At 42.9% G+C, this 142042-nt stretch overlaps 9 protein-coding genes, 1 non-coding gene and 1 pseudogene across 20 annotated transcripts; 4 read left to right on the plus strand and 7 right to left on the minus strand.

The window, feature by feature from the left end:
* Positions 1-8819: 8819 nt before the first annotated feature.
* On the plus strand, positions 8820-14684 carry nlrc3l1 (NLR family, CARD domain containing 3-like 1). The gene is made up of 7 exons (XM_035780457.2): positions 8820-9077; positions 9196-9486; positions 9608-9721; positions 9984-10058; positions 10274-10391; positions 10525-10765; positions 10983-14684. Exons 2-7 carry the CDS (start codon positions 9281-9283, stop codon positions 12596-12598), a joined length of 2370 nt encoding a protein of 789 aa, XP_035636350.1. The 5' UTR covers positions 8820-9077; positions 9196-9280; the 3' UTR covers positions 12599-14684.
* Positions 14685-23599: 8915 nt separating this feature from the next.
* LOC118390176 (uncharacterized) lies at positions 23600-25873 on the minus strand. Of its 5 annotated transcripts, XM_052457074.1 has the most exons (7): positions 25744-25873; positions 25410-25565; positions 25030-25073; positions 24846-24887; positions 24692-24757; positions 24351-24480; positions 23600-24124 (listed from the first exon to the last, which is right to left on the minus strand). In XM_052457074.1, exons 3-7 carry the CDS (start codon positions 25052-25054, stop codon positions 23836-23838), a joined length of 552 nt encoding a protein of 183 aa, XP_052313034.1. In that variant the 5' UTR covers positions 25055-25073; positions 25410-25565; positions 25744-25873; the 3' UTR covers positions 23600-23835. The 5 variants fall into 5 exon arrangements, with proteins under 5 accessions (XP_052313034.1, XP_052313033.1, XP_052313032.1 ...); XM_052457073.1 differs by lacking the exon at positions 25744-25873 and having other exon boundaries at positions 25030-25095; positions 25410-25557; XM_052457072.1 differs by lacking the exon at positions 25744-25873 and having other exon boundaries at positions 25030-25164; positions 25410-25539.
* On the minus strand, positions 25652-34046 carry LOC127905943 (RING finger protein 121). 2 transcript variants are annotated; one of them, XM_035780465.2, is made up of 10 exons: positions 33935-34046; positions 32372-32409; positions 31996-32137; positions 31563-31717; positions 30941-31048; positions 30609-30729; positions 30386-30519; positions 29560-29661; positions 26356-26517; positions 25652-25873 (listed from the first exon to the last, which is right to left on the minus strand). In XM_035780465.2, the coding sequence occupies exons 1-9, from the start codon at positions 34004-34006 to the stop codon at positions 26397-26399; spliced, it is 993 nt and encodes a 330-aa protein (XP_035636358.1). In that variant the 5' UTR covers positions 34007-34046; the 3' UTR covers positions 25652-25873; positions 26356-26396. The 2 variants fall into 2 exon arrangements, with proteins under 2 accessions (XP_035636358.1, XP_035636363.1); XM_035780470.2 differs by lacking the exon at positions 33935-34046 and adding an exon at positions 33765-33921 and having other exon boundaries at positions 25652-26517.
* Positions 34047-34108: 62 nt separating this feature from the next.
* On the plus strand, positions 34109-38456 carry xndc1 (xrcc1 N-terminal domain containing 1). Of its 2 annotated transcripts, none has more exons than XM_035780458.2 (9): positions 34109-34258; positions 34519-34660; positions 34791-34946; positions 35104-35273; positions 36753-36838; positions 36959-37233; positions 37332-37419; positions 37549-37712; positions 37836-38456. In XM_035780458.2, exons 1-9 carry the CDS (start codon positions 34214-34216, stop codon positions 38075-38077), a joined length of 1368 nt encoding a protein of 455 aa, XP_035636351.1. In that variant the 5' UTR covers positions 34109-34213; the 3' UTR covers positions 38078-38456. The 2 variants fall into 2 exon arrangements, with proteins under 2 accessions (XP_035636351.1, XP_052313029.1); XM_052457069.1 differs by having other exon boundaries at positions 34519-34656.
* Positions 38457-47251: 8795 nt separating this feature from the next.
* Positions 47252-54680, minus strand: LOC118390178 (ribonucleoside-diphosphate reductase large subunit-like). The gene is made up of 18 exons (XM_035780471.2): positions 54514-54680; positions 53799-53887; positions 53505-53682; positions 53113-53273; positions 52979-53018; positions 52626-52788; positions 52319-52460; positions 52011-52094; positions 51630-51791; positions 51368-51447; positions 51074-51275; positions 49603-49752; positions 49260-49481; positions 49035-49111; positions 48765-48900; positions 48527-48622; positions 48201-48389; positions 47252-47920 (listed from the first exon to the last, which is right to left on the minus strand). Exons 1-18 carry the CDS (start codon positions 54530-54532, stop codon positions 47732-47734), a joined length of 2379 nt encoding a protein of 792 aa, XP_035636364.1. The 5' UTR covers positions 54533-54680; the 3' UTR covers positions 47252-47731.
* On the minus strand, positions 47992-48109 carry LOC118390813 (uncharacterized; annotated as a pseudogene).
* LOC118390807 (small nucleolar RNA SNORD83) lies at positions 51886-51964 on the minus strand. Its single transcript, XR_004827008.1, has one exon. It is a non-coding gene; the product is annotated as a small nucleolar RNA SNORD83 (small nucleolar RNA).
* A 10096-nt stretch (positions 54681-64776) lies between the features above and the next one.
* On the plus strand, positions 64777-73031 carry slc6a7 (solute carrier family 6 member 7). The gene is made up of 14 exons (XM_035780472.2): positions 64777-65426; positions 67481-67709; positions 68265-68396; positions 68548-68755; positions 69114-69252; positions 69394-69528; positions 69692-69795; positions 69884-70008; positions 70234-70346; positions 70454-70591; positions 70704-70803; positions 70972-71090; positions 71607-71780; positions 72044-73031. Exons 1-14 carry the CDS (start codon positions 65358-65360, stop codon positions 72236-72238), a joined length of 1980 nt encoding a protein of 659 aa, XP_035636365.1. The 5' UTR covers positions 64777-65357; the 3' UTR covers positions 72239-73031.
* A 457-nt stretch (positions 73032-73488) lies between these two features.
* Positions 73489-117158, plus strand: rb1 (retinoblastoma 1). 2 transcript variants are annotated; one of them, XM_035780473.2, is made up of 27 exons: positions 73489-73834; positions 74973-75093; positions 75361-75464; positions 77601-77735; positions 77983-78021; positions 78213-78262; positions 78522-78632; positions 78871-79016; positions 80790-80867; positions 81572-81681; positions 81796-81870; positions 83211-83298; positions 83427-83543; positions 87130-87186; positions 87280-87311; positions 87470-87546; positions 87850-88067; positions 104573-104688; positions 114168-114313; positions 114430-114575; positions 114684-114788; positions 114960-115073; positions 115221-115369; positions 115599-115629; positions 115731-115873; positions 115987-116033; positions 116238-117158. In XM_035780473.2, the coding sequence occupies exons 1-27, from the start codon at positions 73728-73730 to the stop codon at positions 116306-116308; spliced, it is 2733 nt and encodes a 910-aa protein (XP_035636366.1). In that variant the 5' UTR covers positions 73489-73727; the 3' UTR covers positions 116309-117158. The 2 variants fall into 2 exon arrangements, with proteins under 2 accessions (XP_035636366.1, XP_052313035.1); XM_052457075.1 differs by lacking the exons at positions 73489-73834; positions 74973-75093; positions 75361-75464; ... (12 more) ...; positions 87470-87546; positions 87850-88067 and adding an exon at positions 93305-93393.
* LOC118390181 (lysophosphatidic acid receptor 6-like) lies at positions 98743-102639 on the minus strand. The gene has a single exon (XM_035780474.2). It carries the CDS (start codon positions 102554-102556, stop codon positions 101456-101458), a length of 1101 nt encoding a protein of 366 aa, XP_035636367.1. The 5' UTR covers positions 102557-102639; the 3' UTR covers positions 98743-101455.
* A 6310-nt stretch (positions 117159-123468) lies between the features above and the next one.
* On the minus strand, positions 123469-129872 carry uprt (uracil phosphoribosyltransferase (FUR1) homolog (S. cerevisiae)). Of its 4 annotated transcripts, none has more exons than XM_035780477.2 (8): positions 129838-129872; positions 127846-127888; positions 127643-127712; positions 127443-127505; positions 127051-127212; positions 126190-126288; positions 125957-126044; positions 123469-123568 (listed from the first exon to the last, which is right to left on the minus strand). In XM_035780477.2, the coding sequence occupies exons 1-8, from the start codon at positions 129849-129851 to the stop codon at positions 123484-123486; spliced, it is 624 nt and encodes a 207-aa protein (XP_035636370.2). In that variant the 5' UTR covers positions 129852-129872; the 3' UTR covers positions 123469-123483. The 4 variants fall into 4 exon arrangements, with proteins under 4 accessions (XP_035636370.2, XP_052313036.1, XP_035636369.1 ...); XM_052457076.1 differs by lacking the exon at positions 129838-129872 and adding an exon at positions 128435-128996; XM_035780476.2 differs by lacking the exons at positions 123469-123568; positions 129838-129872 and adding exons at positions 123628-125587; positions 128435-128980.
* Positions 129873-142042: the final 12170 nt, after the last annotated feature.

The following is a 142042-nucleotide window of genomic DNA, read 5'->3' on the forward strand; positions in this document are numbered from 1 at the left end:
CACAAGTTCATTCGCTTTCCATCAGAGGAACTGTTAGAATTATGTACTCAAGAACAACTGTTGAAGATCGCTGAACACTACAAGGTTAAGTGATTGAATTTGAAATTCATAATCGTTGGAAGTGACTATGAATCGTTGGAAGTGACTATGAATCGTTGGAAGTGACTGAAATGTTGGGAGTTGTAAAAATGAAGAAGGACCCTGATGTTCTTTTCGTTGGAGTTTGTAGCTGTTGTGGTCTTTTGTGCCATGTTCCTGAATGTTTGTGACTGACCATTGTTTTGGGTTGTCATGTTCTCATGTTCTATCTTTCCTGTCTGTTCCCGGCCCAGACGGGCCGCAGCCCGTCTGGTGTTCAACCTTCCCAAGTTCTCTCACGTCACCCCGCTCCTCCGCTCTCTCCACTGGCTTCCAGTTGAAGCTCGCATCTGCTACAAGACCATGGTGCTTGCCTACGGAGCTGTGAGGGGAACGGCACCTCAGTACCTCCAGGCTCTGATCAGGCCCTACACCCAAACAAGGGCACTGCGTTCATCCACCTCTGGCCTGCTCGCCTCCCTACCACTGAGGAAGTACAGTTCCCGCTCAGCCCAGTCAAAACTGTTCGCTGCTCTGGCCCCCCAATGGTGGAACAAACCCCCTCACGACGCCAGGACAGCGGAGTCAATCACCACCTTCCGGAGACACCTGAAACCCCACCTCTTTAAGGAATACCTAGGATAGGATAAGTAATCCTTCTCACCCCCCCCCCCCTTAAGATTTAGATGCACTATTGTAAAGTGACTATTCTACTGGATGTCATAAGGTGAATGCACCAATTTGTAAGTCGCTCTGGATAAGAGCGTCTGCTAAATTACTTAAATGTAAATGTAAATGTTCTTTCCTCTTAAATATTGCTTCCTATGCGCAAAGGTTGCTGGGGTCTGGGGAGGAGGTTGGATGGGGCAGGTGGAGGTGTGAACACATAACCCCTCACCAATTTGGGACGCAGAGGCTGTGTCAATTTGGGACGCAGAGGCTGTGTCAATTTGGGACGCAGAGGCTGTGTCAATTTGGGACGCAGAGGCTGTGTCAATTTGGGACGCAGAGGCTGTGTCAATTTGGGACGCAGAGGCTGGTATGTTGTTCCGGGGTCCTTGTTGGTCCCCGGTTTTATGGGGGGGAATGTGACGACCCTCCCACTCTGTCTGTCGTATTCTCTCTTTGTTCTTGTTTCCTTATTAGGATGCCGGTGGGCGGAGTTGGGGAGGGTCGTCAGCTACATGGGAAACACCTGGGCCAGGTGTCTCCCAGGATAAATAGACTTCTTCCACATTCATGGAGGAGACTCTCTCCATGCAGACAGACACCTTTTATAGATTGTGTTGTGGTTCTTGGTGGCCTTTTGTTTGTTTGCTTTGGCACCTTTCATCACCGTGCATTATCACATGCATGCATGCAAAACACTCACTTACACTACTGATGACTGATTACACACACCATTGTATATTATACTTAGTTGCTTTAGTTAATAAATATATATTTTGCTACTCCTTATCTCCACGTTGTCTCCCTTTGTTACGGGCTTTGAGCCGGTTCGTGACACTTCTAGTTATTATTCTGTCTGCCTATGTGTGTGTTCTTTTAAAAATAATCAGTATGTATTTTCCATCCTGTGAACCGCGTCCATAGAAGACTTTTGATCGGACATCACATTTCACCCATAGGATAATCCTTTTGGGACTTTCAACGTTAATGTCTCAAATCTCACTACTCTAGACTAATCACTTATCATTTGATATTCATTTCTTTCAGCATCGTACAGGTTCAATTATTCTGTTCGCCTAGAATTACCCTGCCTTCTCACCAAGCCTAATTTATCCTCACCTGTTTTAACATATCTATCTGCTACTTTCCACAGTCAGACTACTTCCCATATACAGATAGACTATTAGGTAACTTTATTTAGGTATGTTTATTGAATTATTGGCCATCCTATTTGTACGGAACAAGTGTCCTAATTCTCCAATGCGTACTATATCACTCCTTAATAATCCTTCTGGCTTGCAAAACCAGGCTTTATTAAGCTCTAGTTTATTTGATGGTAGCGCACCTTACCTCAGGTCAATTTCGGACCTGCTTCCTTTTTATCGATATCCTGGTTAATACCCCCGGTAGAAACCCATTTCTATTTGTTTGGAATATTCAAGCACCTATTATTGATCAAATTCAACTCCTTCGTAACATTTTAATCAATAAATATCCTAAATAATCCCTCCCAAATTCGAGAATAAAGGCTACTTTACCTGCTGCCGACTGGGATAAGCATTGTTCGTTTGAATCTAGTCACCCTCTCTGTCCTCTGTGATAATACGCAGGCCTGTTTCAATTTTAACCTCAATTCAGAGGTCAGGTCTTTAGTAAAACGAGTCAAACTCGTCCGTGCACGATTTTCCAGCGTACTACCTCCAGGCACAGGGAGAGATATTTAGATCCGGCACTCGAAGGACCAAATTGATAGAGGAATTCTAAATTCCTGTATGTTTTATTGCCAAAATCAATTCGCACTCATTTCTATTCATTAATGAGTTGTAAGTTCATTAATTATGCATGAAGTAGATTGAGACCAGTCTTAAAAGCCAAAGGTAAACAGCGTTTATTACAAGAGAGTACTAAACGCATACACATTTTTCCACAGGTTATAAACTGAACATGACATCAGTTTCCCACCCTCTCTCCGATTCTCACAAGAGCCCATTGTTTTTTAGGTCTGGAACTATCTTTCTGCTCCTCCCATAAAACTACATTCCAAACTGTCTGAAAAGCTATAGCATCTCTTCCCCTTAAACTTCCCGAGAGGCACAGACAATTAATTTGTTTCTGCTTTCATTATCAGTAACAGCCAAGTACCAAGAACCCAGGCATTTCATATAACATAATAGTATTAGAATAAATGGTTCTAATCAATAATGTATACATAATTAATCATTTCAATTTCCTCTAACACTTTGACAGCGATTACAGCTTTGAGTCTTTATGTTTGACCTTACAAGCTTGGCACACATGTATTTGGGGAGTTTCTCCCATTCTTCTCTGCAGATCCTCTCAAACTGTCAGGTTGGATGGGGAGCATTAAAACACAGCTATTTTCAGGTCTCTTCAGAGATGTTCGATCGGGTTCAAGTCTGGGCTCTGGCTGGACCACTCAAGGACATTCAGACACTTGTCCCAAAGTTACTCCTGTGTTGTCTTGGCTGTGTGCTTAGGGTCGTTGTCCTGTTGGAAGGTGAACCTTCACCTCAGTCTGAGATCCTGAGTGCTCTGGAGCAGGTTTTCATCAAGGATCTCTCTGTACTTTGCTCCGTTCATCTTCGCCTCAATCCTGACTAGTCTCCCAGTCCCTGCTGCTGAAAAACATCCCCACAGCATGATGCTGCCACCACCATGCTTCACCGTAAGTATGGTGCCAGGTTTCCTCCAGATGTGACGCTTCGCAATCAGACCAAAGAGTTCAATCTTGGTTTCATCAGACCAGATAATCTTGTTTCTCATGGTCTGAGAGTTTTTTAGGTGCCTTTTGGCAAACTCCAAGTGGGCTGTCATGTGCCTTTTACTGAGGAGTGGCTTCTGTCTGGCCACTCTACAATAAAGGCCTGATTGGTGGAGTGCTGCTTAGATGGTTGTCCTTCTGGAAGGTTCTCCCATCTCCACAGAGGAACTCTGTTGCTCTGTCAGAGTGACCATTGGGTTCTTGGTCACCTCCCTGACCATTCCCCCCCGACTGCTCAGTTTGGAAGAGTCTATGAAGAGGCTTGGCAGTTCCAAACTTCTTCCATTTACGAATGCCAATGTGTTCTTTGGAGCCTTCATTGCTGCAGACATTTCTGGTACCCTTCGCCAATTTTAGAATAAGGCTGTAACGTAACAAAATGTGGAAAAAGTCAAGGGGTCTGAATAAATTCATTAGGCCCTAATCTATGGATTTCACATGAATGGGAATACAGATATGCATCTGTTGGTCACAGATACCTCTAAAAAAGAGTTGCGAAGTGGATCAGAAAACCAGTCAGTATCTTGTATGACCACCATTTGCCTAATGCAGCGCGACACATCTCCTTCGCATAGAGTTTGATCAGGCTGTTGCAAAGTTGCTGGATATTGTCGGGAACTGGAACACGCTGTCGTACACGTCAATCCAGAGCATCCCAAACATTCTCAATTTGAGACATGTCTGGTGAGTATGCAGGCCATGGAAGAACTGGGACATTTTCACAATTCCAGGACTTGTGTATAGATCCTTTCGAGATGAGGCCGTGCATTATCATAAAGAAACATGAGGTGATGGCGGCGGATGAATGGCACGACAATCCTGGGCCTCTCATCACAGTATCTCTGTGCATTCAAAATGCCATCGATAAAATGCAATTGTGTTCATTCTCCGTAGCTTATGCCTGCCCACACCATAACCCCACAGCCACCATAGGGCACTCCGTTCACAACGTTGACATCAGCAAGCCACTTGATCACACGACGCCATACACTTGGTCTGTTGTTGCGAAGCCGGTTGGACATACTGCCAAATTCTCTAAAACGATGTTGGAGGTGGCTTATGGTCGAGAAATTAACATTCAATTATATGGCAACAGATTTGGTGGACATGCATGCATTCAGCATGCAAATACCACACTCCCTCAAAACTTGAGACATCTGTGGCTGTCAGGATTTGGCCAGGGTTGTTCCGGTTTTTGGTCACTAGATGCCCCTATTGTGCTTTTTGACCTTTTGTTTTCCCTTGATCCCCATTATTATTTGCACCTGTGCCTCGTTTCCCCTGATTGTATTTAAACCCTTAGTTTTCCTCAGTTCTTTGCTCTGTGTTTGTATGTTAGCACCCAGCCCTAGTATTCTGTGAACTCTTGTTGATCCCGGTGGACTCTCTTGTGGAATTCTTTTTTTGTTCTTGTTTATTTATTTTTTAGTATCTTTTGAGGCTTTTTATGCTATACCTACCACCTTGTGGATTTACCTTTTTGTCTTGGAGGATTACCTTTGTTCTTGTGGAATTCCTTTTGAGGTTGTGGAGTTTCATGTTTTCCTGAAGGACTTCACTTTTTACTTCATTAAATACACCGTCTCAAGTACTGCTGTGTCTGCCTCATCTTCTGGGTTCTGCTGACTATTCGTGGCTCAGTTGGTTAAGTGACTGTTTCTCACTCCGGAGACCCGGGTTCGTAACCGGGTCCTGACATGTGGCATTGTGTTGTGTGACAAAATTGCAAATTTTAGTGTCCTTTTATTGTTCCCAACACAAGGTGCACCTAACTATTTAATCAGCTTCTTGATGTGTCACACCTGTCAGGTGGATGGATTCTCTTGGCAAAGGAGAAGTACTCACTAATAGGGATGTGAACAAATTTGTGAACAACATTTGAGCAAAATACGCTTTTTGTGCGTATGAAACATTTCTTGGATATTTTATTTCAGCTCATGAAACATGGGACCAACAATTTACATGTTGGGTTTGTTTTTGTTCAGTGGTATGAATGAGATTGTGTATATCGATGGAGTCTCCTCTTCACTGATGACGTTGAGACTGGTACTATTTAATGATGCTGCCAGTTGAGGACTTGTGAGGCGTCTGTTTCTCAGACTAGACACTGATGTACTTGTCCTCTTGCTCAGTTGTGCACCGGGACCTCCCACTCCTCTTTCTATTCTGGTTAGGGCCAGTTTGCGCTGTTCTGTGAAGGGAGTAGTACACAGCGTTGTACGAGATCTTCAGTTTCTTGGCAATTTCTCTCATGGAATAGCCTTCATTTCTCAGAACAAGAATAGACTGACGAGTTTCAGAAAAAAATGTTATTTGTTTCTGGCCATTTTGAGCCTATAATCAAACCCATAAATGCTGATGCTCCAGATACTCCCACCCACACATGCGATGACATCACCTGGATTCAATGATGTTTCTAGAGACAATATCTCTCTCATCATCACTCAATACCTAGGTTTACCTCCACTGTATTCACATCCTACCATACCTTTGTCTGTACATTATACCTTGAAGCTATTTTATCGCCCCCTGTTCTGGACGACCAATTCTCATAGCTTTTAGCCGTATCCTTATCCTACTCCTCCTCTGTTCCTCTGGTGATGTAGAGGTGAATCCAGGCCCTGCAGTGCCTAGCTCCACTCCTATTCCCCAGGCGCTCTCTTTTGATGACTTCTGTAACCGTAATATCCTTGGTTTCATGCATGTTAACATTAGAAGCCTCCTCCCTAAGTTTGTTTTATTCACTGCTTTAGCACACTCTGCCAACCCGGATGTTCTAGCCGTGTCTGAATCCTGGCTTAGGAAGACCACCAAAAATTATGAAATCTTCATCCCTAACTACAACATTTTCAGACAACATTTTGGACACTGTTAACAACCCTCCAGACGAGCTTCAATGCCATACAACTCTCCTTCCGTGGCCTCCAATTGCTCTTAAATACAAGTAAAACTAAATGCATGCTCTTCAACCGATCGCTGCCTGCACCTGCCCGCCCATCCATCACCACTACTCTGGACGGTTCTGACTTTGAATATGTGGACAACTACAAATACCTAGATGTCTGGTTAGACTGTAAATTCTCCTTCCAGACTCACATCAAACATCTCCAATACAAAGTTAAATCTAGAATTGGCTACCTATTTCGCAACAAAGCATCCTTCACTCATGCTACCAAACATACCCTTGTAAAACTAACCATCCTACCGATCCTTGATTTCGGCAATGTCATTTACAAAATAGCCTCCAATAAATTGGATGCAGTCTATCACAGTGCCATCCTTTTCGTCACCAAAGCCCCATATACTACCCACCACTGCGACCTGTACGCTCTTGTTGGCTGGCCCTCGCTTCATACTCATCGCCCAACCCACTGGCTCCAGGTCATCTACAAGACCCTGCTAGGTAAAGTCCCCCCTTATCTCAGCTTGCTGGTCACCATAGCAGCACCCACCTGTAGCACGCGCTCCAACAGGCCTCTCCTTCCAGTTCTCTGCTGCCAATGACTAGAACGAACTACAAAAATCTCTGAAACTGGAAATACTTATCTCCCTCACTAGCTTTAAGCACCGGCTGTCAGAGTAGCTCACAGATTACTGCACCTGTACATAGCCCATCTATAATTTAGCCCAAACAACTACCTCTCCCCCTACTATATTTATTTATTTATTTTGCTCCTTTGCACATTCTTCCACTGCAAATCTACCATTCCAGTGTTTTGCTTGCTATATTGCATTTACTTCTGCAAAAACTTAAATTGGACTCTTGTGTTGAGTGATGGGTTTAATACAGAGTGCTCCTTACTCAACCCACTCCATTCACTGCAATGTACATGGGATACACATTTGGTTGTAGAGAGAAAAATACAGCTCTCTCAGCTAAAGTGGAAAATATTCATTAGGGTCTCTACTAACCAAATATAGTTTGTTTTTGAGGGAGGCTGTGTCACACGACCTGCTGCTGGCTTTTTACTCCACCCCTTCCATAGCACCCAATGCAAGACACTATATATTAAATACATATTGGGTTGTAGAGAACTTTTCTACCTGTCTCAGCTTTTTACATTTTTATCAGGCAAGTCAGATAAGAACAAATTCTTATTTACAATGACGGCCTACCCCGGCCAAACCCTAACCCGGACAATGCTGGGCCAATTGTGCGATGCCCTATGGGACTCCCAATCACGGCCGGTTGTGATACAGCCTGGAATCGAACAAGGGTCTGTAGTGACGCCTCCAGCACTGGGATGCAGTGCCTTGGACCGCTGCGCCACTCGGGAGCAAAGTCTCAGCTAAAGGGAGGGGGCGGAGAATTGCTACTGGATATGTATGACACAGTCCCCCTCCAAAAACGAATCATACTAAGTATTTCCCACCTAACTTTAGCTGAGACAGGTAGAAAAGTTCTCTCTACAATCCAATATGTATTGTATCGGGGGCTATGTAGGGGGTGGAGCACCCTCAAAACGAACCATATTTGGTTAGTAGACGCTACTAATTATTTCCCACCCCTTTAGCTGAGACAGGTAGTAAAGTTTTCTCTCTACAGTTCAATGTACTTAACATACCAGTGTCAACATTGTATTTTTTCATTGTTGGTCTTTAAATAATAATAATTTAAAACCATATTTTTTATTTGTTTTCATAAATGACTTATGTTTTCTTGTTGACACAATACAAGAAGCCATTGATATACCCTAACATTCAATACATTTTTAATCAGCTGATGATATTACAATGTGGGCTTTTATTTTGAAGGTTTCATCATAAAACATTTTATTTTAAAGTGACGTCAGCGTTATGCAGAATAGTATCAAAGATTTTTATGACTAAACCAAGATATACCACAGCCTGTCATTTCAAATGGGAACAAATTAGCCATAGTGGACAGAACTAGCAAGATTCTATTGGCCCGTTCTAGACAATATTTGCATATTTCCGTTGGGGAACGCCTATTCTGTGAAGTGCGCGTGTGCAATAACTCTATTCGCCTTTGCACTTCTTCTAAACAACGCAATTTTGTGAAACTTTGGCAAAGGGTAAAGTTCACAAAACTTAGTCAACTCTGTCTATAACAGATTGTAGTTCTGGGAACAGAACATTTGAGATTAAACGTTTAATCGATGAGTACATCATTAGAATATCGGCCAAATGTATCTCGTTCCGTCTTCTCCCACTGCCGGCCATTGGGCTTCCTCTCTACCATATTTGGCAGTGAGTGGAAACGCCAACCGGATGCTTCACATTTAAACATCCGGGTGAAATATCTGTCTCATTGTTATATCTGTGATAATACTTTACTGTTCCTGTTTGTCGGAGTCAAAAGTTACTGCGGCCCTGTCTGTGGTCTATATTTCGCATTTTAACCGGGAACATTTGCCGTTTATTAGCTCTAGGGTTATGTTACGTTTATTTTGAACGCGTACACATTATGCTTTAGTAAAGTGAATCGCCATAAATGAGGCAAACAGGTGAATGTATGAGGCCAGAGGTTTCAAAACAAGCTCTCCTCGGGAACAGAAAGCTTCGATATTTTCAGCTTTTTTTCTTGGTAAGAGAGACCTATTCGCAAGTTGCAACAAATATGTAATTGTTATAGTATTATTTATGATAATGGTAAAAATGTGATCGACTGGTATGGGTGTTTTTTTTATTTTCTTGCAACACAGGTCTACTGTCTGGCAATATTCAAGTAGCCATTGACGTCAGACTTTGAACTGTGACCCGGAACCTGTACACTGGAGGTCCTCCAGGATGGCTGGGCGAGGCTCTGACATGATGGAGCACGATGGAGAGGAAACTATATCAGATGTCAGTTTTCCCTTGGGAGAGGGTGTGTATGGCCGCGGAAGAAGTACAATCTCTATGTCTGATGAGGGAGAGGAGGCTTTCTATGTGCCTGAGAGGAGACCCTCCCTGGACCTGGGAGATGGCCTGAGACCCATGGACACTACTCACTGGTGAGACACTGACCATACCACAACACACAGCACATGTCATGTGCCCAGAATTAAGCTTGTCCCTTTCCCCATCCTCAATCATTCATAGTTTGTGTGTGTGTTTATTTGGTGTGTTTGGCAGGCATGATGTGGAAAGGGCTCAAACCCCGGTCCACAGCTACAATTCGGTAAATAGTGATACACAATTCTGGCCATCTGATGAACTGGATGAAGAAACTGAGCTGTCTGCTACTAGGTACACTAAAACATGTTGATTTATAGACACTCATACACTTACATTAACATACAGTAAAATGAAAAGCATTTGGTCACACACAAAATACATACACTTGCGTTACATTTTTCTTTACAAAGTATTAACACGAAACAGGAACACAGACCGTTAAAGGACTACAGTACGTGAACATATTAGTTATATTATGTGAACGGTTCCTTGAAGCAGCACTAGTTCACTACTGCTGATGATTAATTCATTTTCCATGTGATGTTCTATTTAGAGTCCAGCTGGAAAGAACAGAGTCTTACTCCAGTGGCTACTCCGTAGACAGTGACTGTGAGACCAGAACCAGGAAGTAAGAAAAGTCATCCATGTTTGATCAGGCACAGACAGGATGCAATCGGTTGAAGTGTGTTATTAGGGTGTAATTATGCATACGTTTATCTGAGTATTTATTCCTGAGTATAACGTTGGTGCATGTATGTCCATTTGTTTACAAATAGTCAAATCGGTGGATAGGCTCATGCACTAGTATGTGTCGCAATATTTAATCTTCCACCGCCTCTCCAGGTCTCAAGACGCTGCACCTAAAGAAGAGGGTCCTGCAGTGGAACCTCCGAGACCAGAGCTGATCAAAAACCCAGACGAGAAGAGGCACCCTGCCCTGACTGTAGACTTCACCTTCAAGGTGGGCTCACACTTCACTCTAGTCTAGGTGATGTACTGTATGTTCAGCAACAAATGTTAACATGTCCCTAAAGTTAAGTGTAGTGGATGAGAATTGCTTTTCTCTTGTTTTAATTGTATTCTGTGGACCCCAGGCCATCAGGAAGACACTGGAGAAACTGGGGAAGGATGATTTGAGGACATTTAAGATCACGCTGTGGAAGCGCTACCCAGAGTCATTCAGCTCTCCTCCCCAGGGCATGGACATGGTGGACCTGGTGGATAGACTACTGGAGTTTTATGACCTAGAGGTGGCCCTGCAGCTCACCAAGGCCCTGCTGAAGGACATGGGCCTCAAACGCCTGGATGCCTACCTCACGGACCTCTGCAAGAAAAGTATGCACGTTGGCTTTATTTCATTTGATTCATGTAATAACGATAAGTAACAAATGTAAACTTTGAGTTATGATAGGGTAATAGTTGAGCTATTTATACATTATACAGTACTTCAAGAACCAATGGGTTATACACTAAAATGTTGAATTTAAATGGCCATTGAACAGGAAATATACTAGACTGTGCCTTTTTTAATGCCTGTGTTCTCTCTGTGCAGATGAGGTGCGTTATGAGCTGAGAGGCACTCTGTTGAGAAAGTACAGCTGGGTGTGTGAGGGTGTTGCCCAGCAGGGAGAGCATAAGGCCTTTGACAGTATCTTTAATGAGCTCTATATAACAGACCGAGGCAATGCTGGGCCCAACATCGAGCACGAGGTCAGAAAGATCGACAAGCTGTCCACCAATCGCAAGGAAGAGAAGCGGATCACCTGTAGCCAGATCTTTGACCCCGATGTGATTTATGAGAAGCATGTGAGTCATATAGTGACCAACGGCATCGCCGGGGTAGGGAAGTCTATGGCCGTACAGAAGTTCATCATGGACTGGGCAGAGGAGCGCAAGCACAATCATGTCTACTTCCTGTTCCCACTGCCCTTCAAAGAGCTCAACCTCATGCTGAAACTGAAGATTAGCCTCCTGGAGATCGTCCACACTCTCTACCCCGAGACCAAGGCGTTGCCCACCTTCGAGTGCGACGAAGGCAAGGTCATGTTCATCTGTGACGGGCTGGACGAGTATGCACATTCCCTGGACTTCCACCGCACCGAGACTTGGTGTGACAGCACTGAACCAGCCGCCATGCACGTGGTGGTAACCAACCTGATTAGGGGCAACCTGCTCCCCTCGTCTCTCCTCTGGATCATCTCTCGCCCCCTCACCTCTAGTCGGCTGCCCCCAGAGTCTGTGCACCAGGTGTTGGAGGTCCGTGGCTTCACCAACGAACAGAAGGAAGTGTACTTCAGGAGGAGGTTTCAGGACCCGGCACAGGCCGATAAGGTGATTGCCCACCTGACCTCCTGCAAGACCCTCCACATCATGTGCCATCTGCCCATGTTCTGCTGTGTGGTGCGGGAGGTTTTCCAGCACACGTTTAGGGAGAAGGGGCCGGATGCAGAGCTGCCCAAGGGGCTGACCCTGATATACACTCGCTTGCTGCTGGTGCACCTGCATGTGCGTGGTGCCAGGGGCTCAGCCTCCCGCACCCCGGAAGAGGAGAGGGACTTCCTGATTAATCTGGGCAAACTAGCCTTTACAATGCTGGAGAAAAACCAGATGGTCATTGGCAAGGCCACCTGGAAGGACTGCGGTGTGGATGTCGCTGAGGCTGTCACCAATAGTGGCCTGTGCATTGAGTTCCTGATCGAGCAGTTTGTCATGTACCAGGAGAGGATCCAGACCTTCATCCACCCCACCATCCAAGAATACCTGGCTGCCCTCTACGTGTTCCTCACCTGGAGGTGTACGGGGCAGAACGTCCTGCAGCAGCCACGGAATAGCAAGTTCTCACGCATGTTCAAGGACCCCGGGCTGCTGGACATGCACCGCAGTGCTATAGAGAGAAGCTTACAGAGCCCCGATGGAAACCTGGATGTCTTCCTGCGCTTCCTGTTGGGCATGGCCCAGACAGCCAATCAGGAGCTGCTACAACGCTTCCTACCCGATAAGAACAAATGCTCATCGGCCTCTGAGGAGACGGCCGCCATTATCAGGAAGAAGATTAAAGAGAACCACTACCCTGACAGGAACGCAAACCTGCAGTGCTGCCTGGACGAGCTTGGTGTTGGTGCTGAAGCTCCCAGACGCAGCCACTCAAACTCTGTGAAGAACCAATGACTGACTACAGTATTTATAAAGATGTATATATTAGGTTTGAAATATGGGTTGTATAGTTAGACAAACTTTTATAAGGGAATTGGGGAAGAAAGATATGGATTACTTCAGGGTTCCTTTGTAACTACTCAACTGTGGTAGTATTGTGGAAATATGTCATGAGAAGTAGCCACAAGGTGGCAGTAGCATTACACTACTATACTACTGAGACACAGAAGAGTGAAAGGGATGTGACAAATTACATTCATAGGCAGTCATATGTATTGACTGTATACTTAATATAACATTGTGATGATGTTTTACACTAGGTATGTGCAACTGATGGGGGTGGGGGGGGTCACAAATTCCTAACTCACGACAGGCCGCAGTAGCGCACAGGTCTGTGTACCCACACATGCAGTCAGCGCCAGCCCCAAGCCTTTTGCGGGCAAAACATTTTAGTGGACCCCTCGACAAGGAAGAGAAACCATTTAATTTCCTGTAATTCTACACATTTTGCCATGGGGCTTACAGCAAATGTTGCAGTTTTAAAGCAAGTTTTCGGCAATTCTACACATTTTGCCATGCGGTCGAGAGAAATGTTAGCAGTTTTTGAATATGATATCTGAGTGAGAATTACTAACAAAATCAATGGGGGCCCCTGGATGGTAATTTGACCATGATTACTACAACTTTAGATAGCTGGCTAGACTTACTTACCAATCTAATTAAGTGACATTTCAGATGCACAACCAAATTTCAAAATTGCACCTTGCAGGGTTGGGTCAATTACATTTAAATTCAGAAAGTAAACCCAAATCTACATTTTCCTCATTGAAAAGCATTAGAAGATAATTGGAGTTGGAATTTAATTGTATTTCCTGAATGTAAATGGAATTGACCCCAACCCTGGCACCTTGTGTATTCTACTATTCTAACTCACAGCAAGTTGAGATCCCAACTGAGTTCATGAAAAAAATATTTAAAAAACATTTGGGGCATTTCCTCCCAAATATGTTCTCACTCGCCTATAGTAGGCAACCCAGACTTGCCAAAAGCCCTGAGGGATGCCAACTTTAATCTTTGGCATACTCTAGGAATCAGGACCTTTTCAGACCTATTTCATCAGAAAACCACTACACTGAAATCCTTTCAAGAGCTCTGCAGTGAATTAGATGTGCCAAGATCCCATTTTTTAAAATATCTTCAAATTAGACATGTAATTTCCTCATTTACCTCCAAGAGGAGGTTTAGAACTCAGTTGAATGAAGTTGAAACCCTTCTTGTCACAGCACAATCCATTAAAGGCAAAATATCTTACATCTATAGACTCCTTTCTGAGAAAGGAAGCTCCTCCTTTACTCCTTTGAAAATAATCTCGGAAAAGGACCTTGGTCTGACTATCAGTGATGAGTTATGGGCTGAGGTTTGCGACAGGGTATACTGCTCCTCTACCAGTGTAAAAATTAAAGAATCTAATTACAAATTGTATTATACTCCTTTGAGACTCCATAGAATGAAAACCGATATGTCTCCTAACTGTAAAAGATGTACCTCTGAAAGTGGAACCTATATGCATGTATTTTGGAGCTGTAGGGTGATTGCCAGATTCTGGCACATACTGCTGCACAGAAAATACTAGAGGTACAGTTTGATATGACCCCGTGTATCTATCTTCTTAATGCCCAGCAGGACTTTGTTCTTGATCCTGACGGAGAAAATTTGCTTATGACTATTACATACTTTGCTAAGAAATGTATTCTTCTATTGTGGGCCTCTAATACCCCCCTACATTTAAAATGTGGATTGACCAGATTGACTTTCTTCCTCTTGAAATGCGCAGATACATGTTGTGTAAGGTACTGTAAAACCTAAAAACGAATTATTGGCCCGTCGTCTCAGCGAATGCTTGAAATAGCTGATAAGAACCTTGATAGTGCTGCTGCAAGTGTTATATGTTGTTGTTTTTTGTGTGTTTTTATTTTAATTTAGTTTTTGAGTACGTGTGCGTATGTGTGTGTATGTATATGTGCGTATGTGTGTGTATATATATATATGTACCAAGGGAAATATATAGATTAAGAAAAATAAATGCTTTTATTTGACTTTATCATTCATTTTAATTGTATTTTTATTTTTTCAAATGTATTATTTTGTGACTTATTTTTTTAAAGCCTGTCACATCTGTGAATGTGGAATGTGTTTTGTTGGTTGATCGAAAAACAAGAACTTAAAACTTTAAATTGAAAAAAATATATATATATATAAAACATTTGGAAAGTGATTCGCAGGCCTACAGAAGGGGGGCCTCCCTGCTTTACACAATGGTGAGCTGATATAAAACACTAATGCATTTACATGTGCTTACAAGGTGCACATAAATGACATGATGCAACCTTATTTGCAATGGCTGTCTACTTCCAGAACAGTTGTGGTCTCTCCGTCATATAAAACACAATTGAATCCATTTCTAACAGATGTGAAAAAATAAGGGCAGATGAAGAGAAGTTCCCTCTGAACTAAATTGCCTTTAATCTAGATTACAGAGTCTGTGGCAAAAAAAGTCAACAATTGAATGTATTTATCTATCCCTATTATGTGAGTCCTCAGGATCGCATTAGAATCCATATGACTTATCACTAGATGGAGCAATAGAAATGCTACGTGGTACAAAAAGTACCCAATTATCATACTTGAGTAACTTTCTATTAAAAAGGTCAAAGTGAAAGTCAGTAAAATAGTGTTTGGTTTTAAATATCTAAGTATCAAAAGTAAATGTAATTACTAAAACATACTTAAGTATTAAAAGGTAAAAGTATAAATAATTTAAATTTCCTTATATTAAGCAAAGCAGACAGCACCATTTTCTTGTTTTTAAAATGTATGGATAGCCTGGTGCACACAGACATTATTTACAAAAGTTGCATGTGTTTATTGAGACTGCCAGACCAGAGGCGGTAGGGATGACCAAATGTTCTTTTGATAAGTGCTTGAATTTGACCATTTTCCTGTCCTGCTAAGCATTCAAAATGTAACAAGTACTTTTGGTTTTCATGGAAAATGTTTGAAGTAAAAAGTACAATATTTTCTTTAGGAATGTAGGGAAGTAAATGTTGTCAAATATAAATAGTAATGTACAGATACCCTAAAAAACTACTTAAGTAGTACTTTAAAGTATTTTTCTTAAACATGAACACCACAGAAGGGTTTTGTTATTCATCCAATGTTTGCAGGGGCCTGTTGCACAAAAGTAGAATTAAGACATCCGGGATAAATGACTAAGCTGAGCTCAATGAAGCCAAAACATGTGCGTCCAGGCTTAATTGGTTGCACAAAGACCAAGCCAGGATGAGCAGACACGGATTCATTAAACCAGGTGAAACCAATCCTGGATAGGTGCGCGCTCACGGCTCACTCAAATAGACCCCGCCACAGATTAACTGATTTACCATGGCAACTAGAGCCGCGTACCTTTCCCCGTCGGAAGCACAAATCCTCATGGAGGCATACGAGGAGGTAAAATATATAATTAAGAAGAAAGGCAACACCGCCACAGTGATAAAGCAAAGAGAAAAAGCGTGGCAAAGTATTGCAGACCGCCTGAATGCGTAAGTAGTGCACAATTACACACTCACCGCTCCGCTGAAACATCACAATTACAATTCAAATATTTAATTCACATCTCCAAAAACGCAGTTGTACTGTAATTATGAAACGGTTAAATGTTTAATTGAAATGCACTGCAGATATGAGTGAAATTGTGTAAAGTAAGTCCATCACACTGTATAAAGCTATGATAAATTATTATTAAAGCCTTACATTATTATTTAACGTTACTACGCTCAGTACGGTTTAATCTTAGCCGTTGTACTCTGCTTCTAATGTTGTCCACCGTTTTTTTTGTGTTTCTCCTGCTTTCATGAATGTAAAGCTGCTTTGACAGAATGAAACAATTGTGAAAAGTGCTATATAAATAAAATTTAATTGAATAAATAGATGAGCTATAATAATAATCACTTTAATTTATATAGCGCCTTTCAAACGACCCAAGGTCGGTTGCTCACTGCACTGCAAAAATGTATTTCTTGTCTTGTTTTCAGTTAAAAAAAAATATCTAAAAAACATCTTGAATATTTTCTTGAGCAAAATTACCTAGGAAAATAAGCAAAAAAATCTGCCAGTGAAACGAGAACTTTTCTAAAATTAAGTGTTTATGGAAAAAGTGAACTTATTTCAAGAGAATTTTTATTATATTGACAGATTTTTTTATTTGCTTGTTTTAAGCACACATTTACTTAAAGTTTATATTTTTTGTCTAAACTATATTTATTTTGCTAGGTCATTTAGCAAATCAAGAAAATACATCTTTAATTTTTTTTTTGTTGATTATTTTTACTGAAAACAAGACAAAAATACCAAGTAATTTTTTGCAGTGTGACTCCATTAAATGTGTGTGTGTGTGTGTGTAGATTAAACATGAACGGGCCAAAACGGACATGGCAGCAGGTCAAAATCAAATACAAGAACATTCTGCAGAATGGTATGGTCCCTGACTAATATTTAACAAAGCACAAGCATATATTGTACCCAGAAGGTGCCTGCTCACACATTGTCTGTACTGTTTTAGCAGTGAAAAAGAATACCCACAGACAAGGCACGGGTGGTGGGTCACCAAAGGCTGACCTTACCCCAGCAGAGGACATGGCCTTGGAGCTAAATAAAGGCAGGCCCGTCTTAGAGGGGATCCCTGGGGGAAAGAGACGAGCATAGGTTCCTCCCAAGATGCCACCCGCTTCATTCAAGGTATGTCCTTCCATCTCTACATGGGATACAACCACATTCATATTGAATCAATTTGGACTGTCTGACTTTGGTTTACCTATTGCCTTGCAGTGTCTGGCAGCACTGTGTTCCTGTTAGAGCCACCAGCACAAGCACCAGACGATGCTGATCCAGTGAGTACTCCATCAAAGGCATACTGTAGGCCTGGCATGTCTTGTCTACTAGCTTCAATATGAATCCGATTAAATGTGATAGGGTGAAGGCCCCAGTGCAGCAGCAACAGCACATGATGGAGACGATGATGAGGAGGAGACCATCTCTCTGGATTCCAGAAGGCATGAGGTATCATGGTAAGACTGTGAGTACTATTTACTCTACAATGGTGAGGAGTCCTCATCAAAATCAAAAAATCTAATTTCTTTTACAGGACCCAGATGCTATACAGTGGGAAAACCAGCCTGGCAACATAGTGCGTATTAATAAAAGGACACCACATCCTGCCAAATTCCAGCTGCGCTAATTGTATTGTGTTCACAGAGCTCACAAGCTATCAGAAAGTTGTATGGCAACCACCTCCGGCGCCAAATAGAACTGGCAGACATAGACATTCAGTACAAGAAGAAAGATGGAAAATCTTGCACTGGAGTCCGAAATAAAAAAGAGGACAATTAGGAAACTGGACCTTGAAATAAAAAAACTTGAGAGGGAGGTGAGATATGCCTTCAATGTACACTGTATGCTAACTGTAACACAAATGTATTAATCATTATTTGTATTTCCTCCCCCAGCTCCAAGAAGATGACACAGCTCAAAATAAAAATTAGGTATATTCTCGTAAAGTCAAGTGAGCCATGACATATGAGCTCTTATTGTGAGCACACAGGACGGTGGCATCTTTCTATGTTTTTTTTAATTTTCCCAGCAATCAGTACAACCAAGTCATCGTTATAAGGCATCGCCCTCTTTGCCCACCCCCCAGCACCAGGTGTGGCCACTAGCCTATATGAAGGCCCAAAATTGTGTGTTCCTTTCTGCTCTGACAATGGCATGCCCATTCGTGCGAGATGTGGTGGATGAAGAAGCACTTGTGCTGAGGAGAGCCTTCAGGCGAGAAAGGGTCTTCAGGGACCGGTTGGACCCACTGGCCTTCCCTGACGACCATCTATATGAAAGATACAGGTTTTCTGCAGATGGCATCAGGTATCTATGCAGACTACTGGGTCCCAGGATTAAGCACCGCACTGCACGGAGCCATGCACTGAGTGTGGAGCAAATGGTTTGTGTGGCCTTGCGCTTTTTTGCTAGTGGAGCCTTCCTGTACTCAGTGGGGGATGCAGAACAGCTGAACAAGGCCACAATTTGCCGCACAATAAGGAGTGTGTGTCTGGCTATCAAAGCATTAGCAGATGTCTTCATCTCCTTCCCTGGCCACAGAAGACTCTGTGACATCAAAGAGGAGTTCTATATTTGGGTTTTTTTGGGTTCGTTTTTTTACAAATTTGGCCTCTTATGATGTTTGTGCGGTATACTGTGTGTAATACAAGGCTGCAGGGAGGCTACTGCATCCATTCATTTGTCTGTTCAGTTGATGTGTATGGATTTGTCCTGCATTTATTTTAGTGTGCAGACATGCAGGGTGTGTTATATACAGACCTTTGAATGTGTATGTATCATTTTGTATAATATGCTTGGATTCTGTGCTTTCCATCTTGTAGAGTCACTGTGACTTCAGTTTCGAAAGGAGCTGATGGTTTACCTGCTTTGTTTTGTCCTTATTCAATAAAGGAACATAATGTTACACATTGTGTTTTTATATTCATATGGAATGTGTATTTGTTTATATGACAGAGTACTAGGGCCACACTGAAGATAAAGTCATAAATTTATGAGGCTGGTTCTTTCTGCAGAAAAGCTACATATTGTTTTGATACTTATGACAATGTGATACTTAATATTCTGGCACATCAGCATGTCTTTGTTTATGAAACCATACTGAAGTACAATTTCACGAAATGCCCCGCATCTGTCATTTTAACAACAGTCCTCCTTTAAAACAACTGGTTACAATATTATGACTTGTCTTTTTTTTCCCTCTGTGGCCCTAATATTCTATCATTTTATATATAGTCTATGGGAAACTGTAAATTATCTAATGATGGCAACATCTAAAATCATTTATCCAAAATCATTGAAATTAATGATCAAACGTTTAAATAATGACAGTGGGTCTAGTTATGTGATAACAATGTATAGTGAGCAGTGAAATAACTATTGGTTTCCATTTGTGGTGACTGCTGACTGACATTAGGGATGAGATTAAATAGATCCTGGAATTTAGCCTGGTCTGGAGCAGGCTAGCTCCACAGAAAAAATCTCCATGGTAATTTATACCATAACATATCCTCCTGCCCCCTATCCATCTTTAGTGCAACCGGATTACGGATCAATTGAGCCAGGATCACCAAGATATCCTGGCTTAATCCCTTATCCTAGTTTTGTGCAACAGGCCCCTGGTCTGATGGACCAACAACATTATTGGGTTAACACACAGCCATAACAATTTGTAAAAATACTTAATGTAGACAGCATATATGGTTAACATTTGCCATTTACCTCTGCCAGATCACATCAATAAAAGCGCAATTAGTTTATATTAATTGATTTTTGTAAATGTATCTATCAAGACATGGGTGGAATAAATCATGTTGATCTTGAACAAATATAAAAGAAACAAGGTTTTCACTAATGATGTTTATTGCTTTGAACTGAACCAATTGGAAGGATACATTTCACGGAAATTATAAATGTGCCCCATTGAACACATTAAGGCCGGTCTACACACCACGAGGGACGGAGTTTTACTTTGTGTGTGTTGCAAATGTATTTCTTGCACTTGATGCAAGTGTACAGCGTCTTCCTGTCCTTGGGTCAACATGCATCGCAGCGCTTTTTCTTGGCTGCAATCTAGATGGATGAAAACACTTGGTTCAGGAATTTTACTAACATCTCACTCACATATATAGTTACAGCAGGCCATGGTAGGAGAGTAAGACACACACAAGCAACATCACTCACACTTACTTCCGGTATTGGAGCTGTTGTTTCTGTGGGTCAGGCGGATGGGGCACCAGCATCCTCGTCCTGAATCCTCCTCACAATGCAGCTGGGGTCCTTGGGATATATTGCGTCCTCTGGATTTGAGCTCTTACCAATGCCTTGCCCAGCTCCTCGAGAAAGAGATGTCTCCTTTGGAGCTTCCCTCTGTTCCAATATGGGTTCAACACCATCCAGATAACCAACGCGTTGTACGCCAAGATGTGGCCAGCACAGAGTTCTTCTTTTGCAGCTGTAGCCAGTCACCAGCTTGTCTAAATTGTCCACCCCTCCTTGTGGCATTGTAATCCATTATGATTTCTAGTTTTTGATGTTCCTTGCCACAGATTTTACCATCCCTAAGCAGCATTCCCATCCCCTCTGGCTTGTTTTTTTCCAAACTGATCCTACCATCATCAGCTTCCTCTTGAGCTCCTGTCTCAGCTTGTGCGAATTAAAAAAGTTATTGCATGTGATGTGGCCACAGAGTTCCTGTGTCACGTCCAGGACAACCCGCATCCCTTGGTTCTTCTCAGGTGCTCCTCCATCTGGCCACCCTGTATACACTTGCAAGTTCCACGCATACGATGAAGCAGCATCACAGGCAGCCCAAATCTTGATTCCATGCGGTAGACGTTTAGACGGTATGTACTGCCTGAAGGGGCAGCGGCCCCTAAATGGCATAAGCTGCTCATCAACAATAACGCTGGGCCCGGGGTTATAAAACGGGAAGGCAGTCCACCCACTTGTCCCACACTGACCTGATTGCAGCTAGCTTGTCTGGTGTCTCGGTTATTGAAGCGGATAATCCTGGAAATAATGGCGTTTTCCAGAGATATTGTTGCAGTTTCTGCATCCCACAGGGATTCCTAATTTGGTCCATCTCACTCCAAAAACACACCTTCCCTCCAAATCAGTGCAGTCCAGAATGATTTTCTGGATGGTGTCTGGGATGAACAGTTCAAAATTAGACTTTGTCCTGCACATGAGCAGTGGCGATTTTAGCATGTAAATCTTGGTGGGGCAACAAAAAAAAGTGGGATGCATGCCAGCAAAGCCACAACACTAAATAATACATTAATTGCACTATAACGGTGACAAACGGTGCCCACAAACTGTTAGGGCCTACAAAAAGCTGTCCCAACACCTTAACACTGCTACACCTGGCTATCAGCGGAGACTTGTCTGGCAGTAAAACAGTTAATTCAGCCTCATTTTACTGCCTTTAAAAAAACATAGCTGATATGGCTGACTTGCTTAAACAAATGTAGTTTCTCATGACAATTGAGATGTACAAACTATGGCATAAGAGGACGACAAGCGGATAAGAGGCAATCTGTAATTTCGATTGGTATTAATGACTGAGCTAGGACGGACGTAGTCAATAGAACTATTTGTTTAGCACTTTTGAAATGTACAGCGACAGAATTCAGAAAATGTGCTGTTCTTAGTGTTCTTTCTCCCTGTACACCAAGTCAGAACCGTAGGATAAATAAAGGGGGCATATAAGCAGACAATGAAACCTCTGACAATATTCAATGATTACATTTCTCAAAAACAGGTTATAGGCTACATGTGCACCACCAAGTCAGAACAGTACGCAAAATTAAGTGGTGAAAATAGACCAAATGATTAGGGTGAGGCACATGGGCTACTAACAGCTTACTACACAACATACACTTAGTATTACTTTCTTAGCTACAGTATACAGATCTCCCTTACATATTACATCATTTATGCAGCAGCATACAATACATTTTTGGATTCACCTTGTTGTGCTGTGCTCCCTTGAACAGGAAGATGGTGCGGCGGTCCTTCGTGGGCGAATTCGGTCATCAAAGTCTGGCATTCTCTGTATTTATGGTGCTTTCAAGACAACTGGTAACTCTGAAAAATCATGATGACGTCAATGATCTTTAGGTCGGTGCTCTAGAAAGGCCCGAGTTCCGGATTTACAATTCTGAGTTGGATGAAAGTTCAAAACGTATTTTCCCGGGCGTATCTTGTTTTTCGCAAGTTTCCAGTTGTCCTGAACTCACTAAAGTCAGATTTTGCAGTTCTGAGTTAAGTTGTTTTGAGCGTGGTACAAATAATGCTTAATTGACAGTCTGGCCAATGTCGAATGTTTATCATTTTAAACAAGGAAAAGAGACCCACACCGCCACTCCACTGAATAGCAGGCAATTGATTGCATTGCAATGCTTCCAGTTAGCCACTGATTCCTTCCAAACCACTCATTGTCTAATTTGCAATTTCCAACTTGTTGTAATGTTTATGTCCAATGGCCGATGGGCACGGATAGGTTTTATGTATAATTTCTCTTCATTATTTCTCTTCATATGACAGATTAGAAAGGATTTGCCAACTTAATTTATGATGACTGCTAGCTAAGATTTTGAAAGTACGATGTTGACATGATCAGTCCAATCAAAGATATAACGTGATTTGACGTCATTTTATCTGTGGCCAATGACCTTGAGCCTTCACTTCTAACGTAACTCTATGGCAGCACCCAAGGGGCTTGAATTTTCTAGCTCTACCCTTAGACTTGGCAGTGACGTAGTGTCCCCATGAGTGACAGAACACTGACCAATCACGGCACAACGCTCTCCATATTTTCTGCTGGCTTGCCCCACCAACACAGAAAGTACTGAGCTAGCCTGAAACTCCTGCATTTTGGAGCTGCCCTACTAAAAAAAACGTTTAAAAAAAGAGACCTTGTTTGCTAGCGGCTTTATTAACTCAATTCTATATATTTTGTACATTGTGTGCAAACTGACAACTTTTTTTTTCTTAAAATGTGTGGGTCAAAACAGGTGGGGCTCTGCCTAACCTACCCTGAATGACGAGTCGCCACTGCACATGAGTAACCGCCATTCGTGTTGGCCCTGGTTGCATCCTTATCACACTAGCAGCCATACTGGGTGGCTCATTCCTTGGGCAAGACTATTCAACTTCAAAACATTTTTCACAATTTTCTGTTTGAAAAGCTAATTATTTGTTGTGTTCCTCCCCCAACTTGCACCTGGCTGGGGTAGTGTGGGAAAATACAGCATTTAAAAAATAATGTATTCAAATAACATTGTGGAGGTTCCCACAACACATTGTGTCATTTCACACACTACAAAGGGTAAAGAGTGGGAGACAGGCAGGGAGACAGGCACTTTTATTACTCTCGGGTCCAGTGAATCGAACACCACATATGTAATATAAATGTGTAGGGGGGGTGCAGTGTGCACTCAATGAAAGTGTTATTTTACATGTTGTTCATAGAAAATGTGCCAAGAACAATGAGTCTCAGGTTGAAAAAAATAATTAAATTGTATCATTAACCCACACAAGGGTTCAGTACTGGACTAAGACAATCCATCTAACCTCATTTCTTGCTAGCGTGGTTTTGTTTTTTTCCCCTGATCCTTTTTTCTAGGTTTCTTCTTAAATTCCTTTCTCGGTTTCCCCTGGTGTTTTGAGTTGGGAGTGAGTGAAGGACGAAGGGAGAGGACGTGAGGTAGTGAGGGAAAACTAGCCTTGTGATTGGGCATCAGTGTGACAGTCCTTCGGTCAAGCCCAGCTAGGCTACTTATTACACAGGTGAAAGTGGACTTAAAATCCTCTGCAGTCACGTTCTTTAACACCAGACTCTTCTGGATCACCCTGCCGTCCTCTGATGCTGATCTGAAACCACCACATTTACAACTCTTAGCCAACTCTCCAGCCACAGTATAACATCTCAACAGAACTCACACTGTGGAGTTTGCCTACTCTACATGTGTGGTTCAAATATACAAACAGCAGTACAGTATTAACAGCATGGTTAAAAGAGAAGAAATTAAGGGACATGGTTTAGTGTGGATTTCAAAAGCTTCCAATAAAGTATGTGAAGACAACCCCCAGTACTTACTCCTCTGTTTCTGATACTCTGCCATCAGTGAAGGCTACCTCTGGGAAGGTTCTGTTGACCAGCCAGTAGACATGGGTAAAGTCATCAGGAAGGCCTGGGTCTGCTTTACATTCAATAATCAACTGCTCTCCTGTGTATGACAAACACATCCTGTTTGTTAAAAACAGTGGTTCCTAACCAACACCAGAATAGAATTATCTGACCACACACCCAGCAACCAGGAACACTGGAGGTAAAGACCAGGTCATCTTCGAGTTTAAACACTCAAGAGTATCCATGATTGATAAGCCACTCATGAAAAATAAAAAACACAAATAAACTGAGATGGCAGAATTCTTTACCTGGAACAGCTCTTATTTTGGACCTATGGGGCTGGAGGATTCTGGGAGACGGCACCTCTGTGGAATCTGGACAATATCAACTGAAGTTAGAGACACTTTGAAACATTTAAAAAATGTTGTATGCAGGAAGATAGACGGACACACACACACACACCTGCAGTGGCCTCTGAGCACAGGACCCCAAAAACCTGTAAGGCTGTAGAAGAGATGGAGCACACCCTCAGCCATTGTGTAACACAGGCACATACACACAGAAATGTAAATACATATGCAGCAGAAACATCCACATTCCCATACATCAGTGAACGTGTGTGTGAGAATGTTAGAGGATCTCTTACCTAGGAGAAGAATCGTCAACTGCATACTTGCTTCTGTCCGACTACTGTGCGAGTTGGTCAACAAAGCTAGTTGTAACAACATCGTCTCATTTACTTACTATATATGCACAGTTACTTCCTCCTAACTCACCCACGCTGACCAAGAACACACAAGGAAATTCCCTATCAACTTATTTAGCATATTTATGTTTGACACAATCAAGATTAAATTAGTTAGACATTTTGACCTCAAAAGTTACTTTGATATATGCAGGTCACATTTCTCAAGTGTAATATACCCTCTACCATATGACTTAAGTGCGACTCATTTAACACATGGATATGAATCATATAAGAAATGTGAAATATTGTGGTGAAATATACATACTTTCACTGCTTACCTGTATTCTTCACAAGAGCAGTCTAAAAGAAGAACGTCATATTTCAATGGCCACACTCACTCCTAGTCCAGGGTGGCATGACTGGCATCAGTCTGGTATGTTTCTTCATATGACGAGAACTATACTGCATCTTAACGGAACAGGAAGTATAATATTCTGGAAATGATACACAAAATCCCCCAGGTCATGAAGGGTCTATACTAGTGGATCTGGTCTGAATTAAGTCATGTCTACACCTGATCTTGACTGTGTCACGTTTAATAACAGACAATCAAAAGAACAAAAACATGACAAAAAAGTTCATATACAACCAAAATGATCAAATTATATTCACCTTTTTGCATAGTCTTTTACGGTACCTATTCCTTGAGAGTCATCTGGGCTGAACACAGACACGAGCAGATGTCTGAGGGAGGCGTGAGGGGGACATATTGTAGTTCCCCTCTTTCTTAAAGAGATGAAGTCTGTAGTAGGATAGGACACACTGTCTTGAGCCCAGTGCTCCTGAGAGACTAGAAACCCTCACCCCAGCAGCCACATTCAACCAGGACCTCCACTAACAAAAGGTACAGATTTAACACACAAAATGAAGACTGGCATTCTACAACGCTCCACTCACGTATCTGGGCCGTGTCAGCCACTCATTATCGTAGAACCAAAAGTTAAGACAAATTACTTTTGAAAAGCATCTCCAAAAAACTGAGGACCATTTTACTAAGCGATGAAATGTACACTGCATTTGTTTAAAAAGTTTTGATTGACTAAAACAAAAATACAATAAAAGGATATCCAAACCCAGGTTACTAGTCAAATTCTAAAACATCTTAAATACAGATACTATGTGCCTATACATATATACAAATAGTACATGTACAGACACAGTTTATAATAGATGTTCTTATAAGTCCATGGTGAGGCCTGCTAGTCAGGCCAGTGCATTATCTACCATCTCCATATGGCTTGTGTGTCCTTCCACACTCTCCCAGGTCACTCCAGCCCCAGGATGTAGTTGATGCCTTGCACAAGTCCAATGATTACTGGTTGCCAAGCGACAAGGTAGCGGAGCCAGTCCAGGAGTTGTCCGTACATGACATGTGGCCTCTCCCAGCTTCAGATGATGGGTCAAGGAGACAGATAATTAAGTGACTACCCCACCCCTGATTCCAACCAATCTGACCCAACCAAACCTTAACTAAGCAATTCATTTAGAATTGTAATAAAACACATCCAGCCTGTGACAATATGATTATTATAGATCCTTCAGGACGCTACTAGAATCAGGTTGGATATTGGGGAATGGATAACATCTTCCCAATACATACAGTGCATTCAGAAAGTATTCAGACCTCTTCCCTTTTTCCACATTTTGTTAAATTACAGCCTTATTCTAAAACGGATTAAATACATTTCTCCTCATCAATCTACACACAATACCCCATAATGACACGGTGGAAACACATTTTTTTTATTCTTTTGCAAATCTATTCCAAATCAAAAAATGAAACACCTTATTTGCATAAGTATTCAGACCCTTAATAACTATGAGACTCGAAATTGAAACATGTTTCTACAACTTAATTGGAGTCGACCTGTGGTAAATTCAATTGATTGTACATGATTTGGAAAGGCACACACCTGTCTATATAAGGTCCCACAGTTGACAGTGCATGTCAGAGAAAAACCCAAAAGGAACTGTCTGTACAGCTTCGTGACAGGATTGTGTCGAGGCACAGATCTGGAGAAGGGTACCAAAACATGTCTACAGCATCGAAGGACCCCAAGAACACAGTGGCCTCCATCATTCTTAAATGGAAGAAGTTTGAAACCACTAAGACTCTTCCTAGAGCTGGCCGCCCAGCCAAACTGAGCAATCGGGGGAGAAGGGCCTTGGTCAGGGAGGTGACTAACAACCTGATGGACACTCTGACATAGCTCTAGAGTTCATCTGTGGAACCTTTCAGAAGGACAACCATCTCTGCAGCACTCCACCAATCAGGCATTTATGGTTGAGTGGCCAGATAGAAGCCACTCCTGAGTAAAAGGAACGACAGCCCACTTGGAGTTTGCCAAAAGGCACCTAAAGGACTCAGAACATGAGAAACAAGATTCTCTGGTCTGATGAAACCAAGATTGAACTCTTTGGCCTGAACGCCAAGTGTCACATCTGGAGGAAACCTGGCACCATCCCTACGGTGAAGCATGGTAGAGGCAGCATCATGCTGGGGGGATGTTTTTCAGTGGCAGTGACTGGGAGACTAGTCAGGATTGAGGGAAAGATGAACGGAGCAAAGTACAGAGATCCTTGATGAAGTCCTGAGCATTCTGGAGCAGGTTCTTAGACTGAGGAGAAGTTTCACCTTCCAACAGGACAAAGACCCTAAGCACACAGCCAAGACGATGCAGGAGTCGCTTCGGGACAAGTCCCTGAATGTCCTTGAATGGCCCAACCAGAGCCTGGACTTGAAACCGATCGAACAGCACTGGAGAGACCTGAAAATAGCTGTGCAGCGACACTCCCCATCCAACCTGACAGAGCTTGAGAGGATCTTCAGAGAAGAATGGGAGAAACTTCTCTATTACAGGTGTCCCAAGCGTATAGCGTCATACCCAAGGAGACTCGAGGCTGTAGTCCCTGCCAAAAGGTGCTTCAAGAAAGTACTAAGTAAAGGGTAATGAAAAAGTCAAAGGGTCTGAATACTTCCCGAATGCACTGGATGACAAAGAACCATTTCTTAACATCAATGAACAACTCTGCTCTAGGGCAGCCTTTCTAAAAGTATAGTCTCAGACATGTTAAATGGTGGGCCGCGACATGTCAAAGTAAAAAATTATTGATATATAAAAAGTAAAATAAATGGGGGACTCAGTCAGGGTCTCAACTTACTGTTAAGAGTTAGAACAGTTGAATACACAAGGTGCAATTTCAAAATTTGGTTGTGCATCAGCAGTTTCTCTCTTGCCATGTCAGTAACTCACAATTTTTAGATTGGTAAGTTAGCTGGCTAGACTAACTAAACTTGTACTAATCATGGCCGAATACCAACCGGGCACGTGCCCAGGGGCCCTGATCACCAAGGGAACCCCTGGGGGGCACAAATCTCGCTTTGGGCCCCCAAAAAGGGGCATGTTTTCATGAGCTTGGGACACAGGAAAACACAGAAATGAAAATAAGAATTTGTTCTTAACTGACTTGCCTAGTAAAGTAAAGGTAAAAATATATATATATATATAAAAAAAAATTGGGGTCCCAGGCTGAAAAAGTTTTAGAACCCCTGCTCTAGGGTGTTATTTAGTAGAAATTGTGTGAAATTAAATGCGGTATGTATGCTGTGTTGGTCAAGAAAGGATTTATGTATTGAGTGGTTGCAATGGAAACCCTTTCCCCTAAATCAGAAATGGCAGACAGCTGCATCTGTTGAGTTTTTACAGCAGCAAAATAGGAACTGGAACTACTTTATGAAAGGTATCCATGAAGACAAAGCCACAACTATCCGACAATGGCTAATCTTGTTTTCAGAGGACTTCACCCGAGGTCCCTTCCCTATAATATCCTGTTCCAATTTGTGTTTACATATCAATGTGGCTCAAAAGTCCCATGAACAACATCACTGTATAAATGCTCCAATTCTGAAGCATTTACAGGAAACAACCTATTCCCATCACAGCCAAGCAAAATAACCCGGCCTCAACATTTACCATCTTGTGCTTTGGACTGTGCGAATTCCAGTCATGCTGACAAACAGAGAGAGAGTGGGTGAAACAATGAGTGACAAAGGGCCACTTTGAGTGAGACCATCTGAATCTTAAAGACACACGACACAAAACAGTAACACACCAAGACACACTACAAGAGATGAGAATGTTAAGTAGACAAGCACACAGATTTTAACTGATAACTGCATGCCGTTTTCCCCCTGCCTCTTAAATGCTGCCTATTACTGAATGTTTTACTGGCTGTGCATTGTGTATTTTTGACTGTTTGTAGGATATTACTTAACCTGTGTGTTATATGGGCTGTGCTCGCTCCCTGACAGGTCATCATTGTAAAGAAGAATTTGTTCTTAATTGACTTACCTATATAAATAAAAGTGAAAACAAAATTTAAAAAACACACAAACATGTCATATGAGAGCAGAAGAGTAAAGGATACGGGTTACTGAACATCCTTTTCAGGTCCACCTTCTCTTTGCAGTACGGGCATATCTGCTTCTTTCCCACGATGCACCATCCTCGCATGCAGAATTCATGGAATCTGAGGCAGAGAGAGTTAAGGGAAAATTCCACCCAAAAACGATAGTTTGGTATTTGTTTCAGTAGCCCATTGTTGACATAGTCCCAAAATGTTTTGCTTGTCAGCAATCAAGTTAAGATATATAACTTTCAAAATACGGAAATCATGTATTCAACCCTAAAAACATTAGAATAACTACAAAATGAGGCCAAATATGAAACATTAGGTGAAATTGGGTCAAATGCTGTAGGCATAGCGTAAGGGCATACTGGAAAGGTTATTCCTACTTCCCTGTGGCACACTGTAATAAACATAGCAGCAACATCACCAGTAAGCTATTCAAATCTGATGTCCTCCAAATGTGAACATAGTTCACACAAATGCCATGAAACATGTGACATTACACCTCATGGAAGTCTAGTACAGGCAGTCAATACAGGAGATGACATAGGGCAACATTATTTACAGAAACAGGAAGTGAGACGGGCTCATGGTAGTGTTATTGAGTCATGCGAACAACAGTCACATGTCAGAGATAAAGTTCATGCGCACGTTTGTTTGGTCCATTTCCCTTTGGTGTTTGTGTGCGTAAACCACCTGTTTTCCACGACTGACTGACCGCCAGTTACGGCTTTTATGCAACAGATAAATCAGTTCTACCACATCATGCTCCTGTGTGTTATTCAAATTAGGTCAAATATGTTCATATTTATCTAGAGCATTTTTCTTAGATGAAAAAGAATACACATGGTTGCAGGATAGTCTGTATGTGTTCTCGATGATTCCCTCGTCGCTGACATCAACCAGTATGGGCTGGCCACACACAGCGCAGATACTGTCTGAGAGGTGCTTGGTGGGCATTCCAGACGCACTGTAGAACTAGAGAAGTCAGGGACACAATATAACGTGGCTGGACAGATACACAGCCTTGACAACAAAACAACAAAACGAGAACTTGTATTACTCACCCCCACTGTCGATGCCATGAAGTCTGCACACATTTCGGCAAAGTCCCTACCCAGGACGCCATAGTACAGACCATAGAACAGTAAGGACACGCCAAAATCCATTGCGTCCTCTGGCTTTATTCTGGAAACAAAGTCAACCAAAAGCATCATCAATACTATTAGCATGATCAACATGTTACTACTTCTCAAAGAAGCTCTGGCACCTCCTCTGAAAATCTAAACTTATTTGAAGGTTTTTGAGAGAAAGTTACTAACTACACAAGCACGATCCTTGTAAACCACTGGTATTGTCCATAAATACACAATTGTGCCTAGAAATAACCAGAACATACCTAAATATCAAGTTGATGCCAAACAGTGTAAACATGACAACAGTGTAGCCCACTATCCCTGTTCCATAGCTGATCTTGTAGAGGAGGAGGAACCATTTGTAGACCAGCCTGTCCACAGAAATACAAGGGAACATTCAGACATATTTCAGCTAACTATGTGAAGAAACATAGATCAGTATTTTGCCTAGAGCAGCACTGGCTGCATGGCAGGTTAGATTTGGGGCTTTGGATTGGTGGCCCTCTTACCATGACTATTCTATCATGCATCACCTAGGCATTCGGTATAAAATAATTAGGTGGGTGCTTACATTTCTCCCATTTCACACGTGTACAAGTGCAAATGTGTTTTTTTTGCATATCCCACTCCCCCTGACACACCCTCGAAGAGTGGGTCAGAGCAAAGTATCAGCCATTATTGGACGGCAACCCTGGACCAATTAGGGTTAAGTGCCTTGCTTAAGGGCACATGGACACCATTTTCACCTTGTCGGCTCAGGGTTTTGAATCAGCTACCTTTTGATTACTGGCCCAACACTCCAAACCACTAGGCTCTGCCGCCTCATATACGAGGTGTTATATGGATGTGTGTAGACACTACCTGGGCTTGTGTATGGGGCCTTACCTGGGCGTGGTGCATTCCAGGTGCTTGCGTGTGGCCCGGTAGGTAACGTATGCAGTGACCACAGAGAAGATGAACCACGTGACCAGAAACCTCCACCAGTGAAGCTTGGTGGTGAAGTACAGAGGAACCACCCACATCTGGAACAGAGTCACCAGCTACAAAAATAAAAAAGAACACACATTTTAAAGTACAGACACACGTGGGTAAATTTGAGACTGAATAACACTGAGAACCAGACTGTGTACAGTGGAAGGAACTAGTCTGTGGACAGTTTGTCTATACAGTATGTGAAGTGAGATTTGTATGATTTGCCTGCAGGCATGCTGTCTAATTCCCTCTTTCTGCCCATAAGAGAGCATGTGTTTGTGTCTGCGTGAGCATGACTGTGCAGTGTGTATGTGTGTGGGTGTGAGAGAGAGTGAGATTATTTTACATTGTAGGACTTGGGGTGCCTCTGTTTCCATTGCACAAGGACCAGCTGTGCGATGACCAGGGTGACAATGAGGATCAGCACCATCTCAGCGTGCATGGCCTCATGGCCCTTGTGTTTCACATGCATCCTGGCATGCTCCAACCTACAGTATAGACACACACACAACAATCAACCTACTGCTCAGGCCTGGGTATCTGGATAGATTCTTATAAATCGACATATTCGACACATTACCAGTTTTCATTGGAAGGAAACATTGTTGATATACTTTAGAGCCCTTCGTTTATCATGTTTAACTTCACTTGACTTTTGTGATTTAAAGTGTGACACAAATCTAATTTGCAGCCAGAATGAATAATTGTGTTTTGAGACTGACCTCAACTTCTCCTCCGGTGACAGATGGGATAGGTCGACCTGAAGTCAGAACAAGCCAGACAATCACGATAGTTCCAAAGGCTTCTAACTCCATTAGTAATGTTCTACATACATGAACATACATTCATTTAGAACCTTGTAAATAAACTGTCACAATTAATCTACTAAATACAATGATTGCATGCATTAAAAAAATGGCCATGTTAACAAAACTGTCTGTAATCTGATCAGTGATTATCTGAATTGGGAGGCTGTTGATAGTGGACAGACGTGAACACTAAAAGAAATGAACACTGCTGTCCAACAAAGAGAACATGCACAGTTTCTGTCCATTAGTGCTAAATGGTGAAAGAAATTGGCCTTTGGTACAAAGCATTGATTAGAGAGCTCGAGCTGCCAGGATATGACCTGTGACTCAGTCTGCCACATTGTATGACATGCCATCTACAATAGGGTTGTCACGATACTAGTATGCAATACTCAGCGGTATCTTGGCCATGAAACAAACTACTACATTTCCTGAGGAAAGCAGTCCTAATGTTGGAAACAAGCAACCTTGTGTGTCACCCAGAATCACATGTTTCTTTTCCAAACTATAGCACACAATATTTGACATACAGAATTGTTATTTTAAAGGACCAAAGAGTTTGGTCTGCTTTGTGTATTCCTTTATGCGCCATGGAAAATATGCTATCGCGATACTGGTTTCGTGACAACCCTAACGTTGCTACATCATTGACTCAATTGCTGTCGTAATATGACAAAAATGGGTTGTCAAGTAAAAGCAGCGAATTTTGGGCAGGTAAACCAGAATTATCCATTTAAGTAAAAGCAGCGAATTTGGGGCAGGTAAACCAGAATTATCCATTTAACTATCTGTGGCTACCTAGCTAGCTAGCGTTAACTACCACGTACAGTACAAGGCAAGGAAGGGCCTGATGGTGGGTATAATGTGTTACGTTACAACAGGAATCTGTTCCGAATACTTCGTAAAGTATAAGGTTGACAACAAACAACGTATACAAAGGAGCATGATAAATTCATCTAGCTAACGAATAAGCATCAACTCACCAAGTAGCTTATTCTTAATGTTTGTTCATTGGCTACCAGAGTGAGGACAGACATTTTTCCGAATAAACGTGGTGAGTGAAAGCCTTAATGTAATAGCCCACTCCTACCCGGTATCTTATTCTGCCGCGAAACAACTTTGTATGTGTTGTTTGTTGGCAACCTTGTTATTTACTTAGGTTAGGTTATGGAACAGATTCCTGTTGGAACGTTCCACAAATTATACCCACCCAGGGCGTGATGATGGTCCTTGTACATTTGTCTTAGCTGACTGCACTATGATTGGATATATACTTGGTTTCCTAATGCACTCAATAATAGCCTACCTGTCTGGCTAAAATGGGAAGACAACTGAGATGTTAGATAAAACTAACACCGTATGACGCTTACTCGCCGGTGGAAGAGGCAAGTCTATTCCATATTGGCAGCAACGTGCGCACTTTACAATTCACGCAATTCGTTTTTTTTCCTGATTCTACAACGGTAACACCCTAACCTGATTTGGTTCATCGTGGTGTCCATGATCGTGTTCTACACCATCAACCTCCACCTCAAACACCCCCGCCATCTTCGGGAGTGCTGTCAATTCCTAGCGCATGCCATTTCCGGGTTGGAAAACCGGAGGGCCATAAACACTGCACGCAAGTTCCTTTTCCGTTTGGCAACACTCAGTGGTTGTTTTCTGGTGGCGGGGAAAAAGTACGAGTAACAAACGGTTCAGCTGATGGTCTCTTGGATTTCACATAAACATTCAGCTAATTAATTTGACATTAATATGGCCCCAGTGAAAATTAAACACGTCGTTTCATTCACGTCACAGGTAAGTTCGTGTATTTAACTGTCAACTATCTTGGCTTACTGCAAGTAGACTAGGGCTAGCTAGCAATGAGTGCTAGCTAACTATAGTTAGAAGCTCAATAACGTTAGGTAGTTAAATTATCTTAGGCAGCTAGCATTAACCAAATGCATTTGGCATGATGAGGAAGGTTCAACTACTGGACAGCGTATGTAGCCATGTCACATGGGTTGCATCAATAGCTGTACATGTAGCTCCAAGCTAATTGTATTGAAATGGTGCAGGACCCCAAGAACTGTGTGGAGAACCTATGTGTTGTGGGTGGAGACAGCAGGTCGTGGCTGGGCAACCCCCAAGACCGAAGTGGAGTCCTCAGAGCAGAACTGCAACTGGAGCGAGCCTCATACTTTGGATACATCGATGTGGGTAAGGCTCATCAAGATTGACAATGAAGTTTATGTATTGTAGTAAATGCACAATGGGACACTGTTATCGTTTTGTTTTGATGTTCCATATAATTTAATGACTGTTTCCCAATTTGCTGTGTAATTTGTAGGGAACTGTGGATCTGCGTTCATTCAGATTGATGTCGGCCGGTCCTCTTGGCCCCTGGACCAGCCCTATGTCACCCTGTTGCCAACAGCAACACTGATGAGTCCAGCAGAATCGCGACAGGGCACTGGGCTGACAGGAGTGAGAATGTTCAAGAAAGGTGAGACCAGATATACTGGATGGATCTCAGCCCTATGACAATAGTAGGACTGATATGTCATGCAATATAGATGAAGGGATTGAGAATCAGTGTCCGAAGATGCTTCTTTAGTAACCCTCCTTTAGACAAAACAATTGACCCAGCCCCCACCCCCCAGGTGATTTCCTGTCAGAAGGTGCAGAGGACAGCTGGGACCGGGTGAGAGTAACCTGCACCCAGCCTTTTAACAAGCGCTCTCAGTTTGGCCTGTCCTTCCTGCGCATCCGCAGCCCCCTGGAGGAGAGCGAGGAGGGCTCCACACAGACTTTCAAAGAGAACCAGGGTCAGGTGTGTGTATAGACTTGAGGGCTTGGCAGTGAACTCTTCAGAGAGAACGGTATTGTAAATCGCAGAGAACACCTCTGGGCCCGGTTTCATGATAGCAGTAGTTCTTGTTGCATCTTTCTTACATAGGCCAAAGATATAACATGCGTTTCCCAAAACACCATGCAGAGAGAACGATCGCTAAATGCATTGTTAGTGTTTGTTGATACTGATATGATCAAAAGAAAGGGAGTGCTGCTCTCGGGTCAGCTTTCTCCACTCAAATCTTACCTTAACATTATAATTATTTCACAATACTTGACGACAGAACAGCTACTAGAAAGATATTACCACCTACGGCTGCAAATATCGAGGTGGCTTATTCTAATGCTTACCCTATAAAAATTCACTAAATCACCAATTTGTCACATCGTTGCCCACATGTTGGACTACACATGAAATATATTGAGACTTGCAGACAGTAGCCAACAAGTAGCAGAATATAAATAAAACGATTGAACACGAGTCTATAGCTTACTGTTTATATTTTCATTTGAAGCGTCTTTTTATACATCACTTGTTTAACATTGCTCCTACGGAGGTCCTAACGATAAACTTAGCATTAAGATGCTTTTGGGAAACCAGGCCCAGGTCTCTTGGTCCACCCACCCCCTACGGGTGGTCAGCTCCTGCTCAGCCCAGTCAAAGCGCTTCTCTGTCCTGGCACCCCAATGGTGGAGCCAGCTTCCCCCTGATGCTAGGTCAGCAGAGTCCCTACCCATCTTGCGAAAAGGTTTGAACCCTACCTCTTCAAATAGTATGTTAACTAAGACTTCTGTCTTATTCCCCCCCCCAAAAATGTTTTGTTCTGGTTACAAGCATCTGCTAAATGACTGAATTATATTTAAAACAGATAAGAGTTGTAGATTTGTCTTCTTATGGGGTTGTTCCATATGATTTCAATCTTTTTCACTTTTACCCTGTATTCAAGAGTATACTGTGTCTCAACCAATAACGGGCACAACACAAACACTTCAGATGTAAGGGTTTAAGCTCCAACATTTGTGAAAATCTGATTTTAGGTGATTGAAATCATATGGAACGACCCTATGGTGATCGATTTGGACTGTTATGAAAAATGTAAGTGTGTGTATTCTTAAGCAGTAAGGCACAAGGGGGTGTGATATATGGCCAATATACCACAACTAAAGACTGTTCTTATGCGTGACGCATCGCTGAGTGCCTGGACACAGCCCCTAGCCTTGGTATATTGGCCATATACCACAAACCCCGAGGTGCCTTATTGCTATTATAAACGGGTTACCAACGTAATTAGAGCAGTAAAAATAAATGTTTTGTCATACCCGTAGTATGTCAGCCATTCAGGGCTCGAACAACCCAGTTTATAATTTGGGAATATACAAGAGATATGTATTGGTAAACATCAGAGGCCAGAAGTGTGTGCTTGTATTCTCACTCCCCTTTGACCTTCTCTCTATTCAGACAACCCCAGACAAATCCGCATCAGGCGTGAGAGAATGGCTGTCGAGCCCTGCTGTGCAGAGAACCTTCTTTGGGGGAGCGAAAGGGTAAGTGGAGGAATTTAACGTTTTGTATGAGGCACTGTCAAACAGATTAGACAGCATTGAATGAATAAATACGTTTACAGAAAATCACTTACACCTTGGTTTGTCTCCCCCTGCTGTCAGGGAGGGTGTGGTTCTGAGCCGGACAGCTCGTATGGTCCTCACAGCGTCCCAGGCTGCCAGGCGTTCCCTTTCCCTTCCTTCCACTTCCTTGTCTCCCAGTCACACATCATCCTCTGGCACTCAGAATACAGAAACCTCTTCCCCTCCCACAGCCAAGCCAGATGCAACTACTCATATCCCCAACCAGGGAAAGCCAGGGGCTCATACAGCTACACACAACAAAGGCAAGCCAGTTGGAAATATGGGAAATATGGGAAATATACACCCTCACACAGGTAAACACCTCAGCTCTCAGAAATACCATGTATTTTGTGTGGTAATTTTGTTTTGGCAACACTAAACTTGACAAATGATAAGTTGTGATGTTTTTCAGCTTCAATGGCTTGTTTAAGCACAGTTCGCAGCTCCAAGGAAAATACTTCTCAAAGACAGCTGAAGAGAAAACCGAACTCCAAAAGCAGGTATTCCTCTATGCTCCACCCCATGGATCATTTTGGGAGGGTAAGCTTATCCTGGATCTGCACATAGGAGCAACTTCTATCTCACAAGTATCTCTCAGCATGAATCTCTGTTCTTTACCTCCTTCCCAGGCAGTACCAGCTGAATGGCACCACCTCTAGTAAGCACGGAAAACCCGCAGTCTGTAAGAGGCCAATAGCTACTCTACAACACACTGCCACAGCCCCTCATCCTCACCCATCTCCAGAGCCTCAGGACACTGGTGACCTTGAGACCACATGCTCAATATGCGGAGGTGTGTTTATATTGGTTTCTTCTTCTGTCTCTTCATGGACTGTATGACATACTGTATCATTGATTCACTGTTACAATCAACAGTAGTATTGACACCCGTGTCTGTTCTTTCTCTATGCTGCAGTGTTCTTTACTGCAGAGTACCTGCCGCTCCACGCCGCCTCCTGCCAGCAGGTGGAGACCAGGAAGCTCCCTGGGGGGATTGTGACCCCTGTTCCACGCCCCTTCCCTGTCTCTCCCGCCAGCCTAGAGGAGTCCATGGTGCCCTGCCCTCTCTGCTCCTTCAAGTTCCCTCTGTCCCACATCCAGATGCACGCCAGCACCTGTGGAGACCCCGTGGACCTCCATGTTATCTGGGTGGACTAGGAAAGAATGCATTGTATAGTAACACGTTTTTGCTTTTAATCAGTGGGCAGTGCAGCAAACGTGGACAATCTTGTTTTTAATATACTGTATGTATATTTGTATTTTACTGACTTGTTCTGTAGCTATATATACCTGGACAAATAATGAATCTCTCTCTGCCTACCTCTATTCACCACTCTGCTCTGAGTGATTGGTTCTCTCCTGAGCTCATTAAAGGCTGTTTGTTATTGCACTGTTTACACATGCTATGTGCTAATGATGACCTATAATATATTGTATACTATAAACAGCGTCATTCATAGAATGTTCAGTTCATCTTTTTTCGGAAGTTATCACATAATTGAAATGATCAATTAAATTAACTGTGATTTATATTGTATTGTTGGCTGTTCCTTGTTTTTTTTCACCATTGACCTTGTTGCACAGGGAATGTTAATTACTGCTGCTACCTGTTAACGTCTCATCTGCAACGTTTCCACTGGGGAGCATTTCCAATGATGATGTTAATAGAGGCTTGGTATGGAAGGCAAGGGCCACTCCCTGGTTTGGGTCTTGCCATGTGTGGAACACTGAAATGGTTGCTTTTTAATTAGTCCTGTCCCAGGAGAGTAGAGATGTGTTACTTGGTTTGTGGCGAGACATTCTAACCAAGCTAACCTGTGTACTCAGCCAAGAGCACATTACTACAGTAGGCCCAAACAGCAGTCAGTGGACCTCACTGCCATTCTCTCCTACCAACCTCTTAGCCTCAAGAATAACCTGGGCGCTTGGATTTCCACCGATTTAATGTGAGGTTACCTTCACACTACGGACAACAATTACTGTCTGTCACTTTCACTAAAGAAACATTGGGAAACCTCAAGGTTAGTGTATTTGAAACAAACTTAGCAAAGAAAAGATGTGAAACAGATTGAAATATGATGTCAAATGTGTAAAGAAGTATGGTATGAATTTTGTAGTAGAATGTAAGTCAATTTAGTTTAATACTGCAATAATAAACTTAAATTGTAAAGCTTCTTTCATACATTATTTGCAGCTCAAAGTGCTTTACAATGAGACTACAAATGATTTAAAAATCCGTAAACAAAATGCATTAAATGAAGGAAAAGAATTACACGAATATGAACAGATTTACTAGAATAGAAACCTATTTATACTGATGGTCTTGATAGTATCTTGCCATTTCATCTAGGGGTGGTCTTCATAATGTTTATTCCTGTTAATTTCTCAGATTATAATGCAATTTTATCCTGTGTCATACCTTGATACTGCATGGTACTCACAAATTCCCTTCATGAATATCTTAATGTTCATCTGTAGACTACCCAGTGCAAACAAATTATTTAATAGTGATTTGTGTTTTGCAGTTTTATTATACATTTTTGTATTAATTAATGGTTTGGATTCAGACATATCAAAGCAATGAACTCTGTGTCTCCTTGTTTGTTTTAGCGAGAGCAGGAGATGGTGAACAAGAAAAGGCGTGGATCAGTGCCATCCAGGATGGGAACATAATGATGTGTGGCCTGCTGAAGCCTGGCGACGGCATCATCCATCAGCTGGAGGCCCTCAACCTGTCCATCCACCTGGGCAACAAGTTTGACTTCTGCCAGATCCATGAGGCTCTACTGGTCGCCGTCGACACCAACCAGCCCTGTGTGGTGAAGAGGCTCCTCCACTGCCTGGACCAGGAGAAGAGCAACAAGATGGACGTGCAATCCTTCTCCCTGACCATCTTCGACCACTCCATTGACGACTTGTAGTTTGCCCCCGGCATGATCCCGCTGACCCTGGCCTGCCAGAAGGACCTGTATGAGATTGTCACCATGCTGACCTAGAAGGGCCACGTCATCCCACGTTCACACAAGATCACCTGTGCCTGTAGAGTGCTGGAATGGGCGGCAGTATGAACTGCTGAAGTTCTCCCTGTCTCAACACCTACCGTGGCATTGACAGTATGGCCTATCTGTCCATCACCTCATACAATGCCATGCTCAGTGCCTTCGGCCTCGGAAGGGAGATCCGAGGTTCCAAGAAGGAACCTGAGTTCAAGGTTAGATCCTGTTTGTGCTTATGCCCATATAGTCACTATGCACAAAGTATGTGGTGCATTACCCTGGAACTAATCTCTTTTGGACAGACTACGTAAAAATAAAGTAGGCAAGATTTAAATTCTGGCTAAACCGATATTACCCTGGAACAGGAATACAACCAATACAACCAACTGGGCAATTAATGTTTTAATTGTAACTATAACTTGTTACCATACTATTACCATGTTGTTACCATTTTATTCCCTGCTGCCCTATATACATAGACATGGAATCACTGGCCACTTTCATAATGTTTGCATACTGCTTTACTAATCTCATATGCCTTCGGAAAGTATTCAGACTCCTTGACTTTTTCCACATTTTGTTACGTTACAGCCTTATTCTAAAATATTTGTTTTAAATCCTCAGTAATCTACACACAATACCCCATAATGACAAAGTGAAAACAGGTTTTTAGAAATGTTTGCAAATGTATAAAAAAAATACCTTATTTACATAAATATTCAGACCCTTTACTTTGAGACTCAAAATTGAGCTCAGGTGCATCCTGTTTCCATTGATCATCCTTGAGATGTTTCTACAACATGACTGAAGTCCAACTGCAGTAAATTAAATTGATTGGACATGATTTGGAAAGGCACACACCTGTCTATATGGTTCCATGGTTGACAGTGCATGTTAGAGCAAAAACCAAGCAATGACTTTGAATAAATTGTTCGTAGAACTCCGAGACAGAATTGTGTCGAGGCACAAATCTGGGGAAGGGTACCAAAAAATGTCTGCAGCATTCAACGTCCCCACGAACACAGGGGCCTCCTTCATTCTTAATCGGGGGAGAATGGCCTTGTCAGGGAGGTGACCAAGAACCCGATGGTCACTCTGACATAGCTCTAGAGTTCCTCTGTGGAGATGGGAGAACCTTCCAGAAGGACAACCATCTCTGCAGCACTCCACCAATCAGGCCTTTATGGTAGAGTGGCCAGACGGAAGCCACTCCTCAGTAAAATGCACATGACAGCCCACTTGGAGTTTACCAAAAGGTACCTAAAGACTCTCAGACCAAAAGAAACAAGATTCACTTGTCTGATGAAACCAAGATGGAACTCTTTGGCCTGGAAACCTACCACCATCCCTAAGGTGAAGCATGGCGGTGGCAGCATCATGCTGTAGGGAAGTTTTTCAGTGGCAGGGACTGGGAGTCTAGTCAGGATCGAGGCAAAGATGGATGGAGCAAAGTACAGAGAGATCCTTAATGAAAACCTGCTCCAGAGTGCTCAAGACCTCAGACTGGGGCGACGGTTCACCTTCCAACAGGACAAAGACCCTAAGCACACAGCCAAGACAATGCAGGAGTGGCTTTGGGACAAGTCTCTGAATGTCCTTGAGTGGCCCAGCCAGAGCCCGTACTTGCACTCGATCTAACATCTCTGGAAAGACCTGAAAATAGCTGCACAGCAATGCTCCCCATCCACCCTGACAGAGCTTGAGAGGATCCGCAGAGAAGAATGGGAGCAATTCCCCAAATACAGGTGTGCCAAGCTTGTAGTGTCATAGCCAAGAAGACTCAAGGCTGTAATCGCTGCCAAAGGTGCTTAAACAAAGTACTGAGTAAAGGGTCTGAATACTAATGTAAATGTGATTTCGGCTTAATCTTTTAGCAAATTAAAAAAAAAACTGTTTTTGCTTTGTCATTATGGGTTATGGTGTGTAGATTGAGGAAAAAAATACAATTGAATCAATTTTAGAACAAGGCCGTAACCAAACAAAATGTGGAAAAAGTCCAGGGGTCTGAATACTTTCCGAAGGCACTGTATATACTGTATTCTATTCTACTGTATATTGCTCGTCGTAATATTTATATTTCTTAATTCCATTTTGTCACACCCTGACCATAGAGAGCCCTCGGTTCTCTATGGTGTTTAGGTCAGCGTGTAACTGGGGGGGTTATCTAGTTTATAGATTTCTATGTTGGTGGTTTGTGTGGTTCCCAATTAGAGGCAGTTGGTAATCGGTGCCTCTAATTGGGGATTATATTTAGGTAGGCTTTTTTCCCACCTGCATTTGTGGGATATTGCTTTGTGTTTGTGCATGTACACCACGTAGTCACGTTTAGTTGTTCGTTTATTGTTATTTATATATATAAGTTTCTCTTTTAATTAAATATGTGGAACTCAACATCCACTGCGCCTTGGTCCTGTTCTTACGACAGCCGTGACAATTTTACTTTTAGATATGTGTGTATTGTGAATTGTTAGACACTACTGTTGGAGCTAGGAACACAAGCATTTTGCTACACCCGCAATAACATCTGCATGTGACCAATATAATTTGATTTGATCTATTCTGTGCTGTTATGTGAAGTGTTATAATATATAATAATAATAATAATATATGCCATTTAGCAGACGCTTTTATCCAAAGCGACTTACAGTCATGTGTGCATACATTCTACGTATGGGTGGTCCCGGGATCGAACCCACTACCCTGGCGTTACAAGCGCCATGCTCTACCAACTGAGCTACAGAAGGACCGAGGTTGTTTGTCTGAGTGGTTGCTTGTGTTATCTCTTCCACAGCCTCAGTACCTGTGTCTGGAGGAGCTGTGCCAGGAGTTTGCGGTGGAGCTGCTGGGGATTGTCCTTAACCAGAGGTCACCACCATCCTGAACAGCTGTGGAGACTGAAACCAGGACACCCTTGACCAGCAAGTGTTCGAGAAGGGCATCCCAAACCTGACCCGTCTGAGGCTTGCCGTAAACTACAACCAGAAACAGGTAGAGCCACAGTCATCTATAACCAGAAATGGGTAGAGCCACAGTCATCTATGACCAGAAACGGGTAGAGCCCAGTCATCTATAACCAGAAACGGGTAGAGCCCAGTCATCTATGACCAGAAACGGGTAGAGCCCAGTCATCTATAACCAGAAACGGGTAGAGCCCAGTCATCTATGACCAGAAACGGGTAGAGCCCAGTCATCTATAACCAGAAACGGGTAGAGCCCAGTCATCTATGACCAGAAACGGGTAGAGCCCAGTCATCTATAACCAGAAATGGGTAGAGCCCAGTCATCTATGACCAGAAACGGGTAGAGCCCAGTCATCTATGACCAGAAACGGGTAGAGCCCAGTTATCTATAACCAGAAACGGGTAGAGCCCAGTCATCTATAACCAGAAACGGGTAGAGCCACAAGCAGCTACAGAGCTAGTAGATTCTCAGTGGTGTTATTTGGGGGGCTGCTGTCAATGATTTGCAGTATAATGAACATGTTCAGTGAGATAGTGTATCCCTCTCCAAATGTCCTGTTTGTGAATTGTGGCCACTCTTTCTCTCTCTCTCTGATTTGTGGCACACCCTATCTGCTTCCCAATGTAGCAGATAAAAGTGGTTCAAAGCTCAAATTCTAGACCTTCAAAGCTCAAACTTTACTTACAAAGGTAAAGTTTAGGAGAGATTCTAGGATGGGCCCTGACTGCTGCTTACCTGTCCCCTCTCAGGATGTCGCTGACCTTGAGTGGAAATTTGCTAAGCTCTCGGAATTACTTCAGAGGTCTCACCATGCCTGTCCCCTTCAACATCATTCCCTCCCCTAAGGCCTTTTTCTACCTCATACGGTAGGTTATACTGTGTGTATGTGTGTTATACAGCCAACTTCCTCTACCAACAATAGAACAACCTCTATCTCAAAGGTCAGTTTCATCTCATATTTCATATTCCACCTTCTGTCCTCTAATTGGTGTGGGAACCTGTCTGGCTGGAGGGGAAGCAGGACCTTCTTCCCCACCATCTCGTTGGCGCTTACCTTTTTATATCTGGCCCCAGGTTAAGGTGGGGACAGATGGAGCAGAACAGGAGGTGGTGGGGCAAGATGGAGCAGAACAGGAGGTGGTGGGGCCAGATGGAGCAGAACAGGAGGTGGTGGGGCCAGATGGAGCAGAACAGGAGGTGGTGGGGCCAGATGGAGCAGAACAGGAGGTGGTGGGGCAAGATGGAGCAGAACGGGAGGTGGGGCAAGATGGAGCAGAACAGGAGGTGGAGCCAGATGGAGCAGAAGGGACGAAGCAGGTAGGAGACATGGATGTTGTGAAGATGAAGGAGGGGAGAGTTGATGGAGGGAAGGGAGAGAGAAGGGTGGACGGGGGTAGTGAAGGAGTCAGAGCAGAAAATAGAGAGGAGACAGTGAGGGGAAGGGGGAGATTCGGATAATACAATCTGGTGGAAAGGACTTGTAGGAGGTGACAAAAAAGTGAATGATATGGGAGGACGTGGGAATGAAGGGAAAGTAGACATGGGCCTGGGAGATCTGAAAGAGAAAGGTCAAGGTGATGGAACTGAAGGAGAAAAGAGTGGTGGGGAAAATCAACATGACCGAGAGGTGGATTAAGGGCCCGGGGAGGGCGTTGGAGAATGTGACTAAGAAGAAGGCTGCCACAGCTAGCGTGGTGGTGGAGAATACAGTTCCCGACCGACCGATGGCAGCAGCAGCTCACAGGACACTGTCTTCGGCTTGCAGGAGGGGGAGGGGTCCATCAACGGAGGACCAATGAGAACTGCACATCTGAGTGCATCATCTTCAGATTAGAAGTGTCAGCCAGTTAGCATTGTTTCAGTCAACTCCATAGTTCCTTAATAGGTTGACTACATGAGATCTTTACATCAAAGCAGCTATATACACTTGCAGTAGATAGCATAAAACTATTTTGCTGTAAAATGAGCTACAAATCATTCAAAGGCATGTATATACACGCAAGGTTGGGTAGGTTACTTTCTAAATGTAATCCGTTACAATTACTAGTTACCTGTCCAAACCTTTAAGCAATGTCATTTTTGGAATATGATTACTTTCCCCTTAAGAGGCATTAGAAGAAGACTAAAAGTATCCATCAAATGCATCAGGTGTGTCTTCATAGTGGTCTCTGACTTGTGGTCAGACTCACTGAGGTGGAACAAACTTAAACTTGCACCTTTTTTCAATGCTGAATTGAATGTCATTGAGAAAACAGAAAGGTGTCAATGTATTTATTCACAAAGATCCTTTCTGAATTTAGTCATCTAATTTTTTTTTAAGTATCTGTAATCTGATTACAATATTGCTGCTGGTACACTGATTTGTTTTTTGTAATCAGAGTACATGTAATCAGATACTCCACTACCCTTTATACAATATTGTTAAGTGATGTAGCCAAATTAAACATGATCTATGAACACCTAGTGATACCGATGTCTGCTCCCATTGGACCACCTGTTTGAGACCAGTACTAACTCTTATTCATTGTCATTATAGACATTCCAACCTAACAATTAGAAAGGATAGAGAATTACAATTTCACTTTGAATACATATTTTCAAACCAATATTAAAATAACAAAAATATATACAATGTCCTTGTGTGTTCATTATATAAAGCAAATAATTTGAGCAAAACTGGCTATACTGCTCTGACAGTCTCTTCTCTGTTGGTCAACCTGGTCTCAGAGCATTTCGTATAATTCTGTATGTAAATCCGAAGTACTCCGTTTAGTATGGTGTGTTACGTTTGGTACGGTTACATAAGACAGATGGTTACTTAAGGCAAAACAACCTGGATAGAGCATTTTGTATTATTATATAAGTAAATCCAAGACACTCCATTTTGTATGTTACTTTTCAAATGGTATGTATTAACTTGTGGATATACATCACCCATTTCAAAATATCAAGAGTGAAAGAAGCCCCATCTTCCTGATACAATTCCCATCAAGTACAAAATAGCATCACCTTATGCCATGTACTGTTATTGCTAAACTACTGTACACCTTGACAAAAGTACCACAGGACATTGCATGAACACAAACGTAATTACATTGGGCCTCACGAGTGGCGCTGCTGTCTAAGGCACTGCAGTGCTTGAGGCGTCGCTATAGATCCGGGATCGATCCCGGTCTGTGTTGCAGCCGGCTGCGACTGGGAGACCCACGAGGCAACGCACATTCGGCCCAGCGTCGTCCAGGTTAGGGGAGGGTTTGGCCGGCTGGGATGTCCCTGTCCAATTGCGCTGTAGCAGGCCGGGCGCATGCACGCTGACACGGCCACCAGTTGTAAGGTGTTTCCTCCGACACATTGGTGCGGCTGGGTTAAGCGAGCAGTGTGTCAAGAAGCAGTGAAGCTTGTCAGGGTCGTGTTTCGGAGGACGCATGGCTCTTAACCTTTACCTCTAGCGAGTACCTACCTACGAGAGTTGCAGTTATGGGACAAGACTAACTACCAATTGGATATCATGAAATTGGGGAGAGAAAAAAATAATTACACTGAACAAAAATATAACCAACACACACTAAAAGCTTCTCTCAAATGTTACACATGTTTACATTGCTGTTAGTGAGCATTCTAGCATTCTCAGAAACCGTCTCATGGAAACTCATCTGCGTGCTTGTCATCCTCACCAGGGTCTTGAACTGACTTCAGTGGAATGCTCACCTACAGTTCATCCAAGATGAGCATTGGAGAAGTGTGCTCTCCATGGATGAATCCCAGTTTAACTGTACTGGGCAGATGAGTGTGGGCGAGCGGTTTGCTGAGGTTAACGTTGTCCCATGGTTGGTTTATGGTATGGGCAGGCATAAGCTACATACAAATTTTATTGATGGCAATTTGAATGCACAGCGATACCGTGACAAGATCCTGAGGCACTTCGTCATGCCCTTGATCCCCCATATCGCAAGGATCTGTACAAAAATTCCTGGAAGCTGAAAATGTCCTAGCTCTTCTATGGCCTTCATACTCAGACAGATCACCCATTGAACATGTTTGGAATGCTCTGGATGAACAAGTACGAGTGTTCCAGTTCTCGCCAATATCCAGCAACTTCATGCAGCCATTGAAGAGTGGGACAACATTCCACAGAACACAATCAACAGCCTGATCAACTCTATACGAAGATGTCACGCAGCATGAGGCAAATGGTGGTCACACCAGATACTGACTGGTTTTCTGATCCACGCCTTTTTTTGTTGAAGGTACAGTATCTGTGATGAACAGATGCATATCTATATTCCCAGTTGTGTTAAATCCATAAATTAGGGCCCAAGAAATGTATTTCAATTGACTGATTCCTTATATGAACATTAACTCAGTAAACTTCAAATTGTTGCATGTTGCGTTTATATTTTTGTTCAGCATACAAAGCTATTTTATTTTCCCCACAGGTCAAATACAAAATACTTAGAATATACACACATTTTGTTTAAGTTCATTCAGCAAGTTATGAGATCCTTAGATATACATATTAACAATGGAGTAGACAAAGTTGGAAACGCAATCCTATACAAAACAAATCCACACAGACAGTGTAACTGTGAAAGATAAATAGAAAAGTTTACAGTTAATAATCTGGTATTATCAGACAGCGCACACCTTGTACAGCACTATAGTTAGGCTACATTAGCATTCCCACAACAAACACAAGAGCCTGTTCTATTAAGAGTCTGATCTGACATCAGGGCAGATTACTGTATAATGTTACCTGACCTAAAGGCAATGACAGTGGGGTTCAAAGATCCTGAGGACTTCAGTGGTCCACTGCTATGGTTCATTAACTAAAGAGCGGGGAGGAGTGGGGTGCCGTCTAAGAGCCACACATCAGGCAGTCGTCGCGGTTCTCCAGGGAACACACCATAGCGGCTCTGTTGAGCTCCTTGATCGCCTCCAAGTTCTTAGCCGACTGAGACTCCTTCAGCTTCTCCTTGTTCAGGGTGAACTGGATGGGGTTGGCTGCAGGCTTGGTCCTCAGGTAGTACATGCCCGTCTTCAGACCCTGAGGAGCAGAAAAGAGGTTAGTGGTTTATTTAATATTTAGCACTACTTTGATCCTCATACGTTGCCTCCCTAGCCAATCACGCCAAGTTCCCATTGTTCTGGGTCCTCGGCGTGGACCTGTCACTCTCCGCCCCTCATGACACACGCTCAACACTTTCAGTCGGACTACAATGCTTCAAGGGGCAGCATCAGCCAGCCATTTTAACACCAGAGTTAAGGGTGGCCCAGGGCTAAGAAAATGCAATCTTATAGAAACTTCAATAGGCAAGCTGACTCACCTGCTTCCAGCCGTAGAAGTGCATGCTGGTGAGCTTGCCGTAGTTAGGCTCAGCGATGTGGATGTTGAGGGACTGGCTCTGGTCTATGAAGGCCCCGCGGTCAGCAGCCATCTTCAGAATAGTCTTCTGGGAGATCTCCCACACAGTCTTATACAGCTCCTTCAGGTCATCTGGGATCTCAGCAATGCCCTAAAGACAAGTAACAATAGAACGACAACTACTAAAAAAGGATAGCACTTTTAAAATCTAACAAAAGGAGTTAGACATGACCTTCACAAAATACAGTCAAAGGGTATAATTGCACTCTGATTAGTCTGGGTTCTCACCTGGATGGATCCGTTCTGACCAATCAGCTGGTTCTTCATCTCCTCATTCCACAGCCCTCTCTCTGTTAGGTCCTTCAACAGATGGGGATTCACAATCTGCAAGGAGCACAAAGAACATTAGTCCTCACATACACACAACTCTAGCTTTTTACACTCCCAAACTCAAGAGCCTTCTAGTGTTTGAGTATGCTGTGTGTGCAGAAGTCTGTCTATGGAACCCACAGAGAGTGGTACTGACCTGGAACTCTCCAGAGAGGACTCTGCGGGTGTAGATGTTGCTGGTGTAGGGCTCGATAGACTCATTGTTGCCCAGGATCTGGGCTGTAGAGGCCGTGGGCATGGGGGCCAGCAGCAGACTGTTCCTCACACCGTGCCTGGAGAGACGGGGCAGAAGGGTGACTGATGTGATGAAAAAGGCGACAACATTTAAATCCACTTGGTTGGTCATGTATGTGTTGAGACTAGTTGTAGTTGGGTTGGAAAATGGAGGACAATGTTGAGAACTTACTTGGCAATCTTTTCCTTGAGAACTGTCCAGTCCCACAGGTCGGTTGGGGTTTTGTCCCACATGTTGTACTGAAGGATCTGGGGAAAATAACCATTTAAGCCTGAGACCCACACCAGAACATTCTCCTTAATCCAAAATTAACTATCGACAAGTTAGTTACCGTAAACAAAAACCCTACACAGGATATCTAACATCTCAGTTAGGTGTAAGGGTGGTGGTACTCACTCCTTTGCTGACAGGGGAGCCTGGGTAGGTCTGGTAGGCACCGAGCTCAGCAGCAAGCTCACAGCTGGACTCCAGGGCAGCGTAGTAGATGGTCTCAAAGATCTGAGTGTTGAGCTTCTGGGCCTCGGCACTCTCAAAGGGGAAACGCATCAGGATGAAAGCATCAGCAAGACCCTGCACACCGATACCAATGGGCCTGTGGCGCTTGTTGGAGTTCTCAGCCTGGTCAGAGAGGAGGCGAGGCATGGGGCAATCAGTTACTGGTCCACATGAAGATATAACCTGTAGAATCAGACTTGCTGATCATATTATTAGGATCACTAAGTTGAACGCTAGACATTACCTCGACCACAGGGTAGTAGTTGATCTCAATGATCTTGTTGAGGTTCCTGACGATGACCTTGGTGACATAGGCCAGCTTGCTGAAGTCAAATGTTTTCTCTGGGGTGACATACATGTTGAGGGCGATGGATGCCAGGTTACACACTGCCACCTGAGATTGGGAAATAGGAGCCAGATAGATTAGCGTCACACTTTGATGTGATCCAAGGACTGTCGTTGCTTCAACATGTACCTAACCATAAACACCCACGCCTTTCTTAAAATCAATACACAGAAGTATATATTTTTAAACCTGCATATCTTAGCTAAAAGAAATCCAGGTTAGCATGCAATATTAACCAGGTGAAATTGTGTCACTTCTCTTGCGTTCATTGCACGCAGAGTCAGGGTATATGCAACAGTTTGGGCAGCCTGGCTCATTGCGAACTAATTTGACAGAATTTTACGTAATTATGACATAACATTGCACAACCTTCAATGTAACAGGAATATTTAGACTGATGGATGCCACCCGTTAGATAAAATACGTAAACGGTTCCATATTTCACGGAAAGAATAAACATCTTGTTTGAGATGATAGGTAATTAATATGGTCAAATCCGGAAACTAAGGCTCGTATTTCTGTGTTATTATATTATAATTAAGTCTATGATTTGATAGAGCAGTCTGACTGAGCGATGGTAGGCACCAGCAGGCTCATAAGCATTCATTCAAACAGCACTTTCGTGCGTTTTGCCAGCAGTGCTGCTGTTTATGACTTCAACCCTATCAACTCCCGAGATTAGGCTGGTGTAACGATGTAATGTGAAATGGCTAGCTAGTTAGCGGGGTGAGCGCTAATAGCGTTTCAAACGTCACTCTCTCTGAGACTAGTTGTTCCCCTTGCTCTGCATGGGTAATGCTGCTTAGGAGCGAGGAGAGGTACGGAAGCTATACTGTTACACTGGCAATACTAAAGTGCTTATAAGAACATCCAAGGGTATATGAAATACAAGTGGTATAGAGAGAAATAGTCCTATAATTCCTATAATAACTACAACCTAAAACTCCTTACCTGGGAATATTGAAGACTCATGTTAAAAGGAACCACCAACTTTCATATGTTCTCATGTTCTGAGCAAGGAACTGAAACGTTAGCTTTCTTACATAGCACATATTGCACTTTTACTTTCTTCTCCAACACTGTTTTTGCATTATTTAAACCGAATTGAACATGTTTCATTATTTGAGGCTAAATTGATTTGATTGATGTATTATATTAAGTTAAAATAAGTGTTCATTCAGTATTGTTGTAATTGTAATTACACAAATAAAATAAAAATAGGCCGATTAATCGGTATCGGCGTTGAAAAATCATAATCGGTCAACCTCTAGTATGGCCATGGTCAAAAGTAGTGCACCAAATATGGAATAGGGTGCAATTTCAGACAGCTTCAGTAGTTCAAACAGTTTAGGTAATCGATTGCCCTCACCTCATCATGGCTGGTGTACTCTACAATTTCGGTACAAAGGTTACTGGACTTAATGGTGCCCAGGTTCTGCTGATTGCTCTTCCTGTTGCAGGCGTCCTTGTAAAGCATATAGGGGGTGCCCGTCTCAGTCTGGGACTCAATAATGGCATGCCACACCTGCTGGGCCTTCACCACCCGCTTGACCCGACCCTCCTGCTCATACCTGACGACAGACAGAGACAGGCCCAGTGAGACATTGCACAGGGAGTAGACTGGTATGGAGCAGTTATACCAGGTCAGGAGCACCGGTCTTACATGGTATAGAGCTTCTCAAACTCCTCCCCCCAGCACTCGTCCAGTCCAGGGCAGTCACTGGGGCACATCAGGGACCAGTCCTGTGGGTATGATACACCATTGAGTACTGATATCTTTCAAGATATTCATCTAAACAGAACCACTCCTTATTCCCTTCTTTAATTCAACCTTGAAGAGCGATGTACAAAATATACTAGAGCTCGAATTTCATGAAATTCCATATCTGGTTTGAATACTTCAGTTGATAAATGTTTCTGCATACCTGGTTGCTCTCCACTCTCTTCATGAAGAGGTCAGGGATCCACATGCCGTAGAACAGATCTCTGGCTCTCTGCTCTTCCTTCCCCGTGTTCTTCTTCAGATCCAAGAAGTCAAACACATCAAAGTGCCACGGCTCCAGGTACATGGCAAACGCACCAGGTCTCTGAGAAGGAGGGCAATGAGCGGGAGTTAAATGCCTGATGACGGTACAGTAAACACAGGCCACAGAGTCTGAAAGACCGTATACATGTTCTCAGAGCCATCAGACTTGGGTGATAGATAGTGGGTCATCTCTGCGCAGAGCGCTAATGCATATCTATGAAGTCATCCTGTGGCCAGAGTCAATAACAAAACCCATATTCAAATTAAATTTCATTCTCACCTTGTTGCCTCCCTGGTCCACATAGCGTGCTGTGTTGTTGTACACTCGGAGCATGGGAACCAGCCCATTGGAATTACCATTTGTCTTAAAAACAAAAACAAAGAAGCCTCAGTAACTGAGTGACTCGCCAAGCATCAATGAAACACGAGTCATTTTTTCTCATGTACAAACTTTCCCCACAATCTGTCAGAGCCATCAATCACACCAAGTACCCACTGTTCTGGGTCCTCGGTGTAGACATAGCCCCATCACTCTACACCCCTCCTGACACTTAGTCGGGCAGTCTTATTTATGAACGTGATCCTCACCCCAGCAATGTAGCTGCCCGTGGCTCTGATGCAGCTGACTGCCACTCCGATGCCCCCTGCTGATTTAGAGATTAGGGCACACTGCTTTAGGGTGTCGTAGATGCCCTCAATGCTGTCATCCTTCATGGCCAACAGGAAACAGCTGAAAAGTCAACAAGGACAACTAATTTAAAACCGATCAAGCGCTTTTCTGGTTTGCACTTAGAACTGTCAAAGATGTCAGTATTTTCTGCAATTCAGTAATCATAGCCTGAGGAATGGCTTCTAGTAGAATGGCAAAAGTAGATCCAAAATATGAAGTGCTTACCTGGACAGTTGTGGGCGGTTGGTGCCAGCGTTGAAGAGTGTGGGCGAAGCGTGGGTGAACCACTTCTCTGACAGCAGGTTGTAAGTCTCGATGACAGCGTCAATGTCAGTCTGATGAATCCCAACTGCCACCCTCATGAGCATGTGCTGGGGTCGCTCGGCAACTACACAGAAACAGAACAGGTCAGCATGAGGGATGGAGCTCATCTGAACCAAATTTTTAAAAAACAGCTCTGAAAATGTGCCTGTTTGGCCAGGTGCCACTGGTGAGGAGCCCTAATCCAGTGCAGCATAGATTCGTATCATGACAAGATGTCAATTCTTACAGGGACAGAAATTATGTAACCGACTCACCTTTCCCATTAATCTTCAGAAGGTACGACCGCTCAAGTGTCTATGTAGAAAAACACAAAAAAGTGTTTACTTTCCTACCATTGCAGAATTGACTTTTAAATGATGGTTTATAAACCGTGTACTGTAAAAATGACCTTGAATCCAAAGAAGTTGTAGGAGAAGTCCCGGTCGAAGATGATTGCAGAGTTGAGGCGATCCTTGTTTTCTAGGACAATGTCAAGTGTCTCCTTGGCAACCATGGGAGAGTGGCATCTGTTTAGTGGGTTGACATAGTTGTAGAGATCCTCCACCACATCTAAAACAGCATTGACAGAAAAAATTAAGCGATTTCCAGATACCTTAGTTTCACACCCAGGGTTTAGAAATTACTTTTAGGTACCAATTTCTTCAGTTAGCAGAAGTGCGATTGTCAGCTCACTGGCAAATTCGATATCCGTGCCACTGAATGAATGGACAGGCTGAATCTTGGCTACTTTGAGTGAGCCTGATAATGGAGAAATATGCATAACTTGCAAGAGAGACTTACCACTGAACACCTTCTTGGTCTCCTTGTGCAGGTTGGAGACGGCAATGCGGGCAGCCAGGATGGCATAGTCGGGGTGTTTCGTTGTGAGGGTGGCAGCAATCTCTGCAGCCAATGTGTCCAGCTCCACTGTAGTGACCCCACTGTACAGACCCTGGATTACCTTCATGGTGATCTGGGTCTAAACGTGGGACAACAGGCAGGGTAAAGGGTGCGTTAGAGGAACACAACACACAGAACATAAACACTAGAATTACCAAACAACGGAAATACAATGAACATAAAATATCGACTCACTGGATCTACAAAGTCAGAGTTGAGTCCATAGCACAGCTTCTGAATACGGGAAGTGATCTTGTCAAACATGACACGCTCTTCGCGCCCATCTGAAAATGATGTAATGACGGAAGTGTTAAGCAGAAAATCAACAATAAAATATATTGTGCGCGCCATGGAAAAGGAATTTACAAGTTAATGTCAGTAATTGCCACAAAGCTTAAAAACTAAGTTAATTTAGTTATGTAATTGATGGGATAGTCACGGATACTAGCAAACATCCTGTTGTGTAACCCAGAAAGCTGTATTGGGGGTAAAAAATATCATTTAAATACTAGAAAATGTTAACTAGCTATATGATTAATTGATGTGATAGTCACGGATACTTCCAATCAAATGCCCTAGATAGAAGCACCTAACTGGCTAGCCAAACTACAAAACGTTGACAAATTTGGCGCCAAGTTTGACAAAAGGAACATTGCTGCAAGACTGTCAATAACCTGTTTTGATCGTCCTTATTAAACGAGACGACAGCGGTCCTTCTCTAGCTAGCTAACGCATTCAATAACATTAGCTACCTAATTAGGCAAAGTCATGCAACGTGGTTAATGACAGTACAGTAGCCAACGATATAATAATACACGTTCAAAAGGTTGCTTGTGAGAAAAAAGGCAAGAGCCAGTCAAATTGCAAACTTAGCTAGCTTTTGCTATTATTCCTACTAGAAATGACCTACCTCGCTTTATCACATGCATGTTGACAAGGGTTGTTTTCTTTCCAGAGAAAGTGCGAAAAATAAGAATACTGATATATAGCTTAGAATGTACAGAGAGAGTCTCACGCTAACAGCCGTCGAAGACTTCAAGTGCAGAAGATAAACCGCGAATAACTACTTCTTCTTCTATGAAGTTTAACAGCGGTTGGCATCCAATTTGTTGCATTACCGCCATCTACTAGATTGGAGTACAACTTCCTTATACTTTGCTTGAAAAATAAAAATAAATACCCTACCATCTAACACGACACTCACTAATTTCAAAATGATATAAAATCAAATTAACACCACCCTACTCCACTAATTAAATGTATGTATTCCTACCTCATGCAATCATCCTGAAAGGATGGGACATTACCACTTAACACACCCTGTAACTCTTCTGATGTCAAATCTCACACACCCAAATACCTCAATTTTCTGTGACTTACGTTCCATCCCTGCTGTACAATTGATAACATTGCTATAAATGCTAAAAATCCAATCTTACTGAAACTTATATCACTTTTTGGCCTCTCCCTCTGTACTGGTACATCTCTACTACTCTCACCGCTCCTCCCCCTTAACCCATCTTCCTCAGCATATGACAACTTCTGCACTACTCTAAACTTGGAAACCTCAACCTGCCTCTCTCGCACGGGACATATCTGATCCCCAGCCACATGGGAACCCCTACAATTAACACATACCACTACTTTCCCCAATGCTACAAATTGCTTTGTCTCCTGCCCTTCTGCAGACTTCTCACACCTGTGAACCTCCCTCCTACACACTGCTGCCACATGCCCATAAGCTTGACACCTGTAACAACATAATGTATTCTGCACAAAAGCTCGTACAGGATAACTTATATATCCCAACATGACTTTCTCAGGTAAAGAATCCACATCAAAACTCAAAAGAACAGGCAACGACTCTTCTGTTTTACTACTCACGCCACCCTGTCTGCTTCGCACCAAACGATGATCATTACAAGCACTGGGAATCTTCCCCTTCAGTTTGTCAGCTTTTACATTTTCCGCTACCGCCACAATTCACATCTCTTGCCCCCATTCGCTTAATGCAAAGAGCCTGCTCCCTCTGACCAGCAGAAACACAAACAATTATCACAAGACCACTTCTGGTTACACTCACCGATTCCACAGCACCCAACTCTGTTTTCATCTACCCTGAAACCACAAATGGATCAGACTAAAGGCAAAGATCTACTTTTTCCAAAAACTTTACTCTTACTGTCACAGACTCATCTTTATCCTGACCCTTGTTGTAAGCCTTGGGCTCTGAGAACGTCACCACAGCTATCACCTACGATACACCGATATATAAACTCAGCAAAATAAGAAATGCCCTCTCAATGTCAACTGCGTTTATTTTCAGCAAACTTAACATGTGTAAATATTTGTATGAACATAACAAGATTCAACAACTGAGACACTTTTCTTTTTTATTATTTTTTATTTCACCTTTATTTAACCAGGTAGGCTAGTTGAGAACAAGTTCTCATTTACAACTGTGACCTGGCCAAGATAAAGCAAAGCAGTGCGACACAAACAACAACACAGAGTTACACATGGAATAAACAAGCGTACAGTCAATAACACAATAGGAAAAAAGAAAGTCTATATACAGTGTGTGCAAATGGCATGAGGAGGTAAGGCAATAAATAAGCCATAGTAGCAAAGTAATTACAATTTAGCAGATTAACACTGGAGTGATAGATGAGCAGATGATGATGTGTAAGTAGTGATACTGGTGTGCAAAAGATAAGAAAAGTAAATAAGCACAATATGGGTATGAGGTAGGTAGATTGGGTGGTCTATTTACAGATGGGATATGTACAGCTACAGTAAGCTGCTCAGATAGCTGATGTTTAAAGTTAGTGAGGGGAAATATAAGTCTCCAGCTTCAGCGATTTTTGCAATTCGTTCCAGTCATTGGCAGCAAAGAACTGGAAGGAAAAGCAGCCAAAGGAGGTGTTGGCTTTGGGGATCAAATCAAATCAAATGTATTTATATAGCCCTTCGTACATCAGCTGATATCTCAAAGTGCTGTACAGAAACCCAGCCTGAAACCCCAAACAGTAAGCAATGCAGGTGTAGAAGCACGGTGGCTAGGAAAAACTCCATAGAAAGGCCAAAACCTAGGAAGAAACCAAGAGAGGAACCAGGCTATGAGGGGTGGCCAATCCTCTTCTGGCTGTGCCGGGTGGAGATTATAACAGAACATGGCCAAGATGTTCAAATGTTCATAAATGACCAGCATGGTCAAATAATAATAATAACAGTAGTTGTCGAGGGTGCAGCAAGTCAGCACCTCAGGAGTAAATGTCAGTTGGCTTTTCATAGCCGATCATTAAGAGTATCTCTACCACTCCTGCTGTCTCTAGAGAGTTGAAAACAGCAGGTCTGGGACAGGTAGCACGTGCGGTGAACAGGTCAGGATTCCATTTCCATAGCCGCAGGCAGAACAGTTGAAACTGGAGTAGCAGCACGGCCAGGTGGACTGGGGACAGCAAGGAGTCATCACGCCAGGTAGTCCTGAGACATGGTCCTAGGGCTCAGGTCCTCCGAGAGAAAGAGAGAATTAGAGAGAGCATACTTAAATTCACACAGGACACCGGATAAGACAGGAGAAGTACTCCAGATATAACAAACTGACCCTAGCCCCCCGACACATAAACTACTGCAGCATAAATACTGGAGGCTGAGACAGGAGGGGTCAGGAGACACTGTGGCCCCATCCGATGATACCACCGGACAGGGCCAAACAGGAAGGATATAACCCCACCCACTTTGCCAAAGCACAGCCCACACACCACTAGAGGGATATCTTCAACCACCAACTTACCATCCTGAGACAAGGCCAAGTATAGCCCACAAAGATCTTCGCCACGGCACAACCCAAGGGGGGGCCAACCCAGACAGGAAGATCACGTCAGTGACTCAACCCTCTCAAGTGACGCACCCCTCCCAGGGACAGCATGAAAGAGGACCAGTAAGCCGGTGACTCAGCCCCTGTAATAGGGTTAGAGGCAGAGAATCCCAGTGGAGAGAGGGGAACTGGCCAGGCAGAGACAGCAAGGGTGGTTCATTGCTCCAGAGCCTTTCCGTTCACCTTCACACTCCGGGGCCAGACTACACTCAAGCATATGACCCACTGAAGAGATGAGTCTTCAGTAAAGACTTAAAGGTTGAGACCGAGTCTGCGTCTCTCACATGGGTAGGCAGACCATTCCATAAAAATGGAGCTCTATAGTAGAAAGCCCTGCCTCCAGCTGTTTGCTTAGAAATCCTAGGGACAATTAGGATGACCAGTGAGATATACCTGCTGGAGCGCGTGCTATGAGTGGGTGTTGTTATTGTGACCAGTGAGTTGAGATAAGGCGGAGCTTTACCTAGCATAGACTTATAGATGACCTTGATCCAGTTGGTCCGGCGACGAATATGTAGCGAGGGCCAGCCGACTAGAGCATACAGGTCGCAGTGGTGGGTGGTGTAAGGGGCTTTGGAGAAAAAACGGATGGCACTGTGATAGACTGCATCCAGTTTGCTGAGTAGAGTATTGGAAGCTATTTTGTAAATGACATCGCCAAAGTCAAAGATCGGTAGGATAGTCAGTTTAACGAGGATATGTTTGCCGACTTTGAAGGAGTGAAGATGGCTTTGTTTCGAAATAGGAAGCTCATTCTAGATTTAATTTTGGATTGGAGATGTGAGTCTGGAAGGAAAGTTTACAGTCTAGCCAGACACCTAGGTATTTGTAGTTGCCCACGTAGTCAGAACCGTCCAAAGTAGTGATGCTCGTCGGGCGGGCGGGTGCAGGCAGCGAACGGTTGAAAAGCATGCATTTGGTTTTACTAGCGTTTAAGAGCAGTCGGAGGCCACGGAAGGAGTGTTGTATGGCATTGAAACTCGTTTGGAGGTTAGTTAACACAGTGTCCAAAGAAGGGCACTGTGTTAAACTGAACAAATTCCACAGACTTGTGACTAACAGAAATTGAATAATGTGTGTCGTGGAAATTTCCTCTATTTACCAAATCATGAGCGCAAACCATACACAAGTCAGAGTTAGTTATCAAAGTCCATCTTTAATTATATGAGCTCTATCACAATCCTGTGACTCTCAGATTAATTCAGTGTCTATCAATGAATTCTCTGAGAGCCCCTTACACATTGCAATAGCATATTGACTTTCAACAGTTCAGTATCTCTAATGAAAAGTTGAGAGTCCCAACATAATGGCAAATGAGATCCTTTATAGCAAAGATACACAGGATAAGACAGCATCGGCATAATTCATTGTTCAGCTTTGTCTCCTTTCTCAACCTCAGAACCATAAACCAACCCTCCATATCAACAGGCATATATCAAATTGTCATTTAGATACAACCAATTCTAAATACAACCAATCCTGGACAAACTCACGGAGAGGAGAATGATTGCTATAGGTTAATTAAGATAGGGACAACATTAGAGGAAGCATAGAATGATTCCAGACACTGCTATCCTACTTTCCCCGCTGGCACACACACAGTGGAGCAAAAGATATGTTTACACATGATGACACTTTGACCTCTCCCCTCTCTGCGGCCCATGCAACTTAGTCTTGACATAGAACAGATACTGCAACCCTGCCACAGTATTATACAAAAATAACATTCTTGATGAGAAGTAACTTACAAACATATGATGAATATAAAACATCTTACCTATGTTACCAACAAATTCGGATTATTCCCTAACATGTGTCCCTGAACAAAGGGAGGGGCAAAAGTAACAGTCAGTATCTGGTGTGGCCACCAGCTGCATTAAGTACTGCAGTGCATCTCCTCCTCATGGACTGCACCAGATTTGCCAGTTCTTGCTGTGAGATGTTACCCCACTCTTCCACCAAGGCACCTGCAAGTTCCCGGACATTTCTGGGGGGAATGGCCCTAGCCCTCAACCAACAGGTCCCAGACGTGCTCAATGGGATAAAGATCCAGGCTCTTCGCTGGCCATGGTTGAACACTGACATTCCTGTCTTGCAGGAGATCACACACAGAACGAGTAGTATGGCTGGTGGCATTGTCATGCTGGAGGGTCATGTCAGGATGAGCCTGCAGGAAGGGTACCACATGAGGGAGGAGGATGTCTTCCCTGTAACGCACAGAGTTGAGATTGCCTGCAATGACAACAAGCTCAGTCCGATGATGCTGTGACACACCGGCCCAGACCATGACGGACCCTCCACCTCCAAATCGATCCCGCTCCAGAGTACAGGCCTTGGTGTAACGCTCATTCCTTTGACGATAAACGCGAATCCGACCATCACCCCTGGTGAGACAAAACTGTGACTCGTCGGTGAAGAGCACTTTTTGCCAGTCCTGTCTGGTCTAGCAACGGTGGGTTTATGCCCATAGGCGACGTTGTTGCCGGTGATGTCTGGTGAGGACCTGCCTTACAACAGTCATACAAGCCCTCAGTCCAGCCTCTCTCGGCCTACTGCGGACAGTCTGAGCACTGATGGAGGGATTGTGCTTTCCTGGTGTAACTTGGGCAGTTGTTGTTGCCCTCCTGTACCTGTCCCACAGGTGTGATGTTCGAATGTACCGATCCTGTGCAGGTGTTGTTGCAATATCCTCCCAGACCTGGACTAGTAACCAAAAGGTTGTAAGTTCATATCCCTGAGCTGACAAGGTACAAATCTATTGTTCTGCCCCTGAACAGGCAGTTAACCCACTGTTCCTAGGCCGTCATTGAAAATAAGAATTTGTTCTTAACTGACTTGCCTAGTTAAATAAAGGTAAAATTAAAATAAATTGGACATGTCAACATCATACTTTCAGAATCTTAGCTAGCAGTCATCATCATGAATCAAGCTGATAATCTACTGGCAAATCCTTTTTAATCCTTGTCATATGAAGAGAAGTAATGAAGAGAAAGAATAGATAAAACGTATCCGTTCTCATCGGCCATTGGACATAAACATTACACAGCAGGTTGGAAATCGCAAATTCAACTATAAGTAGTTTGGATGAAATCAGTGGCTAACTTCAAGCATTGCAATGCCATCACTGGCCTGCTATTCAGTGAGGTGGCTGTATGGTCCTAAATCTTGGATTAAAGGTCTCTTTTCCAAGCATAAAATGATAAACATTCAACATTGGCCATGCTGTCAATCCAGCATGATTTGGGCTTTGCTTAAAACAACTGTTTACATCGGAAAAACGAGCTCCGACCGGGAAAATACGTTTTCAACAGTCATCCAACTCTGAAGTATAAATCCAGAACTCAGGTCTCTTTCTAGAGCTACGACCTGAAGATCACTGACGTCATCATAATTCAACCTGGTTTATTTCAGAGTTCCCAATTGTCTTGAAAGCACCATAAATCTAGGCTTTGATGAAACTAGGCTTTGATGACAAAGTTTGATGACAAAATTTGCCCACGAAGGACTGCCGTGCCACCTTCCTGTTCAAGTGAGCACAGCACAACAAGGTGAGTCCAAAAATATCTTGTATGCTTCTGCATAAATTCTGTTATATGCCAGCGAGATATGTATAGTGTAGCTAAGAAAGTAATACTAAGTGTATGTTGTGTAGTTAGTTGTTAGTAGCCCATGTGCCTCACCTTAATTTTCCCCTCTTAATTTTGCTTACTGTTCTGACTTGGTGGTGCACATGTAGCCTATAACCTGTTTTAGAGAAATGTAATCAACAAATGTTATTTCATTGTCTGCTTATTTATCTGGCAGTTCTGAATGGCCCACTGTAAGAATGGCCCATGTTCTGAATTCTGTCGCTGTACATTTCAAAAGTGCTGAACAAATAGTCATATTGACTACATTCATCCTAGCTCGCTCATTAATGTCTTAATTGAAATTACAGATAGCCTCTTATCTGCTTGTTGTCCCCTCATACCATAATGTGTACATCTAAATTGTCAAGAGAAAGCACATTTGTTTAAGCAAGTCAGCCACATCAGCTATCATGGTTTTTCAAAAGGCAGTAAATTAGGCTGATTGAACTGTTTTTCTGACAGACAAGGCTCTGCTGATAGCCAGGTGTAGCAGTGGTAAGGTGTTGGGACAGCTGTTGGGACTCTGCTGTTGGGACAGCTTTATGCAGTCCCTAACAGTTTGTGGGAACCGTTTGTCATTGTTATAGTGCAATTGTTGTGTTGTGTAGTGGCTTTGCTGACATGCATCCCACATTTTCTTTTTTTTCCCCCACCAAGATTTACCTGCTAAAATCCCCACTGATTGTAAGAGATTCTTCTTCTTATTTAAACTTGGGAGGTGAATTGATGTTATGCAAGGTTGTAATGTTTTCTCAATTTTTGTTGTTGTTTTTATTTCCTGTTTTACAGCTTCGATGCTCTGGAGCCTGGTGTTGTTGTCACCAAAGAGCATTCGGACTCAGTCAGGACCAGGTTTCAGCTGCTGACATCCTTCCTCCCATAGATGGTCTGCCTGTCCAAGCACCACCTGGACTGGACACAGCTAAACAAACTTATATTTTTGAGAAGATCAGGGGGTTTTGCGACAAAAAAGCTATGGACATCACATGCCCTGCAACAAAGTCAAGGGCAGGACAAAAACAGGCTCTCTGAATATAGATTCCTTTGTTCATATGTGGTTCGCACGGACCAGTCATCAGCACTATCTGCAGTGCCTCTACTCAAATGACTCTCTCCTTACACACACGCCATATGTTGCTGGTATTATTTATTATTTTATCCTGCTGCTCAGCCACTTTACCCCTTATTGTATGCATATTACTACCTGATCTATCACCAGTATCACTGATATGGTTATTGATATTGTTCTTGTACATACTGTATATTATGTAATTATTTCTCTACTGGCATTGACACTTTGTTACTATGTCATCTAATATTTATAACATATTTTTGTCTGAACACTTTCAGTTTACCTGAAATTTGTCCTTACTGTAGGCTACTACTTTTACCACTTACAGTCTTAATCTTTACTACACTACTCACTGTTTAGCACATTACCTCACATGTGAATCTTTGTTGGGTGGGGCTGGCTTAAGAGGGTGTGAACAATGCTGAATGGGTGTAGACAAAGAAGAGCTCTCCAGTAGGTGTACCAAAACATTCAAGGGCCATTTTCTCAAAAGTGGGGTTTCAGGTTTATCAGGTTTCAAAGGATAATTACTTTCCCATTGTTCCTCAAATGCAGTGTATGTTACCATTTTGTAGCTCTGTGTCTCTGCTTTTATCCAATGTAAAAAAAAGAAAGTAAAATGTTGCTACATAAGACCGAATCAAGGTGGTCAGTCACATATAATAATATAACCATCATAAGCACATCCTCCACAGAGTAGGCGTGCTGATCTAGGATCTGTCCATTTTATATTATTCATTATGATCTAAAAGTCCAAACTGATGCAGGATCAGCACTCATAATCTGAGACGCTTTGTGGATACGGGCCCGGGGTTATTTGGACTACGTGAGCCCTATCTGGTCATGAACTCAGGCTCAAAAGTCATTCTTGGGCTTTTCTTCTTCCTCTCTGCTGGCTGTCCCCAACAGAGGTTACAGACTGGTAGCTGGCGGGTTTGGCTGCATAGTTCATAAAGGCTGCATCTCTGCCAATGTCGCTTACCTTGATGTGAAGTGACTGGGACTTTCCTGTAAAGGTTTCTGTAACAAGGGTTTTCCAGGTGGCACAATCTTTTTGATGATAGTGATGATATCAGAAAGCAAAGCATTGATTTTCACTGTCATGCAGACGCTATACACAACTTTACATTTCTGTGTCACCAGAGGATTTTAGCTCCACGGATACATTTTTGACTCTATTAGTGATTTAAATACTTGGATGGCTCACAACTTCCTACAGCTAAATCAAGACAAGACTGAGGTACTTATTGTTGGAGCCAAAGCACAGAGAGAGAATCTAGCCGCACATTTTAATTCACAGGCAACATAGATAAAACACCAGATAAAAAAACCTAGGTGCTATTTTAGATTCTGAACTCAATTTCGAATCACACATTAGGAATGTGACCAAAATGGCTTTTTACCACCTGAGGAACATTGCCAAGGCGAGGCCCTTTCTCTCTCAGGCTGATACAGAGAGACTCATCCATGTTTTTATTACAAGCAGGCTTGACTACTGTAATGCTCTCCTGTCTGGTCTACCCAAGAAAGCCAAAGGTCAACTGCAAAACATACAGAATGCTGCAGCACTGGTCCCTAGACCAGACGGAGAGCACACATTACACGGATTTTAAGGTTTCTGCACTAGCTGTCTGTGAGTTTGAGAATTAATTGTAAGATTTTTCTATTGGTTTTTAAATCAATCCATGATTGTGCACCCCAATACATGTCAGACGTGCTTTTAAGATATGTACCCAGTAGGTTCCAAAGGTCTTCTGGCACTGGCCTTTTAACCATCCCAAAGCCTAGGACCAAGAGGCATGGAGAGGCAACCTTTAGTTACTATGCCCCCAGCCTCTGGAATAGCCTGCCAGAGAACCTGAGGGGAGCCGAAACTGTGGACATAATCAAAAGTGATCTTAAAACATCTATTTTTGGCTTTGTTTTCCTTAGGGTGCTTTTTAGTTGTTCAATTTGTCATTATTTTGTTTTTTATGTTATGTTTGTTTTGTAGTAAATATTTTAGCTTTCATTTTCATTATTTTTTTGTTTTTTTTCCCCCCTGTAAAGCACATTGCGTTGCATTCAGTGTCTGAAATGTGCTGTATAAATGAAGCTTGATTTGATTTAAAGTTATGGCCATGGCCCATCGCAAGCCAAGATGCCATACAAATTAAGGCATTACTTATTTTTTCCTCGTTTAGCCAATTTGTTCATACGGTCTGCTGTTAGATTTTTTAAAATAGATATCATATTACATGTTACATACACAATTCCATCTTCTTGGCCATGCAACAAAACAGGGGAGCTTAATATGTGGTTTCTTATTTCATAGAAAAAGCAACGGATGCAATTTCCTGCTGTTGCAGTTGGTTTCCTCTACTAGTGCTCTGAGCAACGCTTTCTCAGAATAGAAAAAAGACCGTCTTTGAAGAAGCAGGGTTTGATTAGACGTGCTGTAGCTGCTCAATAACCTGATGAAAATAGATTGAGACAGACAGATACAGTAGGCAAAACATTTAGTGAAGGGGTGCAGTTGTAGAAAGGGTGTGGCTCAGTGAAGGTGTTTTAAAAAGAGGGTGTGTTTCCCCCCTTTTGTTCAATGGGCGGATTCGATTATGCTGAACTGCGGTGCACCCGTCTATGGCCGATGACGTTTCCGGGCAAAAGCAGTGAGACAGGAGCGCCCTTCTCAAATGAACAGTAATCTGCGCAGCTCCATCATGTTTGTCAATAATGCAGTATGGCGCATCATCCAGAAACATACATCTCTTTTCCATAAAATATATGTTTGAATTGTCAAACTAATTTGAACTGGGAAGGCGGATAAATCGTTTTTATCAAAAGCAATCACTTTTACATCTGAAAAGACAGAATCCTACTCGTTACTCCACGTGCTTATTTATGTCACTTTTGTTTTGGGCCAATTTCGCTGTGGGCTTTGAACGGGCTCACGAATGCAATCACGCTTCACCCGGTGTAAAACACGATAACGGGCGCCCGGGCCAGATTAATCGAATCCCCTCAGTGACTGCACCTGCGCTCTACTGTAATTTCCCGGTCATTACCAAAAGTGCCGATTTCAATCATCACTGACGAACATTTCCGTCAAAGCACGAATATATTACCATTAACTTTAATCTGAACAATGTATCGAACATCCAAAGAAACCAAGTGAATCTCTCCCCGGGAAAATGCCGAGCGAGCAGACAAAAACGGCACCTGGGAACATTACAGAGAAAAAATCAACACACCAACAAGGGGTAAGCAAGGAAACAACCTGTTGTTAGTTAACAGAAACTTTTTAAACGTCGTTAAAAGGTCTAATTTCACCTCTTTGTGAATATTGGATTGTTTTGGAATTTATGGAAAACGAATGGAACCATCGTTATTTGGATTTGTAGTTCTATAAAGTAATCTAACCCGTATGTCCTCATTCCTCTGACATCCGATGTAGTGGAAAGTGCAACACCCTACTAGCCTATAGGTCACCATTTTCTACCTCAGTAAAATTAGTTTTGTACTGGATATTCGGTTTTCTCTACCTGATAGCTATTGAACCAAGCATACCATGACAATGAAGATGATGTATTCTGAATCAGGAGTGGATGGATCAAAATTCACAGCTCTTTTTGTTGTTGAAATGTGGGGCTTTTAATCTTTAATATCTCTTACACAACACGTTCCATGATAATGAAAATTATATATTCTGAATCGGAACAGGATGGACAAAGATTCACAGCTATTTTTGTTAAAATTACATTTTATTTTTGGGGGGAGGCCTTCAATCTTTAATAACACTAACACGAAGCATGCCGTGACTATGAAAAGGATATATTCTGCATCGGTGGAGGATCTACAAAAACCTACAGCTTTTGTTTTTAAACATTTTCATTTTGATCACCTGCCTCCTCCATCTCACCAACCTGCTATTTAACATTTTACTGCAGTGGGCTAAACCAGGGCCACACAGAGTGATTCTTAGTAGTCTTAAACAAATCTACTTTGAAACAAAAGTATACACCTCACACATGGTTATGGGCCTAAAATAATAGTTTAAATGTGTTCAATGTTGAGTTGCATTGCAATATTACTTTTTATATACATCACTAAATATAACAAAACTGTTTGACATAGAAACACCAGACTTGTCAGTAAAAAAAACATTGAGAGGTTTATACCCAAGGTAGTTTTATACTGGATATTTGAACCAAGCATGCCATAACTATGAAGATGGTATATTCTGAATCAGGGAAGGATGGACAAAACCCACCGCTTTAAAAAACCTGTAATAGCTCTTACACACAACGTGCCATGACTATGAAAATGATATATTCTGAATCGGGGGGAGGATGGATTAAAAATCCATGGCTTTTGGTTTTTGGAAATTCTGATTTTGTTTTTGGAGGGTAGGGGATTCAATCTTCAATAGCTCTTACACAAAGTGCGCCATGACAATGACAATTCTATATAAAATTGTCATTGTCATGGTGCGTTCAGAATATACCATCTTCAGAGTGATGGCATGCTTGGTTCAAATATCCAATATAAAACTACCTTGGGTATAAACCTCTCAATGTTTATTTCAGAGACATAATCAAGGGCTATCAACATTTCAGTTGATACAGACTTATCATCAATCCATCACATTGCTCTCATTTTATTGTCTGTTTTGCATAACCTATTGTAGCCCATTGTATAACAACTACCTGTAGGCTACTCTTTCTACTCCTTTTATGACTTACAATGTGTCATGATGATGATGATGAGGCAGGCGGATGGTAGTGGCCTAAATCAAATGAATGGCAGTTCTCAAAACTGAACCTCTGGACCTCTGTCCTCTTGGTGTCCGTAGTTCTTCTCTTTTCTGTCTGTTTAGCCGACTGGTCCACTGACAACACACACACATAAATAGAGGCAATAGTTCCTATTTTGTTGTGAGTTAAATTCTTTGCCTTGCAGGGGAGGAAGCAGAATGAGTGCTTGCATCAGTTGCACTGGATGGCACAGCAGTGACACAGCTCTAGAGGTCAAACGCAATGGTTTACAAAGACTGCATGACCGTGTCATATTTCCTGATGTGTGAACCACACCCATATCTGTAAACCTGGACTCTATAGCTATGCCTACCATTGTCACTGACTGTGTTCACCTTAAACAATGTGCAGTCCCAGTGTCTCATACAAGTTAAAATCGAGGCGGGGCACTTTACTTGTGACATGGAATCCAACTTTTCAACATTAAGGCATGACATCGTTATAGGTTATTCTGATAGAGGATCTGTCTGACAGTTTTGAATGTGTTCTATCTGTTCTAGAGTCCAGCACAGCTGAATGGGTTTAATTTAGCTCATGATGTCACCAATCCCTCATCCCAGCCACAGTTTGAGTCCCGCCCCCCGTCCCCTGCACCCCCACCAGACCCACTTATTCTCCCAAGAGAGCAGTGGGGTGGGAAGTATGAGTTTCTGCTCTCCTGTATCGGCTACTGTGTGGGACTGGGGAATGTGTGGAGGTTTCCCTACCTCTGCTACCGCAATGGAGGAGGTGAGTAACCCACAGCCAAGCTGGCTTTTAGCCCTCATACACTTTGCCCCTCAGACTCTAAGTATGAATGAAGCTGTATTATTGTCTTGAAATGGATTTGTTTTATGTTACCTTGGCCTTCCGGTCCGCTCTGTCCTCTCCTCTCTGTGGATTGTGCTGCAGAGTTCATCTGAGAGCGGAAACCAAAGCCACGCAATCACAGGCATCCAGTGGTGCTAGAAAGCCAACACACACATGTGCACAGAAAAACACACCTTAAGACAGTCTACTGAATGGTTCATTCAAAACTATAGTAAACAAACTTCAGCTCCCCATGTGAAGCTAGCACATGCTGAGACTTCAATAGTTGAGGGATAGAAAAACCCTCTGCTGGCTGGCAGCTTTCCAGATGTAGTAAGTGATTATATAGCCATAGTGCTATTTGTAGGACATACCCGTACATGCCATGTATCCGTGTAACTAGGAGCTCAGTGTTATAACAATCAAATTAATGAGGGATGTCGCCTCTTGTATCATCCCATTTCCTGTTTGACTTGTGGCCTCCTCTGTCCCCAGGTGTGTTCCTCATCCCCTACTTCATCATGCTCTTCTTCACCGGTGTCCCCCTCTTTCTCATGGAGCTAAGTCTAGGCCAGTATGGAGCTGCTGGACCAATCACAGTGTGGAAGTGCTGCCCCCTCCTCAAAGGTAAACCTCCACGACCCCCATGCCTCCATTGTCCTCTCAACACTCCATAATTGTCCATCAACACTGATTAGCCTCAATCTTATGTTCACCAACATTGAAAGCTCCCTCATCTGGACTACACACATCAATATGCCTGTGTGTCTCTTTATAGGCATTGGCATTGGGATGCTTTGTGTGTCTATGCTGGTGTGCCTCTACTACAATGTGATCATAGCCTGGACATTCTACTACCTGGGCAGCTCTTTCCAGAGCCCCCTGCCCTGGTCCTGTGATGCCCCAGCCAATGCTTACCTCTGTGGGAACGCCACACTGAACAGCTCCTCTGGCAGAGCCCTCAGCCCCTCAGAGGTCTTCTGGAAGTAAGGGCTCTTCCACCACTGTAGAGTGTTTTTCGCTAAAAAATGATTGAATGTCCTTTGCATGATTGAATTCAGATTAGGATTGGTTTATCGTGGGGGAATTAGCGTCATGCTGGCCCTCAACTGTATTGAAATATTGACGACCATGAAATGCCTGAAATGTTGTCCTTCAAAAAGTCTGTGCTGTCTGTACACTGTGCTGTATGTGTTCATGTCGTTAAGGAGATGAGCTGACTGTACTATATGATGTAACATCTATCTCCTGTTAAAAATGTCTCTGTTTGCTGGGTCTATCCAACTAGTTTTGGCTAGAGGTCTGAATACTCTGTGTGTGTTTGCTCGGTGTGTTGTGTTCCAGTGAGCGTGTTCTGGGTGTGGTGAACAGTAAGGGCCTCCATGACCCTGGTCCTGTCAGGTGGCCCCTGGCTCTCTGCCTCCTGGCTGCCTGGGTCATCATCTTCTTCTGCATGCTCAAGGGCATCCGCAGCTCTGGCAAGGTGATATAACACACACGTCATCAGAATACACACACACCTTTAAACACAGACATACTCATGTTAGGCAAACATGCCCTCAAAACAAACATCCTTGCACTTGGTGTTGCGATGTACTTAAGAGCTGTTACTTTAACTTTGTAGGTGGTTTATGTGACTGCGACGTTCCCGTACTTCGTGCTGATCGTTTTGATCATCAGGGGTGCTACACTGGAGGGGTCACTTCAGGGTGTGGCCTTCTACCTCACCCCTGACTGGGGCCGGCTGGCCAGTGCACAGGTAAACTACATCCCCTAGTGGAGACAAGCTGGTAGAATCTCTAGAGTAAAGTCAAGTTAGTTTGTTTTTGTGTGTATTTGTCTACCTGTAATGAGTGTCAAGGCTCTTGGTGCTGGCCAACAAAGTAGACAGCATGTCTTAACTGTCACCGTTCACCTTGTAGGTGTGGAACGATGCTGCCTCACAGGTCTTCTACTCGTTGGGGATTGGTGTTGGGGGGCTGCTCTCCATGGCCTCCTACAATAAGTTTGACAACAATGTCATCAGGTCAGTTGTACTCTACTCTACTATTGTTCTCTCTGAGGCTACAGGCATGCTGGGAAATTGAGTATATCGAACATTGTGTTGCTTTCAGGGACTGTCTGGTCATCACCATAGGGAACTGCAGCACCAGCTTCTTTGCGGGCTTCGCCATATTCTCAATCCTGGGTCACATGGCCTGGAGGAAGGGAGTGCCTGTTGGCGAGGTGGCAGATACAGGTAGCTCTCAATGAGCCAGTCACTCCACTTGTATTAACAAGCAATCAATTAAATGTATTTATAAAGCCGTTTTTACATCAGCCGATGTCATAAAGTGCTATACAGTAACCCAGCCTAAAACAGCAAGCAATGCAGATGTAGAAGCACATTTCTGTTACGGTTATGACATGGCATTAAAAAGCTATTTTTATGGCAAAAATAAGCTCATTATTGTTCTTGCTCCAGGTCCTGGTTTGGCGTTTGTGGCGTACCCAGAAGCCCTTGCTCTACTGCCAGGCTCGGTGTTCTGGTCCATCCTCTTCTTCCTCATGCTTTTCATGCTGGGGGTCGACACTCTGGTAAACCACAGCCTTGTTCTGTATTGAACCCCTATCTCTTTGAACTAACAAAACGTATACATCTAACATCCCGCTCCCTGTCTTCTGGCCCTGTTTTCACTCTGTAGTTTGGTAACATGGAGGGCATCACCACGGCTGTGCTGGATGAGTTCCCACAGCTCAGAGCTAACATGAAGCAGAAGTCTCTGTTCCTGGGACTGCTGTGTTTCGGCTTCTATCTAATGGGACTGCTGTTGATCACTGATGTGAGATTGTATGGAAGTATTTGTGTGTGTGTGTGTGTGTGTGTGTCTGTGTCTGTGTCTGTGTCTGTGTCTGTGTCTGTGTGTGTGTGTACTGATGTCTGTCTCTCCATAGGGAGGGATTTATTGGTTCACCCTAATCGACTCCTTCGCCACTAGCTTCGGCCTCATCATCATCACCCTCTTCATGTGCATTGGCATCTCCTTCTTCTATGGTACACCATGCAACTCCAGCTCCATACCCTGCATGCTACATTCCACATACTAACTAAACATACTAACCACTATTCAGACATGCCACACACTTACTGTATGTCAATAGTGTCTTCAGATACTCTGACTAATCAGCATGCATGTGTGTCTGCATTCCGTAACATTCACAGGAGTGAACCAGTTTTGCCAGGACATCATTGACATGATCTGTCTCTGTCCTCCCTGGTGCAGCAAAGTGCTGCTCTACTTCAAAGCATGCTGGGTATTCTGCACCCCATTTCTCCTACTGGTGAGTCAGACCCTCTACCTTTACATTCTGTCTCTGAAAAAGCATCCCTCTGTCTAAAATCCACCCTTTGTTGCACCCTGACAGTGGTGAATAATTTAAAGAGACTGACATTCTATCCCCTTTTCCCCCGGCTGTGTTCTCTATGGGTTTAAATGGTTTATTTTCAATCACCCCTCATGTATGCACAGTATGTCTGATATGTGTATTTGAATAAAAACGAATGTAGTAGCTGTTGAATAGAAACATAAATGAGTGAACTAACCAAGTGTCCTGAGCCAGAAAGAGAGAATGGATCATACCATAGAGGCTCTGCCTAGATTATCATACAGATGTCTGTTTAAGAGTCTGTGCATGCTCAGCCGCACTCTGCTGCGTCTGTCTGGGTGTTGGTCTATCTCTCCAAAGCTACTGTGAGTTTTTGATCACTGCTTTGTTTCCATGGTTGCTGATAAACTTTCTTAGTGTAGTTGCCTTTGTTTCACATGCCCCTCTGTTTCTGTGTTTCGGTGCATCCAGATCATTCTGACCTATATCTTCATTGAGATGTACAACACCCCGCTGCAGTATGGTGCCTATGTGTATCCTCGCTGGGGCAAGGCACTGGGCGTGTGCATGGGCGCCACCTGCTGTCTGCAGATCCCCATTTGGGCCATCGTGGCCATCAGCAAGGAGTCTGGGACACTGAAAAACGTCAGTACCGTCCGCCCCATTTTCCCCTTGTCTGTCATTACACAAGCCATGTTACATGGCTATACGAATTGTCCTAAGGGGACAAATAAATCTGTATTGAAATGACTTGAATACTGAAGCCACACTAAGAACACATTAAACACTTGATAGGTTAAAGGCTGCCAGTGTGCAAATAATTTAAGGGTTAAATCAGTCATGAAAATAAACAGTCACATGCCATTCAGTTTAAAAATCTCTTTATTCATATTTCTCTCTCCATTCAGCGTTTTAAGAAATCCATTCGACCTCTAAATTCCTGGAGGGGCAACAACTTGAACAACAGTGGAGGAGGAGAGGAACGAGTAGAGCCGGAGAGGATGGGGGCACCGTTCACAGTAAACCTGACAGACAGAGACACTGTCAACCTTACCGAGGTGGATTTCACAGCTATAGCCTGGGAAAATGGGACAGAGGCATGACCCTTCCTCACTGGTGGAGGTGAAGAGTATATCATCACCTGCAGAACTTTGTATGAAGAGACAAAGTAAGGATGTCACTGTCCAGGCATCATACCCTGCCAGCCAGAAGGATACCATTTTGCCATTTGCTATACTGACACTTTAAAGATCATTTTTATAACAAAGACTACTTAGAAAATGTATTGGATTGTCCTTCAGGACAATGTGAATTGGTGGTTTTATTTATGCTTTAAAAATACATTTTACATTGTCTATTTGCAATTTTGTTAGTGTGTATATAGCCTAAAGGCCATGGCTGCAGCATGCATACACAGAGACCATGGGTGTATTCACTAAGAACTTAACAGAATGAAACGGGGAGGGATCTACCGGAATTGCTCCAATAGAAACTAGTTTTTACTGCAAAACATTTTAGTCTACACTCTTATCCTGAGCGACTTACAGCCTTGCTCAAGGGCACATCAACAGATTTTTTTACCTTGTCAGCTCAGGGATTCAAACCAGTGACCTTTCAGTTACTGTCCCGATGCTATTAATTGTTAGGCTACATTTTTCATTTGAAATAAATTGTTTCTGTTGCCAAATGTTTTGGTCTAATGATTACACCCCATGTTTTTCTTCATGAGAGGACAAATGTAGCGGTGCAGGGCAGGGCTGTTTCAGTGTCCGCTAACAAAGAGACGTGCTATAGGACGAGAATCACTGTGTGTGGTCTTCATCTCATCTCTATTCTGATCTGTAGCTCACCAGAGGTCTGACTAGCTGTGCAAAGAAATAAAACATATAATTTTAATATTAGGCTACTGTACATCTGTTTTTGTCATGTTTTAGTGCTGGTGGTGGGTATACAGAGGGCAGTTCTTTATTGACTGTATAGCTAGGTGAAACTTTGACTACAGAGATGTATTTTATTTGAACATTTTTAACTAGGCAAGTCAGATAAGAACAAATTCTTATTTACAATGATGGCCTTCCAAAAGGCCTCCTGCGGGGAGGGGGCTGGGGTAAAACATTTAAAATATAGGACAAAACACATGACAAGAGACACCACAACACTACATAAAGAGCATGGCAGCAACACAACATGGCAGCAGCACATGTTTGGGGCTCTTAAACATAATTTTTTTGTGTAGTTTTTACTAAGACATTTATTTTGCCACAATACAAGGCAGTTCGTCCATGGCACAATGTATAAATTGCTCTGGTGGTGGTACATTTGGACCTCCACACAGATGGCGCCAAAGACGAATGTCAGATTGGCGCGGAGATGACGTCTGGCGGATGTCACGTATGCGACATTTTCCCGCGGTTTCTTTCTTCTGAGAATCGAAGACCTGAATCCGTAGTAGGATTTCAGGAAGCTGACAAGTAAAACCGGGGTTTGTACGGGACCAAATTGGGATATAAACTAAGTAAACTATTAAAAAGGCCATACAATAGAAAACATCCATTTAATAATTTAGCTTTAATAATCTGATAACCCACAAAGATGCCTCCCAAAAAACGCAACTCTGGAGCAGCACAGAACAAGGAAATGAAGCCCAGCATAAAAAACGCCTCCCCGGACAAGGAGAATCCAGATTTATCAATTGAAAAGTAAGCAGCCCGTCCATCCATCGTATTTAACAAGATAATTGTTAACATATAACTTACCCGGTTATGTTACTGACTACAATGTTACGTTATTTTCTTTCCGTAAAACGATCGTTTGCTAACTATTTGATAGCTAGCTAACGTAACGTTACCACCCCCCCCGAAAACAAGTCAAGACGAACAGCTGGGAAAACATGCTAACTAGTTATCAATCAGTAGCTAGCTAGCTATTATTTGGTAATATGTGACATGCCCATTGTCTTATTTGTTACAAGGTTACTTTTTAAGTTTAGTAACATCAAGCTGTTATTTTTCAGCTATTTAGCTATTTTAGGTGACTAGATAGCTTGATTCTAAAACAAGTTTGTTTCAGTAGCTAGCTACTAGCTAGCTAAGCATCTTGCCAAATGACTAACTTAGCTACTATAGTCATCTCACGACAGTCATCACTTTCACTAATGGGAACACAACTTTCATAGAGCCCCTGATCACGGTTCATAAATATTATTTCCCACTTCAGAAATCGTGTTCAACGTTAGTAAGAATGGACACCGCAACATTTGGGTCTGAACTACAAGGCCTACCATTGAGTGTTAGAATGATGGTGTTAAAGCTAGATAGAGTACGTAGTTGAAACCATATCAAAGGGGAACCCCTTGCCTCTGTTTTGGTAAAAAGATGAGGGATGCGCCAGAAAATATATTCATATTCATAAACATCTATGGATGCAAGGACTGAACATCCATGATATCAATAGTATAGTTTTAAGCATGTTTTGAGGCGATATCGGTTTACATTTACGTTATTTATAAACATTGGAGTTAAACAAGCTTATATTTGGGGTTCTGATGGGGTGCAACAATTGAACTAAGCTCATGAGGCATTTATTTGTACGTTATATACCCATTGATTCTTAAAGAATATATCATTCATTTATTTAAAAAAAAATGGATATAGCAAGACAATGACAAAACACACTAATTCTACATCAACAACTACATGTACTTATTGCCCCCCCACACACACACACAAAATCATGACTGTCAAAAGTGATTTTGTTACTATTCTGAGTGCACCATGTCCATACTAAGTATGGTTGATCTAAATGTGTCTGACCTTTTTTATTTTTTTGAATCATCAGGCACCAAGAGAAGGATGCGGACTTTATGACTCTGTGTCAGAGTCTCCAGGTGATAGATGCTGTGTGTGATCGTGCTTGGACAATATGGAAGGCAGTTCAGGCCTCAGTGGACAAAGTTCTTGTATGTATCCACCCATTGTCTCCAAGTTACTAGTAGACTATACAATGTGTTTTACCTACTGATACCCTTTCTGTCTGCTCTGATGATGGAAAGCTTATAGTGAATAAACAACTGAACCATAACTCTCGGTCTCTAAAATGAACTATATTCAAGGCTATTCACACAGACTGACAATACATTGTTTTTCTTCTCTCTCTCTCTCTCTCTCTCTCTCTCTCTCTCTCTCTCTCTCTCTCTCTCTCTCTCTCTCTCTCTCTCTCGACACAGGACACTCAAAAAAGGCTTTGGGCTGCTTGTCTGTTTGTGGCTGTGATAGACTTGGAAGTTGCAAGTTTTACCTTTACTCAAATCCTGAAGGCAGTGGATCTGAAGTAAGTACTAGATTCAGGCGTTCCAGTAGGGCCTTTGTCAGTACCAGTTCCCAGATCAGTTGATGTTTTCCCCTGGCAACACTCTTTTGAGTCTCTTACTCACTGGCCGAGTTGGGTTGATTACTTTCTAAATGTAATCTGTTACATTTACTAGTTACCTGTCCAAAATTGTAATCAGTAACAACTTGGGTTACTCAAACTCAGTAACAATCTGATTACTTTAAATTACTTTCAGATGACTTTCCCCTTAAGAGGCATTAGAAGAAGACAAAAATGAATATTACCAATTGAACACCTATTGCAGGATAAATCAATATTAAAGTTTACATAGATGGCCATCATTGGATGTTCCATTTTAATTTCTGGGTTGGTTATGTAGGATTCTTCTAACCCCTTTCTTTCTACAACAGATAATAATACAGTTAGGTTGTCTTTACATTATTACCCAACATCTGTCAGATTTACTGTCATTACAATTCATTTAATACCCCTTGATCTTCAACAATAGGACATGGAAATATAGATTAGCCAAACTGTTTTACCTGAGCATAACCCCAAAACTAAGGACTTGTTAGCGTGCTCTGTTCTTGATTTTGTTGTCATGAACAACTGATTGGACTCATTGCTTTGAGTTGGAAAATAAATGCTGATTTCGGAATGGTATGCTTTGAGCACTACCGAAAAGTGCTATTTGCATGTGAAATATGTATGCCATATGCTGCATTTGCTATAGGTCTATTGATTATGTTTTTTTTGTGATATTTAGATAATCAAAAGTGAGTTTGAGCATATGTCTGTTAGGCCTATGGACTCTTTTTGTTGCATGAAATAGATAATAAATAAAAGCCACACTCATGGTCTTCTTAGATGAAGCCAGTTCTTGACAGTATTGAGAATAAAAAGAGAACTTCCTCAAACTTTTATTCTATTGGCTGGGATCCGCACTATGCAGGTGGTACAAGAGTGCATTTTTCACTGGCTGTCCTGGTCGCAAAAACAAGGATTGATAGGCAGCTTAAACTTCTTCAATTCAACTATTATTGGGTTAAAATACACATACATTTGTGAACAGCCATCCATAACTACAATCTGTAAGGGGCAAATAGCTAAATGAGAGAACAGCAGTGGTAGCCTAGTGGTTAGAGACTAGTAACCGGAAGGTTGCAAGTTCAAACCCCCGAGCTGACAAGGTACAAATCTGTCATTCTGCCCCTGAACAGGCAGTTAACCCACTGTTCCTAGGCTGTCATTGTAAATAAGAATTTGTTCTTAACTGACTTGCCTAGTTAAATAAAGGTAAAACAATTTAAAAAATGCACTTTGTAGCTATATCAATAATGTAAATCTGTATTTCCCGAAGGCTTCACTGCTGTTGTCATTACCTCAGAACTTTTATTCAAATTGGATAATCTTTCGATGCCGACAGCAGTTGCGCCATTGAAAGACAGCTTGAACTTTAGCCTACAATAGCCTATTCCTGCTCGTTGCCCACAAACCGTGGAGTTTGGTCGGGGAGTCGTTGATGCAGCCGCTCTTCTGTTTTTCTGCCCCTTTATGCTGTGTGCATTAGACAAACTGGATGGATATTGATGATTTAGGCTAAATTAAGTATATCAAGCGTTAATTAAATGTTATGCTGCTGTGGCAGTACTGTGGATATTTAAACTAGCTAGCTAACTACAGGGACTTGCCTGGTGACCGCATCTCTCAAGCCATGCATCTTTGGATACCGGGAGACAGACTGGAAAACGGGTATAACCGGGCGTGCGAGCTCCGTACAGGACAAACCAACCAACGGTTGGGGGGCGGCGAACTTGACGGCATCACAATGACTTGCAGGCAGTGGGTTACGACACCAACAACACATTTTCTTTTGGGGGGGGGATTGTACTACCACCCAAAAGGTAACTTTGGAGGCTGGAAGGGCAAAAGGGCATGTGCTCTGCTCCAGTAGAGCCCTATCTGTGCATGTGCCTGCCTCTGTTATAATGATGAATGCATATATCAGCCGAAGTCTCTGTTGAAAGTTCAGGCCTTAACGCAACCATAACTGGTGTTCGGCCAAGTGAACACATTCCAATTATTGTTTACAATTAGATGCAGTTCTAGCAGTTTCGTGTGTCCTCTTGTGTGCAGTGTGAAGCAGTTCCTGGGCCTGCTGAAGAAGATGGATGTGAACCTGGACACCATCAGCACCAAGGTGAACTCCGCAGTGACACGCCTGGAGAAGAAGTATGACGTGTCACGGGCACTCTACCAGAGGTTTGAGAAGTGCGTGGGAATATCGTAACGTCATGTTTCCTAATGCCTAGTTTTGATATCTAACTGTGCTGTACCTCTAGATGGCAGTGTAGTTTCTCTGGACCCTTTTGTCAGCTTTTATTGTTATCCAACTTTAGATTTTCACAAAAATGCAAACTTCAGAGTACACAACCTGAACTTGAGCTGTTTAGTAATGTAATTATGTTCCCAAAACGGTTTTGAAATGCAATATTTATCACCACTTATCTTGCTTCAGGACATGCAGCAAAATCTATGCAGAAGACTCAGAAGCAAAGTAAGTGAATAAAAAGTACAGGAATACCACTAATTTGAATAATAATCCCTGCCACAATGCTGATCATTGCTATCTTTTAAACCGTGTCTTCACTCAGTCCCGGTTATCCAATAGTAAATGAGGGTCAATGTTGATAATTGGGTGTTTGCTCCCAACATGTTGTGTAATGTCAATAATGCTCTCTGTTCCAGGGGGAAAGAAATACTGCGGAGCTGCTGGACAATGTTCCTTTTGGCGAAGGGTGGGTCAGCACTTGTTGATCACTAACGTTGTAAATGTTTTTTTTTCAAGGCGAGAACAACATACAAGTTTGTAGATGTAGGGCCCTGAGATGGTTTCCATCTTCCACTCGTTATGTTTTCCCTCTCCATGTCTACTCAATAGTTCTGGTGAGATAAACAGCAAGTTTCTGGCCATCGGTCTGTTTCTCCCATGACGCTGTTAAGACTGGCCGGTATTATGATACTGCTCCTGATGTGCGTTGTGTCTACTGTCTGCAGGAAGGGCACTGCAGATGGAGGATGACCTGGTCATATCCTTCCATCTGATGGTGTGTGTTCTGGAGTTCTTCATCAGGCGTTGCCCGCCCAGCCTTCTGCAAACACTTTACCGTAAGACAGACTCCTTTCCCTCTACTACTGCAAGCCTCAGGCCCTGGGATAGACATGCCCTTCCATTTGCATTGGTCAACTGCCCCTATGAATATATTATCACTCTCATTACTCAACTAAAAACGTGAAAGTTACCTTTTTAACATAACACATACGTTCAGTGTGTTCTATTACCACAGGTCTGATATGTTCTGTAGATGAATGGATATAAAATCTAACCTTTAACCCCTGCCCTCAGAATCGGTCATCAGCACAGCCCAAAGCCCCCCAACAAGAACCTCCCGTCGCAATCAGAGCAAAGCCAAACCCCGTCAAGCCCCGCCAGAGGTGGATGTGCAGCTCCTGGAGACCCTCTGCAAAGAGAACGACTGCAGCGTGGAAGAGGTTCACACAACGTTTTCACTCCTTTACACTCATGGCTTGTCAAGCTTGTTGTAGCTTTAGATCCCAGTCGTCAAAATTCACTACCCCTTTAGTGTTCTAAATAAAAAATCAGTGCAGTCAAACAAGTAATAAAATAATAATAATCAAAAATAGAAACACGAAATCACGAATGTCAGGGTGAATTTAGTTAACCCAAACAAAACTGTATCAGTAATCCAAATGAAATCCATGGTTATATACAGCAGAAAGATATACGAAGAATGATATGTACAGTAGTAGATGTATTAGAGTGAGCTATGTGAAGAATACAGTGCTTTCGGAATGTATTCGGACCCCTTCACTTTTTATACATTTTGTTATGTTAGACTTATTCTAAAATGAGGAAGAATTATTTAATCCAATGTACAGACAATGCCCCATAATGACGAAGCAAAAACAGTTTTTTAGAAATCTTGTAAATTAATAACAAAACTGAAATACCTTATTTACATGAGTATACCATGTTGAAAGTCATGCGTCCTCCGATACACAACCCAACCAAGCCGCACTGCTTCTTAACACAGCGCGCATCTGGGTGCGAACCCAGACTCTGGTGGAACAGCTGGTTCCCGAAGAACACAGTGGCCTCCTCCGTTCTTAAATTGAAGGAGTTTGGAACCCCCAAGACTATTCATGGTGCTGGCCACCCGGCCAAACTGAGCAATCGGGAGAGAAGGGCCTTGGTAAGGGTGGTGACCAAGAACCCCGATGGTCACTCTGACAGAGTTCCTTTGTGGAGATAGTTGTCTTTCTGTAAGGTTCTCCCATCTCTGCAGCACTGCACCAATCAGGCCTTTATGGTGGTGGCCAGGCGGAAACCACTCCTCAGTAAAAGGCATATGACAGCCCACTTGGAAAGTGGACTCTCAGACCATGAGGAAGACGATTCTCTGGTCTGATGAAAACTAAGATTGAACTCTTTGCCCTGAATGCCATGTGTCACATCTAGATGAAACTTACCACCATCCCTACGGTGAAGCGTGGTGGCAGCATCATGATATGGGGATGTTTTTAAGCATCAGGGACTGGGAGACTAGTAAGGATCGAGGGAAAGATGAATGGAGCAAAGAACAGAGCTCCTTGCCGAAAACCTGCTCCAGAGTGCTCAGGACCTCAGACTGTGGTGAAGGTTCATCTCCCAACAGGACAATGACCCTAAGCACACATCCAAGACAACGCAGGAATGGCTTCGGGACAAGTCTCTGAATGTCCTTGAGTGGCCCAACCGGAGCCCGGACTTGAACCCTATTGAACATCCCTGGAGTGACCTGAAAATAGCTGTGCAGCGACGCTCCCCATCCACCCTGACAGAGCTTGAGAGGATCTGCAGAAAAGAATGGGAGAAACCCGCCAAATATAGGTCTGCCAAGCTTGTAGTGTCATACCCAAGAAGACTCGAGGCTGTAATCTCTGCCACAGGTGCTTCAACAAAAGGGTCTGAATACTTATGTAAATGTGATATTTCTGTTTGTTTTTTATATATTTGGGAACATTGTCTTTATGGGGTATTGTGTGTTGATGGGGGGGGGGGGGGGCAATTTAATCCATTTTAGAATAAGGCTGTAACTTAACAAAATGTAGAGAAACTGAAAGGGTCTGAATACTTTCTGTACACAAGTGTATAAAATGGCTTAATGTTTGTGGTTCAGCCTGTTCATTTACATGGCTGTGTTTGTGTTTGTTTGGGTGTCATCTCATTGGTTTCATTGGTTGTCTGTTGTACTTGTGTTCAAGGTGAAGAGCGTGTACCAGACCAGTTTCTCTGCTTTCCTGGACTCCATGAGCCTCTCTGGGACTCGGGACCTTCCTCAGGTAGGAACCACACACTACATTAAATGCTGGAGCTTATTGCTATGACCCAGGTTATATAGAAAATAAGTTCACTAACAATGGTGTCTGTTCAATAATCAGTGGCAAGTTGCTAGTAGTAATATCTCTAGCAGACCCACCATATTTCATAACTATATGACAGCCATCGCAAAACAGATCAGTGTTTTTCAGGCAGTGTGCGTGTCTGAAAGCTGTTCTGTCAGGATGTGTTTGTACTGCAATGTTTGGCAGCTGGATTTTCATTAGATCTGGTATCTCAGGACAGTATATTACAGGGGCAGGTATGGAGAAGAAATAGGTTTTGATATTTACTTTGAATTGACAACGATTTGTTTTAATTCAGGACTATTTCCCCACTAGCCAGGAAACAGTCAAGGATTGGCAAAGGCGGCAGTTTAATGTGCTATTTATCCGATCTCTGCCAGGACAGTAGCTACATTTGACGTGTGATGTTAGTTTGTCGTAACGACTCGATAACGAATGGTCTCCAGTCATGGGTATTATTATTCATGGTGGCAGTCTGCCTAAATCGTCATGGTAGAGGTATTTTCCACCCCCCCAACACAAAGCCACACCTTTATACTAAACTGCTGCAGTTTCTGTGTAATTGTGAAATTTATCTGGAATACCCATGATGTTACTGAATTCCTGTCAGAGCCTGTCTTGACCTCCTGTTGACGTTTCAGGCGACTGACCTCAGCAAGCAGTATGAGGAACTCTACTTCAAGAGTAGAGACTTTGACAGTAGGCTGTTCTTGGATAATGACGAGACCCTTCTCACTCCCAAAGTAGAACCGTAAGTAGAACCACAAGTAATGATGTTTACATAATTTTTGAAGTATTTTCTCTGACAAAGAAAGTCTCGCTATACCTTGTACTTTATAGTGTATAATGTCCCCTCACCGCTCAGAATGCCGGTGGAAAGGACACCAAGGAAGAACCTGCCAGAAGATGTTGTTCTCATCCCCCCACAGACGCCTGTCAGGTGAGCCCCCTCTGACCTCTACTGGCTAGAACAGCGTGTTCACCTGGACCAACAGATACTTACTCCGATGATGTTTGAGAGTCCTGTCCACTGGGGTGTACTTGCACATCAACCGCTTCACACTACAGAACAAGGAGCTCCTGCCCTATGGGTTGTTCTGGCTCAAACGTGGCTTACCTACCTATGATGTTTGATAGGTAGTTTTGCCTTCTCAAAGTCATGTGTATTAAGCAGAAACTATTGATAGAAAAACCCTGGCAATATGAAATGGGTTCTTAATTACTTCCACCTCTTCTCTTTATAAATGGGATTACAGGTATGGGTGTGCGTTGAGTCTGTAAATCTATATGTATCAGTTCACGTGACCCTGAATACCACAAGGAGAGATCTGCTTTGATGTTTTGATGTGGCTCTCGCGTGTTTTCATTTGTGCGGCAGGTAGCCTAGTGGTTAGATCGTTGTAACTGAAAGGATGTTGGTTCGAATCCCTGAGCCGACAAGGTGAAAAAACCAACATCGCTGTCAATCACTCTGACGGTCAGGGGTTGAAAATCACACACAAAAGACTCAGTTCATGGCTTTGGATTTTAGTCCTGTGTAGATATTTCACACTCCTGCTAAAATTAGTGTTAAATCTTGTGTCCCTAGAAAGGTATGTATACAAGTCACATGTTGGCCACGTTGCAAAATAAATGTACAAGTTAATAATTTCATCCAAACTTCTCGCACACGTCAACGAGGGTCTGCGAAGCCAGACTCTAAAATAGAACTTGTGGGTGATTGGAAAATGAACTGAGGGCCACACTCCAGTCCAGTTGTTGGTGGTAATGCACCTTCAAGTTGGTTGCCAACCGCCATATAAAGTCCACAGAAGAAGACTGATGGAGGCGAGATTACTAGAAACTAACTACGTTATAATAATAATAATATATGCCATTTAGCAGACGCTTTTATCCAAAGCGACTTACAGTCATGTGTGCATACATTCTACGTATGGGTGGTCCCGGGAATCGAACCCACTACCCTTCCCCTTTTATCTGTGGATTCATTGTCGAAGTAGAGGACTCAAAATGGGTCATAATTCTACAGCGATCCAAAGATCTTAATAACACAATATTTACATTCCAGGACAACTTAGCTAGCAATATAGTTGGTTCAGAGTTTGTTTTTATATTTCAACCAGTGTCCTAATCGCGTCTGTGGATCGACAAAATTAACATGCGCACGTGGTTGCATGCGTGTACCCATTCTAATCAGCATGTCAGTTGATTAAACCGCTTCTGTCTCGTAGAGTCCTAACATTATATTAATCATGTGTGTTTCACCCCATGTCTTTGCAGAGCTGCCATGAACTCCATCGCACAGTTGAGGGTTGATCTCATCACCTCTGGCGACCAGCCCTCTTCCAACCTGGCAGTGTATTTCAAGGTATTTTTCACCACGCCTGTGTTTAAAGATTAACCGCACCTGCCTTACCATTGAATCATATAGCTCAAGTCATTTTGGGGGCATGTTCCTGCCCTTTTAACACTCTCCTCCTTCCCATCTTGTGACAGAACTGCACAGTGGACCCAACAGAGGAGGTGTTGCAGCGTGTGGAGAGTCTGGGTCTGCTGTTCAGCCAGAGGTTTGGTCAGGCTGTGGGACCACGCTGTGTGGGGCTGGGCAAACAGGTACCACCTGGCTTAAATACAGCACACTATACAGAGGAATTGCACTACTTGAGACAAGGGGGGTGGTATAAATTGTTCATACAGAGGGGTTTTTCCACTTTCAGACCTGACAGAAATTCTTATCATGCCACCTTTGTGAAACTGGTGTATAATGTTTGGTTGATACACCACACCCCATGATACAGTGCAGGCAGACAACACTATATGATACTGTGTAGTCCTAAACTCACCCCATGATACAGTGCAGGCAAACAACACTATATGATACTGTGTAGTCCTAAACTCACCCCATGATACAGAGCAGGCAGATCACACTATAGGACACTGTAGTCCTAAACTCACCCCATGATACAGAGCAGGCAGATCACACTATAGGACACTGTAGTCCTAAACTCACCCCATGATACAGTGCAGGCAGACAACACTATATGATACTGTGTAGTCGTAAACTCACCCCATGATACAGTGCAGGCAGACAACACTATAGGACACTGTAGTCCTAAACTCACCCCATGATACAGAGCAGGCAGATCACACTATAGTACACTGTAGTCCTAAACTCACCCCATGATACAGTGCAGGCAGACAACACTATAGGACACTGTAGTCCTAAACTCACCCCATGATAGTGCAGGCAGACAACACTATATGATACTGTGTAGTCGTAAACTCACCCCATGATACAGTGCAGGCAGACAACACTATAGGACACTGTAGTCCTAAACTCACCCCATGATACAGTGCAGGCAGACAACACTATAGGACAACTGTAGTCCTAAACTCACCCCATGATACAGTGCAGGCAGACAACACTATATGATACTGTATAGTCGTAAACTCACCCCATGATACAGTGCAGGCAGACAACACTATAGGACACTGTAGTCCTAAACTCACCCCATGATACAGAGCAGGCAGATCACACTATAGTACACTGTAGTCCTAAACTCACCCCATGATACAGTGCAGGCAGACAACACTATAGGACACTGTAGTCCTAAACTCACCCCATGATAGTGCAGGCAGACAACACTATATGATACTGTGTAGTCGTAAACTCACCCCATGATACAGTGCAGGCAGACAACACTATAGGACACTGTAGTCCTAAACTCACCCCATGATACAGTGCAGGCAGACAACACTATAGGACAACTGTAGTCCTAAACTCACCCCATGATACAGTGCAGGCAGACAACACTATATGATACTGTATAGTCGTAAACTCACCCCATGATACAGTGCAGGCAGACAACACTATATGATACTGTGTAGTCCTAAACTCACCCCATGATAGAGTGCAGGCAGACAACACTATATGATACTGTGTAGTCCTAAACTCACCCCATGATACAGTGCAGGCAGACAACACCACATGATACTGTGTAGTCCTAAACTCACCCCATGATACAGTGCAGGCAGACAACACTATATGATACTGTGTAGTCCTAAACTCACCCCATGATACAGTGCAGGCAGACAACACTATATGATACTGTGTCGGCCTAAACTCACCCCATGATACAGTGCAGGCAGACAACACTATATGATACTGTATAGTCGTAAACTCACCCCATGATACAGTGCAGGCAGACAACACTATATGATACTGTGTAGTCCTAAACTCACCCCATGATACAGTGCAGGCAGACAACACTATATGATACTGTGTCGGCCTAAACTCACCCCATGATACAGTGCAGGCAGACAACACTATATGATACTGTATAGTCCTAAACTCACCCCATGATACAGTGCAGGCAGACAACACTATATGATACTGTGTCGTCATAAACTCACCCCATGATGCAGGCAGACAACACTATATGATACTGTATAGTCCTAAACTCACCCCATGATACAGTGCAGGCAGACAACACTATATGATACTGTGTCGGCCTAAACTCACCCCATGATACAGTGCAGGCAGACAACACTATATGATACTGTATAGTCCTAAACTCACCCCATGATACAGTGCAGGCAGACAACACTATATGATACTGTCGTCATAAACTCACCCCATGATACAGTGCAGGCAGACAACACTATATGATACTGTGTCGGCCTAAACTCACCCCATGATACAGTGCAGGCAGACAACACTATATGATACTGTATAGTCCTAAACTCACCCCATGATACAGTGCAGGCAGACAACACTATATGATACTGTGTCGTCATAAACTCACCCCATGATACAGTGCAGGCAGACAACACTATATGATACTGTGTAGTCCTAAACTCACTCCATGATACAGTGCAGGCAGACAACACTATCTGATACTGTGTAGTCCTAAACTCACCCCATGATACAGTGCAGGCAGACAACACTATATGATACTGTGTAGTCCTAAACTCACCCCATGATACAGTGCAGGCAGACAACACTATATGATACTGTGTAGTCCTAAACTCACCCCATGATACAGTGCAGGCAGACAACACTATATGATACTGTGTAGTCCTAAACTCACCCCATGATACAGTGCAGACAGACAACACTATATGATACTGTGTAGTCCTAAACTCACCCCATGATACAGTGCAGGCAGACAACACTATATGATACTGTGTAGTCCTAAACTCACCCCATGATACAGTGCAGACAGACAACACTATATGATACTGTGTAGTCCTAAACTCACCCCATGATACAGTGCAGACAGACAACACTATATGATACTGTGTAGTCCTAAACTCACCCCATGATACAGTGCAGGCAGACAACACTATATGATACTGTGTAGTCCTAAACTCACCCCATGATACAGTGCAGGCAGACAACACTATATGATACTGTGTAGTCCTAAACTCACCCCATGATACAGTGCAGGCAGACAACACTATATGATACTGTGTAGTCCTAAACTCACCCCATGATACAGTGCAGACAGACAACACTATATGATACTGTGTAGTCCTAAACTCACCCCATGATACAGTGCAGGCAGACAACACTATATGATACTGTGTAGTCCTAAACTCACCCCATGATACAGTGCAGACAGACAACACTATATGATACTGTGTAGTCCTAAACTCACCCCATGATACAGTGCAGGCAGACAACACTATATGATACTGTGTAGTCCTAAACTCACCCCATGATACAGTGCAGACAGACAACACTATATGATACTGTGTAGTCCTAAACTCACCCCATGATACAGTGCAGACAGACAACACTATATGATACTGTGTAGTCCTAAACTCACCCCATGATACAGTGCAGGCAGACAACACTATATGATACTGTGTAGTCCTAAACTCACCCCATGATACAGTGCAGACAGACAACACTATATGATACTGTGTAGTCCTAAACTCACCCCATGATACAGTGCAGGCAGACAACACTATATGATACTGTGTAGTCCTAAACTCACCCCATGATACAGTGCAGGCAGACAACACTATATGATACTGTGTAGTCCTAAACTCACCCCATGATACAGTGCAGGCAGACAACACTATATGATACTGTGTAGTCCTAAACTCACCCCATGATACAGTGCAGGCAGACAACACTATATGATACTGTGTAGTCGTAAACTCATTCATGTCTTTTCCTTCTTTTCATCAGAGGTTCACCCTTGGCATCCGGTTGTATTACAGAGTCATGGAGTCCATGCTGAAATCGGTAAATGACCTGGTCGTATTCCTATTTCGGTTCTACCTCTATATTTTCTGAAACGTCTGACATATTCTGAAAAATCTATTTTTCCCCAAATAGGAAGAAAAAAGGCTGTCTGTGCAGAATTTCAGGTATGCAAGAGATCAATATGTGCTCATCTCACCAGAATTAAAAGGATTTGCTCTTTAATTACCCTCAACAAGCAAACATTTGAATAATATAGCTGCAGAATTGATACCTCAGTGTACTGCCCATTTCCCTGACCTAAATCATGTGATTTCCATTCCAGTAAACTACTCAATGACTCCACATTCCACACCTCGCTCCTGGCCTGCGCTTTGGAGGTCGTCATGGCAACCTATGGTGGTGAGTTTCTACAGAAGCCACATTCACTCACTGCTAATGGATGCAGTCGTCTGGATGAACGTATAGATTATTCTACCGCCCTTTAGTTTCCATAAACTCACTTCTCATAGGACTCTAATAGTATTTAATAGAATTAGCAACATGCATATATGTTACAATGCAGTCTGTCATTAGTTGTAACTACTTCCCTTTTTAATAACATTTCTAATATATATAATAATAATTTCTAAACAGGATCATAATCAATATAACACTGATGAGCTATGAGTCATGATTTCACTGCCCCTGTTGTCCTCCAATCAGGGAGCACCTTCAAGAATGGTGGCTACAGCAACGGTGGTGTTCCCGTGGAGACGGACCTGTGCTTCCCATGGATCCTGGACGTGTTCCAGCTGACAGCGTTTGACTTCTACAAGGTCATCGAAAGCTTCATCAAGGCTGAGCCCAGCCTGAGCAAAGACATCGTCAAGCACCTGGAGCGCTGCGAACACCTCATCATGGAGGCCATCGCCTGGAGGGAGGTAGGTCACACAGCAAGTCCTATCACCACGTAGTTACATTATGACATAACTGTAGCACTCAAGGACAGGTTGCATTCACTTTCTATCAGCAGTTTAACACCTCCAAGCCAGTGCTACCAGAGCAGTGCTTGGTTTTATTGATGTCAGGGGGACTTGTTTCTGTATGTATAGATTATAGATCGTACTGTAATAGAATCGACAGTCTCTCTGGGGGCAGCCCCAGCATTGGTCATCATTGTCAGCTGCAAGAGAAGTAGTAGATGAGTGGGTTGAGACAGTGGTTGGAGCTGGCCAGGGACAACACTACTGGGTGCAGAGCATTGGTGGTCCGAGCCAGACCACAGCTGGTCAGCAGGCCCACGCGGGTCAGGGTGTGGCCCTGCAGGTTGAGGTGGTAGGGGACAAAGCAGAGCAGGAAGAACCCCAGCACCCAGTAGATGAGGGTCAGGGTGCGCTGGCGGCTGCGGTGCTGCGAGCGGGAGCAGTGTCGAGGCTGACACCCTGCACCAGATACAGAGCCATAAGGATAAAGGAGCGCTGGTCTTGGGACGACGGGTCTAGAAGACAGGGCTGGTGGTGGTGGGCCGCACCAGATCACTCCGCTCAGCAGCCGCTGCACACAGCCTGCAAGGTGGTGTCATCAGAGGATGCACTATGGCAACATAACGGTCTACAGCCATGTAGACCAGGAAAAAGGTCCACCACGTCTGTGGTTCGTCAAATCCATGGATAGCTTTTGTCTTTCCAGTTGCGGCTCATTGCTTTGTCTCCATGTCTGGGGAGAAAATGAAGGGAATATGAAGGAAAATAGGGCAGAATACCATACAGGACAGGTATACTATATATTTAATTAGATAGACTTTCATCTTTTATTTCTGGTAATTTATGCTATTTCAATATTTGCACATCGGTGATCTTGAGAGTGGTGATCCTGAGAGTGGTGATCCTGAGAGTGGTGATCTTGAGAGTGGTGATCTTGAGAGTGGTGATCTTGAGAGTGGTGATCTTGAGAGTGGTGATCTTGAGAGTGGTGATCTTGAGAGCGGTCTGCTGGCACAGCTGTGGTGTGTTGAATGTGCCGTATGGGACGTGAAAAGTCTACAGCTCACAAGCGCACACACATGGGCTATATCAGGGTAATTTCCATCCCAGTAACTGTTCTCCCTAATAAAACACACTGTGCCTGTAAGGTGTGTAATTAACTTCAATGTCCTGTAGAAAAGAATCATTCCTTTTAGTTGTTGATTTGCATTTTAATTTCCATGATAATCATCTGTATTGTAAAGGGATCACCTAGGACTTTGGTGTCTTAAGTGATTTACTGGGAATGAAGATGGCAGTCAAATTCCTCCTGTACTAAACAAGATAATCTAAATCATAAGACAGTTATGTATATTATTGTCTATCAAATTATATATACATGAACTTAATTTCCTTTAAAGACTCAGACATTAGTTAGAATCTAAATATTGCACAATGTCCTCATTGAATATACACTGCTCAAAAAAATAAAGGGAACACTAAAATAAAACATCCTAGATCTGAATGAATGAAATATTCTTATTAAATACTTTTTTCTTTACATAGTTGAATGGGCTGACAACAAAATCACACAAAAATTATCAATGGAAATCAAATTTATCAACCCATGGGGGTCTGGATTTGGAGTCACATTCAAAATTAAAGTGGAAAACCACACTACAGGCTGATCCAACTTTGATGTAATGTCCTTAAAACAAGTCAAAATGAGGCTCAGTAGTGTGTGTGGCCTCCATGTGCCTGTATGACCTCCCTACAACGCCTGGGCATGCTCCTGATGAGGTGGCGGATGGTCTCCTGAGGGATCTCCTCCCAGACTTGGACTAAAGCATCCGCCAACTCCTGGACAGTCTGTGGTGCAACGTGGTGTTGGTGGATGGAGCGAGACATGATGTCCCAGATGTGCTCAATTGGATTCAGGTCTGGGGAGCAGGCGGGCCAGTCCATAGCATCAATGCCTTCCTCTTGCAGGAACTGCTGACACACTCCAGCCACATGAGGTCTAGCATTATCTTGCATTAGAAGGAACCCAGGACCAACCGCACCAGCATATGGTCTCACAAGGGGTCTGAGGATCTCATCTCGGTACCTAATGGCAGTCAGACTACCTCTGGCAAGCACATGGCGGGCCATGCGGCCCCCCCAAAGAAATGCCACCCCACACCATGACTGACCCACTGCCAAACCGGTCATGCTGGAGGATGTTGCAGGCAGCAGAATGTTCTCCACGGCATCTCCAGACTCTGTCACGTGCTCAGTGTGAACCTGCTTTCATCTGTGAAGAGCACAGGGCGCCAGTGGCGAATTTGCCAATCTTGGTGTTCTCTGGCAAATGTCAAACGTCCTGCACGGTGTTGGGCTGTAAGCATGTTTTACTTGAACTTACATGACACTTCACCCATTCAATTGTATTGTGTGTCGGTCAGAGATCCTGAAGCACATACTTCAGGCAGAGAGAATATTTACAAATGCTGATGTGGTTACTCCATGTTAACCTGGAGAACAACCCTTATCCCAAGTGTCTCCTTCCTAGTTCCTTGGAAAAGGAACTCTTACACAATCCTCTACAGACTGCAACCTCTACAGACTGCAACCTCTACAGACTGCAACCTCTACAGACTGCAACCTCTACAGACTGCAACCTCTACAGACTGCAACCTCTACAGACTGCAACCTCTACAGACTGCAACCTCTACAGACTGCAACCTCTACAGACTACAGCCTCTATAGACTACAGCCTCTATAGACTACAGCCTCTATAGACTACAGCCTCTATAGACTACAGCCTCTACAGACTACAGCCTCTACAGACTACAACCTCTACAGACTACAACCTCTACAGACTACAGCCTCTATAGACTACAGCCTCTATAGACTAATTCTTAGCTGTGCAACATCTCAATAGTTTCCTCAGAGATGTTATTTATATTGTAGTTATTATAAATCCCATGCAGGAAAACAATCTTGAATGACACTTCCAATTTTTTGGGAGGCTACAGGAATTGTGTGTAAAGAGTCATCTTTGAACAGGTATTGAGGAAAGGAGCACATTACCTTATGTTTCAGAAAAATTGTGATTCAAATTCTCTTATTCCGTTAGACTGATGGTCAGTGGCGTATTGGTGTCCAGCCTCTGTCCTATAGTGAAATGATGCTTGGTTTGATTTTGCTGTGTTCTTGGTCCATTTTGAAATGGAGAGGCTACAGTAACCGTTTCATATCAGTTTACGCTCATGTATGGACACCTTAATTCCCAAATACATACTGTACATTCATTATCGGGGCGGCAGGGTAGCCTAGTGGTTAGTGTTGCAAGTTCATATCCCCGAGCTGACAAGGTACAAATCTGTTGTTCTTTCCCTGAACCGGCAGTTAACCCACTGTTCTTAGGCCATCATTCAAAATAAGAATTTGTTCTTAACTGACTTGCCTAGTTTAAATAAAGGTTAAAAAATAAATAATAATCTCTCCAACACACACACACACTAATTCAATGTTCTCTGGTCGCACTGAATCAATAGTGATGTTTAACCTCACTGTCACTAGCCCAACTCCCAGACAACCTCTGTGGTGTCGTTGACCTGTTAAGTGGTATGGTATTACATTGATGCAAGTCAATATCCTGGCGCTTGCTAGTAAAGTCTCCACATAACAGGCACCAGAGGGAAATTGCCTGATCTTCTATCTCAATCTACACATTTTATGTAGTTAAAGTGTCAGTGTTTTTAATAAGGCTGTTATCTTAGTACTGTACCTGACAGGTTGTTTCAGTCACTTTTCCAGTGTTATTTATGGATGTTTAGGCCTATTTGACTTGTATCAGATTTACCTCACCTTGTATGTTTGAGGATTGGTGCCAAAGCCAAACTAGAGTCTGCATACTTTCCCCACACCGACGTGTGCTCACTCGTCTGCTTTTGTTTCACAATCCTTCCCATCAGATGAGTAGAGAATCAAATTGTATTAGTCACCTGTGCCGAATACAACAGGTGTAGTAGACCTTACAGTGAAATGATTTTGGTACATGTTCCCCCCCCACTGAAGGTCTAATAGCCACAGTTAACCACTGCGCAAGCATGTCTATAATAGATCGACTTACCATTTCCCTCGGTCTCACCTTATGAATAGTGAGTGTGCAACTTTCAAATAATTTCCCCACTCTTCCCTACCAGCTAACCAAGGAAATTCTGACGAGCATGACAAAGTTTGAGGATATTTTTTTTATACAAAAAGTAAAGAACAGTAAATGTTATGAGTTAAGTAGGAGGTCCAGGTTTCAATAAGTGTTAAGATATATATATTTGGCCTGGCAAAATGGTTTTATGCGCTGACTGAATGTTAGCTGATAATTACTGTATGAGTTCTACTCCGTTGGTCTTGGGAAGAAATGACATGTTCTCATTGTCTGAGACGGAGTCAAGACTGAGTAAAAACGTGTCTGACCCCGAGACACTCGATGTGGTCTCGAGACCAGTCGGCGGTTCCAACACTGCTCTCAGCTATAAGAGCACCATGCAGTCAGTGTGAGCAACAAACAGTCCCTGCTTTCCTGATTGGTTGTTAACCCCCAGTTCCCTATCTGACAGACATACAGTGCTCTCCTTCTGATCCAAGAAGACCAAGACAGTCGTGAAGAGGGCACGACAAAACCTATTCCCTTCAGGAGACTGAAAAGTTTTGGCATGGGTCCTCAGATCCTCAAAAGGTTCTACGGCTGCACCATCGAGTGGTTGCATCACTGCCTGGTATGGCCACCTACCTCCACTACACTACTTCTGATGGTCTAGCCAATGGCTTATTTTAGCTTCCCACAGACCACTGAAGACAAATCCTTATTGAATCTTTTTTCTCTTTGGTGTTAATCCTTAATCCAACAACAAGATATTAAATGAGAACATCATTGAAAGTAATATAATTAGTATTTTATGAATCCTTAGCCATTCTCTGAATGCATGTCTGGGTTAGTAATAATTTGTAGAGTGGCTCTATTGTTCCTCAGCAGCATTTATTCACTATTCTGAATGTCTAAAGAATCCATATGTTGTTCTGAAATATGTTCACAGAAATACTGGACATTTTGAACTCTTGTGGTGGTGATTTGACAACATTACAGTCATGGTCTTTTATTGGACTCACATTTTTCTGGTCTTGACTTGGACCCCTTGTCCCCCCCCTCCCCACCCTGTCTTAGTCTTGATTCGGACTCTACATTCCAGTGTTGTGTTGGAGACCGATTTCAAGACCGGGAGTGGGACGAGGGGTCAGTAAAAACGGAGACCAGAAAAATGTGAGTCCAATGCAAGACCATGATTTCAATTAGTTGTACATTTAGATTAGGAAATGCTTAGCCTAATGGTTGTGTTTGTATTCTTGTGATTGGGACCTAGTGGCAGAGTGAATGGACTGCTCATCCTGAACATCATGCTGTGTTTGCCTTCTGTCCTTCCATCGGTGCTATGCAGTGGTGTAGTGGTGCCTGGAGAAATGGGTACAAACATTATGCCCAAAATTCCCCAAACAGCCTCCCCAGTGAAGGAAAGCACCCTGTGTGAAATATGATATATTTTTCAACATAAAAAAAATGTTCTAAGTCCACAATGCTTAAACTACACCAGGAGAACATTTTGGTCTGGGAAGAATTTATATTATTTTTGCCCAATCTAGTCGGGTGGACCTGGCTCCCCAGTGGGTTGGCCTGTGCCCACCCATGCCTACGCTTCTGATGCAAACCAGGCATGATGACTGAATTGCGCATCACAAATAGCCTACTAACCAAGATTTGGGACTAAACCTATTCAAATCAAATCAAATCAAATTTATTTATATAGCCCTTCGTACATCAGCTGATATCTCAAAGTGCTGTACAGAAACCCAGCCTAAAACCCCAAACAGCAAACAATGCAGGTGTAAAAGCATGGTGGCTAGGAAAAACTCCCTAGAAAGGCCAAAACCTAGGAAGAAACCTAGAGAGGAACCGGGCTATGTGGGGTGGCCAGTCCTCTTCTGGCTGTGCCGGGTAGAGATTATAACAGAACATGACCAAGATGTTCAAATGTTCATAAATGACCAGCATGGTCGAATAATAAGGCAGAACAGTTGAAACTGGAGCAGCAGCACAGTCAGGTGGACTGGGGACAGCAAGGAGCCTTCATGTCAGGTAGTCCTGGGGCACGGTCCTAGGGCTCAGGTCAGTTGAAACTGGAGCAGGAGCATGGCCAGGTGGACTGGGGACAGCAAGGAGTCCTCATGTCAGGTAGTCCTGGGACATGGTCCTAGGGCTCAGGTCCTCCGAGAGAGAGAGCGAAAGAAAGAGAGAAGGAGAGAATTAGAGAACGCACACTTAGATTCACACAGGACACCGAATAGGACAGGAGAAGTACTCCAGATATAACAAACTGACCCTAGCCCCCGACACATAAACTACTGCAGCATAAATACTGGAGGCTGAGACAGGAGGGGTCAGGAGACACTGTGGCCCCATCCGAGGACACCCCGGACAGGGCCAAACAGGAAGGATATAACCCCACCCACTTTGCCAAAGCACATCCCCCACACCACTAGAGGGATATCTTCAACCACCAACTTACCATCCTGAGACAAGGCCGAGTATAGCCCACAAAGATCTCCGCCACGGTACAACCCAAGGGGGGCAACCCAGACAGGCCGACCACAACAGTGAATCAACCCACCCAGGTGACGCACCCCCCAGGGACGGCACGAGAGCCCCAGCAAGCCAGTGACTCAGCCCCGTAACAGGGTTAGAGGCAGAGAATCCCAGTGGAAAGAGGGGAACCGGCCAGGCAGAGACAGCAAGGGCGGTTCGTTGCTCCAGAGCCTTTCCGTTCACCTTCCCACTCCTGGGCCAGACTACACTCAATCATATGACCCACTGAAGAGATGAGTCTTCAGTAAAGACTTAAAGGTTGAGACCGAGTTTGCGTCTCTGACATGGGTAGGCAGACCGTTCCATAAAAATGGAGCTCTATAGGAGAAAGCCCTGCCTCCAGCTGTTTGCTTAGAAATTCTAGGGACAATTAGGAGGCCTGCGTCTTGTGACCGTAGCGTACGTGTAGGTATGTACGGCAGGACCAAATCAGAGAGGTAGGTAGGAGCAAGCCCATGTAATGCTTTGTAGGTTAGCAGTAAAACCTTGAAATCAGCCCTGCTTTGACAGGAAGCCAGTGTAGAGAGGCTAGCACTGGAGTAATATGATCAAATTTTTTGGTTCTAGTCAGGATTCTAGCAGCCGTATTTAGCACTAACTGAAGTTTATTTAGTGCTTTATCCGGGTAGCCGGAAAATAGAGCATTGCAGTAGTCTAACCTAGAAGTGACAAAAGCATGGATTAATTTTTCTGCATCATTTTTGGACAGAAAGTTTCTGATTTTTGCAATGTTACGTAGATGGAAAAAAGCTGTCCTCGAAATGGTCTTGATATGTTCTTCAAAAGAGAGATCAGGGTCCAGAGTAACGCCGAGGTCCTTCACAGTTTTATTTGAGACGACTGTACAACCATTAAGATTAATTGTCAGATTCAACAGAAGATCTCTTTGTTTCTTGGGACCTAGAACAAGCATCTCTGTTTTGTCCGAGTTTAATAGTAGAAAGTTTGCAGCCATCCACTTCCTTATGTCTGAAACACATGCTTCTAGCGAGGGCAATTTTGGGGCTTCACCATGTTTCATTGAAATGTACAGCTGTGTGTCATCCGCATAGCAGTGAAAGTTTACATTATGTTTTCGAATAACATCCCCAAGAGGTAAAATATATAGTGAAAACAATAGTGGTCCTAAAACAGAACCTTGAGGAACACCGAAATGTACAGTTGATTTGTCAGAGGACAAACCATTCACAGAGACAAACTGATATCTTTCCGACAGATAAGATCTAAACCAGGCCAGAACTTGTCCGTGTAGACCAATTTGGGTTTCCAATCTCTCCAAAAGAATGTGGTGATCGATGGTATCAAAAGCAGCACTAAGGTCTAGGAGCACGAGGACAGATGCAGAGCCTCGGTCCGATGCCATTAAAATGTCATTTACCACCTTCACAAGTGCCGTCTCAGTGCTATGATGGGGTCTAAAACCAGACTGAAGCATTTCGTATACATTGTTTGTCTTCAGGAAGGCAGTGAGTTGCTGTGCAACAGCCTTCTCTAAAATCTTTGAGAGGAATGGAAGATTCGATATAGGCCGATAGTTTTTTATATTTTCTGGGTCAAGTTTTGGCTTTTTCAAGAGAGGCTTTATTACTGCCACTTTTAGTGAGTTTGGTACACATCCAGTGGATAGAGAGCCGTTTATTATGTTCAACATAGGAGGGCCAAGCACAGGAAGCAGCTCTTTCAGTAGTTTAGTTGGAATAGGGTCCAGTATACAGCTTGAAGGTTTAGAGGCCATGATTATTTTCATCATTGTGTCAAGAGATATAGTACTAAAACACTTGAGCGTCTCTCAATACCTGGTTTGCGTACCCATTGTTGCCTTAGTTAGCATTTACTGGTAGATATCATAAGTTGAAACGTCTTTCATAACTACCCCACCTGCTACCAATGTCATTCTTCTGTGAGCTGCTCCATGCCAAAACCAGTTGAGCGCTCTTGCTGCCTGCAGATGATTTTCCGCAGAAATGAGGCCGTGTGCGACTCACGTGAATATATTTCATGTGTAGGTTACTTTGAGCATGATTTCACTAATTAATGTACTACATAATTGGTAAGTCGTATACCTCCACTACACTACTTTGATGTGTATCAGTGGGGATTAAGTGAGTATATGCAGTGCCCATAAAAAAAGTATTTATACCTGCGTATAGCCTCCAATACACCACTGGCCCTTTGTGTTTTACAGAAAGTGCACTCTCACATGAGTGGCTGGTATTACCGTTGCTGTCCTTTTTAAGCATCACACACTGGAGGTCCAATAGGTTCACCACTGTGCAAACATGTCTATAATAGGTATTGTTTCAAGAAAGGAGTGTATCTATTTGGAAGCGGGTTTATGCTCTTACTGCATGGAAGCGGATCATTTTTCTTTTTTAACTCTGCTGGTCTCTGGAAGAAGTTATGTTTCCTCACTGTCCAGGACAGAGTCAAGACCGGGTTCAAATGTATCCGACACTTGAGACACTCAATGTGGTCTCGACCAAGACCGATCTCAAGTACTACAACACGCTGAGTTAAAGCCATAGATTGCTCAAATGTACAATGCATTCGGAAAGTATTCAGACCCCTTCACTTTTTTGCACATTTTGTTACGTTACAGCCTTATTCTAAAATTGATTAAATGGAGAGAAGAAAAATCCTCTTAACTCTACACACAATACCCCATAATGACAAAGCGAAAACAGTTATTTTTTTAAACAACTTTATTGCATAAGTATTCAGACCCTTTGCTATGAGACTCGAAATTGAGCTCAGGTGTTTTCACTGATCATTCTTGATGTTTCTTCAACTTGATTCGAGTCCACCTGTGGTAAATTCAATTGATTGGACATGATTTGGAAAGGCACACACCTATCTATATAAGGTCCCACAGTTGACCGTGCATGTCAGAGCAAAAACCAAGCCATGAGGTCGAAGGAATTGTCCGTAGAGCTCCGAGACAGGATTGTGTCGCTGCACAAATCTGAGGAAGGGTACCAACGCTCTTTTCCAGTATTGAAGGTCCCCAAGAAAACAGTGGCCTCCATCATTCTAAGATGGAAGGAGTTTGGAATCACCAAGACTCTTCGTAGAGCAGGCCGCCCGGCCAAACTGAGCAATCGGGTGAGAAGGGTCTTGGTTAGGGAGGTGACGACGAACCCGATGGTCACTCTGACAGAGCTCTAGAGTTCCTCTGTGGAGATGGGAGAACCTTTCAGAAGGACAACCATTTCTGCAGCACTCCACTGATTAGGCCTTTATGGTAAAGTGGCCAGACGTGCCTTTCAATGAGTGGCTTTCATGACAGCCAGCTTGGAGATTGAAAAAAGGCACCTAAAGGACTCTCAGACCATGAGAAACAAGATTCTCTGGTCTGATGAAACCAAGATTCAGCTCTTTGGCCTGAATGCCAAGCGTCACATCTAGAAGAAACCTGGCACCATCCTTAAGGTAAAGCATGGTGGTGGTGGCAGCATCATGCTGTGGGAATATTTTTCAGAGGCAGGGACTGGGAAACTAGTGACGATTGAGGGAAAGATGAACGACGCAAAGTACAGAGGTCCTTGATGACAATCTGCTCCTGAGTGCTCAGGACCTCCGACTGGGGCGAAGGTTCACCTTCCAACAGGACGATGACACTAAGCACACAGCCAAAACAATGCAGGAGTGGCTTCGGGACAGGTCTCTGGATGTCCTTGAGTGGCCCTACCAGAGCACGGACTTGAACCCGATCGAACATCTCTGGAGAGACCTGAAAATAGCTGTTCAGCGACGCTCCCCATCCAACCTGACAGAGCTTGAGAGGATCTGCAGAGAAGAATGGGAGAAACTCCCCTAATACAGGTGTGCCAAGCTTGTAGCGTCATACCCAAGGAGACTCGAGGCTGTAATCGCTGTCAAAGATGCTTCAACAAAGTACTGAGTAAAGGGTCTTATGTAAATGTGATATATCAGTTTTTTGCAAAAAGTTCTACACCTGTTTTTGCTTTGTCATTGTTGGCTATTGATTGTGTGTAGATTTGAGGGTACATTTTAGAATAAAGCTGAAATGGAACAAAATGTGGAAAAAGTGAAGGGGTCTGAATACTTTCCGAATGCCCTGTATGGAGTTTGCGTTTCACTAAGACCTCCACATCTGGCTTCACCTGTGGGATCCTCTAGAGACCGGCCACCCAGTATTTCTGTCGGTGATAAAGCCCCTTTGTTGTGAAAAACAAATTCTGATTGGCTGGGCCTGGCTCCCAGTGGGAGCCAGGCCCAGTGCGCCTGCCCAGTCATGTGAAATCCACAGATTAGCGTTTTATTGATTTGATTTCCTTATATGAACTGTAATTCAGTAAAATTGTTGCATGTTGCGTTTTATATTTTTGTTCAGTGTATGAATAAGATGTTGATTCCCTAAAATACAGCATTGTGCTGTTTTTCTTTTCCATAATCATTGAGTGTTGAATCATTGTTGTATTCACTTTGGTTGACATTTTGGCCACCCACCACTGGCATAGTTAGTCAGTTTCACATACCTCTGTCCTCTGGCTGTATAACAGAGGCCAGATGCTTCTCACATTTCCCTCATGGCTGATGCTGTCGAAGTAAATGTTTCTTCAGGTAGCAGCCCTTGGTGGTGGTAGTCTAGCTATTCTATGTTGCTGAACAGGGCCAGAATGTGTTCACAGCCTTATTCTCAAATATATATTATTTCCATTTTTTTTTGTTCTAAAATAGCCACCCAGCAACCCATTAGATCAGACTTAAATCTACTTTCTTACTCGGTTTGTTTTTGTTTCACCCCCTGAACTAAATTTTATGGTCTCGAAGGCGAGATTTAGTTGTGGTGTGACACTCAACTTAATTAAACAATGATTTAACACATGCATGATGAACTGTGTCAATAGCAAACAAATCCTTCTTAACTCAGTTGTCATTAGCTAGCCAGACGTTCTTTGTCATGCTTGGCAATGGTTTGAGGTGGTTTCTGTGTGCACTAGCTATTTAGTCGTTCAGTTGTATGATTAATATGAGCAAGGGAGAACGTTATCGCTAAGCTAGTCATAAACCTGAAGGACTGATAGCCATATGTCTTTGTAAAATGCCCTAAATATCTCACTCTGTTTTATTACCCACAAATCAATATATGGCGTGCAAAGGTAAACCTGGGTAATATCATACATATTTACCACCGACTATTCACTTCTGGTGACTCAACAAAATAGATGAGAACTTGTTTGCTTTCATTATTATTTTTTAAATTGGTGTCACAATCACTGTTGGGGGGAGCGGGGGGTGCAAGTAAAATGTGTTGCTCTGTAAAGTGCTATTTAATTATTTGAGTTTATTATACAATATTCTGTACTTATTGTTGCAGGGAAAATACTGACCACTGCCTGGTATAAAGTATTTCAACAGAGACTCATTTAGACACCTGAGTCACTGTTTGACAAGTCACAAAGTGTGTTGTGGGTAAGTGTTCACACTTTTTGTTTTGTAAATCTGTAGCACCACAGTCCAGGGTTCCCCGCCAGACCTGTATCATGTAGGAAAATCCTGACAGCCAACACCGCTATTGATGTAATCCTTAAGGGCAATTCCATGGTAACAGAGGGATATTGAGACTCATATTTTTCACTTTAAATCTTTGTCAAACAAAAACCAACGATTGCCAAGTTAAACAAACCATACAACTATGCACAAGGACTACTTTTAACAATTTCCACTGAACATTTGACAAAAACACATTTACTTGAAGTACCGTGCAGATACGAAGTTTGGGAACAACTTTTTGGTAACAATTTTAATTTGTTCATTCAACGTGGTGATCTTTTTCTGTCTGTAAAACTAATTATATGAGAAATGGCAGTGGAAATGCCTTCATGTGCAAATGTTGATATAATTAACCATCATGTCGAAGTAAACTTGGAGTCGCGATAATGTGTGGTCCTCCCACTACGACCATGAAGTTTTATTAGGCTACAGATTAAAATAAATGATTAACTTCAGTGTGGTGAAAGTGCACCCTGATCTTCACGCTTCTTTCCAGTAAATATCGCGCCTCTTATTCTGTTGACATGACCGTTGCTTGACTGCCGTTTTTACAAAAAATATTCTCTCTCTTATCCAGAATAATCTCACAAGACGAGCCTACCCGCACAGCCTAACCACACTGTTTCTGTCAGCTGTTGGCTGGAGCACAAGTGCCAAGACCAGAGTAGACACACTTGCTATTTAACGCAACAGTTTTTGACAACTATCGGTGGAGTTGAAAATGCGATGGAAACACGTTGAACTTTAGATTTTTATTCGGTACATGAACATGAAGAGAAATGACATTTTGTGTGCAGTATGGCATCACACAGAGAGAGATGGATATCTATCTATCCACCAGTTTGTTTGGCACCACTGGTGGGAAAATTCACATATTTTATTTGTGCAGATGTTTAGAATATTTGCATAAATCTTTCGCCAATTGAATGGAAACCTAGTTAGTGTCACTGATACCGTGGAATTGCCCTTAACACGACGACACTCAGAGCTGAATCAGTGGACTTAGTGGGTACCCTTAATGCAACTGTACTTGCTTCCTGTGATGCTATGGTTCTTATAGAATCCACTCCAGACCACCGATCTCCCATCTTTTGCTTTAGATCATCTGGGTGCGTTGCACCAACAATTGAGTCACCTGAAATATTGATGCCTCATCAAGGTGGTGACGTCACACAGTGGATTCATTGTGAAATACTTTTTCTCTCAGAGTCGTCAGGTTGTTCTGCATGGTGCTGTGGCTCTTCAGCGTGTCTGTCTGAAGCCCCACGGACATCTTATTGTTGCGAACTGCCATCGACTTCCGTTTGATGGAGTTCTGGATGGTCTCAGATGTAAAGTAGTAGATTACTGGGTCAAAACAGCAGTTGGTGACCGCAATGCAGAGGGCGATAGGGTATATGGTCCTCACCACTGACTCCACAGCGCAGCCTTTCAGCAGCTTGGTGCGGACCAGGGCATAGAACACCAGATTGACATTATAAGGGATGAAGCAGAAGCAGAAAATGAGGAGATGAACCACGATCATCCTCAGAATCTTCGTCTTGTTGAGCTGGCCACCACGGCTGATGGCCTGGGGCTGGCGCAGTGTTTGGAGGACCGAGACCGAGCAGAAGACGTTGAGTAACAACGGAATCAGGAATCCCACTGTCTCAATAAACACCACCACCTTGGACAGACTGGACTGCCACTGCTTGTTGGAGAAGTTCTCGAAGCAGTAGTTGACTGAGGAGTTGGAGTTGGAGTTTCTGAGCGAGGTGGTGTCCAGGAGGAAGCCCGTCGGCAGGCTGCCAGACAGCACCAACACCCACACGGCACAGCAGGCCAGCTTGGCGTTCCGTTTTGTCCGCAGCGCCTGTGATCGGAATGGGTAGACGATGGCCAGGAAGCGGTCCACGGTGATGCAGGTGAGGAAGAGGATGCTGCCGTACATGTTGGTGTAGAAGAGGGAGACTGAGAGCTGGCAGAGCACCCTGCCAAACGGCCAGTCTCTGTTGATGAAGTAGAAGATCCTGAAGGGCAGGGTGAGGACGAAGAGCAGGTCGGACACCACCAGGTTCATCATGTAGGTGGTGGTCTCGTTACGCAGCTTCAGCGTGCAGGCAAAGATGTAGACTGCGACCATGTTGAATAGCAACCCGACTATGAAGACCAGGCTGAAGACTGAAGTGTACATGGTGTACTTGAAGCCGTCACTCTTAATGCAGCTCGTGTTGTTTTGGCTGAAGCCCAGAGAACTGATGCCATCAGTCTCCAGAGTGCTGTTATACATCTTTCGGGAGGAGTGGTGTAGGGTTTGGAGGATGGGAGTGTTGATGAATGTCAATACAAAAATGGGAAAGTTTCTGTGGAAAGCAGCAATCACTTGTACAAGATAATTCCAAAGAATAGAGTACAAAATAAGTTTCCTTAGTTTCAGGGGTACACATCCGTTGATGTTATCTATGTCATTTCCAGTTAAGCTTTAGCCTCATCCCCCATCATTTTCATTCTATCCAATGGTTTTTAACCATAATAATGTGCTCTGATGTAAATACCACCGTCAACTTGCTTTTTCAGAAAGCCCAGCGTTTTAAAAAGAACAGCAAGTAACTCTGTCAATACCTGTGCTAGTATCCAAAAAGACAACAGTCCTCTCAGTTAATCCATTGGCAGGAGTAAGATGTATCTAGTTAGAGTAATTGTAAGATCCCAGGTCTGTTTTTATGTCCTGTGGTCTTCTTGTGAACAGCCTTGAGGTTGTCTTTTCTGAGTCTGGAGAGTTTCTTCTCTCACTCCAGAGTCAGTGGTGTTCCTTGCTCCAGTGAAAGAGGGGGGAGTCATGTGCCTCTCCTCGGGTCTGTGAGCTGAGAGGCTTTCTGCTGCCCCTCTGGGTCCCTCCCTCTCTCCCGGCCTCCTGCTTTGCCTCTGGCAGCCCTCTTCCAGTCTCTTCCTGCTGCAGCCCTTGGGGGCATGGTGTTCCTACTGACCCTACACTTGGAAACTGACAGCGGCTCTGCTGCAGCCTGCCTGTCCACCGGTGGTGCAGCCTTAAGTTCAGTGGAGTCAGTGTTCTGTTCTGAAGCTCTACCTTTAGACTGAAGCTTAACCGACTGTTTGCTCACACACTGGGAGGAGTAAGCCACCACGCCTCCAAGCCCGGCCCACAGCTTTAGCTGAAAGACCTACAGTCTTTCTCACTTTCTCTCTTGATGTTTGTTTTGAAAATGTCATCTTTAACCCCTTATATCCCCAGGCTGAAGTAACTCTAGATATGTGTTAGCTTGTTTTCTGTGCCCTTAGCATGCTGTCAGGATCTCATGAAAATATCAAATTTTATATCAAGCAATGAAATGTAGTGTATTATTTTGTCTTTATTTTGTTTGATATCTAAGAGCTATCATACCCCCAAACAGAGCACGTCTTCATTTGGCTCTGCTTGGTGAAAGGAATCAGTTAAGTCATACTCTCATGTCAGCCCCAGAGCCCAGTGTACTTTCTTGAGCTGTTTTGGAGTCAGTGGCGTCACCGAAGCAGCTGCCTCAGAATGACAGGAAGGGGAAGGTTCCAGCGATGGCAAGCCTGAGCCTGCAGACTAACGTGATGAGGCAGGCGACTAGGTGCGGCTTTCACTGACTCCGATACAGAGCCGTGCTGTATGCGTCTATTTGTGTGCAAGTGTGGGCATGCATGTGAGTGTTCAATAAATGTCATACCTTTGTTCTTGGCCCAAAATGCAGCTTGACAAACAGCCACAGGAAGTTTGTCTGCCTTTAGGTTGAATATAGCACGGGGAACGACTGAAAGTGTTGAATGTGGAATTCCTGGTGAAGTCTTAGCGTAGATAACCATATAGGCCTGCTTTCATAAACACACCCACCCTTTTGTATGAATATAGTTTAATTGAATATTACGTGTGTCTGATAAGATCTAATACATAGAGGCTTAGGGAGTGTCCATATTCCAAAGGTCAAACCCAATATCACCAGTGGCACGAGGACGGGATGTTAACCCTGTAGCAACTAATGTTATAAAATGCTACTGTAATAGTTGCTGATAATGTAATAACTTTTGCATCTATAATGTCATAAATTCTGATAATGTAATATATTGCCAATAATGGAGGTATAATGTAATAACGTTTAGGCACATAGTCTAATGTACATTGTGTTGATTATGACATTATGAGCTTTAGGAACAAGTTCCATGAAATTGGTATTACTTGCTGTTGTGTTTTTAGTGCTTCGGTGCATGTGTGAAATGCTGTAGTGCCTGTCTAATGAATACTGTTCCATGTGTTTGTCCCTAGGACTCGCCACTGTTTGAGCTGCTGAAACGGACCCGTGAGGAGGGTCCAGTGGAGCAGGCAGAGCCCCCTGCCACCCTCAACCAGCCCCTACAGCACAACCACACTGCAGCGGACCTGTAAGTCCCCACCCTCATCTGACACTAACGCACCTTATTCACAGTCCCCATTGTGAAATATGATGATGTCTGGGGAGACTGACTGTTAATGTGTAGTTTACAGAGCCTATAAAAAGTCTACACCCCAGACATCGTTGTCATGCTGGAAGGTGAACTTCTGTCCCCGTTTCAGTGTTCTTGCAGAGGGTAGCAGGTTTTCCTCAAGGACCTTTCTGTACAATTCTCCATTAATTTTCCCTTCTATCCTGATAAGACGATGAGAAACATCCCCATAACATGATGCTGCCACCATCATGCTTCACAGTAGGGATTGGGTTCTTTGGGTGATGTGTTGGGATTGCGCCAAATGTAACGTTTGCTTTTAGGCCAAAAAGTTCCATTTTAGTTTCATCACAACGTTTTGACACATGGCTACAGAAGTTCCAGTGTTTTGCATAATTCAAACTGCATTCAAGGTGGGCTTTCTTGTGTAATGGCTTCCTTCTTTCCACCCTACCATACATGCCAGATTTGGTGGAGTGCTTGGGATATTATCACATGCACATTTTGACCAGTCTTGGCAATAAAAGCCTATCTCTCTTGGTAGCCTCTCTGATCAGTCTCTTACTTGCTCGGTCATCCAGTTTTGACAGACTGCAGGGTCTTGGTGGTGCCATACACGTTCCACTTCTTAATTGAAGGCCTTTTGAAATATTTTTATACCCAACCCCTGATCTGCCTTTCCACTACTTTGTCCCGGAGTTCTTTTGAAGGCTCCGTGGTGCTCATGGTTGAGTGTTTGCTTTGATACTCACTACCCAGCATAGGGAACTGCTGGATTTATCCTCAAATCATGTGAATCACTACAATTTAATAATATATATATATATATATATATATTTTTTTTAAATTTTATATATAATAAAAAATCTGAGATTAAAAGTTTTTACTGTAAATTAAAACATATTACACCCTATGTGTATAAAATCAACTATATATGCATTGAGCTTGTTTGATGGTTTAAGCTCACTGTTTGATGAAATAAGACCAATTACTCTAGTGGGAACCAGAGATCAAGATAACAAGAAGAGGGAGAACTGAATCTGTCCTGACCATTCTCCTCCCGCTCCTACTGGCTTTTGTAGATTCTGCCATTACTCTCCTGAAGTTGCTGGTAATAGGCTACACAAGGAGTCGGTAAACTTTCATGTGGAATGCCAATTTATCTTACCATTTCTACCGATATGTGCGCCACTTGTGGTTTTCATATGAACATTTTCGTGGAACATTGTCATTTAATTTATAACAACATCTTTGTATCTCAATCAATTTCATTTGGTTAATCTATCTATTTCCAACTATGTAAAATTAGCCTATAAAGCCAACAAATGAAAACACTGCAGCCTGCAGGTAAAAGAAATATCCTGATTTAAAATTTAAAAAATCCTATAAATCACATTGGCTACGCATGGCCTGTCTGCAAGAAACTTGAAACATTGTATCAACTATTAACTAAGCCCTCAGTTTCCTGTGCCAGTGAGCTCGGGACTGACACTGCTGTAGGCTATTTGCTCAAGGGATAAGAATTAATTAAGTAGGCCTATGTTATATTTCCACTAGCTCTGAGCATTACATTGGTTATCGAAAGGAAAGATTTTCCAAAAACATTGAGGAGCTATTGTCATTATTGGTTTCTCAAATGACTGCCTCGCTTGGTTCACCAACTACTTCTCAGATAGAGTTCAGTGTGTCAAATCGGAGGGCCTGTTGTCCGGACCTCTGGCGGTCTCTATGGGGCCACAGGGTTCAATTCTCGGGCCGACTCTTTTCTCTGTATACATCAATGATGTCGCTCTTGCTGCTGGTGATTCTCTGATCCACCTCTACGCAGACGACGCCATTCTGTATACTTCTGGCCCTTCGTTGGACACTGTGTTAACAAACCTCCAAATGAGCTTCAACGCCATACAACACTACTTCCGTGGCCTCCAACTGCTCTTAAATGCAAGTAAAACTAAATGCATGCTCTTCAACCGATCGCTGCCCGCCCGTCCAGCATCACTACTTTGGATGTTTCTGACTTAGAATATGTGGACAATTACAAATACCTAGGTGTCTGGATAGACTGTAAACTCTCCTTCCAGGCTCACATTAAGCATTAAATTAAAGCACAAAATTAAATCTGCAATCGGCCTCCTATTTCGCAACCAAGCATCCTTCACTCATGCTGCCAAACATACCCTCGTAAAACTCACTCTACTCAGCAAGTTGGATGCGGTCTATCACAGTGACATCCGTTTTGTCACCAAAGCCCCATATACTACCCACCACTACGACCTGTATGCTCTCGTCGCTTCATATTCGTCTCCAAACCCACTGGCTCCAGGTCATCTATAATTCTTTGCTAGGTAAAGCCCCGCCTTATCTCAGCACGCTGGTCACCATAGCAGCACCCACCCATAGCACGCACTCCAGCAGGTGTAGTTCACTGGTCACCCCCAAAACCAATTCTTCCTTTGGCCGCCTTTCCTTCCAGTTCTCTGCCAATGACTGGAACAAATTACAGAAATAACTGAAGCTGGAGACTCATATCTCCTTCACTAACTTTAAGCATCTGCTGTCAGAGCAGCTCATAGATCATTGCACCTGTATATAGCCCATCTGTAAATAGCCCATCCAACTACCTCATGACGATATTGTTATTTTTTTTGTTGCTATTTTGCACCCCAGTATCTACTTGCACATTCATCTTCTGCACATATATCACTCCAGTGTTTAATTGCTAAATTATAATTACTTTGCCACTACGGCCTATTTATTGCCTTACTCCCTAATCTTACCTCATTTGCACACACTGTATATCGATTTTTTTCCCCCTACTGTGTTATTGACTGTACGTTAGTTTATTCCATGTGTGTAACTCTGTTTGTGTCACACTGCTTTGCTTTATCTTGGCCAGGTCACAGTTGTAAATCAGAACTTCTCAACTGGTCTACCTGGTTAAATAAAGGTGAAATAAAAAATATCTCAATGGCTGTAAAAACCAACTTTGTTTGCTGTTTGAGGTGAAGAAAACATTACTTTGAGAAGCTCCCTAGCTCATTAGTGGTTGTGCATTAAGCCAATCAGAAATACAATCAGATCCCCAAATGGACACTTTTTTTTTTTTTGCCTACATTTGTGCGCAGACCAGGCAGCCTATAGGCCTACTTCTATGCATAATCATGTGCGCATCCTTACTCCACATTGACAGGAGGCTCCAAACAAAAGACAATGACTAAATTGACAACTCATAAAAATAATGAAATAAACCAAAACTTGTTTCTCACAGGTGTAGCATAGGTTGTGCGCTCTGCAAACGTGTCCACTCCCTCTGACAATGAGAACGGTAAAAGGAATAATGTATTGAATGCATTACCGTAACCAAACAAACATTGTAGATTAGGAATTAGCAAACAATTCACACAATTGAAGTTATGAAACAATGAATGTGCACAAATTGGTGTGAGAGAGTGCATTCTGAAGAGAGACCTGCATTGTCCAGCCACACTCCCTTTCTTGGACTGTGCCATCCCCGCAGCCTCTGCAATAGATTAGTCTGCCTCAATGGATTAGTTCACTGAAATGGGTGTGAATGAGATTGGTGTCTCTTGTCCCATAAAATATATTTTCGGTACTTCTCGACTAAAAAAAAAATCTTGGTCGACCAACAGCCTATTGACCAAACAATCGACCAGTCGAATAATTGGGGTCAGCCCTAGTCCCCTGGCTACGTTACGTTTTTAGGCTATTCAAAATAGAGGTCGACCGATTAATCGGCATTGCTGATTTCAAGTTTTCATAACTATCGGTAATCTGCATTTTTGGATGCTGATTATGGCCGATTACATTGCATTCCACAAGGAGACTGCATGGCAGGCTGACCACCTGTTATGCGAGTGCAGCAAGGAGCCAAGTTACGTTGCTAGCTAGCATTAAACTTATTTTGTTTTAAACAATTAATCTTCACATAATCACTAGTTAACTACACATGGTTGATGATATTACTAGGTTAACTAGCTTGTCCTGCGTTGCATATAATCAATGCGGTGCCTGTTTAATTAATCATCGAATCACAGCCTACTTCACCAAACGGGTGATGATTTAGCAATAGCACAATCATAGCACAAATGTTCCTAACCATAAACATCAATGCCTTTCTTAAAATCAATACACTGAAGTGTATTTTTTTAAACCTGAATATTTAGTTAAAAGAAATTCATGTTAACTAGGGAAATTGTGTCACTTCTCTTGTGTTCATTGCACACACAGTCGGGGTATATGCAACAGTTTGGGCCGCCTGGCTCGTTAACTAATTTGCCAGAATTTTACATAATTATGACATAACATTGAAGGTTGTGAAGTGTAACAGCAATATTTAGACCTAGGGTTTCCACCTGTTAGATAAAATACGGAACTGTTCCTTATTTCACTGAAAGAATAAACGTTTTGTTTTCAAAATTATAGTTTCTGGATTTGACCATATTAATGACCTAGGCTCGTATTTCTGTGTTTATTATATTATAATTAAGTCTATGATTTGATAGAGCAGAATGACTGAGCGGTGGTAGGCAGCAGCATGGTCGTAAGCATTCATTCAAACTTTACTGCGTTTGCCAGCATCTCTTAGCAATGCTTGAGGCACAGCGCTGTTTATGACTTCAAGCCTATCAAATCAAAGTTTATTTGTCACGTGCGCCGAATACAACAGGTGTAGTAGACCTTACAGTGAAATGCTTACTTACAGGCTCGAACCAATAGTGGGGGGAAAAAGGTGTGTGGGTGGGTAAGTAAAGATATACAACAGTAAAAAGACATTTGAAAAAAGTGACTATGCATATATGATGAACAGAGAGTAGCAGTAGTGTAAAAAGAGGGGTTGGCGGGTGGTGGGACACAATGCAGATAGCCCGGTTAGCCAATGTGCGGGAGCACTGGTTGGTCGGGCCAATTGAGGTAGTATGTACATGAATGTATAGTTAAAGTGATTATGCATTTATGATAAAACAGAGGGGTTGGGGGGGGGGCACACAATGCAAATAGTCCGGGTAACCAATTGGTTACCTGTTCAGGAGTCTTATGGCTTGGGGGTAAAAACTGTTGAGGAGCCCTTTTGTCCTAGACTTGGCACTCCAGTACCGCTTGCCGTGTGGTAGCAGAGAAAACAGTCTATGACTAGGGTGGCTGGAGTCTTTGACAATTTTTAGGGCCTTCCTCTGACACCGCCTGGTGTAGAGGTCCTGGATGGCAGGCAGCTTTGCCCCAGTGATGTACTGGGCCGTGTGCACTACCCTCTGAAGTGCCTTGCGGTCGGAGGCCGAGCAGTTGCCGTACCAGGCAGTCATGCAACCGGTCAGGATGCTCTCGATGGTGCAGCTTTAGAACCTTTCGAGGATCTCAGGACCCTGCCAAGTCTTTTTAGTTTCCTGAGGGGGAATAGGCTTTGTCGTGCCCTCTTCACGACTGTCTTGGCGTGTTTGGACCATTCTAGTTGGTTGTTGATGTGGACACCAAGGAACTTGAAGCTCTCAACCTGCTCCACTACAGCCCCGTCGATGAGAGTGGGGGCATGCTCGGTGCTCCTTTTCCTGTAGTCCACAATCATCTCCTTAGCCTTGGTTACGTTGAGGGATAGGTTGTTATTCTGGCACCACCCGGCCAGGTCTCTGACCTCCTCCCTGTGTCGTCTGCAAACCCTTTAGCTCAGTGTTGGAGTCGTGCCTGGCCATGCAGTCGTGGGTGAACAAGGAGTACAGGAGGGGACTGAGCACGCAACCCTGGGGAGCTCCAGTGTTGAGGATCAGCGTGGCAGATGTGTTGTTACCTACCCTCCCCACCTGGGGGCGGCCTGTCAGGAAGTCCAGGATCCAGTTGCAGAGGGAGGTGTTTAGTCCCAGGTGTTCCTTAGCTTAGTGATGAGCTTTGAGGGTAATATGGTGTTGAACGCTGAGCTGTAGTCAATGAACAGCATTATCATATAGGTGTTCCTTTTGTCCAGGTGGGAAAGGGCAGTGTGGAGTGCAATAGAGATTGCATCATCTATGGATCTGTTTGGGCGGTATGCAAATTGGAGTGAGTCTAGGGTTTCTGGGATAATGGTGTTGAAGTGAGCCATTACCAGCCTTTCAAAGCACTTCATGGCTACGGACATGAGTGCTACGGATCTGTAGTCATTTAGGCAAGTTGCCTTTGTGTTCTTGGGCACAGGGACTATGGTGGTCTGCTTAAAACATGTTGGTATTACTCAATCAGGGACATGTTGGAAATGTCAGTGAAGAAACCTGCCAGTTGGTCAGCACATGCCCAGCGCAAACGTCCTGGTAATCCGTCTGGCCCCACAGCCTTGAGTATGTTGACCTGTTTAAAGGTCTTACTCACATCGGCTACGGAGAGCGGGATCACACAGTCGTCCGGAACAGCTGATGCTCTCATGCATGCTTCAGTGTTGCTTGCCTCAAAGCGAGCATAGAAGTGATTTAGCTCGTCTGGTAGGCTCGTGTCACTGGACAGCTCGCGGCTATGCTTCCCTTTGTAGTCTGTAATAGTTTGCAAGCTCTGCCACATCCGACGATCGTCGGAGCTGGTGTAGAATGATTCAATCTTAGCCCTGTATTCGCGCTTTGCCTGTTTGATGGTTTGTCGGAGGGCATAGTGGGATTTCTTGCCTGTAATCCATGGATTCTGGTTGGGGTATTTATGTACAGTCACTGTGGGGACGACGTCCTCGATGCACTTATTGATAAAGCCAGTGACTGATGTGGTGTACTCCTCAATGTCATCGGAAGAATCCCGGAACATGTTCCAGTCAGTGCTAGCAAAACCGTCCTGTAGTTTAGTATCTGCTTCATCTGACCACTTTTTTTATAGACCGAGTCACTGGTGCTTCGTGCTTTCATTTTGGCTTGTAAGCAGGAATCAGGAGGATAGAGTTGTGGTCGGATTTACTAAATGGAGGGCGAGGGAGAGCTTTGTACGCGTCTCTGTGTGTGGAGAACAGGTAATTGTTATTTATTTTTCTCCCCTCGGGTTGCACATTTAACACGTTCATAGAGATTTGGTAGAACTGATTTAAGTTTCCCTGCATTAGTCTCCGGCCACTAGGAGCGCCGCCTCTGGGTGAGTGGTTTCCTGTTTGCTTATTTCCTTATACAGCTGACTGAGTGCGGTCTTAGTGCCAGCATCTGTTTGTGGTGGTAAATAAACAGCCACGAAAAGTATAGCTGAGAACTCTCAAGGCAAGTAGTGTGGCCTGCAATTTATCACAATATACTCTACAGGCGAGCAGAATTTAGAGACTTCCTTAGTTTTCGTGCACCAGCTGTTGTTTACAAATATGCACAGCCCCCCCTCTCGTCTTACGGAGTGTGTTATTCTATCCTGCCGGTGCAGCGTATATCCCACTAGCTGAATATCCATGTCATCATTCAGCCACGATTCCGTGAAACATAGGATATTGGTAGGATGCCTCGTCCAATGATTGTCCAGTGATTGCACGTTGGCTAGTAATAGTGACGGTAACGGCAGCTTTCCTACTCGCCTTCTGCGAGTCCTGACGAGGCATCCGGCTCTTCGTCCTCTGTACCAGCGTCGCTTCCTCTTGCAAATAACTGGGATGTCGGCCCTGCCGGGTGTTTGGAGGATAGTGAGGTGAGTGATCGCTGTCCTGATATCCAGAAGCTCTTTTCTGCCGTAAGATATGGTTGCAGAAACATTATATACAAAACAAGTTACAAGTAACGCAGAAAAAAACACATAATAGTAAAATTGGTTGGGCTCCTGTAAAACTGCTGCCATTTCTTCCGGTGCCATTTTTCAACTCCTGAGATTATGCTGGCAATACTAATGTGCCTATTAGAACATCCAATAGTCAAATGTATATGAAATACAAATGGTATAGAAATAGTCCATAATTCCTATAATAACTACAACCTAAAACTTTACTGGGAATATTGAATAACTGGAACCACCAGCTTTCATATGTTCTGAGCAAGGAATTTAAATGTTTTACATGGCACGCATTGCACTTTCTTCTCCAACACTGTTTTTGCATTATTTAAACCAAATTGAGCGTGTTTCATTATTTATTTGAGACAAATAGATTTTATTTATGTATTATATTAAATTAAAATAAGGGTTCATTCAGTATTGTTGTAATTGTCATTATTACAAAAAAAAGTGTGTGTGTGTGTGTGTGTGTGTGTGTGTGTGTATATACGTGTGTATATACACGTGTGTATATATACACGTGTGTATATATGTATATATACGTGTGTGTATGTATGTGTATGTGTATGTGTGTGTGTGTGTGTGTGTGTGTGTGTGTGTGTATGTATATATATTCAAACAACTTTTTGAGATGTGACTTGTGATTCATTGTGAGAAAGCTGCTGTGGAAATTCTTACACAGGGACATTCTAAGTCACTTAAATTAATAATGGTCAGCACACTGGAGAGGTTCCAACAAACATAATGCACCATTGAATGGGGCAGTCCCATTCCCTTATCTGCAGTATATGTCAAATTTGCATGATTTAGCTTATTCATCGTTCATAATTGGTTAACGTTTGCTTCATTCTTGTGACCGACCAATACCTCACAAGGCTTCTTCTCTCTATGTTGAGACCTTGAAACTGATCGCTTTTGTTCTCAAAACAAGGTCTGGGCTTACTGCCAAATTACAGATACTGATAAGTGAGGATTTGTTCAATGGGTCGCTTGCATGAACACAGAAGTTGGTACAATTTGTCACTTCTCAATGTCATCATTGACGATCCATGTCAAGCATCATCAATGGACGATGCTATCGTAATATTGCCCAACTTTAATTGGGTCATACACTCACAACCTTTCATTGACTGTTGTTTTGTTACAAAGCTGGAGTAAGATCCGGTCAAGCATGGATGGGTGCCAGAGATCTGAGTAGTAAATGTTGTTTGTTTTTCAAATGGCATCCCTTTCAGGCTTGGGAAGGCACGCAAGTTGTACTTCTGCCCAATGGATTGATAAGCACCAATTTGAGGTTATTAAGCTGGATTGGTATGTTCTTGCATTTGAATGCTCACAAAAAAGCACAGTACAATTTCAGCCTTGTCTTCTTGTAACTGCATTTAGGAACAACATGTATCTTATCAAAGTTGTTTTGCGGAACCCTGACAAAGCATAAACTCAGTAGTTGTGGAATGTTAAGTCTGTGAATGGGTGAAGTGAACAGGGTGGGGGATAATGGGCATGTCTGGCCACATGAACACTGACCAACAGTAACTGATATCAAAGCCCTAGACTTTGGGAAAGACTGGTCAGAGGTTAGGTTGAAAACCTGTGAAGATCTCTCCAGGATATTGACCATTTAACCTTTTTTTAGAACATGGTTTAAGAAATAATTGTGTGTCACTGATCCATCTCATTGTTATGCTAGAAGCTTGTACTATTGTTTTTCTAATATTGTTATTCCTCTCTGGCAGGTATCTTTCCCCTGTGCGGCCCAGTAGCCGTACCCTGCCGGCCCCTGAATCTACAGCCCCACCCTCCTCTCAGCCCTCTGCCCCGGCGCCCCATCAGACCCCTAGGCACCCAAAGTCCAACTCTCTCAGCCTCTTCTACAAAAAATGTAAGATTTCACGAGTTGGTAGTTGGTCTACAGTCGTCGGTGGGGTGTTGTTTGTGTATGACTGGTTGTCTGTCTTTGTAACCCGGTTTCTAACTCGTTCTGTGTTCTTCCTGTAGTGTACCGGCTGGCCTACATGAGGCTGAAGATGCTTTACACACAACTTTTGACCTCTCACCCTGAGCTTGAGCCAATCATGTGGACTCTGTTCCAGCACACACTGCAGAATGAGTATGAACTGATGAGAGACCGCCACCTGGACCAGGTACTGTGCTGTGTTCACACACGTACTCTGATGCAAATTGTGCGATCAAAACACTCTATACATGATCATGTACAACTTTGACACCCGTGGCTTTTTATCCCCAAACAGTTGATGATGTCGGCCATGTACGCCATATGCAAGGTGAAGAACGTGGACTTGCGTTTCAAGACCATCGTCACTGCTTACAAGAACATGCCCAACACCAACCAAGAGGTGAGTACACAGGGGTATGAACTATCTACTCCTGCTGTGGAGCTGTAGTGTAGACATGAGGGACTGAAAAGGACTTGCTCCATATGGCTAGTGTGGCAGGCTTTATTAAGTCAGATGAGAGGAAGGATTACCACAGATGCAGAACATCTCATCTCCCCGTCTTTCTTGCAGACATTTAAGCACGTGTTAATCCGGGAGGGCCAGTATGACTCCATCATTGTCTTCTACAACCTGGTGTTCATGCAGAAACTGAAGACCAACATCCTGCAGTACGCCTCTCCCAGGGTGAGACGGACAGTTAGCGTTCCCATGTGGCACCGCAACATACTTCACATGGTCCTGACCTCTCACACGCAGGTTCAAAATGCTTGCTTGCCTTAATGTTCTAGTATTCTCTACTGATACACTCCCTACGGTCTCTCTCTCCCCCAGCCCCCCACACTGTCTCCCATCCCACACATCCCCCGCAGCCCCTACAAGTTCCCCAACTCCCCCCTGAGGGTGCCTGGCAGCAACAACGTCTATATCTCTCCCATGAAGAGCCCAACACGCATGTCTCCAGTCATGACCCCACGTACCAGGTCAGTACCCTCCCACCCATGAACCAGGCTGACACCTTGTTTTGTATGCGCTTAGTGATGAACCGATTTATAGCTGAGGCACATTTCATTATCTGGATGTTTCAGTTCCAAACTGGCAAAGATATTAGCAAATTTTGTGAATCTTTCTCCTATTTTGTTATGGTAATGTCTGTTACATTTTTTGCGTTATTAACTAGTAAATGTAAACCCTGTGTTTTGTTCTCCACAGAATCCTGGTATCGATCGGTGAATCGTTTGGAGTAAGTGATCATTTTCATCAACATAGTGGAAAATATTATTTCCTGAAATGGGCATTGTGTCCAGTGTACTAAAATGATGTTCTGTCTTGTTTCCTCTGCAGACCTCTGATAAGTTCCAGAAGATCAATGCGATGGTGAACAGCAGTGATAGGACCTTGAAGAGGAGTTTGGATATGAGCTCCGCCCCCAAGCCCCTGAAGAGGTTGCGCTTTGATGTAGAAGGACAGGATGAAGCTGATGAAAGGTAGGAGATGGCTATCTTTAATTTTGGTTATACTAGGCTGCAGAATGTTTTGTTCATGCAGAGGTGAGGCACGGTTGAAATAAGTTGCTGATCTCATCTTGCTCTCCTCACAGCAAACCTGGTGAAGAGTCGAGACTGATACAGAAACTTGCAGAGATAGGTGCGTTTGTTTCTGGCTTTATACCTGAATTCTGCTTTCATCATCCTTCGTTTCGTATATTATCAGTTCTACGTTTCAAATCCCTCAAACATTGTAATCCAATAGACTTTGCTTTTATCTGCCTCAAGTGCTGTAGTCTGTCTTTCTGTTAACTGTCTGTTCTGTATGTATGCCATGAAACTCAAGGTTGTCTCCGTTTTTCAGGCTCCACCCGGACCCGTATGCAGGAACAGAAGATGAAGGATGATGCAGAGTCCGAAAAGGACAAGCCTTGAATTTCACTGAAGGACTTACTGTCCAGCACTGTTTGAGTGTACAGGTGCCAGAGACTACTCCCTACCCCTGACATGCTAGACCCCCAACCATCCCTTGAAAAAAGGAACACATCTTTTTTTCTGTGCTTTTGTTTTTTTATATTTTAGTTTGGCCTGTTTTATATTTAAGCAATACTCTTTTGAGAGTAATTTGTGAATACAGAGGAGTCTTGTTTCTCTTTGTTGTTTAGTGTGGATTCTTTAACTGAGTGTTTAAAAAAAATACATTTAAAAAAGATCAAGTGAGTATTACCATGTTTTATAGAGGGACACTAGTTTTAAAGGTATGCTATATAAATTGTTGTTTTGACTTGGTCTGCTGGAGTTTCATAAAGTCAGGGTGGTTGATGCAATATGTATTACATATCTCTTCCTGGTCTATTTTGAAGTAGGAACCTGACTTGAAATAACCTCAAGGATTCTGAACAGGCAGACCTGCGTAATGTTTTTTTACAGAAACAATCAACACACCTTACCTTCATTGACATCTGACATGTTTTAAATCTTGTGATGTGACTGTATAACCTGGAACTTAATTTGCTTTCGGGAGCATTAAAGATGTGACAGTCTTGTTATAGTATCATGAGCAACAATACCTTTTCATTAGATCAAATCCATAAATTTGTATTCATATCTCTTCACATTGACTGTTGAATGGCTACATAGGAATGTTTGGTTTTTGTATTAAGGACATTCTTTACAGTTCAAAGGGACTCGGTAGCACTTTATTTTACAGAAAAGACCAGGTATTTACTCAAATGTTATATTGGAAGTTATCCCAAAGACACCAATAAATAACATTTTGGGTAAATATGAATTGTCAGTTGAGTTCTTTACAGTAGCAAACCCAGTAACATTTACTACGTAGGTATTTATACTGAACAAAAATATAAACGCAACATGCAACAATTTCAACGATTTTACGGAGTTATAGTTCATATAAGGAAATCATACAGTTGAAATAAATGAATTTAGGCCCTAGTCTATGGATTTCACATGACTGTGCAGGGGTGCAGCCATGGGTGGGCCCACTTGGGAGCCAGGTCCACACATTGGGGAGCCAGGTCCACACACTGGGGAGCCAGGTCCACACACTGGGGAGCCAGGTCCACACACTGGGGAGCCAGGTCCACACACTGGGGAGCCAGGTCCACACACTGGGGAGCCAGGTCCACACACTGGGGAGCCAGGTCCACACACTGGGCAGCCAGGCCCACACACTGGGCAGCCAGGCCCACACACTGGGCAGCCAGGTCCACACACTGGGGAGCCACGTCCACACACTGGGGAGCCACGTCCACACACTGGGGAGCCACGTCCACACACTGGGGAGCCACGTCCACACACTGGGGAGCCAGGCCCAGCCAATTAGAATTTGTTTTTTGCCACAAAAGCGCTTTATTACAGACAGAAATACTCCTTAGTTTCATCAGCTGTCTGGGTGGCTGGTCTCTCGACGATCCTGCAAGTGCAGAAGCCGGATGTGGAGGTCCTGCGCTGGCATTTTTACACATGGTCTGCGGTTGTGAGGCCGGTTGGACATACTGCCAAATTCTCTAAAACAGCATATGGTAGAGAAATTAATATTAAATTCTCTGGCAACAGCTCTGGTGGACATTCCTGCAGTCATCATGCCAATTGCAGACTCCCTCAAAACTTGAAATATCTGTGGCATTCTGTTGTGTGACACCTGCACATGTTAGTGCCCTTTTATTGTCCTCAGGACAAGGTGCATCTGTGTAATTAAGGATCATGCTGTTTAATCTGCTTCTTGATATATCACACCTGGATAAGGTGGATGGCTTGTCTGGATAGGTCAGGTGGATGGCTTGTCTGGATAGGTCAGGTGGATGGCTTGTCTGGATAGGTCAGGTGGATGGCTTGCCTTCAAAGGAGAAATGCTCAATAACAGGGATGTAAACAAATGTGTGTACATCATTTGAGAGAAATAAGCTTTTTGTACGTATGGAATATTTCTGGGATCTTTTATTTCAGCTCAGGAAACATGGGAATAACACTTTACATATTGTGTTTTATATTTTTGTTCAGTGTATATATGAAATGTTTATACTTTGTACTGGCTTCAGTATGTCATAATACCAATTCTGTTCACCGCCAGGGGGCGCTACACACAGTGCATTCGGGAAAGTATTCAGACCCTTGACTTTTTCCACATTTTATGTTAGTCTTATTCTAAAATGGATTAAATACATTTTTTCCCTCATCAATCTACACATAATACCCCATAATGACGAAGCAAAACCAGATTATTAGCAAATGTATAAAAAATAAAAAAAATATCATATTTACATATGTATTCAGACCCTTTGCTATGAGACTTGAAATCGACAACACAGAGCCGTAGATGGATATTAATGCAACGGTTGCTCTGCTTTCAGACAAACATCCTCCAATCACTCGCCACCCAGTACTTAAAAATAAAATAGAGTAACACGGTTGCAGGTGAGGAACAACAGAAAGAACTTGGAGAATCTGTAGAACCTGCCTTGTTGATAGTGCTGTTAAGAAGGTAGAGCAGTGCTTAACAGCACTATCAACAAGGCAGGTTCTACAGATTCTCCAAGTTCTTTCTGTTGTTCCTCACCTGCAACAGTGTTACTCTATTTTATTTTTAAGTACTGGGTGGCGAGTGATTTGAGGATGTTTGTCTGAAGGCAGAGCAACCGTTGCATTAATATCCATCTACGGCTCTGTGTTGTCGTCTTAATGGCTCTTTCTTTTTTCTCTTCTCTTTCTCCATCTGTGTTTCTCTCTCTGAGGGGGCTCCCTAATAGGCCTTCTAAGTTACATGTTCTCTGCCTCATGCTGGTAGCTCTGATGTTCTTGGCGACTTCCTGTTTGGGTACCACTGCTGACTGGTGGCCAGGAACAAATCTACATTGGGTAAGTATATATACCCAGAGTGTTCTGCCTTTACAGCTACACTCAACTGCAGCTTGATATGTGATATAAACATTTAGCTGAATCAAAGATGTTTTAAGCATGCTATAGATTTTTGACATGTTGTTATCGGTTCACAACATGCAGAGGTTTGGGTGTTGTTTTATGGAACGGTGTGTTTGTCTTCATCGTCTTCTTTCCGCTCTCTTCCCCTCCCTCAGAGCCACTCTGCTCCTTTCTTTCCTGACAGAAATGGCTTCAACATTGGGCTCTTGGAGAACTTCCTCCAGGTGTTTGGATAAATAAGATGCCCTGGTTCATTCTTACCTTCTCAAGGTGTGCTTGGCTATTAGGGCCAAAAGTCATGATATGCAGTTAGTTTTCTTGCATCGTACTGATTTTTATTTACAGCTATATCCCTCCATTACACCTTACAGTATGACATAATAATTTAATCAAGAAATTAAATAATGCTTGCTGTCACAGATTACAATGGGAGACCCAGCCACGAACTGCCAAGTGACGCAAGCCTAACAGACAAGCTAAATGCCTTCTATGCTCGTTTAGAGGCAAGCAACACTGAACCATGCATGAGAGCACCAGCTGTTCCAGATGACTGTGGGATCTCGCTCTGCGTAGCGATGTCAGACCTTTAAACAGGTTAGCATTCTCAAGGCCACGTGCCAGACGAAATACTAGGACGCGTACTCCGAGCATGCGCTGACCAGCTGGCAAGTGTTTTCACTGAAATGTTCAACCTATCCCTGACACGGTCTGTAATTATTGTTTCAAGCAGAACACCATAGTCCCCATGCCAAGGTAACCTGCCTAAATGACTATTGCCCCGTAGCACTCACACCTATAGCCATGAAATGCTTTGAAAGCCTGGTCATGGCTCACATCAACACAGTCATCCCAGACACCCTGGACCCAATCCAATTCGCATACCGCCCCAACAGATCCACAGACGATGGAATCTTTATTGCACTCCACACTGGCCTCACCCACCTGGACAAAAGATTTACCTATGTAAGAATGCTGTTCATTGACTACAGCTCAGCATTCAACACCACAGTCCCCTCCACGCTCAGGACCCTGGGACTGAACACCACCTTCTGCAACTAGATCCTAGATTTCCTGATGGGCCGCCCCCAGGCGGTGAGGATAGACAACAACACGTCCGCCAACCTGACTATCAACTTGGGACCCATCAGGGGTGTGTGCTTAGTCTCCTCCTGAACTCCCAGTTCAACCACAGCTGTGAGGCCGCGCACGACTCCTACACCATTATCTAGTTTGCTGATGACACAACGGTGGAGGGCTTGATCACGAAGACGAGGGAGGGGGAAGGTTCCCGAGACCTGGCATTGTAGTACAAGGACAACAACCTCTCCCTCAATGTCAGCAAGACCAAGGAGCTGATCATGAACAACACGAAACAGAGGGGCGAGCACACCCCCATCCACATTGATGGGGCTGTAGTGGAGTGGGTCGAGTGCTCCAAGATCCTCGATGTCCACATCACTAAGGAATTAACACCTCTTCCCCCCCAGGAGGCTGAAAACATTTGGCATAGGTCCTCAGATCCTAAAAGTTCTGTAGCTGCACCAATGAGAGCATCTTGACTGGCTGCACCACTGCTTGGTACGACAACTGCAAGGCACTGCAGAGGGTGGCGAGAGGGGCCGAGCTCCCTACCATCCAGGACCTCTATACTAGGCAGTGTCAGAGGAAGGCCCCAAAAATTGTCAAGGACTCCAGCCACTCAAGCCATAGACTGTTCTCTCTGCTACTGCACGGCAAGCGGTACCAATGCACCAAGTTTGGAACCAACAGGACCGTGAACAGCTTCTACCCCTACGCCTATAAACTGCTAAACAAGACTGCTAAATAGTTAATCAAATGGACACACCCACCGGAGTCTATCCACACACTCGCACATACTTACACTGACACCCCAGCACCCCGAACACAGAAATGCATACTGACGCCACACACACTCACCTCATACGCTGCTGCTACTGTCTTATCTATCCTGTTGCATAGTCACTTTACCTCTACCTATATATATTTTTTTAACTAGGCAAGTCAGTTAAGAACTAATTCTTATTTCCAATGACAGCCTACCCCGGGCCAAACCCTAAACCGGACAACGCTGGGCCAATTGTGCGCCGCCCTATGGGACTCACAATCACGGCTGGTTGTGATATAGCCTGAAATCGAACCAGGGTCTGTAGTGACACCTCTAGCACTGAGATGCAGTGCCGTAGACCGCTGCACCACTCGGGATCCGCCCTGTATATGTACAGTACGTACTGTATCTATATCAATTACCTCGTACCCCTGCACATCAACTCGGCACTGATACTCCCTGTATATAGCCATGTTATTGCTATTCGTTATTCACTATTTATTTTTTACTATTACCTTTAACTCTGCATTTTTTGGAACTACCCTTAAGTAAACATTTCACTGTTAGTCTACACCTGTTGTTTACGAAGCATGTAACAAATACAATTTGATTTGAATATTCTTTGTGGCAGGAAATAGGACCTCTGATATCTACAGTTTAGTAAGTATCATTCCAGGCTGTGTTCCTTCCTCCATCTTGAATCTGGCCTCTGTGTTAGTTTCCCAACCAGGGTGATGGACACAATTTTCCCACCAGGAGCAACAATGAATCCCACAATCCATTGTTAGCTAATGGGGGGTGGAGGGAGAGGGAGGCAGGATCTGAAGAGGAGAGCTTGGGTAAGTCGAGCCCAGCAGGCCAGGGGAATCCAAGGTGCTACTCTGGGCCCGGTTTCCCAAAAGCATCTTAAGGCTAAGTTCGTCATTAGAACCATGTAGCTCTAACAATGAACTTAACCTTAAGATGCTTTTGGGAAACCGTCCCAGTCATTAGAATAGAATAAAACACTTCACAGTTACTGCAACCAATCCAAGGCAATTAATGTAGATGGACATCTTGGGGAGGTGCCGAACACTTTCCAGCAGAGAAGAGCTCTGTGGTGCCTCACCTCTGAGGATTACATAACCAGCTACTGTTCATCTGCCTGTGATTGGGTGAATGGCTTCTACGTTTAGTGAGCCCTTGGAGCAATAGGAAGGATAATATGGTAAACAGTTTCTAGGTGTCTATGGCAACTGGAAGTTATGCTTTTCTCCCTGATTTAATGGCTAATGCAGTACTTGGTAGAAACCTAAGAGACTAGTTGCGCTGACAATGACGACATACCTTGGTGGTGGTCACGGAACCAAAAAATGACTTGATATAAAAGCAGTCTCTCATTGGTGAATATTTAAAGCTATTCTAATGGGCCTTTGTCTTGATTGGATCTGATCCCTTGTTTTGGGAAATCATCATGTCTGTTGTTAATGTCTAATTCATCAACCTGAGTGTATGACTACCAGCAGTCCAGTAACAACCACACTCACCCATTGACTTGTGCGTATTGATATAAACTAATTACGGGTACTCATTCAATCATTGTAAAGACACACCACATGTCCGTTCACTGGTGTACCTATTGGTAATCTACATGTAATAGCAGTCCTGAAATAGGATAGGTTGGTTAGTATGATGACAGGTAGCCTTGCTAAATGGTCTGAGGATGAGACGGCTCCTTCTCTCTGAGCTCTTGGAAAGTACACTCTTAGATTTGATTAAGTGGTTATTTTCCTCTCGCTTTATCCCAGACAGATAGACTCCTTAGAAGTCAAATTGTCACAGTGCATGATGAACTGGCGAATGATGATTAAAAACAATCATGCTCTCTATCCTTGCCACTTAGACTTAAGAATGACATTCAACACAATGTAATGTGCATGAAAATCATGCCAGGCCACCAGAACATGTGCAGGTGTAGTGCTACCTAGTGGCCATAAGGTTTGTCATGGTGAGTGCTTGACAAAGTGCATAATCATTTCTCAGAAAACAAGGAACTGGGGGACTGAAATGTGTTTGCAGAGGTATTGTGTTGTTTCTGTCTGTGTTTGGAGTATTGACATTTGATCTATTGTATGATTTCAGCACCTCTGAGAGACCTCCCTGATGTCAATAACAGCCAGTGAGTCATGGGGAGAAAGACATTCTATGAAGTGGGATTGGTAGAATATGGTGAGGGACTTCTCTCTAAGTCCCAATAATGTTTTATTCTAAGTGTTTGCATGATATGAGGAATATGTTCCAAACCTTTACTTCTTTGTGGTTATTAGCTAGAGACTTGTTTGTCTCAACAACATTTGGGCCAGGCAGGCATATGTGAAGATGACTCTTCTTCCCATACAAAGATGATACATTCCAACATCAAACTCACTCTGAAAGAAAAGGGGTATGCTTTGTCAATACATCCAATAGACTGAATAATTTATCACAATGTAGTTAATCATTTATTTTTGTATATGGGTTATCTGTGTATTCTTTATTTTTTTATTGAATGATACAAAACGTACAAACAGCATACAGACAGACACACAAACCTCGACGTCACACCCCCATCACGGCCTCAAACTGCCTCGTTTTGTTTCTCTGTCACCCACGCACTTTCTACATTTAGATAAAGCATTTGACCTTTCCATTGTGTTAACGATGGAGGATTGATGACTCCTTAACTACACATAGATGTCATAAGGGCAATGTATTTCTGAGCTTCTTTTTCCAGCCTTTTCCACTCTGAAATGTCCAAATTGCATATTCCATCAAATTCACTTCAGATCTGGTCAGAGTTTCTCTTGATTGGTTTGTTTCTTTTCAGTGTTATGATACATTAAAACTGTTTGTGGCAATAATAATGACAACACTAAAGAAAGAAAAAAAGACAAGACAATAGAATCAGAGTATGTGAGCGGAGCGTGCCCTTTTGACTGGAGCGCGGAGCGAGATCCCCAAAGGCTGGAACGTCGGCCTTCTCGCCCGCTCCAATTTCGCTCAAGTAGCGCTCAGTTCAAGGACATGGCTGGCGTAGTATGCATTTGTAGTTTACTTTTGTGCTGCTATAGCTCATAAATATTTTCATAAAGAAACTGATAAAACACACAGGTGCAAAATCAAGGTGACGACCAAGAGCAAGAGAGGGATTGTGGTGATGTAGTGTCCACAACTAAAGAATCATTGTGGAAACTGAAAACGTATCCTGAAAGCACGATGGTGTACTTATTAAGTGCACATGCTAAAAGAAAGGAACTAAGTGTGTCATTGTAGCAAAGTATTTATAAACTAAAAGTAAGATATATTAAAAGTTCTGTTACATATATCTAGCTCTATACACACACACAATAGGCCATAATTGATTTTGACCCAATAAGCCTGGCATATTGGGGCGGCAGGGTAGCCTAGTGGTTAGAGCGTTGGACGAGTAACCGGAAGGTTGCAAGTTCAAACCCCCGAGCTGACAAGGTACAAATCTGTCGTTCTGCCCCTGAACAGGCAGTTAACCCACTGTTCCTAGGCCGTCATTGAAAATAAGAATTTGTTCTTAACTGACTTGCCTGGTTAAATAAAGGTAAAATAAAAAATAAATATTCCAACATTCAAGGAGCTTTCTGTTTTGATTGGGTTACTTTGCCTAAAAACCTTTAGGCCTACTGATAGAAAAATAAATATACAACTCTGCATCACTACCCAGCCTGGCAAGAGTGGCCAAAAGGGTGTTTAGCATCCCCAGTGGCTCTGCAAGTGCAGAGAGGATATTCTCTGCTGCTGGCCTGCTCTCCACGCATCATCACATGAGCATGAAGCCACAAACTGATGTTTCTAAAAAAATACATTCAAAGGCACTGTAGACTGAGCCTAATAATGTTTTCATTTCATTCTAAGTCACAGCCTAAAAGCACAATTTATAGACTAATGATTGAATACAACTAAACGTTGTTTAAATGCTGAGCGCTTTGTCCCTATCAGCCTATTGTGTTGCACTCGCAAATGCTGCACAATGTATTTCTTTGTAATAATTGAAATAATATAGCCTAAATAATATTTTTTTGTTCCTTCTTAGGCTCCTGACCTTTTGAGTGTTTATATGTTGTTTAATATGACATGTAGCCTATTTGAAATGATGAGCGCTTCTTACATTCACCTTTTCATGTTTATTATAATACTTTTCATTCAAATCATATGGTTTGGTTTCAATACTTAAAAACCAAATGCTAGGTCCAGATAGTCAAAAAAAAATAGATGTGTGTTGGTTAAATGGCGATTTTAATGACTGGAGAGAATTTGGAGCGGCATTTTTTCCCCGTGAGAGCGGAGAGGTTTGTTGCGGAGTGGTTGGAAAGGACGTGGAGCACCGCTCCATAAGCGACGAGCAGGATTTCCGTCTGCTCAACTCCGCTCACATACTTTGAATAGAATATATTGAAAAAAAATATTTCAATTATTTAGACTTTCAAATGAGGAAAAACAACCTAGAATGAACTACCATTACTGAATAAATAAAACGGCAGCAGTACATGCAAGCTCGCTAGACTAGTTCCTAAAAGACCTACATGGAATGTGCTTTTTTGTTGTTTCCAGGAAAATCTTTGCATTGTTTGTCAGACTGAGGAGCACAGGTTAAGGCGGCGTACACAGCAAATCAAGAATCTTCAGCAGGGTAACAACTCCTTTTGAAATAAGTGGACAAACTGACAGAGGGACAATGGTTGGTTCTCATAGTATGGTGTCCCATTGAATGGCCCTAGAGGACTGACTAGTCTGTCCCAAAGTACCTCTGGCCAAAGTGTGTGGGAGCCACAGGGTGCACCTCGGTGGTCAATATGGTGATTTCTGGGAACTCTTGAATGATGGATTTGGCACCTAGTAAGATGACACAACCATTAGACTTGCAGTGCTTTCAATAAAACTGAATGAATGGAAAACATGCTGCAGTATGAAACCTCAGAATTTTGACCATTACAGAATCTACTTCGATATTAAGCAAGGGACTGTAGGTGAGGCGTACCGTGAGGGGTGGAGAAGAGACTCAGGAGGATAATATGTTTGGGCTGAAGACCATGTTCAGTCAGAACTCTCACAGCCTCAATCACTGTGTTACCTGTACCTGAAGGCAGAACATGTATAGATAGCATAAACACAGGACAGATATCAGTGACTTGACAAAACAGGCAACATTATAGAAGTATTGAAGACAAGTCTGCCCTTACTAGCCTTGTGATCATTACTATGACTCATCTGCTGCTACTTTCTATAAAAGAACAAAATGTCATTTTGATTTCTCAAGGCAGTTTTTCATCCTGTCAGAGAGGGATGTTAGTTAGAGGACAAAAAGATTAACATTACTTCTCTCGGTGGCTTCATTTGTCTTATTTATCATTTTCATGGCCTTGCAGTGAGCTCTTTATGGTTTACCCCAAGCAGATAAACTTGTAATTATTTTCTTGGGGTAAATTATGCTGAAAAATATGCAGCATGCTAACTACTAAGGTCATTATCAGAGCCAAATAAAAGACACCTTCCCACAATTATCTTAGAGGATGCCTATGATTACACTATTGTCTTGCTAACGGGAGCAATTAAGTCTTCATTTCTGGTTCATTAAAAAGAGACAGTTCTTCAGGCCCAGGGCAGGGCAACACTTCACCTGAACCCTTTATCCTCGAGGAGTTAGTACTGTATTGAGACTGTCTATTAATGTTTTTCCACGGCAGGGTTTTACAACGTACTTGGCCTAAAGACATGTAAAGACATTCGTTGTTTACATGCGTGCAATCCCCCTGGACTATGATTAAGGATGGGGAATGTGAGTACTACTCTCGCCATACTGAGAATATGGGGTACACAAGTACCGTATATCCATACTCACTGAGAATGGGGTACATGAGGAGGACTTTCCTCCTGCTGATGTCTGGGGGGAACTTTGCATAGTAGACTTTGGCCTTCTGGGTGTCCTCGTCACTCTGGATTAGGATTTTACCGATACGGATGGACCGGCAGCAGTCTCTGAGGCCCTGCTCCATGGCCTCGCCTACACACACAGCAATTAATAGATGTTGCATTAAACTCAATTCATTCAAGGGAAACCTCATACAAGATGTAGTAATGGTGATCAAGTCAAACAGTCAAACTGATAGGTCAAACAGTTGAGTGGATAGCACTAGGTATGTCAGGTATAGGCAAGTCCACCAGCCAGGGATTCTATTCAGAGACCAATTCAGATTAATCTTCCTTTAATATCCTATATGATCAGTGCCTTACCACTTCTCATAATGCTGACACCGCAGTTGCCTTTTTCAAACTTGACACCATCATATTTATGCCCTGAAGAAGAGGGGGAAGGGGGGAGCGATTGAAATAGACAGTTCTGTTCTTGGTTAGAAATGTAACAGTAATCCTGTAATACATAGTATTCGCCCAATTTCTATCATTCCTGACGAATTTCATCTAATAGGTCTAACCTGTGGGAGTGGTCACTGTACACTCGCTGTATGGCAGCTGATTGAGTCCCTCTTCAACCACTAGTCTGATCTGTGGACAAACCGAGTGGGTCAAAACAATAGTGTGCATTATACAAATGAGTCATTCAATTAAAAACATAATATATTAGTATTTAACCTAGAGTAAAAACAACAGTGTCAATTGAACCAAGACAGTTTCTTACCAATCTATCAGCACAAAATACAAAATCTCCCCTACTAGTAGACCTGTAAAAGAACAAGAATAACATGTATGCTTACAGTAAGGGTTACATACGAGGAAATCAATGCATGATCCACTTTCACCCCCCAAAAATGTAGGCCTATTCGTGGTATCACCTTACAACAGAAACTCAAATTGTGATTAGTGTACTCATTCAATGTTCTGTTATCAGTGTCGTCTATTGTTGTCAGTAGGTCTAACATGATTTGAAATTAAACCTCATGCTAGACAAGGAAGTTGTGGCCACGTTTACGCTACTACGGAGTAATGGGGCAGACTATAATGACATGTTGCCTAGGTCTTCATAGAAATAACCAGGTGTATTTACAGTTCTGGGTAACAAAGATCCCAGATAACGCTACCGTAACCATATAAGTGCAGTGTAATATGACAGTTATAAATAGTAACATGGCGTCGAATGGCCATTCACTTGGTTTACAATGCATCATTCAATTCCACATCATTAGACAATTATCTGGTGCATTATAATACAGGTCCATTTATCTGTCAGATAATGTGGTTGCTATCTTTGACAAAATATGATGACTCACTTGTCTCTAATGATGGTCTGTAATTCTCGTATTTGGTCATTCAAAGGAAGCAGTTTTAATTGCGATCCGATCTGCCTCAGTAGTTCACTGTTGAATACATTTTCACAAGTTTCGGCTACTTCTGCATCTCTATTGGACTCTGTCAGAACGCTGTTTCCGCAGCTAGCAAACCGAACCTGCTTGGTGCTGCTCATTGCCGCGTGTTCTTGTCTGTCATTGTTGTTCAGCTGCTGATTTTGACAAGGCATTTTGATTTCCGTACCAATTCCGCTCTCAAAATACGTTTCCATAGAATTAAGAAAACGCTAAATATTTGAGCAGTTTAGGCTCTCTGCGGTTTTGCTATTCATATAGCTAAATGTCTTGTTGGGCATTTTTTGTCTTCTCTGATTCTGGGTCGCGGCCATTGGGTGGCCGCAGCAAAAACCAGAGAAGAAGAGGCGAAACGAGAGGGTTCACTCTCGCCTAAATCTGTTCAATATAGAAGCGTTTCCCTTAGCGTTTCTATATGCTTATTTTGGACCATGTCGCCTGCCTTCCCGCTTTTGGGACAACGACTCATTGTTAGGGCGGAGACGAGTATCTCGTCATTATAAATACATCTATGTTAGTATAAACCTACAGGAACATAAACTTTGTAACAGGAAGTAACGTCACACCTGATTCTAGCCTCATAATGGTCAGAATGATGTAGGTCTTGTACCGCTTGAGAGCTCATTGATCGACACTAGTTAACACAGCCACAGAGTCAAATAGAGCATGAATTAGTTCTTATGTGAAATTTTGACTGTGTTATCTAGTGGAAACCGGGAGCATTCTGTCAGCGCTTGAGACTATTTTCAATGCCTAGGCATTGATGGACAGTCAAGTGCCATTCTTTAAAAAATTATCACCATTCACAAACCCCTAACAAAGCTCCCCAGCTTGTAGTCCTAAAAAACGAAAATTAGTTACCTACGGTTCGTTCAGTCATTCCTATGGGTTTTGTCTAGAAGGGTACAGCTTTTGTCAAACTTGGCTTTTAGTAGCAGGTTAGGATAATTAGGCTAAGGTTAGGAAAAGGGTTGGGCTTAACTAAAATGCACAATAACAAAAAAAAGAAAAACAAGTCCATTTGAAAAGCTGTATCCCATCTAGACATGACTGTTCCTACAGGGGAAAGAATGGAGTTTGGGATAAACACTGAAAATAAGGTTTTAGGTTTACACAGTTTAGGAGATTTTACAAGTTTTGTTCTATGAGATGATATCAGTCCATTAACCTGACCTTTATGAATTATGAAGCCTTTGTACTTGTTTTGATTACATAAATGCTTTAACATTCACAACAAGTGATGTTATATGATATAATCTTCATCAGCTAACAAAACAGATCTTCTAAGCCTGTGTTTACTAACCACATACCTTATTTTCGGCATTTATCCAAGAACCCTACAAAAAAAAATGGTTAACCATGGTTGTGTGAGCTATATGGATCACTCCAATATATTGGTATCACTCCGCAGCCGAGGGATACATCCGAGATGAGGATTTGCAGATTTACTCCCGTGTCCACAGCTGGGGTCCGCCCCTATATATAGACCTCATGGCTGCGACACACATTCTCTACATCAAACCAACCACAGAGGGAGGGCCTTCAGGAAGAATGAAGGGTTGGGGCGGAGAGATATACTCCTCCCACCGGGGTCCATCCAGTAGCACTCAGAACTTACCGAAAGAGCATGGAGCTCACCCACACTCTTCATGGAAGCAATCACTACCAAGAAAGCCACCTTAGGTGTTCCAGGGAGGCAGACTCCAACGGTTGAAAAGGCAGCTTTGCCAAAGCTGCCAAGACCACATCCAGATCCCAGCTCGCCATTGAGTGGATCCTAGCTGGACGCAGGCGACGAACCCCTTCATAAACCTGGAGACCAAGGGGTGGTGCCCCACTGGCCTGTTCATCCACCCCACATGGCAGGCAGATATAGCGGCCAAATAGCCTCTGTGTTGAGGCCCTCATCCACGCGAGACTGCAGATATTGGAGGACATACTGTACACCGCATGACTCGGGCACAACCTCAATACTAGTGCACCAAGAGCAGAACCGCCGCCAGCGCAACTGGTATGCCGCGGTTGTAGCCGGTGCCCCTGCGATCTGCATGGTGTACATTACACCCTCCTGTAGTCCTAACATGGACCATTGGTGCCGTTCAGCGGCCAAGCCCACAGACTGAGGCAGTACGGTCTCGGATGCCACAGAGTTCCCCTGGCCTGAGACAGCAAGGTGTCCCAGACAACCGGGACAGGAGAAGGCTGAACCAGGGTCGTCTGGGCCAGTATGGGGCCACCAGCAGCAGACGATGCTCTGTCATCCTGGTACTGACAAGCACAGCCTGAATCAGGAGAAAAGGGTGGAATGCGTAAGCTCCAGCTCTGGCCAATCATGAGCCAGAGCATCCAAGCCCAGAGGCCCTGGTGGCTCCGACATGGAGTACCACAGGGGGCAGTGTGCATTGTCCATGGATGCAAACAGGTCCACCTGCACCCTCCCGAACTTGTCCCACAGGTGCTGCACCACCTGGGGATGCAGGCTCCAGTCCCAAGGTGGCAGGCCCTCCATGGAGAGAATATCCGCGGCCACATTCAGGATGTCAGGTACGTGCGCTGTGCGTAGAGACACTAGATGGCCCTGAGCCCAGAGAAAGAGCTCCCGTGCCATAAGATGGTGGGACCTCAGTCCACCCTGATGGTTGATGTAAGGCACCACTGTTGCATTGTCCGTTCTCACCAGGACATGTCTTCCCTTCAGATGTGGAAGAAAAGACTGCAGGGCCAGCAGTACAGCTCGGAGCTGTAGTGTATTTAATGTGCCTGCCACTCCAAGAGAGTAGCCAACTGTTAGGAATATTATGAATAATGACTAAACAATATCTACATTTTAAATATAACTATAACAAATGAAACTTATACTCTGTTTTATTATATCTGATTAACAATATTCATTCATTAGGGAGGGATTGTGGAGCATGAAATGGGGTAATTAAATAAAATAAATACCATTCCAGCCAGGTTGGAGAAGACTGGAATTGTGGATTTTTAAGTAAGCATAAAGGGTTGTTAACCTATGGTTGAACCGACTCAACTTAGACAAGGCAGTGTGTGTTTTAGGTTTTCCATTAGCTGGAACTGTCTGCTGAATGGTGATGGATGAATACTTTAGAAGTTTAATCTTGAATTAACTGTGTGCCTGGAGTAAGAGAGCAAGGGGGTGGGAATAAACTTTTCAACTTTATTGGGTCCTGGTCGATAGGAGGAAGGACAATTTATAATCTATGATGTCATATTTTGTATATAAACGGTTGTTCGTGGTTTCATGGCAGCGCGCTCCGAGAATAAATACTATTATCTATTTTTGGTAAGACTGGTCTCTGTCTATTTTATGCAAATAAGAATCTTACAAATTCTCATAAAATGGACTAAGTGAATTCAATTAATGAAAACATATTGGAATTATGAAATTACATGAACACCAACAGCCGCTGGCTGACCTGCCCTTGGTCACACCTCCCCAGCCGATCTGGGAGGCGTCTGTGCTGACCAGCTCACCGCGGCACATCCTCAGCATCTCCACCCCACCTGAGAGAAAGAAGCGATAATGCCACCTCAACAATGCCCTGAGGTACTGTGCGGTCACCCGCAGCTGGCGGTGACGGTGGCGCTTCGGGTGCAGCCGGTGGGAGTTGAACCATCGTTAGAGGCCGGATATGAAGCAGGCCCAGGGGAGTCAGCAATGAGGCCGCCGTCAGCAACCTCAACAGGCGTTGGCAGGTCAGGACAGATACCACCCGCCCCTGCCGAAAGTGGTCGAGGCAAGATAAGACTGCCTGGAACCTTCTGGTGGGCAGGCATGCTCTCATGAGGACTGAGTCCAGTTCCATGTCGATGGCCACCCTGGGTGGGCGTCTGACGACTCTTCTTGTAGTTTACAGTAATGCCCAGCCCGCCAATGTGGGTCAGGGGCATCTCTGTCTGACAGGATCTAGGTCCTTGTCGGGGCAAAAATCAGCCAATCATCCAGGTAATTGAGAATTAACCATCCTCGGTAGGTGAGATTTGCCAGGAGAGCATCCATGCACGTTTTGAAAGTAGAACAAGCCAGTCGCCAAGTTGTTTAAGGTAAATTACAGTTTGTGGCAGCAAGAGCCACCATACTAATGGATGCACACAGAGTCATAGTGTAACGCTAACAAAACACAAGTACGACAAACCACGGGCAGAAGATACAGAAAAAACGCGCACTGTGAGTTGAGCACTCAAGAGGGGCTGGCCATGTGGCCAGCTGCTCCAGGCTGCAAACAGTCGGGGAGTATACTTCCACACAGGATATAACACTTACCAGTGACTTACCAAGCGAACTTCAGAAATGTTGTACCTCAAACCATACGGATGTCCGCCGAGAAAATGAAAGAGAACGTGTGTCGTGGCCATGGGGTCTATATAAATAGTGTCGGACCCCAGCCGTGACACAGGTGTACACGGGAGTAAATCTGTAAATCCTCACCTCGAATGTATCCATCCGCTGCGGAGTGATATCAATATATTGGAGTGATCCAATATAGTGAAACATAACATGAATTTCCCCAGAGTTGATGCCTTCAAAAAGACGCCTTCACTATTGCTCTCTATATGCTATTTTCACATGCCCCATAAATCACAAATTCAAACCAATCTTCGGGTAATTAATATTTCCAGAAATTAAAACTAAATACCAGAACATGTTTGAATATGCCAACTTGTCTTGTCAATAAATGCTTTAGAAAGAACCCATTACATTGGAAGTGTATCGACAAAAATGCTTACTATTGAAACAACTCAGTATTTTTTTAACATGGTTCCAGTAATGAAAATAAAAATATCTTTCAAGTAGATCACCTGATCTAGTTAAACAAATATCTAACCTCTTGAGGAAAATAGCCTCATCACTCATTGCCCTTTGGAAAACGTCAGAAGGTGTTGGTTCTTCTTTCGGGAGTGCTTTCGAAAATTAGTTTAGTTTTAGATTAGATATATTAACGCCATGTTGCAGTCTTAGGGTGCCATATTGCCTGGATTAGAGGAATTTGCACATGCATCTGAGACCGCAGTCATCCCAGTGGCAGCTGGCATTAGACAATAGGCAGCAGAGTAAATAGTCATGTTGGTATCCCTCTCTCTGCCTGCCTGACTGCATCTCTACTGACAGACAAGTACCCCCGATCATCTGGAACCTGAGCTGCTGTTGTGTAGCACCACTTTACGCCACTAATTACGTTTTCAGAAAGGATACTAGCACTGGTACTCTCTTCACAACTGATGAGTTGTTGGTTTGAAGGTTGTGGACATTCTCATATTTTCACCTGAAAGCTGTGTGTGTGTGTGTGTGTGTGTGTGTGTGTGTGTGTGTGTGTGTGTGTGTGTGTGTGTGTGTGTGTGTGTGTGTGTGTGTGTGTGTGTGTGTGTGTGTGTGTGTGTGTGTGTGTGTATGTGTGTGTGTGTGTGTGTGTGTGTGTGTGTGTGTGTGTGTGTGTGTGTGTGTGTGTGTGTGTGTGTGTGTGTGTGTGTGTGTGTGTGTGTGTGTGTGTGTGTGTGTGTGTGTTGAAACAACTGATTTGGACTAGTGCCACATGAGAAGAAGACTGCAGGAACAACCTAGGTTGTGTCCTTCAGAGTTGAGCTTGCCAAATGATCAGTGAGGGGAAGGAAGATTACTCTTGTGGTTTGGCTAATTGGTAAATGCTAATCTAATGCAAGGCCATTGATACTGATTGAGGGCAATGAGAGGGCAAACAGTTCCCTGTCACATACCACAAACTATACTTTAACTACCATTCATGTTTTTTTATGAATTAAAATTAATGTTTTTTTTTACAGTTTTGTGTAGGATGTCTGCTCATGAAACAGTTGTTTGTATGTCCTTTTCAAACAGGTATTAGAGCTGTTGATGGCATCCCCAGGGGTGATTGGCATAGTTTGTAACAGCAGTGTGGGAGTTATATTGCTTTTCAAAGCACTCTGGTGATGTGAGAAAATTATATTCCTGACATATACAGCAAATGTACGTCTAATTTCTTGTCAAATTTCTCTGTAATTATTTGCATTTTATGAATGTTCATTGTATTGAAAAAGGCGGGGACAGAATCTCAAGAAGGTGGGAAGTATTTTTCATGGTGTGAGATTGTGTGATAAATCCGTAGAACTCCTCGTCAAATTAGAGGGACAAATGAAGATTGACGACAGTCCATTAACACAATAGGATGTGCCCAGGGCTCCTGTGGCCTCTGTCAGGCGGTAGCTCCTAAACGATTAACACCATACCGTATGTGGGTGAAAAGCCTGTGAATAAACCTCTGTGCTCTGTTTCAATAGAATGTCTTAATTTGGCCTGAAAGACAATCACACAGACAACCTAGATCTAAAGTATTTACTTTCTATTTCGCCTTTGTATTTTCATTTGCATTTAGTTGAATGTATCTTTAAAGATCTTAAAGTCTCAATGTATGGTTCACCTTATGCATGGTGAAGGTAGAGAATGAGAGAGATAACGAGCATGTTTCTGTGTCAGGGAATAACAACTTCTCTTTTATTGAGATCTATTCAAGAGGTGACCAGCATGATGCCTGGCATGTTTTGATCTACAGGCAGTGAAAGGCCAGTTCCAGATGTCATGATGAAATACACAGAATTGGCACCAAAACTGCATCACCCATGACAACCTCTCCCCTGGCTGCATGGCTGAGGAGCCAGCTTAGCTTAGTTGTCCCTTGGCAGGGGCTGGTTCCTCTCCGAAAGGTTGCTGAATCGTAGACAACAGCTGGTTTCTTACAGAAAAGCCATTTCAATGTTACTCTTATTTGCTGTGTATTGTCTGTCACTTTCTGCCAGGTCTGGCTTTCCAATTGTTCACTTGCCTGTTAATTTGCTCAATTGTGACTGCAGGGTTGTTGGGTCTCAAAGTGAAATGTACCCGGGAAATTAGTGGCTTTGGCTTTTTTACATGACATCTAATAACTGTTGCTGTTGTTTTGATTGGACACGTACAGTGCATTCGGAAAGTATTCAGACCCCGTAACTTTTTCCACATTTTGTTATGTTACAACCTTATTCTAAAATGGATTAAATACAAAAATGTCCTCATCAATCTACACACAATACCCCATAATGACAAAGCGAAAACAGGTTTTTAGAAATGTTTGAACATTTATTACAAATAAAAAACAGATACCTTATTTGTGTAAGTATTCAGACCCTTTGCTATGCGACTCGAAATTGAGCCCAGGTGCATCCTGTTTCCATTAATCATCCTTGAGATGTCTCGAACAACTTGACTGGAGTCCACCTGTGGTAAATTCAATTGATTGGAAGTGATTTGGAAAGGCACACACCTGCCTACATAAGGTCCCACAGTTGACAGTGCATGTCAGAGCAAAACCAAGCCATGAGGTGGAAGGAATTTTCCGTAGAGCTCCGAAACAGAATTGTGTCAAGGCACAGATCTGGGGAAGGGTACTAAAAAATGTTTGCAGCATTGAACCTCCCCAAGAACACAGTTGCCTCCATCATTCTTAAATGGAAGAAGTTTGGAACCACTAAGACTCTTCCTAGAGCTGTCCGCCCGGCCAAACTGATCAATCGGGAGAGAAGGGCCTTGGTCAGGGAGGTGACCAAGAATACGATGGTCACTCTGACAGAGCTCCAGAGTTCCTCTGTGGAGATGGGAGAACCTTCTCTGCAGCACTCCACCAATCAGGCCTTTATGGTAGAGTGGCCAGAGAGAAACCACTCCTCAGTAAAAGGCACATGACAGCCCATTTGGAGTTTGGCACACCTAAGAAGACTCAATGCTGTAGTCGCTGCCAATGGTGCTTCAACAAAGTACTGAGTAAAGGGTCTGAATACTTATGCAAATGTGATATTTCCATTTTTTGATTTTATACAATTGAAAAAATGTATACAAATCTGTTTTTGCTTTGTCATTGTGTGTAGGATGAAGGATATTTTTTAAACTAAATTTTAGAATATGGCTGTAACGTAACAAAATGTGGAAAAAGTCAAGGGGTCAGAATCCTTTGCGAATGCACTGTATATTTAAAAAGAGTGGATGCCCCACTGGCCACAAACGGGTTAAATCAACATTGTTTTAATGTAATTTGTTAACATATTGTGATGTGGAATCTATCTGGAATATACATTGGATTTGAAAAAAGTAATCATCTGTTGTTTTGAGGGTGAAATTTCAACCACAGGATTATGTCATCATGGTAAACAATTTTCAACATAGACAAACAAATCTTCCATAATATATGTTGAATTTCTACATTTGAGACGTCAGATCTTCAAAGTTATATCCACTATAGGCTGGGCAGCACCTCCTACTGGGGAGTTGATTTATCTACAGCTATCCATTTGATCTCCCATTCAGGGTTTTAACCAAGCCTAGCTTTGATATTTGTCACTGACTATTACCAATGTGCTATCTTGAGAATTATTATTGAGATATCTCTAAATAACTAAATAGATTCACTGTTGCTATCAAAGTCATTCCAAAGGGTAGGTTAAACAGAGCAATTGAAATGAAACCATACTTTATTAGTCATGTGTCATCAGGGATAGAATGTAGGTCTACAGCGATTTGTTTAAATTCAACCCATAGTTCAACTAAAATGTACAATACATATAGGCAAAGGGTTCAAGCTTTGGTTGATTTCGAATTGTGTTTGATTGATCAACGCAACCAAATGTCAAAATTTGAAGATGTATATTTTGTGCATATGACTTAGTCTGGGTTTAATTCCAATTTTTCTATAAACAAATAATTGATATGTTGGATTCACATCTCCGGCTCAACCAAAAATCTAAGTTAAAGGATAGGACTAAATCAAACTTTATTTAAAGTTAATTTAAAATTTGATTCGATTTTGTCCTATTCTTTAACTTTGGTTGAGATGGAGATGTGCATCCAACATGTAAATTACATGGAATTAAACCCAGAGTAAGTCAGTGGCACAAAAGATACATCTCCTTAAAATGTTGACATTTGGTTGTGTTGACAACCAAACACAATTCAATATCACTTTTGCAATACAGTAAATATCCTAATGTTATCTTACTTATTCAACCTTAAAATGATTAACACGTCCATGGCCACGTTTTCAGGTTACTGTAATTGTCGTATGTAATCATAGAAAGCTTGCATGTTAAGATGGCATGCAAAGGGTGCAGTTCTGTGGAGACCTTTGCAATTGCTATAATAATAATGTGAGCAGAATCTCCAATCTGTTGTAATGTAATCTTATTTGCAATACAGGTAATTTGGTTGTGATATTAGGTAAAGCACAAATATAACACATTTTATAATGCTTTTGTAATATAGTAAATAACCTAAAGTTAAGACTATTTTGCAAACTAATGTAATATTCAACCTTAAAATGAGTAAGACATCCATGGACAGATTTTGAAGTTACTGTAACAGTACATTTCGTGCATGTTCAAGATAGCGTGCGTGCATGCATAGGTCGTCACAGGTCTGTGGAGATATTCACAATTGCTGTAATAATCTGTGCAGAATCTCGAACAAAATTGATCACTTGCACCATGTACTTTTAATGTAATCTCAACTGTAATCCAGGTCATTTGGTTCTGCTATTAGATGAAGCACAGTGATATCACAATTTGTGGTATAAAATTTTTAAAAATCTAATTTTTAAACTTTGCTGTGCTTTTAAATGGTTGAATGTGCAGTGGTAACACATTTAGATGACAACTGAACCAAAAAGTTCAGTCTCAACCAAATGTTACCCACATTTCCACATTGAAATGACATGGTGTGCCCAGTGGGGATTTATCATTCAATTTAATTATGGAAAAAATACATACTCTGAATAAATACAACCACCCACTGTAGCATCTGTGAATGTATTCAATACATTCTTTAACATTTAAATTGTATTATGTTAATTTCAAATATCCTAAATGAATCCTGAACATCATCTCTTGACAGTAGCATTTGGCGGTATATGTAACTCAGTCTTTTGTATAATAAAATGCAGCACAGCAGCCTAAATTTCGCTGCTGCTGGATATTTTAATGAAACCGTTTTAAGTCTTGTGTATAGAACTCTGTGTGGAGATTAATTGGGACGGCTCTTACGGAAAACAAAGACAAAACACAATTTTTAAAAACAAATGACAAAAAGCCTGGCTCCTCAAATAGAATTAATGTAAGCAGCTTATTTGAAATGCTTCCAAATCACCTCAGCATCCGAGTGGAATTGTGTTGCTAACTTTTCTGTTCCTTAATGACAGTAAAACAGAAAAGAGCTTATTTTGTCAGATTATGTCAGTGTGCTGTGTGTTCCATCTCTGAATATGTTACATTTGTGCAATGAAATACTGGGCACCAGGAGCCTTACTAACACACTGGTCCTGTAGAAACTTGTGAATTGTCAGATTTCCATAAACCATCAACACTGAAAGCACATGGATATGCAAATAGCCTGGCTGGTTTCAGTGGGTCCAGGTCTGAGTAACCATGGCTGGCTATACAGTCCCACAGTCAGCATGAAAACACTTACAGTATTCCAACAACCAATGTGACATCTACATAACAGGACAGCTTCTGTGCCCATCCCATGTTAGTTCATTGTGAATTAAATGTTATAAATGTATATTATTTATTTTTATAGGCAAGTCAGTTAAGAACAAATTCTTATTTACATTGACGGCATACCCCAGTCAAACACAGACAACACTGGGCCCATTGCCTGCCACCCTATGGGACTCCCAATCACAGCCTGTTATTATACAGCCTAGAATTGAACCAGGGTCTGTAGTGACACCTCTAGCACTGAGAAGCAGTGCCTTAGGCCGTTGCGACACCATGTAGGCATGATGTAAATGGAAGGAAAAAAATCATGTTTGTGCAAAACTGCATAATATGGTACAGTAGGAAACCTCCTTTTTAAATGATAATTGACTACAAGAAAGAGCCTTTTCTACAAAAGGCGCCTGTATGGACACTGTGTAGTGACAACACCCAGGGTCAGAGCTCACCTGAGTCCCACCTCCTGTAACAACTCCTGATACTCCAGTCATAACGAGCTTTAGGTTCACCAGTGTCACCTGACTGCTGTAGCCCTCACTGTCTGTCTGTCTGAACACTGTGTTTCTAAGAAATGTAGACGGATTAACCCTCATTATTACAAAATAACCCCTCTGGATGGGGTATGGAACTCTGCAGCTCCAATCATTTTCTGATTATACTAGTTAATGAGCATAAGAGACAGGAAAACTCTCTGGCCTATCATATTTTATTCCTGGACTAACCATCCTGAAAAATAAATACATATACTGAATGCATCCTTTGTTTTATTGAGTGTGACGTTTCAAACAGAAGGTCTTCGTCAGTCTTTAGTTCCACTCTCTATTCAAATTCTACAAAGGGGCATAAACCAACAGAGATTACTCTCATTATACTGGTACTTGAACATCATAGATATATGACATGTAATATTTAAAATGGCAGTATAAAGAGTAAGTTGCTGTTAAACGTCTAGTCGCGTCTGAATCCTTCAGGGTTAACTGCATTAATATCTGTGGAAAGTTTAGATCACTAAGGATTAGGGACATGGTAACCAGAGGGTGGCCTGTTTAGAGCTCACTTATTAGTGAAATAGTTGTGGTGGGGGAGTTTACATGTAGCCCTATAGTTTAAGGGTTAGGGTTAGGGTTAGGGTTAGTCCCTGCTGATGAAAAACATCCCCACAGCATGATGCTGCCACCATCATGTTTCACTGTAGGGATGGTGCTCTCAGGGTGATGAGAGGTGTTTTTTTCCGGACACTCTTCTGTAAAGCCCAGCTCTGTGGAGTGTACAGTTTATAGTGGTCCTTTGGACAGATACTCGAATCTCCGCTGTGGAGCTTTGCAGCTCCTTCAGGGTTATTTTTGATCTCTTTTTTTGCCTCTGATTTAATGCCCTCCTTGCCCGGTCTGTGAGTTTTTGTGGGCGGCCCTCTCTTGGCAGGTTTGTTGTGGTGCCATATTCTTTCCATTTTGAAATTATGGATTTAATGGTGCTCCGTGGGATTTTCAAAGTTTCGCATATTTTTTTATAACCCAACCCTGATCTGTACTTCTCCACAACTTCTTCAACTGTTTGGAGCACTCCTTGGTCTTCACAGTGCCCGCTTGCTTGGTGGTGCCCCTAGCTTAGTGGTGTTGCAGACTCTGGGGCCTTTCAGAACAGGTGTATATATACTGAGATCGTGTGACAGATCATGTGACACTGCACCAGATCTTATTTAGGGGTTTCGTAGCAAAGGGGTGAATACATATGCACACATCACTTTGCTGTTTTTTATTTTTTTAGAATTTTTTAACAAGTTCTTTTTTTAATTTCACTTCACCAATTTGGAATATTTTGTGTTTGTCCATTACATGAAATCCAAATAATAATCTTTTTAAATTACAGTTGTAATGCAACAAAATAGAAAAAACAGGGGGTGAATACATTTGTAAGGCACTGTATATAATATGAGATTATTGTTGTCAGTCATTATATGAATCGATAGACAATCAGAAATGTGTAATCGCTGAGATACAAGGATACATTTTTTCTTGCTCATTAATTCCTTTCTCCCTCTGCATCTGTAATCTCAGAAGCGACTGCTCCCTCAGTGAAGGCTTTGTTGTGCCCCCATCCCAGTGCTGAGCAGGTTTAAAGACCCAGTTTAAAGCTGCCACTGTAAAGGGCCAGCCGCCCACTCACAGTCTGTGTAACTCTGTGGGATAATGAGGAAGGGAGAACCAACACTTAGTTGGGCAAAACAGTATCATAACAACAGTATGGCAGTATTAAACAAAGTTCCCAACAGGGATAGGCCACTACACAGGGCATGATATAACAAGAGCACCTGCAGCATCTGGGGTAGAGAATATAGCAGATGTTTGAGTGGTGCTTTTCAGTAAATTAAATATGGAGAAGGTTAGTGGGAAGGTTGACCATAACCCCAAATTCCCAGTCTGCCAGCAGGGCTTGCTTCTTGTTATCCATATCTCTCATAAGATATTTCATAAGGAGTATCATACTCAGACAAAATAGACTGATTATATCAGTGTCTAAGCTATGCAGCATACAACTAAAATTAATTATAACATTAATTAATACAATTTCAGTGATGATTGATTTCAAACTGAAATTCAGGTCTCTCTGTCAACAGTCAGAATTGAGTCTTTAGTAAGCCTCTTAAGTCAATTAAATGTTTGACCTTACTGTATGTGAGCTCCAAAAGTATTGAGAGAAATACGCTTTTGCTGTGCATATTGAACATTTCGGGGATCTTTTATTTCAGTTCATAAAACATTAGACCAACACTTTACATGTTGCGTTTATATTTTGGTTCAGTATATATAACTACTGCTGTACATATACTGACAGACTGACCAGGTGAATCCAGGTGAAAGCTATGATCCCTTATTTATGTCACTTGTTAAATCCACTTCAATCAGTGTGTAGATGAAGGGGAGAGAAGGATTTTTAAGCCTTGAGACATTTGAGACATGGATTGTGTGTGTGCCATTGAGGGGATTT

The sequence above is a fragment of the Oncorhynchus keta genome, chromosome 11 (assembly GCF_023373465.1).
Source record: "Oncorhynchus keta strain PuntledgeMale-10-30-2019 chromosome 11, Oket_V2, whole genome shotgun sequence".
Lineage (NCBI taxonomy): Eukaryota > Metazoa > Chordata > Actinopteri > Salmoniformes > Salmonidae > Oncorhynchus > Oncorhynchus keta.

Bases quoted from the DNA above. Each gene is read 5' to 3' on its own strand.
- nlrc3l1 (XM_035780457.2), top strand. From the start codon at position 9,281: ATGGCTGGGCGAGGCTCTGACATGATGGAGCACGATGGAGAGGAAACT. The intron at 9,487-9,607 runs GTGAGACACTGA...TGTGTTTGGCAG, and splicing joins CCCATGGACACTACTCACTG to GCATGATGTGGAAAGGGCTC. The intron at 10,059-10,273 runs GTAAGAAAAGTC...CCGCCTCTCCAG, and splicing joins TGTGAGACCAGAACCAGGAA to GTCTCAAGACGCTGCACCTA.
- LOC118390176 (XM_052457070.1), bottom strand. From the start codon at position 24,990: ATGTATGGGAATGTGGATGTTTCTGCTGCATATGTATTTACATTTCTG. The intron at 24,758-24,845 runs GTGTGTGTGTGT...GATATTGTCCAG, and splicing joins GTGCTCAGAGGCCACTGCAG to ATTCCACAGAGGTGCCGTCT. The intron at 24,125-24,350 runs GTAAGTACTGGG...TGGTGGTTTCAG, and splicing joins AGAGTATCAGAAACAGAGGA to ATCAGCATCAGAGGACGGCA.
- LOC127905943 (XM_035780465.2), bottom strand. From the start codon at position 34,006: ATGGCGGGGGTGTTTGAGGTGGAGGTTGATGGTGTAGAACACGATCAT. The intron at 30,520-30,608 runs GTGAGTAATACA...TGACTTCTCTAG, and splicing joins TCATGGCATCGACAGTGGGG to TTCTACAGTGCGTCTGGAAT. The intron at 29,662-30,385 runs GTATTCTTTTTC...TCTCTGCCTCAG, and splicing joins AGACTATCCTGCAACCATGT to ATTCCATGAATTCTGCATGC.
- xndc1 (XM_035780458.2), top strand. From the start codon at position 34,214: ATGGCCCCAGTGAAAATTAAACACGTCGTTTCATTCACGTCACAG. The intron at 34,259-34,518 runs GTAAGTTCGTGT...GAAATGGTGCAG, and splicing joins TCGTTTCATTCACGTCACAG to GACCCCAAGAACTGTGTGGA. The intron at 35,274-36,752 runs GTGTGTGTATAG...CTCTCTATTCAG, and splicing joins TCAAAGAGAACCAGGGTCAG to ACAACCCCAGACAAATCCGC.
- LOC118390178 (XM_035780471.2), bottom strand. The intron at 51,448-51,629 runs GTATGCAGAAAC...TCATACCCACAG, and splicing joins AGAGAGTGGAGAGCAACCAG to GACTGGTCCCTGATGTGCCC. The intron at 48,623-48,764 runs GTCAGTACCACT...TGCTCCTTGCAG, and splicing joins TCCTCTCTGGAGAGTTCCAG to ATTGTGAATCCCCATCTGTT.
- slc6a7 (XM_035780472.2), top strand. From the start codon at position 65,358: ATGCCGAGCGAGCAGACAAAAACGGCACCTGGGAACATTACAGAGAAA. The intron at 68,756-69,113 runs GTAAGGGCTCTT...GTTGTGTTCCAG, and splicing joins CCCTCAGAGGTCTTCTGGAA to TGAGCGTGTTCTGGGTGTGG. The intron at 70,592-70,703 runs GTGAGATTGTAT...GTCTCTCCATAG, and splicing joins GACTGCTGTTGATCACTGAT to GGAGGGATTTATTGGTTCAC.
- rb1 (XM_035780473.2), top strand. From the start codon at position 73,728: ATGCCTCCCAAAAAACGCAACTCTGGAGCAGCACAGAACAAGGAAATG. The intron at 73,835-74,972 runs GTAAGCAGCCCG...TTGAATCATCAG, and splicing joins CCAGATTTATCAATTGAAAA to GCACCAAGAGAAGGATGCGG. The intron at 83,299-83,426 runs GTATTTTTCACC...ATCTTGTGACAG, and splicing joins ACCTGGCAGTGTATTTCAAG to AACTGCACAGTGGACCCAAC.
- LOC118390181 (XM_035780474.2), bottom strand. From the start codon at position 102,556: ATGTATAACAGCACTCTGGAGACTGATGGCATCAGTTCTCTGGGCTTC.
- uprt (XM_052457076.1), bottom strand. From the start codon at position 128,724: ATGGAAACGTATTTTGAGAGCGGAATTGGTACGGAAATCAAAATGCCT. The intron at 127,713-127,845 runs GTAAGAAACTGT...GTTTGTCCACAG, and splicing joins TATTTTGTGCTGATAGATTG to ATCAGACTAGTGGTTGAAGA. The intron at 126,289-127,050 runs GTGAGTATGGAT...TTCTGCCTTCAG, and splicing joins CCTCATGTACCCCATTCTCA to GTACAGGTAACACAGTGATT.